The following is a 144179-nucleotide window of genomic DNA, read 5'->3' on the forward strand; positions in this document are numbered from 1 at the left end:
TCCACAATTTGGCTATAAGGAAATATTCTTCCAAGCAGTGCTCAACTTGCATCTCAGTCTTATGTGTGCTGGTGTTTGCCAGCTGGTATTAAATGACTGCCTTTATCAGGAAACTGTCCCTTCTCCTAAGTTCCCAGTTCAAGCCAAGTCCTGGAACCAGAAACCTGGCAGGAGGTGCCTGTTCTGCCAGCAGGACCCGGTGCTCCGAGTACATGAAGATTTATACTTGTCAAGCTCAGCAGCCAGGACAGGCAGCTACCAGCTCCCACAGCTGCAGGTAGCAGCACAGCCCCTGCTCTGGGGCAGCCCAGGGCAAGACACTCACCACCAGCAGCACTTCCCTTCACCTATTTTTAGATCCCCCCCAAGTGGATGTTACTATTTAACTACCAACTGGCCATGAAATGTCTTTTCATTAAAACATCCAGCCACAGACACTTGCCCCAGGACATATAACAAGGAAGCACAGACACCAGTTTGCCACCTAAATTATTAAAAATCCTACTGTCCATCCACAGTTTGCATTGAGTCCCCTCCAGAAAAGCTCTCTCAAGATGTTCGTGAGAATATGGGGCATATGCCACTTTGGGAAAGTTTGGATTAAAGCAGAAAATAATACATAAGTACAAAAAAGCTATCTTTAAACATCTCAATTCAGTACCATTGTTCCTATTTTTTTAAAACTCTAATCCTGGAGGAGCTGAAATATTTCCCGTGCCTGAGTTAATGCTGCCAATATGATGTTGCTGAAACTACTTCCACGAATTTTTATACTGTATCAATATACCAAGGTTTTCCACTGGCTGTGGTAAAACAGAACCATGTTTTTGGACCAAAAATTAATTTCACTTTGCGCTTTTCTTTGAGGGGTGGGGCGTGGGGGTGGGCAGAGGAAAGAAAGAAAAAAACCCCAAAAACCACAATGAAAATAAACTGCATTTTTCATCTGAAGGAATGGCATATTCTCCTTCCCATCATTCTGCTTTCTGGAATGTTTTCTATTAACATTTTCTTTCTGCCCAGCTGTTTCCTCCCACTGTAATTTCCCACATAAGCTCTTTGCAGGTGTGGAATCTTTATACCGGCCCCAAATTGCTTTTTTCCTGGCTGACAAAAACCACTTTCAGAGTGCAAAGCTTTCACCCTTTCAAAGACACCTATAGCACTAAAGGACATAGACTCCAAAGTGTTGACAGTCAGACCCCCACAGCCCCTGCCACCTCTCAGCAGCAGAATGCATTGTGCTATGAAAATGATGAACGATCTCCAGTGGGGTGATCGTGTGTTATTTTGACAGCCAGGAGATGGGAGCTGTACTGGGTGTATATATTCCTCCAGAGAGGCAACAAAACAAGGTGGTTCAGTCCTGCTCCCCAGGTCACATCCTACATCAGCAAGCTGTTGAAAGCAATTGCTGTGGGCAGCTGCTTTACTGTCCATCCCTCATCACTGCTCCTAGCTGTAAATCTCTCCAGAGGAGAATGCATTACCTGCTCTCTTCCTGGTCGCTCCCCCAGCCTGTTGGGCTGCCTGCTCTGTAAGTGGGGGCTCCTGAGGGCCTGTGCTGCTGCCCCACCTCTTTTTTTGCAGAGAGAGATCAAAACAGAAAGGCCCATGGGAGGAATGAACAGTCTCACCTTGGCTTCCGATAGAAAAAAAGGAAACAAAATCTTAGAAGGGGGATGAATTCAACGGGATACCAGGGACTGATACCAGCACCAGGAGAAAGCAGTCATTTTACTTTACATTCAGAAACCAAATTTTCTGTGGCATATAAATCAAAGGAATAAAATCTGCTGCAGGCAATAACTGTCATTTATTCCTGTAGTTGTACCTTGAAAAATCCCCCAAGTTTGTTCTGGGAGCAGGAAGTCCCAGTGTGCTGTACAAGAGGACATTCAAGACCTCCCTTCAGACAAGTGGCACACAAATCCCTGAGCCAGTAAGGCAGATGTCACAGCACAGCCTGCCCCATGTATGTCTGACTATAGCTAAACTTCCCATTTGCTCCTAATACTGATTTTCAGACAGGTTTATGGAGCATGGCACAAAAGCCAGTCCTGGCTGCATGGAGAGCTGGATGAGTTTCAATTTTGCAAGCGTGGGTTGTGCCTGCACCCCTCCCATAAACTGAGCCCACAATGGCAGACTGAAGGGTCAGCTGTGTCCCCACATCTCATCTAGCTTGCAACCCAAACCCCAGGAAACACAACTTTTTTCTTCACCCTTTCCAACTTGTAATGTTTAGTACAATTTCACGTCAAAAATTGCAACTTCACTTTCAGAAACATTTAAAGAAATAAACCACCTAGAAATGGTTAACAGTAATGCTGCTACAAAGGGAGAAAAACACTATTACCTACTAAAGAAGGTACACACACATAAGAAAGAACAGTGGGAAAGTTCAATTAGCCATCATCTGCTACATTAGGAAGACCCAGGTAGAGCCATTTCAACCTCCTTCTACAGTTATTTAGGAGAATGCAAGGCAGGAGCATATATTATATCTGGCTGAAATCAGCACACAGGCTGCAGTCAGCTCATCATCCACTGAGAGCTGGAGCAAGCAGTACAACTACCCAGCTGACATAATTCATCATTGGGAAGAATAAAACGCTCCAGTGCCCATTGCTGGGGAGCTCCATGTCCTGTGGAAGCACAAAGCATTTGCAGAAAACCAGCCTAGTGTGCTAAGCCTACTCTTCTCCCTCTCACAGCTCAAGAAACTGAGGCACAGTGAGTGCTTTGTCCCATGTTACAGAACAAATCAATGCCAGCACAAGGAATAAAAGCTGATTAATAATTACAGTAACACCATTGTTCAGTGTGTCCTAAATGTCAGCACAAAGAATAAAAAAAAATCAACATACCTAAATCAAAATATTAATTTTATTAATAACTCACAAGAACAAATTTGCTACATTTTACTGAGAAAACCACAGTTTTATGTACCAGGGCAGAACTTGGAAAGCTGCATACTAAAATGCCGATTATGTAAATTTATCTTATGAACATTTTTAGACAAGAATGAAGGAGGGTTTCTTTTCTTTAATTAAAACCAGAATCCTACATAGTTCATTAGCATGGATTCTGAGCAAAATGAATATTAATGTAGCCCACCTCTCACAATTCTACCTGCCAGAAATACCAAGGAAAAAAAAGGTTAGAAAATGCATTCCTGAGCAACTGTAAATGCAACTAGCTAATGTTGCAAGGCTGCTGGCATCTTTGAAAGGTCACAGAGATCAGGAAAACCTTTTTGAGCAGAAAAAGGCAAATAATGCTGCCACCTTCAAAAAGGCACAGAAGAGCAACTGGGGAATTGCAGGCTGCTCAGCCCCGCTTCAGTCCCCAGGAATGTTACAGAATAACCCATTGTGGCAGCTGTTCCAGGCATCAGAAATACCAGGTGATGGGAAGCAACCAGTCGATGCCAATTCACCAAGGGCACATTCTGCTTGAAGCCGACTGCCAGGAGCAATGGCTCTGTAGCAGAGGGGACACCATAGGTGCCATTCACCTTGACTCCAGCAAGGCTTTCACTAGTGTGTCCCACGGCAGCCTTGGAGCCTGACTGAGGATACAAAATACTGGGTGGATAAGGAACTCGGGTCCACTGGGCTCAAAACAGTTTGTGGGTTCAACCTTAACTACTAGGTGGTTACAAGTGACATCCCTCAGTCACTAGAACTGAGGCAAAACATGTTGAGCATCTTACTTAACAGAAGGGAGCCAAGGGCACTGGTCTGTGCAGCCTGGAGAGGAGAAGGCTCAGAAGAGACCCAACAGTTTTCTACTAGAGCGGGGACTGTGAAGAAGACAGAGCCAGACTGTCTTCAGATATGCAGTGACTGGGCAATAGACAACAACTGCAAATTGCAACCAGGGAGTTGGCCATGAAGAACAAATGCTTGGCCATGGGAGCAGCTAGGTGCTGGAGCCAGCACCCAGACAGGCTGTGGGAACTCCATCACCAGAGGTTTCCAAACTGCAGGGTCTTGAACAACTTGGTCTAGCTTTAAAACTGGCATAGTAATGCACAGGGTTGGACTTAAATGACTTCCAAATGACCTTTCAATCTAATTTTTTCTGTGATTCTGTGATTCCAATTTCCTATGTAAACACAAGTTTAATCAGTGAAAAGCAACAAGGCACATTTATTCTGACAGGGCTTTGGGACGTTCCAGCTGTCAGGTCTCAGACACCATTACGTGCTTCTTCAGCCAAAAACTTCATGTACTGCTTCCGAGCAGGAAAATCGTCAGCCGGCCTGTTGTACGCAGTCCAGACGGGCTCTCCAACAAACAGCCTCATTGCCTTCACGTAATTCTGCCAAAGAACAGGAAGTGACAAATCATTTAAGAGCTTCTTTTCAAAGGATCTTCATTCTAAAGTTAAGGTTTCATTTGCAATTCCGCAGAAATTTTTGAAACTATTTCATGATGGACTGAAAGCTTTACACATTGCACAAAATTATAGCACTATACTGCTGTTCCTGCTCCCAGTGCCCGCAGTGGAAGACTCTAGACCCTGTGCAGTGATACATTATGTCATGATCAGTGCCTTCAGTTCAGGCAGAAGCAGTACTTCACCCCCTGTCAAAGAAACCAAAACCATCCTGTCTTATGCAAACCTTTTGCACTGGATCCACAGTACTCATCAGTGTAGTATTTACATCCTATTTGCTTTAACAGCAGCAACTCAAGTACCCAAGATGTTTACACAATGCTTTTGGGGAATACCAGAAGTGTCACAGTCACAGCCATAAAAACTGAATGGGAAGTGCATAAACTACCCAAAAATAAAGCTTACAAGAAGTGAAAAGTCTCCAGATTCCAAAAGGAAAAGCAACAGCCTCTTAACAACATCTAACCAAAAGTATGCGTGGCGCAAGGTACAACTGTGGCCGCAGAAAATTGGATTTTACATCCTGCAGAAGTGCTCCAACCATGGGGTTATGGGGAACTCTCCTCTTCTGTCCACTATGCTATAGCTTTAGACCCTATCTATTCTGGAAAACATGGACAGATAATTATCTTACACCCAGGTTCAGCAATGGTAAGAATAAAGTTAGGTACCAAAAGAACTTAGCTGCAAAACGCCAGGGTTTAGAAGCACCTAAGCTTTTACTTTGAAGACAGCACTTCTGGACTAAAGCTCCTGAAGAGAACAAACACTTAAGACTTCTTGGGGACTCAACCATAACCCCTGACATTTTGTCTATGTAAAGAAAAAGCCTGAGAACAGTAAATGCAGCTTATTCACTGTGGATCTCAAGATGCAGATGGGAAAATTCGGATTTTCACCAAAGCAACATCTCCCTTTTCACATGTATGAACACTGCTGTCTGGACAGTTGATTCAAAACAAAACCATTCTCAAAACCATTGCCTTCACCAGAGATGCAACTTCACCACACAAGAGACAGCATATGTTTCTCCATTTTGCAGGGGTAATGGTGAGGTTACAAACACCTCTGTAAGAGCCCACAAGAAGAGAAATACAGACCATGACTGTAAGTGCCAATCTCAAACTCCCACTGACAAAAATATCTTTCCAAAGGAGGTCACCACCTGTGAAGCCAGCATCTAGCTTAGCATACAGTAGTTGCAAGTAGTGGCTCTGGACCTTTAAATCCTTCTTTCCCCAAAGGTGAATTTCACACTTGTGAAAAATGTCACTGCTGGACAGAGACATGCTCTTCTATCCCCACAAAAACACACAACAAGGCAACACAGAATGATCCATCTACACCTCGCCCACCTCGACTGACAGCTGGGACAACTGTGGCAGGGACAGCCCAAGGCTTAATACGCCACAGATAGCACGTGGCAATGACTTACAGCTGAGAAGGAGAAGCTGAATTTGTGACCTGGAGATGAAAGGTTCAGATGCTGTGAATTATTTATTATTTTTCATCCTCTTCCTTCATATATAATATGTTTTGCTAATGAACTGCAAGTCTCAGGGCATGTAGTTACTAATATGATATATATTCACATGGATTTGTCATCAAAATTTACGGTAATCTACAACAACATACGTTCTCATCCAGTGTAAACCGGTGATATATGCCAGCAGGAAGGGTTATCATGTCTCCTTTTTCCATGGAAATCCGAATCCATTTGTCATCCTTGTCTCGAACATCAAAATAGCCAGATCCCTCCAAGATGTAGCGAATTTCATCATCGAGGTGCAAATGTTCTTCATAAAATGTTTTTATCTAGGAATAGCAAATATTTTGGAAAACTACTGAACATAGGAAAGCTGCAAAGAAAACTGGCAGAAACACAGCGAAGCTGAGAAAGGCTTTCAAAGGGTAACTGTGTTTTAACTAACGGAGGAGACCAACATGGGTAAGATGGCCAAGCCAGCCAGCCAGCCCCTGTCTCCCGACACATCTAAGCAGGCTTCAACATTTCCTTTGGAAAGCAGGAACTCCTCTGACAAGAAACAGCAGCTCTAGCTGTACATAACCATTCTCTGAATAACAGTGATGCTCACACTCATTTGAAAGAGAGATGGGTAAAACTTCCCACTACAGGATTTGGTCCTTGTGCTTGCTCAGTTAGATCCCATTCTGTGCTTTTCTCCTCCCAACACACAGCACCAAAACAAAGCCACAGATTATCCCCTCTCTTACACATATGCAGAGCTGAATTAGCTGCACAGGGTACTACTACTGTCAGTGAAAATGCAGTTTCTGCCAAACACGGCCCATCTACAGCAATCTGATGTTAACAGTGTGTCATGCCTGCCCACACACAGTGAGACCTAGCTCCAGGCTCTCTTGTCCAAGACAGTGGCAGCAACATTCTCTTTTTTATGGAATGCTGAATTCTTTGTACATGCACAGAATACATAACACATTTTAAAAGTTGAATTAACGGAGACCTGAGAGGTTTAGTGCACAGTGAGCAGTGCAATGCCAGGTACCATCACCACCTGCTCAGGCCTGGATGATATTTAGCTACACTCCTGCAGATGTCCTTGAGCCAGAAGTGATCCAGCACAGCAGGATGAGCAGAAGTCTTGTAAAGTACGGCCCATCTTTCTGTCAGATAGAGCCTACCCAGGCCATCTACCTAATGAGTTACTACCTAATTCACCTTCTTACCAAAACAAAACCACTAGAATACAGTGGGCTTAAAACAAACCGGTAAATGGAAATTTAATAAAAATATGAACGTGTCATTGGTTTGCTGTCCTCAAGTCAGAGCAGCAAGCCAGCAGCACCTGGAGGCTGGGATGAGAAAGCTCCTTCTAGGAGGCTCATCTGAACAATGCTGAGCTGCAATGAAATCGTCAAGGTACGAGTGCCCCAAGGTAAAAAAATCTTGTACAAAGAACATATCCCTCCAATTCCATGGGGTTAACACTCACTTAAAAAAGACACATTATGCAAGCAGCCATTAGGATGTAAAAGCCTTCAAAGCCCAGGCCCAGCTGGCAGCCACTTGCCTTCATCCCAGACAGGCTCTCTGAGGACAGGTCAGCATTGGAGGAACTCTCCTGGTAGGAATCTTAGTTTTGAAATGACAGTGATGGAAATGATCCTCAAAACCTTTGAAGGCAATCTACAGAAGCAAAAGATCTCTACTATCTTTAAAATGATATCAAAGGTTCTTTTTAAAGGTTCAGGACTTGGGTACAGGATGTATTTTAGACGTGGAAGCCTCATCCCCGTGTCCCGCTGGGCTGTGCAGGTGTCACACGCTGGCCGGCGCGGAAACCCGCACTGAAAGCGAAGTTTCGCGTACCTTTTCCTCATAATTTGGAAGCTTGTCTTTGTGTATAGTCACTATATCCATCCACGAATAATTTTCTGCTCTCCGAATCTCTTTCAAGCATGGATCAGTCTCATAGTTATCAGCATCCAACTAAAAAAATAGAGAAGGGGAAAAAAAAAAAACAAAACACAATCGGACGCCATTGCTAAAGGCGGAACTCAGGGCACTCACGGGAATCCCGAGGTGCCGACACTGCCGGGGCGGGTCGGCTGCGGCAGGGGGAGCTGCCACAAGGACACGGGGCGCCTGCACCCGGCCCCCGCCCCAGCTGCCTTCGCTCTGCGCCCGGCCCGGCCCCGCCGTACCCTGCGGTACAGAACGCCGTACCAGCCCCGCCGTACCCTGCGGTACACCACGCCGAGGCGGCGCAGCTCCTCCAGGCTGACGGCGCGGTTGGGCCGCTGCCGGTGCGGCGCCCGCTGGTCCTCCTGGGACTCGTCCATGTACCAGGCCTCCACCATCCCGCCGCCAGTGTCCGCGGGGCCGGGCTGCCAGCGCGTCCCGCCCCGCCGGGGCTCCAGGGCCCGGCGGCGAGCGGGACGGGCCCGCCCCGCGGCCTGGGGCACTGCGTTACCGGGGCGCCATGGGCCGCCCCAAACACGCTGAACAGGCTGCGGTGCGGAGCTTTCCTTTGAGGGAACAGCTCCAGGCTGAGAGCCGAAAGTCCCCCAGAGACAGGCCGGGGCTCGGGGCTTCTCACCCGCACCAGCCCCCCGGGGTAAGCCGGGTGAACGGCCACGGCATTTGCATTGTGTCGGTCCTCGCTGTAATGCTCTGACAGAACTTACTGGTATGGCTCAGGCTTAAAGGCCGGCATTGCAACCGCACAATGTGGAAAAATAAAAAATAAATTAGGAGAAAAATAAAGTAGTAAGATATGCTTGCACAGATAACATCCTCAGCGTCCTCCCTGAGCAGGAATGAAAAGACACACGGGGGTGTCCCCTTCAGCCTCCACACTTCTGCATCTACCTGATCCTATATGACAAATAAATCAAGAGCCAGCTAAGTACAATATATTATGTCCAGACAACTGAAACAATCTCTCCTTAGAATTTTTCTTCATAGTTTACTTACCAAGGTCTCTCAACCACTACTACTGCAATTCTCATAAAAAGGTACCAGATCCTTTTAATGTATAGTATTTATGTTTAAGCACTACTGGTTATGAAACATACTCTACAGAAGCTGTGCTAAGGCACATGGAGGACAAGTAGATGTTTTGGGACAGCCAGCACTGAATATAGTGGCTGCTAAATGCCAGTATTCTCCTAAAGTTGCAGTTCTGTGAGAGGATTACTCCAACATCCACCATCCTCTGCAGGCCCTCGAGCCCCTGTTAAGTCCTTTTGAGAAGTACTATTTGTTTTCCATCCATTAATCAGCCTTAATCTTGTAACCTCCCTCTCGGCTTTCTTCTGTCCTGAATTTCCAGAATAAGAATAAACAGTCATATGAAATTGATGTAAAACTCTGTCCTGTTAGATTTTCTACTATAATCTACCTATTAGAGTCAGGTAATCAAGTATTAAATTCAGTATTACAGAGTTATGATTTACCCACCACAATCTTACAGGTTTTTCAAAGCTCCTGCTGCCAAAAAAAAATTGATTTCCATACAGTAAAGAGGACTTACTTGTTTAGCATAATATGTAAGATAGGCAAGTTACTAGAAATCTGATCAGGGTGATGGTTGTTTTCTTTGCAGCCAAACTTCTAAAGTAAACAGATGATTGTGTGCATATATACAAAGAAGCAGAGGGGGCCCAACCAGTGCCCTTTTCTAGCCCTAGATGAGCTTTAATGTGCAGTTTTGGATGAGAGAAAAAAATAAAAATCCTCACTGACCTGTTAACTACTAGATATCCCGTTTCCTCCTCCTCCTACAACCATGTGACTAAATTTGTAAAACCTCACACTTTGCCTCAGGAAAGATATTATAATGCATGAGAACTATTAAGTAACAAACTTCTGCAGCTCTAACCATCTATCTAGAAATTAACAAATCCAAAACCATTTCAGTGACTCGTAGCTTAAACCCTGCTATTCAGTGGTATAAAGGTACCATATTTAACCCAACAAACCTGTTTGCTTTTCCTGTATGCTTGCATAGAACATAAACCTGTGTTGATTACTGATAATTACTCTCCAATTCAAGTGCACATTAGCCATTCCATTAATCTCATAATTGACTGGAAAAAAAATGAAGTCAAACACTTGAGATCTGGAAGGTATGGAGAAGCTTATCTTCTAGTCCCATTTCAGATGAAATGTTAATTACTACCTTTGGGACAATACTCAAGAGGAACTAACAATGCTAACAAGAACCAGTATGCATAAAAAAAACCTACTTAATGGAAATAGAAAGCCAGAGATTAAGAGCTTGGACATGAATCACATAGAGAGAACAGTAAAAATTCATTATTTTCTTGTGACCGGACTTTTAGTCTGTTCATGCTACCCTGCAAAATAACACGATAAAAGAAAGCTGCTGGTGCTGTAGCTGACACTGTGAGGCACACACAGGTCAGTGTTACAAGCCCATCAGTGGAGCAGTTATTGACAGTACCAGAATGTCAGAGCGGAGCGATGGACAGCTGTGTTAGGTGACCTCCTACCAAATCAACCAACCCCAAAGTCTGCCCCAGCTGTTTTGGGCTGCAATAAATACCTCTGCACCAAAAAAAAAAAAAAAAAAAAAAAGACATTTATTTCATTAAGAGGAAAATACAGAACACTTTGATTTAAAATTACTTCTTCAGAAGCCTGTCTTTAAGGTGAGTTCGTAAGTACACAACACAGCTAAAAGCACTGACCACAGCCCTTCCAATAGATGGAGAAAAAACAAATATCAGTATCATCAACTAAATATTGTCTTAACTGTAAAACAAATGCAACAGAAGAAAATTTGGGGTTTTCCTTCCCAGAAGTTCGTTTATATTTAGGGCTTCAGGCCAGAAAGAAGTACAGCTCAAAGTTCAACTCCGAAACAATTACAGCAGTTCAAATTGTTGCTGTCATGTTAGGCCCTTTCTTCCCAATGCAACAGTCTCTAGTCCCAAGCCATCAGCACTTTGGTTTACAAGCTCCTTCTCTTGCTAGTCTGTCAGCTTCTTCATTTCCTTGGAAGCCAGCATGACCAGGAATGTGCATCTGTCAGGACAAAATATAGCAGTGTTAGATATGGAAGAAACCAGGAAAAAAGTAGATGAAATTTGATAAAGCAATGCTCTGTCACTGATGCTACAGGAGCACCTCCTCAGAGGTCCTCACTTAATATTTAACCCTTAGGATTTTTTTCCCCAGAGATTTTCATTGTCTCTCTTCCTCTTGCCAAACTGTGACTATCATCTTTATGGGAATTAGTGAAAAGCATAAGGACTAGCTAAACCTATCCTTTAAGAAATGCAGACAACAGCTCCAATTCAAAATTCCCACCTTCCTGCATTCAGAGGTTAAACTGAGTTTTCCAAATCCCTAAAAGCCAAAGTCCTCTATACCACTAAAAGCCTTGGTAGTTACAGCACTCACTTAAGATACATACATAAGTTATTAAAAGATCCTCTCAATTTTCAGATGTCTTAATTGCCCATCCATCAATTAGTAACTGAAAAAAACTTTACACCCTAAGTTCATCCTTGTCAGAACTAAGGGCAGAGTAGGAAGGTGAGGAAGAAAATCAAGCTTGCTATTTGACAACATCTCAGAGGGGATAAGCATGAAGTGGGTGTGAAGTGACGTTAGATTTACATGGCAAGGTTTTGGTACCACGTGGGGGACTGTAGGTGTGGATTCTGTGAAAAGACATGAGCAGTGCCCCTACATGAGAGTGAGCCACATCCAGACAGCTCCAAAAGGGACCCACAGCCCCATCAGCAAAGCTTTTCTGTGGTAACATGTTTAAGAAATGGTAAAGGTACTGAACAGTCACAGAAAAGAATGAGAATATATGAAAGAAACAGCTCTGCAGACACTAAGGTCAGTGGAAGGAGGAGGTGCTCCAAGCACCCGAGCAGATTCCCCTGCAGCCTGTGGTGCAGACCATGGTCAGCCAGCCTGAGCCCAGAAGGGCCACAGTGGAGCAGAGATGTGCCTGCAGCCCACAGAGGACTCTGTATGCACACACTCCTCCTGAAACAAAATTCATCCCAGAGATTCAGAAGTGTGTATAAAGGAATCTTTTAATTATGTAAAATATTCCCAAGAACAGCTGAACTTAGTTGGTCTTTAAACTTTTATGCTTTCTCCTCAATAGCATATAGGAGAAAAATGTGCATCTATATAAAATCTAACCAGCCAGTAAATTGCAGCCACCAACTCTGTAACACAGAGCAACATGAATTATATGAAAGAAACAGCTCTGCAGACACTAAGGTCAGTGGAAGGAGGAGGTGCTCCAAGCACCCGAGCAGATTCCCCTGCAGCCTGTGGTGCAGACCATGGTCAGCCAGCCTGTCCCCCTTACAGCCCAGGAGGGCCACAGTGGAGCAGAGATGTGCCTGCAGCCCAGAGAGGACTCTGTATGCACACACTCCTCCTGTAACAAAATTCATCCCAGAGATTCAGATTTAAGAAGTGTGTATAAAGGAATCTTTTAATTATGTAAAATATTCCCAAGAACAGCTGAACTTAGTTGGTCTTTAAACTTTTATGCTTTCTCCTCAATAGCATATAGGAGAAAAATGTGCATCTATATAAAATCTAACCAGCCAGTAAATTGCAGCCACCAACTCTGTAACACAGAGCAACATGAAGGCCTGCAAAAAATTCCCATTAAAAAATTGCACATTAAATTTCTATACATCCTGTTTTCTACAGAGTACAGACAGAAGCCAAATAAACATGCCATTAGCAACAAAAATCAACTGTACACACATTTTCTCAAATCAGTGGTCTTATGGTATAATTAGGCTAAAATTTAAGAGGCAAAGGAATATATTTCCCTGAAGTGTTAAGCACTGATATTAGAGGTTACAGAAAAATACATTTTACCAGAAATACCTGTACAGAAGTTAGTTTACTTCTTTACTGGAGAGCAAAACAATTTAAAAATTGTTATTTTAAAGACCTTCTCTTACCAATTTTCCTTAGAAGAAATACAGCTAAAGCACAGAAAACTAAAGTTAGTATATTTGGGGTTACACACACTCAGTTTTCCCAGTTTAAAGATAGCCATGCAATTGAGTTACTCCAACCAATCAGCATCCTAAATAGTTCTGAAAAGCAAATACAGAAATTCAGCTATGACACAAAAACCAGTTATATTCTAAGGTTAGATTTCCAGGAACAGAAATTGCATCTACTAACAGCACGATCAAACTAAAAACAATTTTTGCAGGCATTTCTAAGCAGTCGTAAGAGACAGGAAACAAATACAAATATTCATTTAAGTAAATGAAATACTGATTTCAAGAATCTAGGTTATGTTGCTAATTTGCTTTAAATACAACAAGCAGCTTTTCTGTATTTGAAGTTTTACTTAAGGATGTACAATACTGTGCTCTACAAAAGTCTTAGTTATGATCACACTTTTAAGTTTCCACCAGAAACAAGTTTAAAATGTCATTAAGAACAAGAAACAAGGAACTTACCCACTGAATTTCTATGTCTTTTACTAGATTATCAAGTCTTTCAAAATCTTCTTTATTTATTACACTTCCTCCTGAACTTGTTCTCCAGCCATTTGTTTTCCAGTTGTCAACCCAGCTGGTAATACCTGTGCAAAGGGGGTATCACCATAAGAGTGCTGTTAAAGAAGCCAGTAAGGATCAAGAAGGAGCCAACAGCCTTTTAACCTCTGTACAAAGTCTCAGGCAAAAACACTGGAGATAAAAGATAAATCTACTTTGCTGCTCTGATGCTGTCTTTCAGGACTGTATTTTTTCATTATTACCTGAATTGCCCAACCTTTAAATTAAATATCTGTGTTTCCAAACAGATGTTTAATTTAAAGACTACAATCTTATATATGCACTGTACACAAAGTATCTCATGAACTTCAGTAAACTAAAGCTAGGGATTTGCTTGATGATACAGTAAGCAAAGCCTACTGCTCACCAGGGAATTTTCTATATTACTCCTCAAGTAAGGATTTTAATTTTTTTTTAGTATCAAATACAGCTAAAGCACAGAAAACTAAAGTTAGTATATTTGGGGTTACACACACTCAGTTTTCCCAGTTTAAAGATAGCCATGCAATTGAGTTACTCCAACCAATCAGCATCCTAAATAGTTCTGAAAAGCAAATACAGAAATTCAGCTATGACACAAAAACCAGTTATATTCTAAGGTTAGATTTCCAGGAACAGAAATTGCATCTACTAACAGCACGATCAAACTAAAAACAATTTTTGCAGGCATTTCTAAGCAGTCGTAAGAGACAGGAAACAAATACAAATATTCATTTAAGTAAATGAAATACTGATTTCAAGAATCTAGGTTATGTTGCTAATTTGCTTTAAATACAACAAGCAGCTTTTCTGTATTTGAAGTTTTACTTAAGGATGTACAATACTGTGCTCTACAAAAGTCTTAGTTATGATCACACTTTTAAGTTTCCACCAGAAACAAGTTTAAAATGTCATTAAGAACAAGAAACAAGGAACTTACCCACTGAATTTCTATGTCTTTTACTAGATTATCAAGTCTTTCAAAATCTTCTTTATTTATTACACTTCCTCCTGAACTTGTTCTCCAGCCATTTGTTTTCCAGTTGTCAACCCAGCTGGTAATACCTGTGCAAAGGGGGTATCACCATAAGAGTGCTGTTAAAGAAGCCAGTAAGGATCAAGAAGGAGCCAACAGCCTTTTAACCTCTGTACAAAGTCTCAGGCAAAAACACTGGAGATAAAAGATAAATCTACTTTGCTGCTCTGATGCTGTCTTTCAGGACTGTATTTTTGCATTATTACCTGAATTACCCAACCATTACATTAAATATCTGTGTTTCCAAACAAATACTTAAAGACTACAATCTTATACATGCACTGTACACAAAGTATCTCATGAACTTCAGTAAACTAAAGCTAGGGATTTGCTTGATGATACAGTAAGCAAAGCCTACTGCTCACCAGGGAATTTTCTATATTACTCCTCAAGTAAGGATTTTAATTTTTTTTTAGTATCTTTGCTGGCGTGGGCAATGTAAGACATCCTTACTGATTTCATGACCTGAACCAAATAGGAAATCTCTACTCTTGCACACAAAACCTCCTAGAAATTTGTACTTAACTACAAGCCTCCTTCTTTGGTATTTTTAAATAATAACTCCTAGACACAGCATTATTACCTGAATTACCCAACCATTACATTAAATATCTGTGTTTCCAAACAAATACTTAAAGACTACAATCTTATACATGCACTGTACACAAAGTATCTCATGAACTTCAGTAAACTAAAGCTAGGGATTTGCTTGATGATACAGTAAGCAAAGCCTACTGCTCACCAGGGAATTTTCTATATTACTCCTCAAGTAAGGATTTTAATTTTTTTTTAGTATCTTTGCTGGCGTGGGCAATGTAAGACATCCTTACTGATTTCATGACCTGAACCAAATAGGAAATCTCTACTCTTGCACACAAAACCTCCTAGAAATTTGTACTTAACTACAAGCCTCCTTCTTTGGTATTTTTAAATAATAACTCCTAGACACATCTACAAAATACCTTTGGTTAAACAAAAATGGCACCTGCATCTCAGTGACCCAAAATGCAAAATGAAACTGCAAAACCAAAGAGACTAAGCAAACCAAAGAGACTAACCAAAAAGCAAAACCAAAGAGACTAAGAGAAAAAGAGCAACATTTAATTTTCAACCATTATCTGCACTAAGTTTTTGTTTAATGTTATTTCAAAAAAACCTCACAAAATCAATCTCCAAAGTGATCGGGAAAGAAACAAACATGCACTGCCTTTGTAAAATTTAGTAAAAAACCCAAAAAAACCCTAAACAAACAAACAACAAAAAAAACCTTATGTAGCTCCAGATTATCACAGGAACAAAATCTGAAGAATGTTATTTCAAAAAAACTTCACAAAATCAAATCTCCAAAGTGATCTGGAAAGAAACAAACATGCATTGCCTTTGTAAAACTGAGTAAAAAAACCCAAAAAAACAAAAAACAAAACATTTTTAAATAATAACTCCTAGACACACCTACAAAATACCTTTGGTTAAACAAGAATGGCACCTGCACCTCAGTGACCCAAAATGCAAAATGAAACTGCAAAAAAACCAAAGAGACTAAGAAAAAAAGAGCAACATTTAATTTTCAACCATTATCTGCACTAAGTTTTTGTTTAATGTTATTTCAAAAAAACCTCACAAAATCAATCTCCAAAAAAAAGAGCAACATTTAATTTTCAACCATTATCTGCACTAAGTTTTTAATGTTATTTCAAAAAAACTTCACAAAATCAAATCTCCAAAGTGATCTGGAAAGAAACAAACATGCATTGCCTTTGTAAAACTGAGTAAAAAAACCCAAAAAAACAAAAAACAAAAAAAAACCCTAAACAAACAAACAAACAAAAACTTATGTAGTTCCAGATTATCACAGGAACAAAATCTGAAGATCTCGAGGAAAGAGAATGAAGATTTTTTCCAAAATTAAGTCTTATCAGCTGCTTCATATGGTATTTATAGAGAATAAAATTATGTTGTCCAGGTCTTTTAATACATACTCTGAGCACATATCTCTGACTAGTCTTCCAATGTAGCCTAAAAGCTTGGAAGCAAGAGAACTTGGATGTACTTCACAAGTGTGTGTGCTAAAGACAGCCTCTCCAACACATGCAAAACAACAAATACCCTACAGGTTACCACACCAACTTCCAAGTAATTTCCTGAGTACAGCCTTAACAGCCTATACATGAACGACATTGTTTCTAGATTTTTGTGTCACACTGAACACCTCATGACACAAATCCTGGTGTTACTTCTGTCAGCATTTACTGTAACAGACACTTTGACTCTATTTCATGCACTTAGCAGGCAATGTCTCATACTCTGAAGTTTTCCCCCAAGCAGTCATAAGTGGTAAGTTATGAACTGTCTTCCTTACATTCCTCTCTCCAGGATTCAGAATGTTCTGTGGGTCTTATGTAATGAAAAAGCATGCAGTGCCTTTAGGGATCAGGAAAATGAAACTCGTTAACTTACCATTAATAGTAAACTTGCTGTCAGTGTAGATTATTAACTTCTTGATGTTTTGACTCTTGGCTTGCTCTATTGCTTTGCAGGCTGCCTTAAGAACATTTCAAAACAACCAAAGGTCACAAAGGATCTTGACCACATGGAATTAAACAAAGTACCTGATACTAACATGGAACTATTACTGTAACCTTTCCACCAATGGTTATCAACATGTTTTAGTGCAGAGGATCCCAAAATTATGTATTGTAGATTCTTATGATTCAGGCAAAGAGGCAGGCACTTAAGTTTCAATAACAAACAAAACCTCATAACATCTTGATGTTCAACTCTGTGCTGAAGGAGTAGCTCTCTAACCTGTTTTCTAACTATAAAAACTTCCATCAACACCAAGGCATTTTCTCCAAAACTCTGGGGAGAAGAATTCATATCAGTTCCAACAGTCTAGACGCCTTAACAGGTTGGGGGGTTTTTTGGTGCTCTGAAACATTACAGGGAGAAGTGGCTGGGTGTGGATGTAGAACTGAAAACCTCTTCAGTGACAAATCTGACAACTGGCACACCAACACCATCTCTGAAATGAACTTGGTAGTTTTTAAGCAGATCAGCTGCCCATTTCAGTTCATCTCCAATCATGGAGTGTGAGATAGCAGCAATACCATAATTAAGAGGAGATGAAGAGAAGACTAAATCTGCTGTTGTCAACAGAAGACAGTCAGGAGCCTCAAATTATTTTTTATATTTATCTAAGGATTATGATACTCTGATCCTGCCATCATAAGAAGCTGACTCTCAACCAATACTCAGCAGTCCTCACTCTAAGGTCTGGAACACACACATTAAAAATGTAAGAGAATCTACACAGAGTTGAGAGTGAGACTCTTCTAACATAAGGCTGTTTAAATAGTTGTGCTTAGTGATATTTGGAAATTCTCAAGGTGAATTACTGAGTTCAAAGCCAATAAAGACCAATAAAACTTGAAGATAACTATTTGAAGTCATAACTCTGAATATTTTGCATATTTTTCTTAGAGCTCCATACTGGTTTCTGAAAACCAGAGTTGAAATAGGCCTGAAAGTGCAGCTGCAGTCTAACATGGAGAAGGATTTCAGGACATTTGCTACTTACATGGATTTCTGCTCTTTGATTAGTCTGCCGTCCAGGAAGTCTCTCACTGGTATTTCTGTGTCCAAAGAACAAACAGATTAGTTATTCCAAGTATCCAGAATGGTGTATATTGGCTACAATTAAAAAATAAAGACAGGAATATTATTTCCAGTTGATTTTTCCCAGAGAGGCTGCTTTCTCTGTTCCCCTCAATATCTCCTGACTCAGTTTCGTAACACTGTCATTATGAATCTCAACAACAGAGTTTCATATTTAAAAGGAGGCTGGTATTGTAAATCATATAAAAAACAAACAGAATACATTAATTAAAAAAAAATAATCCACTGAGTTACTTACAAAGGGTGGCCTGGTCCCCAGTAGACACCTATTCCAGCACGTGCCCTGTTACGTCCATTACCAGAGCAACAACCATCTGTATAAACAACTGCAAAGTCACCTGCAAAAAAATTACCAAAATCAGCACTTCTTCAAAAACACTACTTAAGATAGAAGAAATGTTTGCCAGTATATTAAGCCCCAAAACCCCTTCCACAAGAAACTGCAGAAGCCATGTGAATTAGCAGTGCAGAACACCTCAAGTCCCACTGCAGCTTGACAGCCTCACTGCTGTCAAACCAGTCAGCCTCAAAAACTTCTGCCCCAAGTCTCATACTTTTCACGACAGTTCATGTCTTCTTCAAAATGTCACAGCTACATCCAATCTGTAGCCCAGACACACATAAAACCACACCTATAACATTATGATTAAGCTATATATTCATACCAGTTAAAACCAATCAAAATTACACTGAAAGGCAATGTGGGCAAATAGATCATGGTTCATGTTTTCATTTCAAAAAGAAATAATGGGCCTAATGCTGCCATATACAAACCTCCCTAAAAGTTTTCTAATAGTTACACTTGTTTGTCACAAAGAATAAAGAAATTAAAATAAATAAAGGAATTATCAAAGACCTCACCCATATATGAAAACTTATCTTCACTGACTGTTGGTACTGAGCACACTGAGTGTAATTCATCATGTTTTACACGCTTTGCAATCTGCTCTTCGTTTGTAGACTGTTCATATGGCCTTTTACATGTACTGCAACACATGGTATTTAAGTCTGGTTCCTCCCTCTGGCTACCATTTTCTTGTGTTACAGCTGGAGAACTAAATGCCTCTAAAAAAAAAAAAGGAAGGATAAAAAACAACAGTTGTTAGCAACTATTAGCAATGTTAGCCCGTTATCTGACACACCCCACCCCCAACTATTATCGAAAAGAAATACACAGAACAAGAAACGTTCTCCAAACACCCACAGAAACACTTTCACTGCATAGGCACATGCATCGCCGTGTCCGGAGGCCATCGCCACGGCGCTGAGCCAGTGCGGAGGAATGAAGGGGCTGCTGCCCGTGCCGGGGAACGAACGGGGGCTGGTGCCCTTGTTCCGGAGCGGCCGCAGCGCGGGCTCAGCCGCCGCGCCGCCCCGAGCCCCGCCCGCCCTCCTTCCCTGCTCGCGGCCGGGACGCGCTACCTGCCGGCTCGGGCTGCGGCGGCCCCGGGAGGCCGGCGCGCACGAAGGCCCACGCGTCCTTCTCGGTGGCGAACTTCTTGAAGCTCGCGGAGGGGAACTTGTTCACCTGCTCCTGGCACTCCGCCCTGCAACAGAGCGGGCAGCGGTCAGGCCGGGCCGGGCGGGCTCCCCGCTCCGCCCCGGCCCTTGCTCACCAGGTGCGGTAGACGCCGGTCCGCCGGCCCTTGCGCACCGCGTAGAACATGGAGCCGCCCCTGGGGCCGAAGCAGGAGTGGCTGAGCACGGCCACGAGCCAGCGCAGCATCGCGCGGCCCCGCCGCCATCCGCGCCCCCGCCCCGCCCCGCCTGCGCGGCCGCCGCGCTCACGGAGCGCCGGGGCCTCCTACGGGCCGCCAGAGAGGCCAAGACACCAGAAAATTCCACAGCGCAGGGTTTTGTGTGGCTTGGCTTTTTTGTTTGGTTGGTTTTGTTCCTTTCCCCCGCCAATAATGGTATTTTTTAAACCTAAATCAGCTGTTGTTTGGGGGTGGGGCACGAGGCGTATGAGGTCACAGCGGCTTTGCACAAGCCCCCTCGTTCTGGAGGCCCCTCAGGTGCGCTGACATGTTTAGTACGTCCGGGAGGCTGGAGCTGAACAAGGTCCTTAAGCTGGTTCTCATCCCGCTGTCCAGGCTCCAGGTGCGTGTGTTCCAGCTGAGCCCTGCTCGAGGTGGCCTCTGGAGTGAGGAGAAACACCTTCACGGAATCGCAGGGTCCTTCGGGTTGGAGGGACCTCTGGACATCAATGCCATGGCAGGGTCAGCTGCTGCAGGTGACACAGGAGCATGACTGCTGGGTTTTGAATGTCTCTAGAGGGAAACTCCACGACCTCCCCAGGCAGTTGCCACTCTCAACGTAAAAAAGTTCTTCATCATGTTGAGGTGAAACTTCTCATGTTTTAGTTTATGGCCACTACTCCTCATCCTGTCACTGAACAGCCCCAAAAGAGTCTGGCACCATCCTCTTAGCACCTGGACAGTCAGGTACTGGGAGACCAGTGCTGGGGGCTGGGTGTGTGCCAAATTCAGTACCTCAGCTTCTGACAAGATCAGAGTAGCAAGGATGGGGGCACTGGTGTGGCCACCTCCAGAAACAGCCCAAGGTATCCAAGCTGTTGTACTTCCCTCACAGCCCTAGTACAGATCCCTGGGACAAAGCTGACCATATGGCGCCAGAGCTGCAGAGTTCTGTCCAGACCTACAAGGGTGGCCCAGCAAAATGCCAAGAATGTGAAACACTGGTGTTAATTTTGCCTTCTGTTGCAAAACCAATAAATGGGCTCAACATTACACATAATTACTATGTGTATTAAAGGGATAATATTTCTCTTAAAACAACCCAAATCTGAAGAGCTTGTGTATTTGGCAGCCCTTGGTGGAACTGAGAAACAACTTGGTCAAGGTTGTATGAAAATATAATTACTGCATTTTCCTTACACATTCATGAGACTTCATATAGCATCCTGTCACTGTTGGGACACTTGTTACACATCTGACTAATTTATTCTCTCCACTTCTTCACTGTGCCCATTCTGAGACAGAATGGCATAAGAACCTTCTTAATCACATTACTTTGTAGTGGCATGACTTCTTTTAAAGATCACAGGTCCACAGTGGTTCTTAAAAACCTGTCAGTTATTTGAGTACCAGGCATTACTGGGTACCAGGCACACTGACCATTCTACATCCTTCTCCTAACATAAATTCAATGTCCAAGAGGAAACATGTTTCTACACCTTTTTTCCTCATTGCTGTTATGCAGCATCCTGGTCTGTTCAGCACTCACAACATGGAGATGGGAAGCTGAGGATAGTCCCATCTTTATTCATTAATGGTCTGAACAGTCATGTTTTGATCCACCCACGTATCACCTGTTCCTTCTCCCTCTCATGAGTGGCTTCTCAATATAAACTACTGGACTGATGAGACGATTCCTTGTTATCTTTCTTTTTGGTACTCTTCAGTCAGGTCCTGATCACTGTTGTTTAGCCAAACCAAATCTCTATAAATACTAATCCTGGCCATTAGTATGAGCTGAGCAGTTTTTCCCATTCATTGAATGGAAAAAGGAAAGAAGAGTGACTTGGGAGAAAAACGGGCACTGAACAATCTGTTTTTCTGGGTATCATAAATTTAGTGAAAAGTCCACAAATGTTAGAAAACATGATGAGCTGCATTTTGCAGATGCTAAGGTTGTTTAGTCTGGGATGTTGGTGTCTTTGTCAGTTTTTTGTTTACAAGGGTTTATTACTCCACTATTGCATTTTGTAAAGTAACAGACTACACACAGCATTACATGGTAATAGCAAATGTGTTTGTACAAGGTTAAGCTGGCTGCTCTTGGGGTAATCTAGGGAATCTGAGCACAGAACCAGCTCTCTGAACCCCATTCCTGGGCCTACCATCCCTGGACAGTATGTGCCAAGAGTTGCACAGCTGCCTCCAAGTGGGACTTACCCCTTGAACAAGAAACCTAAATCTGTCAACAAGGAAGTGTCAAGATGGGGATTTTTTGTCGAGGCAAGGTTTTAACTCCAGACAGATACGGTCAGGCACTTTTATGTGAATCAACATGCAAGTCACTTTTTTTGAAATTAAAAAGTACAGCTTGCTCTATCAGTGTGCAAGTGTTATTTGTTAGATAATAATACAGTATATATAAAGAGTGCTTCCACTGATGACAGAGTACGTTGAGCCCAGAAAGCTCACCTTGAGTTTGTAGTACCTGAACACAGCTGAAGGCTCATGCATTATTTCTAGTCCAGTAAGAGTCTGGGAACTGTGATCACTGTGACACTGTCTTAGCGGAAGCGACTGAGAGGTCACGTTTACAGAGGCAAACAAAATCCAGAGCCAGGCTGCTCTGTGCTGGCGGGCGGTTGCCCACACTGCCGGGTTGCCCGCACGCTCCCTGGCATGGCTTTGCCCGTGGCTCCACACAACGCCCCGCCGCTGCTCCGCACAAGGGTGAACTCCGCACCGCTGAACTAACGTGGAATGGTGTAACGGAGAGGCACACAAAGCCCCGCCGCAGGCCGGGGGTGACCGCGCCGGCGCTGCTCCGCACAAGGGTGAACTCCGCACGGCTGAACTAATGTGGAATGGTGTAACGGAGAGGGCAGGCAAAAACACCATGCAGCGGTGGCTGCTGCCGTCCTGCACAGCCCTGGCGGCAGGCAGGGACAGGGGTAGAGGGAGAGGGAGCTCCGCGGCGCAGGCAAAGCCGCGCTTCCTCCGCGGGCTGCGCAACCCAGCGCGCCGCGCTGCCACGGCCGACATTGTGGCGCCTCTCCACAGGAGCGCCATTTCGGCACCAGAGGCCAGAGTTCTGCCTGGGAGAGGTGCGGCGGGGGCGTCCCACACAGAAGGCTCGGCCTAACCGCGAGGGACAGAGCCGAGCAGAGCAGCCTTTCCCTGTCTCTCCTCCGCTCCCTGCCGCAGGAAGCGCAAAGGGCTGAGGCGGGACGGGAGGGCACCTCCCATTTCCCACCGCCCGCCGCGCTCCACGGCACTGCGCATGAGCCAGCCCGCCCTCCCCGCGCCAGGACCCTCAATGTCCGCTCGGGCTTCGCTGCCCCGGATTGGCGGTGTGCTCGCAGCGCCCGCCCTGCCCTTCTTCCGGCTCTGGCTTCACTCGGGGTGGGCGGGGCCAGCGCCTTCCCGGGCCGCGATCTGTGCTGCTCTCGCGAGAGCTCCCCCTTTTCCCGGCCGGCGCGGAGCGAGGTGGGTGCCCGGGCCGGGGCCGCCGTTTTCCCGCTGGGGCCGCCGCGATACGGGACCGGGCGTGGAGCGGGGCCCCCCGCGGCTCCGCGGAGTGGGGATGCGCCCGATTACCGCCAGCCCGGGGCCCGATGGCCGCCGGGGCGCCCGGGGCCGGGGGTGGCCAGCCGGCGGGGTTTCCCTCCTCCCTCGGCCGGCGGCGCCCTGCGGGAGGAGGGGCCGGGGCCGGGAGCGGGGCCCGGGAGCGCCGCTCGCCCCTCGAGCCGCCCGTGGGGCTCTGCGTGGCGGAGCCGCTTCCCTGGGCTCCCGGGGCCTCGCAGCGGGCCCCGAGGGGGGCAGGCCCGCGCTCCCTGGGACGCTTTTCCTGTGGCCGGGTACTCACCCCTGGTGCGACGTGCTGGGGCTGGCCCGGCCCGTGGGGCGTCCTCTGGCTTGGTTTTGGAGCGTGTGGCTGCGCAGCCGGATTGGAGAGTCCTGGCTGTGTTTGGAAGAGGTGACACGTGCTTGGTGACAGCCGAAGTGTTCTTTTGCGTTGCAGATAGGCCATGTTCAGCTCTAGCGCCAAGATCGTGAAGCCTAATGGCGAAAAGCCAGATGAGTTCGAGTCTGGTATATCCCAGGTACGTGGCTTTTCCATGTTCTCTTCGGTCACTCCAAGTTATAGATACAGTTGTCCGGACCCTAAACTTTGAGGATGATCCTGTCAACGTCTTTTCTTTCCTGGTTTTACTTGGGAACTGAGTCAGCCTCTGTTTCCATTAGTTAAACTTGTTGGATGTTGGTGTGTCTTACAGGAAGTTAAATCTTTGATGTTGACTGTGGTTAAAAGTCTGTACCTGCTCTTTGCACTGTGGACACACTTTGGTCTCAAGTGTTCTCATGAACTGAAGTGTATGTAAAGGATTGTTCCACAACTTCACTTTTCTAGGCTCTGCTGGAGTTGGAAATGAACTCCGACTTAAAGGCTCAGCTGCGGGAGTTGAACATCACAGCAGCTAAGGTAGGCTGGACCTTCTCCACTAAGGGTTGGGTGGTGACTTGTTCTGTGTGTGTTTAGTTTTTGTGGATATTAATGTACTAGGTGAATGGTGTCTTCAGTCCTCATGGCCTGTGGTAGTTTTGTTATTTGCTGTTGTAGCTTAGCTTCTGGTATTTGCTGCTAGCATGTAGGATTCCGTAATAGTGTTTTTCTTAGGAACTAGTCTGAAAAGCCACTGTAAAAGCCTAAATGGCAATTTAATATGTTAAATAAGAGTGTTTGAAAACAACGATTCTACTTTATGTCTCTGCAGACTGGGTTTGGGGTGTGAAGCTGGCTTTTTGCATGTTGATACTGGCTGGAAATGTAGGTGTTACAGAAACTTAGAAACATAAACTGCGATACTCTTCATAAAAATCAAAATCGCTGTGATTCTCTTGTGTGCTCTTAGTAGGTGGTAGGTGAATTGAGGCAATAGACTGACTTGATAGTGTAGCTTAGTCTCCTTGTACATTTCCAGTTCTAGATCATACAGGCAGCTGAAGCATCAAGAAAGAAAAAGAAGACAATTAGTGGAAAAGGAGAAACGAAGTTAGTGTTAGAATTTGTCAGCCTGGGAGATGGCAGCAATGAAGCAGGTCACTGCAATCAGAAACTTTGATGGGCTTTGGCTTTTGCTCAGGTTTACCTGTACAGACACAGGGCCTGACTGCTTAGAGTTGAGTTAAAAAGAATCTGGGAATGCAGAAAGCAGCATGTGTGGTGTATGAGCTGAACAGCCTTCAGAAGAAACCATGTCTCTGAAAGTACAGCAATGCCAGTTGTCCTTAGTGAAATGCTTTTAGAAGAGTCTTTGTTGTTTACTTAGCTGCTTGATTTTATTTATGAGAAATCTCCCATGGGCATCTGAGTTGGCTCATATGAGAAGGCAGCTGGTGAAGAACCATCCATCCTTCCATTCTGTTGGAGAACGAGGATGTCTCTGCAGCCAGTTTCATGGGAGAAGTGCCTTGTAAGCCTATGCAGGTTAGGTTTCAACGGAGAGTCCAGGGGAGAAGTAACCTGTCCTAGAGTATTGTAATCCTGTTGGTGTGTGGAGGGGTGATGAATGTTTTGATTGAGTAGTGATGTAGTCCTAGGGTTAGGGTTAGGGTTAGGTTAGGTAAGTGGCAGACAGAAGGTGATTTCCATGAAGCAGTAGATTAAAAGTGATTTGTTCCCCTAAACTTTGTCTGGAGTCTGCCTTGGAGGCGAGTAACTTTTGAAACTTTGTATCAGCACATCTACAGCAGGGATAGTAAACATTCAGTGTAGTTGTAGTTCTAGCACCTGAGTCTCATCTTGCAGAAGGAATGGGCTTATTCAGAGGATGTGATTCTGAAAGGGGTGGTGGGATTTATTGCCCAATCACTCCTCCACAGCAAAACAAGTACTCTGATGGAAGTGTTTCTGTCAGTGCTTGGTCTGTAGGGCATTAAGGCAGGTACTGCTCTCTGATGCACTCCCTGCCCTACAGAGTCAGAAGCAAGACTATCAATACCTGTGCTTAGGATTCATGGTCAGACCAAACATTACTTCTCAACCCCCAGCTAATGCTTCCTTTGTCCTTTTGTTTCAGGAAATTGAAGTAGGTGGTGGCAGAAAAGCCATCATTATCTTTGTACCAGTTCCTCAGCTGAAGTCCTTCCAGAAGATTCAGGTGCGGCTAGTTCGGGAGCTGGAGAAGAAATTTAGTGGAAAGCATGTGGTGTTCATTGCTCAGGTAAAAAAACCCTTAGAATCACAAAAATGTTGATTTGAAGGGATATCTGCAGGTGATCTAGTCCAGGCTCACGCATGTTCCAGTGTTGCATTACCCATTCAAGGTAACAGTGATAGTAATTCATTGTACCAGCAGGAAATGTTGTGGGTGTTCAGTGGGTGCTATCTAAAATGTTTTCAGCAGGCAGCAGTGGAAACATGGTGAGATGTAAAGTTGTTTCATGGAGGATATAACTTTCTTGCTCTGGCCACTCTTACTCTGTCGGAAGTTTTGCACACAAAGCTTAAAATAAAAGGGAGCAAATATTATTAGGAAATTTGCTACACTTGAATGATCTAGGCACTTAAAATTTAAGTTACTAGGAAAGGAGGAAAAAAACCTCATGCAAGTTCTAAATATATGGCAGGAGCTACGGTGAAAAGGTGTTGCAGGGATCTCTGGCCAGTACTTAAGGGTTGGACAAACTAGGGATCTGTCTGCAGAGTGGATAATTAAACTGAAGCTAGGTGAAAATTTTCAATGAAGTTTCTAGAGCCAGAGCACCTTACCCTGAATCTTTATATGGCCAAGGAGATTCATTTTAATGAAGTGCCTCTGGCTCACTTCACCTAAAGGTTCTTGACCCAGAGGGTGGTTGAGCACTGGAGCACGCCTGCGTGGGAAGTGGTCACAGCACCAGTGTGATGCAGTGCTGTGAGGTGTTTCTGCAATACTTTCTGGCACAGTGTGACTTGTAGGAATGTTCTGTGCTGGGCCAAGAGCTGGTCTTGATGGACCTTGTTGGTCTCTTCCAACTCAGCATATTCAGTGATAATTTTTTTTAGATTCTGTGATTCTGTAATCCTTTGAGTATTCCTTATCAATTCAGTAATTTATTTTAGAAGGGAACATGTGATTTCTCTGTGGGAAGTGGTCACACCACCAGCCTGACACAGTGCTGTGAGGTGTTTCTGCAATACTTTCTGGCACAGTGTGACTTGTAGGAATGTTCTGTGCTGGGCCAAGAGCTGGTCTTGATGGACCTTGTTGGTCTCTTCCAACTCAGCATATTCAGTGATAATTTTTTTTAGATTCTGTGGTTCTGTAATCCCTTGAGAATTCCTTATCAATTCAGTAATCTAGTTTAGAAGGGAACATGTGATTTTGACTGACATGACCCAGTTTGGATAATGGTAACCCCATCATGAATACAATCATGGAGAAGCTGTGATGTGATGGTAGAAAATACTGCTAAATAGGTATAATAGGTGGCTAAAACTTTTAATGCAGAAAGAAACTGCATCCTAGAATGTTTTAAAACATCTACACTTGCAGTAGGAAAGTAGAAAATAGGTTTTACTGACCTAACATTTAGATCCTAGTTTGGAACAGGTTATATTTAAGCCAGGATTTGATCTGGATTGTGCAATACATCTTTCTGTTAAAACTAGCATTTCAATCTCAGATGTCCCCTAGCTCTCTGTGGAACTGAGCTCACTACTCTGGTTTGCACCAGAGGCTTAGTCTAATGAAAGTTTGAGATTCCCTGGGATTTCTGTTCCCAAAGAAGTGTGTTTACAGTGCTGATGAGACACAGTAAACTCTTCTTGGAGAGAAGGGATGAAGTACAAATCTTCTATTTCAATGTACTGAATGCAGGAGTAGTAATTGAGAAATGCAGCAGTACAGCACTTCACATTCTGCAAGCAACTCTAGTTCTCTAGTTTCTAACGCTGATGTAACTTTAAGCATACTTAAGTCTTCCTTTTTGGTTTTTTATGCGTTGGTTTGCATGAAAAGGTGCAAGTTTCTGAGTTCATTGTAACAACCAGATAACTGAGAACTGCCTTTTTGTTCTTCTCTTGCCTTAACAGAGAAGGATTCTGCCCAAGCCAACAAGAAAAAGCCGCACAAAAAACAAGCAAAAGCGTCCGAGGAGGTTGGTAAATGTTACTGATTCAGTATGACAGCCTTCTTTTGTAGCTGGTAGTTTAGTCAAGTAATGGTTAGTTGAGTTTTTGAGATGTCATTCAAGTGATTGGCTGGTCTTGTCCTTTCTCTTACTGCTTGAAATACTGCTTTGTATCTGTCATTTGACTGCTAAAGTGTTCAGTAGAAAGGTCACTTTTGGGCACTGTGTTGCATTAGCACTCTCTTTATTTCCAGCTACAGCTGTAGCAAATTTTTAGCTAGCAGTGCTGGCTTAAGGAACCCCAACCTGCTGTCTCTGTTACCTCAGTGTGCTGACAAGAACTATTTTTTTTTAAAGTTGTAGGAAGAAACTCTTCCACATCACATGTTAGACTGTGTGCAGAAGTCAAGGCTGGCACACTGAAGGGGATGCAGTGAGGGAGAGTGGCTGAGAAGGGCTGTAGGTACGAGTACTAGTCCCTCTGGATATGAATTTGATAGCAATACTATAGTCATCTGTGTTAAATGGCCTCCCTGCTCTCATCTAGTCACTGGATTGCTAGACATGCAACACTGCTACGTCTCTGTGGATGTCAGTGTCTCATCTATATGTTGCTATATCATTATCTAAATCCATGTCTTAAAAGTTTGTCCTCTTTATGACATGTGGCATGTCTTGTAGCTTCTCCCTGCCCCCCCCCCAGTATTATACCTGTCATGTGTTACTGTATTTTGCAGTCTTCAGGCATGGATTTTAAAAGTACAGTTTCACAATACTCATCTAGCTGCAGTCCTGCCTTTGGAAGACTCTGCCTGTGTTCTTTTAAGTAGCACTGCAGAGTGGTTGGAGAAGTTGGCATTTGTGTCTGTGGCACACTGTCCACCACTTTTCTGCACGAGGAAAGGCAGGTGTGCAGGACTGCCCCTGTCTCAGCCTGAGATGAGAGCAGGCTGCTGTGTTGTTTTGGATGTCTGTCTCCCTTAGCTATGCCAGTCTGGGCAGGTGTGAAGTGGTGATGTAGACACAGGTGTTAGTTACTGGTGATACTGCCCTGAAACTGTGGATCAGGATGCTGTGGATCAGAAGACTTACTAATCCTCTAGAGTTGGGCCACCTTTTCTCATGTTGGCTCATTTCTGAACAGTTCAGGAACACACATGCAGGTTTCAAGCAGTCTTCTAAGCAGGAACTTGAATTGGCCAGCTAGTCTTTTTCTGTATTACATTGGTCTTCTAAGCTGCTTGGGCGTAGGCAGATGAAGAAACCAGTGTTTCCAAAACTGGGTCTCTATGAATGTACTCTGTGCAGCTGAGGTTACTTACACACCTAAACTTTTCCAGTCAGTGTCTCTGGCAGAGTTGCAGAAGGAGCAATTTGGTTTTGATTTAAATATTTATTAAATGTGTAGAAATAGAACAATGTTTCAAGGCTCTTGCCTCAAATCAGTATTATGATCTAAAAGGTCAGAAACCTGGCTGCTTTTTCTTGTGCAGTCATTAAGTTTCTACACTCTGTAGAATTTTTCTTTTCTGTTTGCATGCCCTGTGATAGTGCTGTATTGTTACACTGTGGCATTAAAGAGAGTAAACGCTGCTGAATTTTCAGCCAAAGCATGCTATGGAAGATTTAAACCTTGTAAAACTGGAAATTTTTTAAGAGGATGTGTTTTAATGGTATCAATGTGGCATTTCAGCCGTACACTTACTGCAGTGCACGATGCTATTCTCGAGGACCTGGTCTTCCCAAGTGAAATCGTGGGCAAGAGAATCCGCGTAAAATTGGACGGCAGCAGGCTTATAAAAGTCCATCTGGACAAAGCACAACAGAACAATGTTGAACACAAGGTAAATAAAAAAAAACTTACTTTCTCATGCAGGTGGGGGTGGCATTCTGACATCCCCAAGGTGCTGGAAATAGAGGCAAGACAGTTTTGAATTAAAGCTCTAGTTCAACTTGCCAAAGCCCCTGGATTATAAAGTAGTTCCCTCATGGGACCAGTCAGTGTTTTATTGGGTTTTTTGTATGAATAGGGGTTGGTTGGGTTGGTTGGTTTGTTTGTGTTTTTGTTTTTCAAGTGAAGCACTTAGTTTTGACCTTAAACAGATGTGTTCAGTAGAGCCTGCATTTTGCTTGGTTTTTTTCTGGCTGGGTGAAATGAAGCTTGTGTTTGGGCCTGCTGAGCTCTCAGGGTCTCACTGTTGTTCAACTCATTGTTGAAAATCAGAGAGAGCCCAAATACTCTACAGGAAATGTATCTTTTGTGTAAATCCTCAGCTACCTTAATCTAGAAAAAAAAAATTGCCTCAGAGTGAAGATACACTGGCAAATAGTATAGTACCTTAAGTATGTTAACTTAGAGTTGTTCATGCAGCATGTATAAGCAAGATTTATTTGTCTTCACAGGTGGAAACATTTTCTGGTGTGTACAAGAAGCTCACAGGCAAAGATGTGGTGTTTGAGTTTCCAGAATTCCAGCTGTAAAATGCAAAGAATGGCTGAATAAACAACTATTCATATAACAGAGTAATTTCATTTAAATTTTTAATTCCATAAACACAGATGGGAATTAACTGGTTCATGGGACTTCTCCGCTGTCTGGAGAGTGACACATGTGAATCAAAGTATTAACTCCCCAGCATTTTAATGGTAGCCCTCTTAGATTTTTCTTGGCACTGTTGCAACACAACTGGACAAAAGAGTCCAGAGTCTGCAAAAGGAATTCATGCTGAAGAACCTGAGTATTCCAAATGTCCCCAACTGGGGAAAATACGGAGAATTACTGTAGAGCAGTGGAACTCTCTGAGTTTTGCACACAAGATGTCAGTTGGAAACCTACATGCTCCTGACACTGAAGAACTCAACTAGCAGGTGGTGCATGACTTAGGAAATGTGTAGAAATGACATCTGGATAAAGTGTTTGAATTCTTAGGAAGTAGTTTGGGTTGGGGGAGGTACAGGTTGATTTTGATGTAACTTAACTTCCTCTAAGTGGCAACATTCCTTACCAGTTCTTACCTAAAAGCAGACTCTAGCTTCTCACCTTCCGGACTGAAATGGGAAGGAATTTTTACTTCTGAGTGCTTGACTATTATCACTGGACAAAAACTATGGGTTTTTTAGGTATTGATCTTGCTTTCAGAAATATTTTTTTAGATGATGTTTTAACATGGTTCTGTACATGCTCAGTGATACAGAGAGAGGTGGGGAAGAACTAGATGCACCAGTATCTGAAGGATGATAGACTTTTAGCTACTTTAGTATCTGTGTTAAACTCTTTACACAAGCTCAGGGTGGTGTTGGTCATGTAAAGTTCTGAGCTAATTACATGCATTTAGTACCTGATTGTACTAAACATAGTAATAGAAATAAGTGTTTAACACAGTAAAAGACAACTAATTTTGGAGTCAGTCTGATAAGTGAAGAGCTAAGTTGGGAACAAGTTGTGTGACAGGAGCACTTAACTTGCATTTTCTTACCTGAGAGTAGATGGGGGACAAATACCCCTCACTTAGGGTCTTTGTACCTTTACTTCCCTTTTCCATTTACAGTAGTTTTGGTTGCTTCCCATTTGACACTTCTTCTTTAGCTAAGGAGAGCTAAAAGATTAAAACAAGTTCTGCATTGTTTTTGAATTGAAAAAAATGAAGACTTTAAAATTTATGCATGACTTAGTAGGGCAGGACAGATAGCCCTGTGCTGTTACTGTTGGTGGTGAGAATGCAAAGAGAAGGAAAAGGTGCCCTGTTGCAATTAGTAGTTAATTTCCTGTTACTTGCTGACAAGGCTTGAGTATTTGCACAAAAAGCAGGCTGTATCTTTGAAGAAGTTTGAAAAGGAGATAGGAAGAAGCCTTAAGGTAAACAAACTTCTGTCTCTGGAGAATAACTTAATTCCTTATTTATTCTTTGAGTACTTATTGTTCGTCTTGAATGATTCAGCAGAAGTGAACGCATCAGCTTCCTTCAGAATTACATGAGAGAAGTTGGCAGGTATATAATAACCCCAAATCCTGTCTGCTTGTGTGGAGAATAATTATAAAAGATCTTAGAGTAGAGGACCCATAACTTTTGAATTCAAGTTTTCATTGCAAAAATGGGTATTATTCAGATTGGAAATGCCACCTTGTCTAGGCCCTCAGAAATATAGTCTTGAGTCAGACACATCACTAAGCTTTCCTCTAAAACAGTTGCAGTGACAGTCTGTGCAAGTAGACCTTGGCTGGTGTGGGCTGAAGAAGCAGCTTGGGGAATATTTGGAGACTTACCAGATGTTAACTACCTTTAGTTAGAGGCGGGTGAGTCTGCTGGGGCTGTGTAACCTCTGCAAGGAGAGGTGATCTGCAGAGGCTTTGCTAGGCAGCATTTCCTGCTTTATAGGGAAATGTAACTCAGGTTTCATCTCTTCATAGTAATAAAAATGTCAGTTGAGTTTCTTTTGAAGCACTGGGAGGGGGTGAGCGGGGGAGGAGAAATCCAGTAAACTGAACAGAAAGATTGCAAACGTTCCTAGGCACTGCCAGCTGGCTATAGATTTTTCTTGGCTCTTGTTGCAAGCCCTCTTGAACTATATGATATGCAAAGGCTCATGATGGCCCCAAAAGCAAATTCTTTGAGGGAAAGGATAACGCTGTCAAAGCTCTATGGCTTTTACATCAATTAAGCTACAAGGAGAGGTGAATTTTTGTGGCATAAAAATACAAGGCTGTGTGTTTGCAAAAGACTTTCTTCTTAGTTTACCTCTATTTACAGACTCCCTCTTGTGTTTGTGTCAGTTATACAGTTAGACAACTCCCTCTGTCCCTTGACAAGCATCCTAAGTGCATGCCTGCAATCTGGAAAGTCAGTTTGATGCCATCTGGTCAAGTGTTAATGAGGATGCTGGAATGCTGGTGTCAAATGTTACCATAACCTAAGCAAACTCCATGTGAGATGATGCTAGACTTTTCCTAACTTTTTGTATGCTGGCACAGTTGAACTCTGAACATGTGATTGATCACAAGTTTTATCAGCTGCTCTGGGTCGTGGGGCATTCTGTACCACGACTGCAGCAGTAATATGTGGGTAGTACCAACATGCAAAGACAGCAATATACTGAAGTTCTTTCTTCTAGTAGCTCCAAATGAAAAGCAAGGGCTTTACATCTGTTAATTGCTCATGAGACTTTCACCTGATCTTAAAGCTTCAATTATTTATTTAATATAAATCATTTCACAATGTCTTCAAATATTTTTGCTTCTGAGGAGGACTGATCCCTGGTGATTTTTCTTCGAAAAGGTGTATAGATGTGTTACAATTGTAGTGTAACAGAACTTGCTGGAAGTTTTGGGTGGTAAGTGCCTGACCTATCTTGTATTAATAGGGCAACTTGATATATGATTACATCATACATGATATATGATACATGTCTGAGTAGCCCCTCTTGAGTGTAAGTGGGAACAACTGGTGAGTTTCAGTGTATGATTTCGTGTCAAACAGTGTTCAAAGGAAATCCTATGACTCCTACATTGTGGACTGAAATAATCAATTTCCTATTCCTTTGTTTTTCCTGAATTTTCCAAGTGATAGGGTTGAGTTTGATTCTCAGTTATGTCAGAAGGTCAGAGCAATGCTGAAAAGCTACACCTGTTCCAGTTTGTGGGATGTCCTATCTAGGCCACTGGATGTTTATCAGAATGACAGAAAAAAATATAGCAATTACGGAACGTTATGAAGCCTCATAAAATGAAGGCTGGTGCTGAGGCTGAGGGAGTGTGAGTTTGCCTGTCTCCAGTAGGGGCTGACTGCAGCACTGATCAGTGTGAGTATTTCACTGCTGTTTAACCAAGTGCCTTTGTCCTGTCTGCCCCTTGCTGCCTGCCTTGCAGTGCTCCTGTGAACATCTATGTACTAGTGCTCTGTTCCCTACAGAGATTGATACAAATAAATAGAGGATCTTATTTATGTATTGTCATCAAGAGGAGAAAGTTTGTTGGATTTGTTAAGTCTATGAGTTCATGTATTCCCTCTTTTACCTTCCAGTTACTCTTGTTTTCAGGAAAATCATTCTTAAGCTTAGTGTCATGCAGTTGCTATTTGGTGTTGTTAAATGATTTATAGCTAATGTTTCTAATTATTGTATTAGATTGAGTTAACATGTGTGGCTCCATTTTGATCTGCCCCTGGAGCAGCAAAATTAGAATTAAATCCAAGCACTGAGGAGAGTATTCCAGTTTTAGAGACGACTAATAGAAAAAGCACAATTGCTGCAGTGAATGCTGCATAAAAATTCTTATACAAAAAAAAAAATAGTTCAACATCACTAATAAAGTAGAAGGCCAGGTTTTACACAGTTGCAAATAAAGGTAATAATGTACTGGTGTGGCCACACTGATCTTTCCCATACATCTCATGCACTACACAGAAGAGGTGGGAAGAGAGCTTCTTTACTGTAAGACTGGTGAGAACAGTACTGAAACAGGCTTTCAGAGACGAGGGCAGACATGCTGGGGCAGTGCTAAGAAGATGTTCAGATGGCAGATGGATATCTTCACAGGGACAGATCTGCAGGCTGTGTTTTACCAGGACTGTCTTAACGCTTAATAAAGTTGTTTCCTATTTTCTTGGCTAAACAGATACTGTTCTGTGAAGCAAAGGGAATAGGAGACATCATTGTTCTGTCCTGAGAGCAGAGGAGGGGTTGCACTTGGCGTGTTTGTGTGCATGTCTGTCTGTGGAGGAGTCCTGTATCTGCTGTATCTTCTTGCCACTTTTTGGAGTTTCTTGGGGGTGCTCTGGGAGGCCTGGTAACAGTTGCTTAGTGAGGCAGCTCTTAGTTTCAATAACTAGAACAGCATTTGTGATAGCCTGCAATAAACTGAGTTGCTGCAACTGATCTCAGATACGGATTTTTTAAAGAGTTTGGGTATTGGAAATTTTCATCCTTTGGAAAAATCTGATTGGGAAATGCTGTTTGGATGCTTTGCTAAACCAAAGGGAAAATCAGAGCCTTGTCATCTTCTCTTAAGGTTTTTAAATAACCATTGTGTTCTAAATAGGTATTGTGGTTAATCCTCTTACAGATACAAAGATAATGCCAACTGACTATGCAAAGTATAGAAAAATTTTCCTGGATGCTCCTAGAATGTATTAGTGGGGTTTTTTTCCGGTTTTCTAAAAACTTTCTATTGTCCTTTTACAACCAATTGGATTTTATCTGCATGGTTTTGGTTTGGTTTGAATTCAAGAATTCTGCTTGTAGTTGTGTCAGTGTGGTATTTAACCTGAATTTAAAGGCTGAAGAAAAGCTGTGTAGTGGGTGAAGCTGAAGTAGCTGGCCTAACTGGTGTCTTGCTGTATGAAACAGAATGGTTTGGGTTTCAACGGACCTTAAGGATAATCTACTGTAGCCCTCCCTGCTGTGGGCAGGGACACCTTCCTCTAGATAAGGTTGTTTAAAGCCCCATCCTACCTGGCCTTGAGCATCTCCAGGGATGGGGCATCCAAAACTTCTCTGAAAAGCCTGTTCCAGTACTGGTCTCACCAGTCTTACAGTAAAGAATTCATAGTGTCTGATATAAACCTACCCTCTATCAGTTGGAAACCTTTCTGCCTTGTCCCTGTTAAAAAGTTCCTCTCTCAAGGACTACATATCCTTGTAAAAATTCCCTCTCCAGCTTTCTTTTAGCTCTACACCCCTTTGGGTAATGGAGAGTGCTCTAAGGTCTCTCAAGAACCTTCTCCAGACTGAAGCCTAACCCTTTCAGCCTGTGTTCATTAGAAAGGTTCTCCAGCCCAGCTCTGGTCATGTTCATTAGCGCTCCTCTGGACTCATTCCAACAGGTCTGCATTTTTCTTATGCTGGGTGTCTCAGAGCTGGATGCAGCACAGCAGGTAGGCTCTCATGAGAGAGTAGAGGGACAGTCACTTCCCTCAACCTGCTGGCAATGCTTCTTTTGATGCAGGCCAGGATGTGGGTGGATTTCTGGGCTGCAAGGGCATGTGGCTGGCTCACATTGAGCTTCTCATCAGCCAGCAGGTTCTTAGGGCTGGCTCACATTGAGCTTCTCATCAGCCAGCAGGTTCTTAGGGCTGTTCTTGGTCCATTCTCTGCCCAGTCTGTGTTTATGCTTGGGATTTCCTGCCCCAACCCAGGTGCACTTGGTGTTGTTGAACTTCATGAGATTGGCACAGGCCCATCTCTTGAGCCTGTCAAAAGAGTCTCCTGTTTCCTTGCAGAGAGGACTCACGTTTTCCTTAGTATTCCTTTTATCACTGATGTACCTAAACAAGTTTTTCTTGTTGCCTTTGGTGTCCCTGGCCAGATGTAATTCTCTCAGGGCAGGTTAGCTTTCCTAACATGGTCCCTCATAGCTCAGACAGTCTCTATCCCTCCCAGGCTACCCATTCTTGCTTCCACCCTCTTCAGGCTTCCTTTCAGTGCTTCAGTTTGTCCAGGAGCTCCTTGTTCCTCTGTACTGGTATACTGTGGCCTGTGAAGGCTGTCCCTCTCTATCCAGCAAGGGTGGCTAAAAGACTTGGGAATCAGCTCTTGAAGTGCTACAGTGTCCTGGACAGGCATGTTAACATAATAAAGAACTTAATAACCAGCAGCTATTGTGACCTGGTGATGACCTAAGCTGCTCCCACATGGTCCATGCATCAGTACCCCAGTTTGCACATAGTAGCCTGATTTAGATGATGCAGCAGTATGGCTACACAGTTTCCAGTTGTTTTTTAGGGTGGGAAAAGGTTACTTATGCCATTCTGTATGGGGGCTATGCCTTTCTCTCTCATGTGAAAGAAATACATGTGCTTGTTTATTCTCCCTTTTCTAGAGAAAGCTCTCACTGCATTTATAGTATTTGCCCTTTCCTTTTGAACGCTGGTCATTTATGTTTGTTTTCTTTTCTGCTTCCCCAGTGTTGAATCCTACCTTTTCTACCAGCTTTCCCTGACTGACTCTTATTTCTCCATTGAATTCTCTTTCTAGCCCCAAAGTTATTTTCTTGTGTTTACAGGGAGAGTAGATATGTATGTAAATGGAGTTGTCTTTGCCATGGTAATATGATCTTCAAAGGCTTGGACTGCAGTCACTTTGCTGCATTCTTTACATAAAATGTTTGTCTTGGCAAGTTTCTGCCAACAGAGTGCTGCAAGGGCCCAGTCCTGTTAATTGCCTTCTGTTCCCACTGAACTGGTGGGGTCTGTGTGCATAAAAAATGGACTTTAAAATTAGGGTTGCATGGTCCTTAGACAGTTATGTTCATGTTTTACCCTTTTGCTCTTTCTTTACTGAGGTAATCTATTGAGGAAGAGACCATTGGCTCTTAACTTTTTGTGACCATTTGGTGTGTGTAAGAATACAGGAGTTCATGGCCATGGAGGAGGGTAGCTAGGTTCCAGTCCAATGTGGAATCCTGTTTGTAGGTAGTCCACAGGGAGTCCTGAGTTTGAGGCATCACTACCTCTTTTTGTACCTGTTTTTGTCTTTGCCATTAAAGCTGGTCAGTGTGTGCTGTGGGCTAACAAAGCAGGAGCTGTTGTGGGCAAGGAGGCTGCACAGGCTTAGGGAGAGGTTTGCTGGGAGAGATGATACGTAACGTCAAGAGCAGAAGAGGAGGGGAGTACATCAGTGCCCTGTCATCAGCTTGCACTGCAAGCCCCACCACAGCACGAAATTCTCAGTGAAGTGGACCTACACCTCAAAAGGGATCTGAAAAGTGATAAAGAAGTGAACACACGGATTATTCTATTGCAGCTTTCTCTATCCCCTCAGTCTAAAACCTTTTCTGTGTTCTGATGCTTTCCATGTGGAAAATTGAAAGGAACCTCCTGCTACTGCCCTTAGCTCCTGTCATGGTTTTCCAGTAAGAGGTCACATATTGGGGGTTACCCAGGCTCCCAGCCCACTGAGTGCTTGCTTAGAGCATGACCCCTCAAACATTACCTGGAAAAACTGGGAGGAGGGAACAGTAGCATGAGATAGATGGAGACAGATGATTCACAGGATTTTTTTGTAGCTGTCAGAGCTACAGTCTTACAAATTCAGCAGCTTTTCATCAGAGGGTATTGATTGATATAGTCCCAAGTGGTACTCTCTATTTGCCCTGGAAATTGAGAGTGAAGCCATTTATATCTGTTGAAGTATAAACTGCTGTAACTGAGGGGGGTGTTCTCAAAATCCCACTTCCCAGAATCAGCTGGCTGCATTTTTTTGCTCTTTGAATGTATATGGAGTACTGTGATTTATCCAGGCCTCAAACTAGTTTAGCTGTTTAAGGTAAAAACCAGAGCTGTACAACTATTTAGAAGCTATAGTGAAATAGCACTAAAGTTGTATCAAAAGGTGTTTTAAAAAACCCTACAAAATATTGTGAAGATGCCTGCCATGTGAATAACTTAGCATTTACATTGTTGTGGAGTGTTCAGACATAGCTCTGAAACAGTTGCCTGTTTTACTCAAGTCAAGAATGCTGCAGCCAATTGCAAGAATAGAGGGAATTTCAGCAAGGGGAGTGTGTTAATTATCCACACAAGATGATCACATTCAGTGCTGTGTTTCATGTGTTTTCATATCTGCTGAAGCAAAGCAAGAGAAGTGTTGTGCTGGGGCAATGTGCATGCATGGCTTAGAGCTGAATAGATGTAAATGGTTAAAAAGGGGTTCTCTGCTAGAGAGGAGGAGGGGAAAGTAAGTGTGCATTCCCAAAAAAGTACATTCCCAAAATAAAAAGCTTACATCATGGACCTCTTCAGTTTTCCCACACTTCTTCCCTAATTATTGTCCTGCAGGACAGCTGATCTATTTCAAACAGGAAGCTGTTTACAGATAACACTTGCAACTGTTTTGTCTGATTTGTTGAACTGTCGAAAAGAAAAAGACAACCTCTTTTCAAATTAAAAACTGTCAGACTTCTGTAAACAGCAGCAATGAGGTTCATCTGTGCAGTGTCCCTGCAGGCACAGAGCGTTGTGCAGTTCCCATTCTCTCAGCAGCCATAAGGTAAGAGACTTTTATGCTTTCACTCTGTAAAAATATGTAGAAGAAAAAGTCTGGTTATTTGTTAGGGGGCTCCTTTGTATATGGCAAAATATAATTGACAATCCCCAAACAGAAGGGGAAGGTAAAGGAAAAAAGAGCTTGCTTGAGTCCATTGAATAACATTGGACTTTTCTACAGAGAAGCACCCATGTGGGTTAGATCACTGAATTCCAGTTTAATTTAGGTGGGGGTGTATTTAAAATGTACAAATGCCATTGGAAGAGCTCGCCTTCCTTTTAGCAGGGAAGGACAAAACAGTTACTGAATTTTAACTTTTCCTACACTTGAAACTTATTTTACTTCATTCTTGAGTTGTAATTCCTAGTAACAGACACAGGCAGTTGTCTGTTTTCCACTTTAAAAAATGATCTGTTAATACAAAAAGCAAAGCAGAGAATGAAGACTGGCATTGCAGAAGTGAAGGTCCAGTAAGGGCTGGAATTACATTGCTGGATAATTAAGAGCAATCCTGGTGAAAACCAAATCATTAGGTAGTAGTACCATGCAGAAATTCTTAGTGAGATATAAGGTTGTATAATGATACACAATCTTGATCCAAGTGAGCAGGAATGAGTGAGAGTAGGTCATACTTTAGTAAGCAGCAGGGCACGTGCCTGCTTTTCTGTCGTGAGCTGTGAAAACTGGGATTCATAATGGACTTGCAAGTTTCCATTCTGACCTCTGCATACATATGTGTAAATTTTGGTGGAGAATTGTTTTCTAGCAAAATCAAATCACTGTGAGAATACCTAACTTTAGTTGTCATACAGTGAAATGGAGCAACTGGACTGGAAATACTATGACTTTGTGGATTGGTGTAAAACCAATACATTTGATTTTTGGGTATTGAAATATTTTTAAAATGTTGCAAACGTAAAAGCTGCTGCCCTATGTTTTCCTCTCTGTAGCTGAGATCTTTGTATTTCATATCTATGTAATTATTTACATGGTCACGAACATTTAAAGCATTATAGTAATCAGAAAATATGAAACAAACACTGATTTAAAGTTGACAGAATGATACTATCTCTAAACATTTAGTATGTTACTGATGTAGTGTAAATAAGGTGTCCCAGTGTTGTAGACAAGAAGTAAGACTTCCAAGTTGAGTATTCCTTTTAAAAATGTTTGGACTCTATTTTATAAAATTCTTAGATGTATCTGTTAAAATGAAATTATTTTTTTAGTTAATATATGAAATATAATGTGCAAGTTAAATTCATAGTCAAAATAGCATTTTAAACATGGCATACAGTCAACAGAGAAGTGCTCTATGGAAGCAGCAGAAATCTGTGCAATGTCTAATTGTATGTTATGTTCAAGGCTATTTTTTTTATTATTTTGAGTGATTTTACACTGTTTCTAAAGCTCTTTTTAGTCATCTCTAGGGCTGTCCAAAAATTCTTGAACCAGAATCCTTTTGAAGTAGGAAGACTTGTGGCAGAGTAGCTTTTTAAAGAAAAGTGTCAGTTTTCTGGGATAGTTCAGTTCTTTTGTCAAATTATTTTGGCTGAAAACCAGGAGAGTTTAGCCAAAAATATTCTCATGGTGTCTCTTGGGAAGTGTAGTTTGTGCTTTGCACTGCATTTCACTACTGGCTGAACTTCACAGCTGAACCACACTTCCCATAAGGCTGTGTGATCAGGGTCTCACTATTTTAATTTCCCTTGATGAAAGGAGTGTTAGAGTGTATTTTGGAAAAGTTAGTCTCGTGAAAAAGGCACAGACTGGGCTCATAAAGCATCAGCTGGTTGATAACTAGTTGGCAGCTTCTTAAAATTCTATTGTTTCCTTCTGGTTTGCATGAGCCACGGGCCATCATGGGTTTCAGCCATGAGAGTAGGACCCTTCAAGAGAGTGTCAGCAGAAGGTTTAAAACCTTTTGTTGTTTTTGGCCATGCAAACACCTGTATGAGGGAGAGAATATTTAATAACATTTCTAAGGCTTTGTTAAGGCTTCTGCCAACTTTTGTACTGAAAGTGTTCCATTTTATATATTTGGAATTGAAAAATGCAAGGGAGTATGGCTGGATGTTCAGATTTTTTAAGAACTCTTAAGAGGAAAGCAACCTACTAGAAGCCTGAAGCTTTAGAAAGAGGTGGTTTTGAAAATCCAGCAAGGTGTTATCTCACCCATCTAAGTGGCTCTTCAGAAAAATCTAGTCCTGGGTCATTTGCCTATAGTTGTATAAGATGTTTGTAGTCAAGAAAAGAATTGAAGTTGGTCTGCTTGAGCACCTCATTAGTGCACCAGTTTCTTAATTTTTCCATAGGATCCAAGGATTCTTAGCTTCTGGGACTATTTGGATGCTGTCTCCTCAAAACTTCATCAGAAGATTGGTTAGGAGGTCCATAGGGTATTCTGGAGGCCAGGACAGAGCAATATGACAAATGGTGAGGGGTTATAGGGTTTACATTGGTTTTCTTCTGCACTGAATCATAGAATAGTTTGGGTTGGAAGGGATTTTTGAAGATCTAGTCCAACAGCATGTGAATGAAACACAGACATGAATAAATAGTTTCACAGTGCTGCAAGCTGGATACCAGACTCCAAACCAAGAACTGGCTGTGCAAACCAAGAACTGGAGGAGAGCTAAGGGCTGAAGAAAGTGACTCACCGCAGTCAGACAAGTGAGTGATGGCCATAGCAGCCATCTGAAAATTGCATCTTAGAGGTGTTCCATAATTCTCTCTGCTGGATGTGGATCAATTAACCATCTTTAGTGCCAAATGCTTCAGGAACTAGGGTTCTGGAAGGTGGGAGATTACACTGCATTTGTGTACAGAGTTTTCTTCAAGCATGGAGATTTTAAAAAATGGTTCTGAGAAAAGTGTTTTCTACAGTTCTCTTTGAGAACTAGACTGCTGCTATCCAGCTGTCACATGTCACCTGCTGCCTGGGACTGCTTACCCAGGAAGTAGGAGGTTTAAATGCAGCTCATTGAACTGCTCCAAACCTCCACCTCCCATCTGCTGGAAGGGTGTCCTTGTAACTAACCAACATAGTAATTATGTGTGCTTGGAGGAGACAGAATGATTTTGGATGTGTTTCCTTGATGGAAATGTGCTAGGTGGGAGGAGAGTGTCTTGTTATTCTCCTCGGGCAAGATGTTGACCATCTCTGGTCTGTGCTGTTAGAAAAGCTTAGACACCCACGTTTTCCAGTAAAACCACAGCAACCTCCTACCTCTTAAGGTGGCTGGATTGTTAGGAGATGATTTTGGATGCTTTGTTTGAACCTGGGATGAGGCCACAGAGAGATTCAGAGGTAGTTGCCAGTGTTGAACTTAAGCAGCTCTCACTGGGAGGCTTAGGGGTGAAAAATGGGGGAAAAGGATGGAGAATGGAGAGAGAAACTGCTTCAGCTTTGGCTGTTTTTTGAGTAGGGACTTGTAAGAACGAAGCTTTATCCATAGATGTGCTTAAGTTCCTGGTGCCTGTCTTCGGTCTTAGGTATGGTTCTCTCTGTGATTATTTTCTTTTTGTCCTATTTTCTAGTTGCAAAATAAGCATAAATAATAACAACAACAACATCCTTCAGACAGTACCCTAAGATTTTCTGTTTAATTTAAGTGATTTTCAGGCTTGGTTGTGACCACCCCAAAATCTTCTGTGACAGTGCTGATGATTTCAGCAAATACTGAAACTGGCTGACAGTAGGTATGCATTTGTTCATCTTTAGTGGGCTCTTTAGAAGTGGTGTGTGGGCCTCCAGGAGACCGTGGATGAGATGTTAAATGTCAGGGTCAGTCTGCTTTTTGGAAGGACAAAATTATAAAAGTGACTGTATAATTTTAATTTTACTTTATATATAGAAGTTTTTATTATCATCAGAGAAAGTTTGGTAAGATATCTAATTTTTGGGAAATAAAACAAAGAGCTTTAAAAGATTTGATATAAAAGAACCAGCATTGTTAGATGGCACAGTAATAACAGCCAAAGAATTAAAAACACCAGACAAGAATCTAATGAAGGCCTAGCATAGGAAACAGAAAAAAAAAAAAAACCAACAAAAAACAAACAAACAAAAAAACAAACCAAAAAACCCCCAAAAAACCCCCCAGAAAAACAAAACCTTATTAAATAGGAAAAGAAAAATGTGTATCAATGAGCTTTGTCAGAATGGTGTGAATAAGCAAACAGGTCTCTGATGGCTCACAGAGTGGATATATTCAAGAAATGTTAAGGAAACAGAAACTGAGACCATGTGGAAGAGTAAGAGAAGGACTGATGGTGCATGCTGAGGAGACTCCAGGGTGCTGGATCTGCCAGCAGCACCTACAGATGCACTTGTAGTGTTTCTCTCTAGCTGTGCAATGAACTTGCAGTTTAAAGCTAATTTAGAGATGAAGTGAGATGATGTAGTGATAGCCATTCTATGCTAAAAAACTCTTTAATGGAGGTTGTCTTCCTTTGCTTAGTATGTTCGTGTATTGGGTTTGTTCAGCCAGAAGAGGAGGTTTTGGGGACACCTAATTGTAGCCTTCCAGTACCTGATGGGAACTTACAGGAAAGATGGAAAGGGACTTTTTACAAAGGCCTCTAGTGACAGGACAGGGGGAAAGGGCTTCAAACTTAAATTAGTAGAAAAATATGCTTTACTGTGAGGCACTGGAACTGGCTGCCCAGAGAAGCTGTGAATACCCATCCCTGGAGGAGTTCAAGGCCAGGTTGGAGTTCTGACTAACCTGGTCTAATAGAGGGTCCCTTCCCTTGGCAAAGAGGTTGGAACCAGATGGTCTTTAAGCTCCCTTCCAACCCAGGCCATGATATGCTATATGATATATGATAATGTCAGAATTGTGTTTTATGTAATTGTGGAGTGTCAAAAACTATTGTCGTTCTCTACTTTTATGACTTGTACAAAACCTGTAGAGAGGTTTGGTGGGCAACTGGCCACCAGCCATGGCAAACCCCCCATGTCTGATAGACTGTCTCCTAAGCAACTCTGTATGTAAATATGCATTTGCCTAATTACACTTAATGTGCAAGTGATTGCATTCACACTGTTCCTTGATTTTAGGGAAGATGACATTAAACATTGCAGCTACAGTGCTGAGTGCATGGACTTTCTGTTATGTATAGAACTGATGCCTCTGTATCTTTTTGGCAGCACTGAGTAACTGTGTGCAAGTATTGGTTTTGTTTTCACTGTTCCTTTTTCTTAAGTCAGATGGTGGATGTTGGGATTTCAGGTCAGTTTACTCTTTAACACCACTGAAGCCTTTTATTTTACTGGTAACTGCACAGTCAGAACAGTAGCATTAGTTTTTGCTCCTGTAAGTGCCCCATAAATTCTGAGCAGACAAACATGGAGTTTCAAGTGAACACTGCTTAGCTGTTTTGCAGCTTCTTAATTGGTGCACAGCTGCCCTCTGGTCATGTTCTAGCTGTGTGAAGGGTACATCTGCTGCTATTGTTAGAGAATTTGCTGAGTACCAAAGCAGTGGAAATGCCAGTAGTTATGACTTACTTAACACAGCTTGTTATATTATTCCCTAGAAATGTACATTATTAAAATACAGAAATCTCTCAGGGCAGTTGGTTAGATGGAAGGACTTAAATGAAAAGCTTTCTAAGGGGGTTGTCATCCTCAAGAATCTTTTGGTAGCAGAAGCATCACAGTATGCTTTTAAGGGGAGTAACACCTTCTTTATATGAATTCAGATAAACACCCTTGCTTGCAAGTTGTGTTCTTCACATTCTGTCGCTCTACTCCTGAATTAATATTTCAGATGTACAAAATGAGACGAGATTGTCAAAAGCATCTCAAACTGCATGCAATCCCTTGTACTCCTTCTCAAATTTTAAAAATATTTGTCAACCAGTGCATTGTATGTGGTAAAGTATTTTGAATGCATGTGTTGTGGCATGTGTAAGAGCTGACTTGGAAGTTTTGCCACTGAAAGATATTTCAGCTGTGTTCCTTTAGTTAATAGCTTTTACATTGGATCATGACTATGGCCAATGATATGGACTGATTAGTGAAAGTCTGCTGTAGCCTACTAGTGTAAGAATACTTTGACTTCTGAGAACTTTGTTAATGTCTAGAATTGAGTGCCTGTGTGTGTGCTTCAGCTAAGTCACATCAGACACATAGAAACCTGTTTATTTTTCCACTGCATTTTCCTTATATGAACGTTTCTGTGTCAACCATATATTTTCTATATCTGTTTTGATAAGTTCCCCTTTCTTTTGCCTTCTTTGATTTATCTGTATTTGGAAAGGTGTGTCAGAGCTCTAAGACTAAAAGGACATTGGGTAGTACTTTTGCTATCAAGATCATCTGTCACTTGTCCAGTGAAGATATTAGAGAGTCATAGAATGGCCTGAATTTGAAGAGACCTTTACAATCATGTGGTTCCAATCCCCCTGCCATGGACAGGGACATCTTCCACTAGACCGGATTGCTCAAAAAGCCTCATCCAATCTGGCCTTCAACATTTCCAGGGATGGGGCATCCACAGCTTCCCTGGGAAGCTTTGTTCCAGTTCCTCACCACTCTCACAGTAAAGAATATCTTCCCAGTATCTAATCTAAAGCTACTTTCAATTTGAACCCATTCAGTGTAGTTCTGTCACTATATGCTCTTGTAAAAAGTCTTTCCACATCTTTCTTTTAGACTCCCTTTAGGTAATGGAAGGCTGCAATTAGGTGACTCCAGGAATCCCAAGTATCTCAGCCTTTCCTTGTAGGAGAGGTGCTTCATCCCTCTGATCACCTTGGTGGCCTCCTCTGGACTCACTCCAACAGCTCCATGTCCTTCCTGTGCTGGGGACCCCAGGGCTGGATGCAGCCCTGCAGGTGGGGTCTCAGCAGAGCAGAGGGGCAGAATCCCCTCCCCACGCTGCCTCTGCTGCAGCCCAGGGCACGTTTGGCTCTTCAGGCTGTGAGGGCTCATGGCTGGGCCATGTCCAGCCTTAACCCACCTTGCACCCCCAAATCCTTCTCAGCAGGGCTGTTCTGGATCTGCTCACCCCAGCCTGTGTTGATACCGGGGGTTGCCCTGACCCAGGTGCAGCACCATGCACTTGGTCTTGTTAAACCTCATGAGAGTCCCATGGGCCATTTTGCCAGCTTGTCCAGTTCCCTCTGGATGGCATCCTGTCCTTCAGGAGTGTCACTGCACCACAGCTTGGTGTCATCTGCAAATTTGCTGAGGGTGCACTCAATCCCTTCATCCATGTTACTAATGTTGATATTAATTATGTTGGTTCCAATACAGACCCCTGAGGGACACCACTTATCACTCTTGTCCATCAGGACACTGAGCTGTTGGCTACCACCTGTAGCTATGATATTTTATAAAAAATCCTTTACTAGGATTTTTCCCTGCTGAGAGCTGAGGGCTTCAGGAAAGAAATGTAAACAATAACTATCTGCTGCAGTGGAAATCAACAGGTGGATCTTCCATTGGTCCATGTGGATTGTTTTCAATTGATGACCAATCACAGCCACCTGTGTCAAGGCTGTGAGCAGTCACAGGATTTTGTTATGCATTCTATTCTATTCTTGTTCTTGGTAGCCTTCTGATCATTCTTTTCTCTCTGTTCCTTTAGTATACTTTTTATGTAGTACTTTAGTATAATATATAAGATAATAAATCAACCTTCTGAGAAAATAGAGTCAAGCCTCATATCTCCACACATGGAGCATTCACCACAACAACCACCCTCAAGATATGATTTTCCAACCACTTTCTTTTCCATCTAACACTCCACCCATCAAATCCATCTCTCTCCAATTTAGAGAGAAGATGTTGTGGGGCACCATGCCAAAGGCTTTACAGAAGAGCGGATAAATGACATCTGTAGCCTTTCCCTTGTCCACTGATGTAGTCGCATGTAGAATTACATGGGATCATGTGCAAAGTGTTAGTTGGTCTCTCAGCCTGAATTCCAACCTTTTGTTGGAATAGCATTGACACTGCCCCAGTTCAAATGCAAGATTTTGATCATGAATGCTTATGTACCACAGTGTTTTGTTATATTGAGGCAATCACTATAAGAAATATGTCCTTGTCATTTGAGGATAACACTCTTGGATCCTTTCCATAACTCTTAGTGGCTTGCATGTTATTACAAAGTGCCTGATGTTGTTGTGTTTCCTATGTTCTGTATCTTTTGCTGGTTATTATTTCCCATTGCAGCCTAGTATTTTGCCATATCTTTCTTTTAAAAATGTTCCCACTCTCATTATGTGCTGGATTGTTTTTTAGTTTTTGGTGGGGAGTTTTCTGCGGGTTTTGTAGGTTTTTTGTTTGTTTTGATTTGTTGTTTTGTTGTTTGTTTATTTGTTTGTTTTTCCTGGTAATTTAGTTCCTGGAATTCTTTCACTTATGTATCTTCCTGTTTTCTGTATGCTGCTGGCATGCAATGGCACAGTTTTATAACACACTGAAGGCCATCTCAGCTGCTGCCAAGGGCATTCCTTTCCTTGGCTGGCATAATTTTTCACAGGAATGATGGCCACGTTATCCTTGCCAGGAACCAAAGAATTAAATCAACTGAAAAACAACATTACAAGCAGAGGAATATCTTGCTGCTGGAATAGCAGCCTGTGCTAGCTGGGATCAGCTGGCTGTTGGTGACAGTACAGACAAGGGCAGGCTAATGTGTGACTGCAGCAGGATGCCAGGCTGCTGTTAACCCTCCTGTAGACTGACTTAGCTAATTAGCAGTGGTGTGACACCTCTCATCTAACTTTACATACCTGCAAGGCTGAACTAGTGATACTCAGCAATGAATAGGGACCTCCAGAGTCAATTACCAGTTCTGTTCTGTATTGGGATGAAATGAACCCCTGTACCAAGGTGCCTTTCTCTGACTTGGCTACAAGTTCAGGATGATTTTCTCAGACTGACCACCTATGCCAGAACACTTATATCTCCCCCAAGGGTCTGTTTAAAACTAACCTCTGCTAGCTTGAGGTCTGGACCTAAGCAGAGTTGTCCTGATAAATACGCATCTGCTAATGGCAGCTGTGCTTTGTCTTGTGCTTCACTCTTTGAAGTGCAATACTTGAAGCATTGGGAAGTACTGGGAAGCAGTTCAAGTGGCTTCCCTTTATTCTTAGAAACTCCTTTAATTGTAGTTGTCACTTATCTAATATGTGAGAAAAGGGTGTCAAAAGCTGTTTCTGCTCTTCCTTGTTTTTTCTTCTCACTGAGGAGTAGGATATTGTGACAACCAAAAGCAAACATTTCTCAAGGTCCCCTTGACCTCTGGGATGCTGCCATTGCTCCTCTGTACTTTTTCTGCTATTCTCCTCTGTTCAGACCTCTAATTTTTCCCTTTTGCTCTATATCTGCTAGTAGTCTATAGATATAGACTTGTCGCTTGTTTTTATTCTTCCTTTAATCTCATAAACTGCTTTTCTTAGATTTTGTCTTCTCTCTGGATATTCCTGACCTGTCCCCGTGTTTATACATGATTCAATTGTGGGACATAAACACAGAAATCAGAAAACTCATTTTACCTAGTTTTAGTCGTGTCCTACCGCTAGGCTTGAACTGGCTTCATCATCAGGCTTCTTCTCTGCTTCCTTTCATCCTTTAATGTAGCATGCCTGAGTGTAGTCTAATTTCACTTGTGTCCATCCAATGTGAGCAATTACTCTCTTGGGGAACTGGAGCTGTGTGCTTCAATCCTTTTAAGTTAAGGATCTTCCATAGTTGTTACTTCACACCCTTTAGATCAATACTTGAATGGCATTTCTGTTGTGCAAAAGGCAGGTGGCACTGCTGGCATGGCTGGGAGGATTGGATGGGCCCTTGATAGACTTTTCTGCCTCTTCTCTACACCTCCCAGAATGGAACTGCAGGACTGGAACAACCCCCTCCTAGGGTGAGTTTCCTTTTGAGCCTGTCCGGTGCCCTCAAGAAGGCAATGGTCAGGCCCACCCAGGAAAACTTTCAAACACCTCAGGAGTGAGAACATGTTGCAAAGTGTAAGTTGAGTGAGCATAACATTGCACAGATATCCCAACTTCTGCAGCTAGTCCTAAGCCTCTGTGGATGGAAGGGCTGAAAAGGAATGCCATAAAGCTTCATAAATAAAATTACAAATGCATATGTTCATACTATGTATTTATTCATGTACAGAAATGTTACCTGCAGCATTCTCCTCATCACTCACCGATTCTTGGTGAATCATTGGTTTTTTATTTCCTACAGATAGCTGTATGGGGATAGTATGAAGTTCTCATGTAAATGCTTTATAGGAGTAGGAATGAATGGAGACATTTTAGACCCCTGTTTTAGAAGAACTGATAGTTAAATTAGAATCCTGTACACTCGTTTGTTTGTGTTTGAGAATACAAAAAGCTTGATCTGACATATAACAGTGATGGCATCCAAAATCACAAACTATTTTTGTAAAATATAGCCGAAGGCAGAAGAGACTTTGATTGAACCATTGCATGAGAAATTCTGTTTAGTATTTCTAGTTGTCTCTGACCACCAATTTACATTAAAATGTACTTGAGTGTTATTTTCTACAAAAAATCCATAGATTGTCTAAAAATCCATAGAGAACTATTGTGAAAAATTTGGCACTCAGGTCCCATCTCCCTCTAGTTAGAAGCTTTGAAAACTTGCCCCTTTCTGGCACTACTTCATCTCATTCTTGCTGAAGCCTTGTTTTTACACTCAGTTCAGATGACAGTAAGTCAGTTCTAACATGAGCTCATTGACTTCAGCAGAACAACGTCAGGATGAAATTTGTTCCAATTTTTAAAAAACATTCTTCTTGATGAAAAATTAGGCTACTATACCTACATCTGGGCAGGTATGTTGACAAACCAATCATACCTTACATCTCACAAACATTGTCTGAGGAAATGGCTCTATTGTGCCAGTATTAAGTGTACTTTGGGGAGTAACCGAGGACTTAGTATCAGTTTGCTTTTTAGGTAATGCTAGCTTCCCATCAGCTTAGACTCACTCTTTTGTCCTCTGCAGCAAACCTCGCTGTTCTTGAGCATCATCAGGAGCTGAAATGTGTTATGTCTGCTTTATGCTACTCCATGCGCCATAGATTTCACAGAGGCTTGGTAACCACAGCACTTATAGTCCTCATTTTTGCAATTCTACAGTATTAATATTTAGGGATTTTTTCAGTCTTTCAAGTCCATTGCTTTAACCTTTAAATCAACACAGAGGATTTAACTTGAGAGCAATGCAATGTTATGATAATGATCATCCAATGTTTAAGCAGCTTTGTAATTGATTCTGATTTTTATAGTCTAGCTAAATGGCAAATGTTTGATTACCCAAGGTAATGTGCAAGGGAACTGAGAGGACAAATGAGAAAATGCTTAGATAAAGTAAAAGCATAGCTACACAAAACATCTGTGCGTTAGGAAGATTAATAAGGCTGTAATGGAGAAAGATGAGGTCAGTGACACAGGTTTCATCTCCAATGTGAAAGGCTTCTTCCCCAGGGAATGATCCAGATCCCTTGGGCCAAGGGGTGAAATGTAGCTTGTGTCAACAGTGCTGGAGGCTTGTCCCTTTTGCTTCCCCCTGGTCTGAGGTGGGCACTGGTGTTAGCCCTGGGATTTAATTTTTTTTGGTCTCTTATCTATTCAAGATGTTTGCAATAGCATGAGGACTGTGTCACACCCTGCTATTTTGTGGGCATGTGTTACATCTCCTAGAATTCAGCTTAGGGCCTGCAGGAGGCTTGAAGATACATGAGTTGCCAGAGAGTTCTGCAGGGAAGTGTTGAGATGTGGATGATGAGGACTTGAAAAGTCAGGGAGTGAAAACTGTTGGAAGTTATTGCTCTGTCTGTAGTGCTGACTCAAACCAGCTTGGGAAAGTCACTCACCAAATGTGGCTGCGGCTCTGCAGATTTGTGTGTCTGTATCAGAAATATACTCAATTCAGAACATAATTCAGCTCAGATACCTGAGAATGAAGTATAATTTTAAGAATAACAGCAAAAAAAACCCCCAAAAACAACATAGTGTGAAAACTACTCAGTGAAATAAAACCAGTTCAAATATGAGTCCTATAGGATTATACAGAGGATTACAGTTACTCTGTAGCTATTGGCTGGCTGAGCATTAATGACAGCAAGCATCACTAGTCTTCTGAATTTTTCATCCAGTTGGTTTCAGATTGCCAGATCATCTGTGTTGTTTCTTCTAAGTCCAAAATAATGGCATAGAATTAGCCACTGGCACTTTTGGAGCCACTGGTAGATACAAGGACTTCATGCATGAAGCATTAGCTGGCTCAAGTGATCTCCAAGCTTTCTATCCCCCCAGATTTGGGAGGAAGTGTGGGAACTCAGTGAGTGCCAGCTGGCCTGGCTGGTCCTGCAGTGGTTTTGAGCGAGCCTGTGGGGCCTTTGGGATTCTCCAATGACCTCTCAAGGACTTGTCATTTGAAGCTTGGCTTGAGAAACCTCTTTTCTTTTGGTGACTGAGGCAGATTTCCTAAAGCTGAGAGGTCTCAAAAGTTGTTTTGAAATTATTGTCCTGGTTACATTGATATGTTTTCATTTCTGATGGAAATCGAGGCGCTTTATTAAATTTTATTTTTTAAGTGCTGACGTTTCTTCTCCTAATGTTTTCCAATGCATTCAGCTTTTGCTAATTTATGGGCCACTGTTAATGGCCATAAATTTGACTTGACCCCTGCACAGGCAGTGAGAAAATATATTCATAGTTTTGCAAGTGCTGAACATGGCTAGGTTTCTCTCTGACATTGATTTTACCAATGCTGAAGATACTCCAAATACTAGGGCCAAACCAGTGTTTGAAAAAAAACAAACCTGGTCCTCCTTTATCTGAGGACTAGTTTCAGTACAATTTAGTTTTCTTAAATGACTTTAGGCATCTAAGTCTGAAAGGGCATGAAAATAGGTCAGAAAGGTAAGAAATTTTCTAGGATTTTAAAGTGAAAGTGTCTGTGTAGCACATACCTGGAGATCAAACTGTTATTTCCATCACAGAAAGAAATTTTAGCTGCAGAGGGTTTCTTTTGAAAGAAGGCAGAGATGGAGAAAGTGATACGCGAAGTGCTTTTGGCTTGATTTCCACTATTAATGTGTCTCTTTACTGCAACCACAGATTCTAGAGAGTTTTTAATATGCAACCTCCTCTGAGATTCCTTCTGTTAGTGGCTCTTCTCAGACCAAGGTAATTTCTGCGAATATTCTTATGGATCTGGGTGTTGTTACCTGAATGACACTAAAGAAACTTCTTTTTCTAGAACAAGTCCGTTTCCTCTGTGAGTTGAGTTAATATGTGGTAGGGTGGGGCTGTATCCCCTCTGTCTCTGAGACATGTAAGCCCAGCAGCAGACAGCAGGGAATGTGCTGAAGCTTTGTTGCAGATTTTGTTTTCCCCAGAAAATCCATCATATGTGGCTGCTGAGCAGAGCCAAGAAGCAGCCTTGACAGTTCTCTGCTGTTTGATGTCTGTCTCATCTCTGAGCTGTGTAGGAGTTTGCAAAGGCAGATTAATATTTAACATACCTGGAGCCTTTGATCTTTCAGTTGGAGTCTGGATACATCTACAGCCTCATAAAATGCAGACAGAGGAGATGATGCTGCCTTTTATTCACTAATGCAGAGGCAGGATCACTACAATTTCAATTTCTTCTTCCCACTCAGGCCATTTCATTTCACTCTCCAATTTGTCCGTCAAGAATCCTTATCACCAGTCTGCCAGGTGCTCATGCTGAAACTGCCTAATGTTCAGGCTTTCATCTGGGTATCTGAGCCACTTGGCTTTGTCTGATCTTCTGAATCCTGAAGTGCTCCCTTTACATAAAAAGGTGGGATATCCTGCCTAGGATGTCCTGCAGGCTGGTGACCAGGTGTTCTCCTGGAAAAGGATTGTTTTGTCTAACTATCTTGTGAAGTGACCTTACTAACATTTCATATGAAGTTCAGAGTCGCACCCCAAGGCAGCACAGAATCTGAAAAACATGAAAGCTAAAACCTAAGGCATCATCCAGGCTGAACAGCTGCAATTCTCTCAGCCCATTTTTGTAGGAGAGGTGGTCCAGCCCTCTGATCATCTTTGTGTCCCTCCTGTGGACACATTCTAACAAATCCAGGCATGGCTTTATGGTGAACCTTCTCCCCTAGCTCCTGTTCCTCATCCTTGAGTGGCAAAAGTCAATTTTGCCCTGTACTCTTGAGAATCCTCAAGTGAAAATTGCTGCAATTGTGACAAAACTTACCATGGTTTGAATATTTGAGCAGCAGTTCCACACTCTCTTAGGTATTCTTTCTGGTTGGCAAAGCTTGTCTATGAACTGGCTTATGCCTGACCCACTATAGGACTGCATGACAGGTTGTGGAAATCCTCAGATGGTCCCTGTTCCTCCCTTTCCCCACGGGAAAATTACCCAGGATTACCTTTTCCCCAGGGTTTCCTGCCCTACTGTAGCCCATTAGACTATGACTGTATCGAGATCTCTTGACCCAAGAGCTCTTCCCAGCTCTAAGCATAGATATAATCTTTTAAGGTGTGGTCCTCCAGCTGCAGGTCTCTCTCCTTTGGAAAGAAACCTGGGGAAAAGATTTGGGTCAGAAGGGACTCATAGCATATACAAGTCTTTGCACCAGAGCTGGATGTTCAGTAAGAACTGGGGGGTGTATTGTGGCATCCCCCTGTCCCTCAATGTGGATGTAGCAAGATGTGGATGTAGCAAGGGGGTTGTGAGGCACAGAAACCTGGCCTGTAACTCATGCAGTGCCCTGCACACAGGAAGAAGGAGACAAAGTCTGCTTCCATCAGATTCCCTTGCTATGGTCTCCTAGGGGAAGCACAAACTGGACAGTAATTCAGAGGGACAATTTATTCACCCAACTCCAAAATCATCTACTTGGCCTTGCTGCTAAGACATCTGTTATGCCAGTTAATACCTTCAGGCCATCCCAAAGATAACAGTTCCACTCTCCTAGATCCCAAACATGTTGAGGCATACAGACCCACATACTGGTCCCACACCTGTGCCTAATCCTGCTTGGCTTATTTTTGAAGGGATTCAGGGAGTGGAAATAAATATAGCCCAGTCTTCTTGCCCTAGATGTAAAATGTATATGCCCTTATGGTGGCTATAAAAGATGATAAAAAACCTGTTATGACTTTCAGCTTATTTGTGTGCTACTGAGTTCTGGTTAAGGATAGACTAGAAAAATGTATCAGAAATACATAAATAACACTTTTGTCAAAGTATTTTTACAGGCCTCCTAAATACTGGCTTTTTACACTCCTTTCATACAAACTCAATTTCTGTTTGGTTGTTTTCTGGGACATCTCTTCACAGCATAATTTCAGGCTAGCTATTTCACTTGTCAGCTTAGACTAGGATATGTTTCAAAGGTGATTCTCTTCAGGAGTTATTGAAGACTCTGATTCAACTTTATTGAATGATACAGTGAAATCTTACCCGCCTTCCCCCCTCAATGACTTATATGAGGGCTATTGTATCAGACAATTTGCCTGGGCACAATTCCAGTGCTCAGGTAGGTGGGAAGTGAATTTTCAGGCCTTTGAGTTGGTCTCATCTGTTACTGAATTGCCTCTTTAGAGCAGTATCCACTCTAAGTGGGAACTTAGTACTGACTACCTTCAGGGCAAGGCCAGGTGGCCAAGAAGGCCAAAGACATCCTTCCCTTTATCAGCAATGGTGTGGACAGCAGGACCAGGGCAGAGATTTTCCCCTGTACTTGACACTGGTGAGTTTACACTTCAAATTCTGTGTTCAGTTCTGGGCCCCTCACTGCAAGAAGGACATGGAGGTGCTGGAGTGTGTCCAGAGATGGGCAACAGAGCTGGTGAAGGGTCTAGAGCACAAGTCCTGTGAGGAGTGGGGTTTAGCCTGGAGAAAAGGAGGTGCAGCGGAGACCTTATTGCTCTTTACAATTACTTGGGAGGAGGTTGTAGCCAGGGTGGAGATGGTCTTTTTTTCCCAGGTTACAAGAAATAGGACAAGAGGAAATGGCCTCAAGAAGTGCAAGAGGGAGTTTAGATTGTATATTAGGAAAAAATTACTTCATGGAAAGGGTTGTCAAGCACTGGAATAGGCTGCCCAGGGAAGTGGTTGAGTCACCATCCCTGGATATATTTCAAAGACATGTAGATGTGGCACTTGGGGACATGGCTTAGTGGCAGACTTGGAACCCTGGGTTAATGGCTGGCTGATGATCTCAGAGGTCTCTTCCATCCTAAGCAATTCTGTGATTCTAAGCCTACATGCTGCATTATCTCCTTTCACCTTTCCAGATAGCTGCCTCCAATGAGAAATCATGCACACAGAATTGCCTATTATTAGCATTGTTTAATCTCCTTGTTTAATTAAATTTATCCTGAGCTTTATCCCATCCAATCTAACAGTAAAAAAAACCTGCTAAATGTGCTGCTGCCTGTTTCATGTGTGTCTGAGGAACATATAACCTGCTGGGAGGAGCTGCACATGTGCTTCTCATGCTGTGTGGGTTATGGCACACAAATAAATATTGTGTTTGTAGTGGGATGCTGCATGTGTTTAGAAACTGTTGAAAGCCTTTGGAATTCTTATAACTGTTTTTTCATTCTTTTGTTTAGGAGTCAGTGACCTGTAAGTGCTCATTATGAAGAGAGATCTGGTTTTCTTGGTGACTCTAATTAGCCTTGCCTTCCTGTCACTGCTGAGATCTGGATATCCTCAACACATTGCAGAGGAGTCCTGCTCTGTTCAGATTCTTGTTCCAGGCCTCAAAGGTAATGTGAAAGCCTACTCCATTATTCAAATATTAATCTTTTTGTTCTAACAGGCTCATTTGCATAACTGACAGTTTTAACTGAGACAAAGAAGTTGTCCTCTCAGTTGTCCTCTTATTTGTCCCTGTGTGTAGCCTCCTTAAAAATGGAGTTTTAAGGTCCATAAGGTGAAATGAAATATTTCAGAGAATGCATGCCAGTTTCCCAGATTTGCTTGTGATCACTAGTGCTTGTTACTCTTATACATTGCCTAGTTGCTGTGTGTTTATACTGAGCAGTGGTACACATACCCAAAAACTGTAAAATCAGGACCTACTTTATACCTGGAGAGGTTTTCATTTCCATTTTGCAATGTAATAGGAATTATTTTGTGTTTTCTTGTCTTTTGTTTGTCTTCTTTTGATTTTTTAAAAGCTCAAATACCTCTTAGAAGAAAGCAAATATTAGTTAGGTTTTTGGCATTTCTATAAGGGTTTTTTTGAAAAAGGCAACATTTTTAAAGAATATGCCCTCATACTCTTGCCCAAAGAAGGTGGCATAATAAATTATTGATCTTTTAATAGGAAAAAATATATCTTGCATAAGAAATCAACCACTGTGAAGAATTAACATTTTAAAGCAACAGCATCCATTATGGTTGTTGAAATCCCAGCCCTGTTTAGTCAATAACAATAATTCTCCTTGTGGAGGCTTTGACATTTCTGTTGAAATACATCACTTTTGAACACGGGAAAATACTTTTTAACTAAGGACAAAAAAAACCCATGAAAACCACCAGTTTATCATCAACACTGAAAAAAACCAAACAACTCCAGCATTGTGTAAGACACACACAACAAACCTTTCAGTTTTTCTTGTAATTATGCCTTGTAGTGTCACAAAACCCACCTAACCACAACTGCTGCCATTGATCTTATCTGTACAAATCTGGGCTTTCCCGAGTTGCCTGAGAGCCACAGTGTGGACTGCAGGCATTGCCTGTTCTGGTTAATGGATTGGGAAGGGTGAAGCTCAGCTCTGTTCTGCAGTTGTTCACACAGCTAAACTGAGAGCCCAGCTTGGCTAAGGGGTTTGGCTGGGGTGTAAACTGCCCTCTCCAGGCACTGCCCAATTTGTGTGTGGCTGCCCTCTGCTTGAGGCAAGAGAGCTGGGCTACAGGGATGCCGGCTGTGCTTAGCCAATTGGCTTTAAGAATATGTTTATTTCTTAATATTTGTTATTGCTTTGTCTATTATTGTTATTATAGATGCAGCTTTGGATGCCTGAACTCAACCAAAATCTAGTCTTTACTTTTACTTTACCATTTACTTCAATGAATGGCTTTTGATCTTAATAATGTGTAGAGTTTCTGCAGATTTTCTAGTTAGAGAGAACAACACTATATGCAGGCCTTCTGAGGCTTAACTAAGGCTTGGGTAAAGTTGTTTAATTTGTTTGGTATATTTACTGTGTAAAAGGCATAGGATAGTGCTCTTAATGTGACTTACAGAGGAGAACACAACCAAGTTAAATAGATGTTGTCCAAATTTGCATGAAAGATCAGTCAAAGGGTCAGATTTCACAGCCCTAAGCTTTGAAAATATTTCTCATATCAAAAAACTTGACAGGATGAGTTTTGTGACTTCTTTACATTGACTTCCTATTTTTGTAATCAGTCAAAATCAGCATCTATGATTACCATTGTAATGCAAGAATTATTATTATTATTACTACTGCTACTATTATTATTATTATTATTATTATTATTATGTGCAGCAGAGGTTTTTAAAGTGTGTAAACTGTGCAGAACCCTTTGGCAGATGACAATTCTGAGCATTGAAACAAGAGAGGAGCCTGAAAACCACTGTGTATTAATGATTTCACTCTATTTCATAAGATATAACCTTGCAAAATTGAGAGAGATTGATGTACAAATTCAGCGAAGGACAAAATGGCCTGATACAGACCTAGTTAATGTGAAATCCCTAAGAAGCTTTCAATGCTCCAACCATGCTGTCAGGGGCACTGGCTCAGAGAGGTGGTGATGAGACATTGCTGACCCTCACTGGCACAACTCCAACCCATTTCACTGGCCAAGGCTTCCTTTAAACTGAGCACACGTGTGGCCACATGCCCAAATTTCAGCTGCCATGCAGCAGGATTTGCTCACTTTTGGATCTGCACCATCTCCTCCTTCTTCCCTGGGCTGCCAGCAGCATCTCCAGTGGTGGAGAAATAGAGTGCCACACTGCTGCTGGGCATGGCTCTGTCAGAATCTGGGAAAAAACAGGTACAGGGAAAAATGTGAGAAATAAGGGAGACCATGGGATTTGTGAATGGCAGAGGATAGACACTTAGGAGGTGGTGCAAAAAGTGGAGCCCAAATGGGATGATGAAGGAGAAAATCATCAGGGAAGAGTACACAGAAGCAGGGGAGTGTAAAGGAGGGATTTTAGAAGAACAGAAAGAGATAATAGAGGAAAAACAAAGGAAGAAGAGCTCAAGTATCAGAGTGAGTGGAGAGTCTGGAAACTAAATAAATGTAAAATGACACAAAATCAATTAAGATCCCACAGAGCAAAAGAGAAAATCAGAAGGGGCATGAGATGAGAATGGAGGTGGAAATGGATGAGGAAGAAAACTAGTAAAGACACCAAGAATAGTAAAAGCACAAATGAGATTAAAATCATCAGTTTAGGTCTTAAGGACAGGTTTTGGTGGTTTGGTGGGTTTTTTGGTTGGTTGGTTGGTTTGGGTTTGGGTTTTTTGTATGTTTGGGGTATATTTTTGTTTTGGTTTGATTTTTTTGTGGATTTTGTTTGTTTTTTGTAGTAATTTTGGTGGGGTTTTTTAGGGGGGCAGGTTTTGGTGGGTTAGTTATTTTTTAAACTCAAGAGTATAAAGGAGTAAGATGAAAAGTGTTAGGGGAAAAACCATGGCTGTGAGAATGCAGACTGAACCATGTTTTAGAAAGCCAGCAATATTAAGAAAAGTGTGCTGTGTGTGAAAAAGCAATGGATGATGAAGCCTCACTACACAGATCACTCATATTCTTCCTAAGTCCAGTTTCTTTTGATAGGCACATGAAATTGAGGTTACTACTAATGTGGAGAAAAAAAAAACATGGAACAGTCCTTCAAAGCTTAAATTCTCAGCTTGCCATCTTGTTTTGTCTCCCTTCTAGAGTCTAAAGCAGGAGTTGTCTTAATAGTCTCAATGATGTTCAATACATAAAAAAGTTAATGCTACATTAAAAATCCCAATTTTTTTACACCCACACTTGATGCATCTACTCACATGGGGAATATGAGTAATGGAAAGAAGTTATCACCAGGCAGGAATGCTTAACAGCTCACATAGTTTGGCAGAGCTAAATTTCTTTTAGGAGTATGGGGCATCTCAGCACTGTGGAGCACTACTAACTACATCTCGCCCTGTCTCAGCTGCAGAGACAATGCTGCATTGTGCTGACAGAGAAAGTGCTGCTTCCTGCAGTGGGGCTGGAGCAAATATCCAGGGAGGGATGGAGAGGAGACTGAGCAAGAGGTGCAAGTGCTAAGGGACTGTGGCTGGTGGAAGAGGCCACAACAGATCAGTCAGGTAGGGACCATAATGCACAGATCCCAACCTCCTGCTCTGAAGGGCCTTGGTTGTAAATCAAGGAACTGAAGACCAGAAAGGAGGCACAGGGATGTCTTTCTTTATTTCACAAATCAAGAAGTTAATCGTTATTGGTTTTTGGTGAAAAATTAAATTGATTGAAATGTCTTGACAGAAAATTGTTTTGTTGCCCATGACACCTACACAGCCTTTACTTCCTCAATTTTCACAATGCTCAGGGTACAAACAGCAAGAACAGGGACTTACACAAGGTGAAGCTGTGCTGTACCACTGATCAGTCCCTCTTGGCCAAGGTCTTGCACCTTAAAAGAGCTGATAAGAAAAAAATGTCGACTGGTCTGTAGCTGGGCCTGTAATGGAGTAATCTCCTCCTGGAGAAAGTTTTTAAAACACCCACACTAAGGAATGCGGTGTCATCGTATTATAAGAATAAATGCAGGCAAGTGTAATGGCCTGAAGCAAGAGTGATCTATTTTATTGATCCCTAATGCACAGCTTTCACTCTGAAGAACGTGTAAAGCAATAGGCTGTAATAGCCTGCTCTCAGCCTCCAGAGAGCAAGGAAAAGTCATTGTCAGGATTTATCTTTGGGAAGCAAAGAACTCATAACCAGCCCTGAGGGGTGAAAGGCAATCATACAAAGCCTATTGGTTACTTGATAATAAAAATGTGACGTTCCCAAATGTGCCAAATTATAGCCTGTTTCATACTAACAATATTATTCACTGGGGGTTATGTGAAATTTGTCCTCATTAAGGACAGAGAATGGCCTATTTTTGCATGTCTGAAGGCAGAGAAGATGGTCTGGAGCAGCCTGAAGAATGAAAAATAACAGATGGAGGGCTGAGCTCTGCTCACAGCCACCTAGGTCTACAATAAAGAGAGATGAAAAGTGAACTGGAGGCTGCATATTTGAAATGTGCCATGGTGTGTCAGATTTTTGTCATCTCTGTGACTCCTCTCTGAACCACAGTTGCCAGCTATGCCAGAGAGCTGGGCTTGTGGGGTGCATGACAACCACTGACTTTCCTGCTGTGGTGCTCCCATCAGCTTCCTGGAGAGCAGCTAAAGCTCACTCTCCTCCAAAGAAAAACAGTGTTTGGATATCATAAGTGCTGTGCTAACTCTGGATCTTACATACCAGCACTTTATTTTCTGTGGAAGCCATAGGCCTTTCTTCTCCTTCCTCATATAAATCTTGTTTTGTCAAGGTGGCTGTATAAATAATTCCTTAACCTTCTGTTTGTCAGAGATTTTAATTTTATGTCAATAGCAGACTACAGTCGTAGTGTAGCTGTAGTGGGCAAAACAAGCTAAGCATCTCCAAATTTTTAATGAAAGGCACTAGGGAGGCAAACACTTTTTACAGAAAGTGATGTTCAAATATGCTGAGTATAATGATGTACCACAAGCTATGTGCATGTAAATACACTACATAGTGGTTCACACCTCAGAGATTAAAAAGCATGGTATTTAACTGAGGATACAAAGTAGAGAGTTAATGCTTTCATGCTTAAAAGTGGTCCTCTAATGATGGATGTAGCTGTGCCTTCTTATAGGTCTATATAAGAAGAGGATGCTCATAAAAAAATGGCATTTTTTTCTTTTAATTTGAGGTCATAGTTAAGCCATTTTCACTTGAGACTTAAGCATGTCCTTAGCAGAGAATTGGAAAGAGTTTGGTGAACACAGAAGTTTATGTGCTAAGTTGGGAACTGACTCTGAAGCTTCTGCTTAAGTGAATTGTGCTGTTGGCTTTTTGAAGGTCAGTGATATAAGTAACATCCACAAAACTAGACCTGTTGTATGTTGTATGAGACTTCAGTAATGTATTGACAGGGTTTTCCAGTGTCTGCATCCATTGATGAAAAATCTATTTTCTGTCCATCAAGTAAATCTTTTAAATCAGATCACACCTCCTTCTATTTTTTTCACTGGAGAGAATGGCATTCTTGTCACGGCTGCTAACAGAAAATAGTCCTGGTTTAATATGATTCTTCTTTTTGTTTACTTTTGTATCAACAGGGGAGGCTGGAGAAAAGGGGGAGAAAGGTGCTCCAGGTCGTCCAGGCAGAGTTGGACCTCCAGGAGAAAAAGGTAACTTTGATAAATAAGATATTTTTGAAGTAATTCCTGAGAAAATGCTGCTTTTTCTTGTGAGATGGTGAGGATGGGGGTCCTTGCTCCCTTAACTAGGTGACTAGTTCATCCTTGGCCATTTCTGTTTGGGGTTGTGGTTTAACCCCAGCCAACAGCTCAGCCCCACATAACTACTCAGTCACATCCCCTGCTTTGGATGGGGGAGAGATTCAGATGGGTAAAAGTGAGAAAACCCATGGGTTCAGATAAACTTTAATAGGGAAAGCAAAGGCCGCATGCACACAAGCAAAACATAACAAGGAATTAATTCAGTGCTTCCCAAGGGCAGGCAGGTGTTCAGCCATCCCAGGAGAGCAGGGCTCAAGTGATGGTGACTTGGGAAGACAAACACCATCACTCCAAATGCCCCCCTGTTCCTTCTTCTTCCCCCAGCTTTACATGCTGAGCACAATGCCATACATTAGGGAATTTCCCTTGGGTCAGCTGGGGTCAGTTGTCCTGCCTGTGTCCCCTCCCAGCTTCTTGCGCACTCCCAGCCTCCTCACTGGTGGGGTGGGGTGATGAGCAGAAAATGCCTTAATCCTGTGCAAGCACTATTCAGCAATAATGAATGTTTCTGTATTATCAACCCTGCTTTGGTCACAAATCCCAAATATAGCACCCTCTGAGCTACAATGATAAAAATTAATTTAATTTAGCCAAAACCAGTACAGCTATATGCACTTGTTTGTAGCCTAAGTATTATCTTCTGGTTAAAAATATATATTTTGGAACTAAAAAAAACCCCACCTCCTATTAGATCACAGGGGAAAAATTCATAAGGCAATTTTTTTTTTTTTTTTTTTTGTGAATTTGAACACTCACAACATCTTAATTAAAACCATTGAGGGAAGGCAGTAAGCCATAATAGGCAAAGATGAACATGAGTATTCCCACATTTTTTGGATTTGGGGAAATGGTGATAAATTTGTTTGCATTGTAGTTCAAAAAATATTTTGAGATCTTGAGAGGAATGGTGCTCAGCAGTATTCAGTTATGCAGCTGAGAGAAACATAGCACTTCTATCTTGCAGAAAATTCTGTTTTTTCACGTTTGTTTTCCTTCTCAAGCAAGGAGGAAATTTGATCTTCATAAGTTTTCCAGAAGGTTTGTGTTCTGAAATGTTCAAATTAGTAGGAGTCAAATCCTTTGATTTCAGTACTGAAAATAAAGATTGACATTCCTGTCATTAGAAGGTTAGAGTTAGCTTTTACTGAACTGAGTTAAAATCTTTCTTTCAAAGCAGTTGTAGAGATAATTTATACTTCCTTGTGATGATGCATGATCTATTATGTTGTTCTTTTAGACCATTATGGAAGTCTGATGCTGATTGCCCTGGGACCAAAATTCATAGCTAGAGCTCTTCCTCCTTCAATACATTGAAAATTTTGTAACTTCCATGAGGGGTGTGTGTGTGTTCAGTCAGTGTATTTCCCTTATGCAGATGTACTTTCAAGGATGACTCTTAGAAAAAAAAATATTGGAAACTAAAATTTCAGCTCTTGTAAGGCAATGCAGCCTGAAGTGTAGTATGACAGAATATTTTAGTTTAAATGGTTGTAAAGAGCTCATCTAGTCCAATCTCCTGCCTATAAACAGGGCAGAATTCAATATCAGAGCAGGTTTCTTAGGGCCTTGTCTGTAGACTTTTTTTCAAAAGTAGGCTTTTGAAAATCTCCAAGGATGGAGATTCCCCATAAATTTTAGTCAAACTGTTTCACTGGTGTCATCATGAAAGACCTATTGTAGCTTGTAATCATTGCATCTTGCCCTTTCTCTGTGTGTCTCTGAGAAGAAAGGGCTGCATCTTCTCTGGAAACTGCTTGTAAATAGTGGAAGACTGCAATTAAGTTCCCCCCTTACCTTTCTGTATTCCAAGCTAAGAAAAACCATCTTCCTCAGCTGGACTTGACTTTGCTTCTTGTGTGTGAGGGTCCAAAAGTCTCTGGGCTCTCTAAGACAAAGGAGGTTTTTTACCCAGCCACGGGCCAGACTTCATTGAAGTGTTGCAGGTGAGGAACTCAGGGTCTGGCTGAACCCATGATATTCCTGCCGACGCATTTCTGCAGCTTGTCCAGCTCCTCCTGACTGGCAGGACCACCCTCCAACGCACCACCATCCCTGCCAGCATGGAGAATCTTCTACTTCTTCCTCCCTTTCAGCAGTGAAGGACTCCTTAGCAGCTGCTGGTTAGACTTTGGCAGCCTTGCAGCAGCACCAGCTAGCCCTCTCAGCACCCTTGGATGCCATGGGCTCATGTACATCCAGGTGAAGTAGTCCCTCACTCAATTGCCAGCTGCCATGAGTAGCTTGTCCTCCCCAGGTCTTTGCTACCAGACGTGCAGAACTGGGAGGCCAGAGAGCAGCCCTTGCCAGAAGAGACAAAGGCAAAGAAAGCACTCAGTGCTTCAGCTTTCTCTGTGTCCTTTGCCATGAGGTTGTCTTGACAACTTCTTCAGAACCTCTCTCATCATGCTGTCTTGCATTTTTCTATATCTTGGCATATTGTCATGTCACTTCAAAATGCTTTGGACCATCTGAGATGTGGAAGTACTCTTTTTCAGTCAGGGCAATCCATGATGTAGCCTTTCATTTATTTATTTTCTACTGTAAAATTGCTTTTGTTTGAAAAATAGTTCTCATAAGATATGCTTGATTAATGCTAATAATAGTGTTAATTTTCTAGTTTTTCATACCTGCAAAAGTCCAAAATTCTGATGAGAGTGAAAGAAGAAACACTGAAGTGGAAACACACTATGAGAAAACATAAATGAAACAGAAAAGAGATTAAACAAAATTGAATACTAATGCATGCTGTATTGGTGTTTTTCCAGGTAGTACTTTCAACTAAACATAGGCAAAATTTCTTACTACTTCTGTAGCAATATATTTTTCTGCTTTCTTTTTTGCATACAGAAATTTCTACAAACAAGCTCTTGTTTGAAGTTCTAATAAACCAGTCCTTTCATTAATGCTGTACATTTTGTAGACATTTGTCTTGATCACGTCCTTTCCACAAATATTTTGTCAAAGAAAATAACACAGATACCTTACAAACAATTTGGATTATATGGCACCACTTTTCATCATGGTACTACATCCAGTACACTTCGAATGTCACAGTGTTGACTGGATAAGCAAACAGACTTCACAGATGTAATTTCTGGTCTGTGGAAAGGACACAGAAGAATATCCAACTTTGACCTGGAAAAACCTTTCAGTCTCCTGACCCTTCAGTCTCTGGTTAGCCTCCACAGATTATGTGTAATGTGCAGACCTGTAGCTGAATTCATGCATAAATATTTTCTAGACTCTCAAGCTGCATGAGACTGGGTATATTCTATTCCAGCAGACCAAGGATTTTCCTATTTCTAACCCAGAAGATGGAACATTTAGACAAAAATAAAGTATAATAATGTTTGGCAAAAATCATTGTTCCTTCATTTTGCATTTGCCCCTAAAAACACCCATGGACAGCAGCCCTGCTTCTGTTCAGTATCTGTTCAGTTTCAGTCAGTGTGTTAGTATGTGTTCAACCTCTTGTATTTATCTTGAAGCATGATAATTTTTGTCTTGGTCTAATATTTGGCTCCTTCTGTTGATGCAAGCTGTTAAATTCCATTTTATTTTTCTCCTCTTTGAATAAGTGATGGTTTACATGAGGGAGAAACTGTAATCCTTCTGCCACATTTGTGGAATTTTATACTTTTGGTCCTAATTTACATTATCAAAATCACACTAATCTTTTTTCTTTTTTTTCCCTTTCTTTGTTTCATTTTTCTAACAAGATCATCTAAGAAAATGTGTTTAGTTTCTTTGAACTTCATAGGTGTATAATACCATAAAATAGCTTACAAAAGAAACTATCTTATGGAATATTTGACCTGAACAGCTCAAGATAACAAAGTGTTTCAGATATTTTTATCATATCTTTCCTCATTATATTTTCAGATTTTGGTAACTCAGAAAAATTAAAACTTTCTAGTGCTTACCTGAAATAAATCTTGTTCTGGCTGTCTTGATGCTTCAGGGTGACATCAGAGATACTGTTGTCTTTGGGTGCTGATTAAGGTTAAATTCCACTTACTTTGCTCATTGCTTTTAATTAAGTGTATAGGTCAATTATGATGCATAGCATGTCAGCAGAATATAAAACTGTGCTGGCCTTATGTAAAGCATGGAGCACTGGGTCGAGTACAATGGCTGTTTCAGATGAAAGCAGTGTGTACTGCAGCACAAGTTTTGGCCTGTGAAGTTCACAGAATTGCCTTTCCCCACTTTCACTGATGTCTGTACTGTGCCCTCCCATGCTGGGAGTGAACTCAGTTATTTAACTGAGTCCTAGTGCAGTGTGTAAGGCCATAACTTCCTTGTTTTCAAATTCCACACAGATAGTTCAGTATAGTAAAAGCAGTTTAACCCCAAAGAAAGGGAGAAATGATACATCTGACTCCATGATATTAGAAGGCTAATTAATTACTTTATTGTACTCTATTATTCTATATGATATTACTCTATATTACACTACATCTAAACTGAATCTGCACAAGCATTCAACTCCACTTGACTGTGCAGAATCTTGTGGCTGTCAGCTGACAGTCCCAACACACACACCTGGATTCAATTGGCCAATGAATCAAAATATTCACACCAGAATCTAGTTACCAATTCTCTTCAGGTAGACAATCTTCCACAATGCATTCCACTTGGAGTGGAATGCATTGTGGAATGCACTCCAACATAGGAGCAGTAAATGAGATAAGAATTGTTTTCTCTTTCTCTGAGTTTCAGAGAATTTGAATTCCAGAAAATCCAAGCTGTGCCTTGATTTTCTCTGTGAAAAGAAATGTGGCTACAGTTCAGTAACAGTACCATCCTGTGAATATTCCCAGAGTGTCTTACAGCAATCAAAATAAGGAGAGCAAACTGGGTTTACACTTGGAATATGACATCAAAGGAACATAACATTAAAATTATGTTCTTCAAGATATTTAAATTTTCTTAGAGCCCTAGCCATTTAAAATGTATATTATTGTAGTATTTTAATTTCAGCCTTTATACATTGTACTTAATTTATATACAACTATAATGGTATGTGATACAGTCTCACATACTGTTCTTGGGCTTGGAACTCAACGGTCTCTACCTCTGCAGTATTAACACAGTGATTTTGGCTTTTTCCATCTAACACTTTCCCAGGTGTATTTTGGGTGCTAACACAATGAGCAGCTTGCAAGATTATCTTGGCTTGAAGAGTAAGACATTTAGTATCATGTATGTTACTAGTCCCATTCTTGACTACCTGGTTTCCACTGCCAGGGAATAATCCCAAGCATTTAGTTTACTAATACAGGCACAGCCTCTTAAGTAGAAGACTCATTAATTTATCTGGATTGGAGCCAGAGTGCTCAGTCATTTGTATAATCAAATTCTAAAAAGAGGTAATAATATCTTAATTTATATTTTATTATTACTGATTGCTCATTAATATGTAATCAATCAATCCTTTGCATTTCTGAGTCAATTTCTACATGAATTTATTGCTCGCTAAGGAGTGCTGCAGGCAGTATTCCATATAAAAGTCCTGACATTGACAGCTGTGAATTCACAAAGTGGGTATCTGGTTCAAAACTGTCTTTTAGTTCCACCTGAACTCAATAGGATTTTGAGAAAATCCTGCTAAACTGAGTGGGCAAAAAGGTGGCAGATGGGCTTCAATGTAAATAAATATATTGCCTAGGGAAATTAGGGATGCATGATTTAATCCATACTTAAATGATGCCAAAACCCCAAACTGTCACTTAAAACTCAAGGATTGCTCTGAAGTCATTAGCAAGAGTCCCAAGGCCAACAGAACACTGCCCATCATCACAGAAGGATGACAAAGGGACAAAGGACAAAACAGGAAGCTTTGGGACCTCCAACATAAAATGCACATGGACCTGCTGGAGCAAACCCAGAGGATAGCCACAAAGATGATCAGAGGTGGATGGAACACCTTGAAGACAGGCTGAAAGAGTTTGGCTTCTTCAACATGCAGAAAAGAAGGCTCCAGGGAGACTTTTAGAGCATCTTCCAGTAAAGAGAACCGACAAGAAAACTGGAAAGGGACTGTTTACAAGGGCATGTAATAACAGGACAAGGAGGAATGGCTATATCCTTTAAAAATATAATTCTCATTCAAGTCAGGCAATCTATTTGCATTGGGAATGCTGACTGCTGCAAGACTATTGAGGTGCACTGGGGGAAAGACTTTTTAATCTTCATCTATATCTTATGTTCTTTTCCTAAGTGTCCTCTGCAGTTTGCTGTAAAAGATGGCACTAGATTCAAGAGACCTTTGGTGTGGTTTGGTACACTTCCACTTTCCTTGTTAGGTAGGTGTCTGTGTCATGTCTCTATGTCAAATCATGGATTTGATTTGATTTGTCTTAAAATCCTTAACAATGGGAAGAAAATTACTGGTCTCTTCTTTTTAACATGATTCGATTAAATTTGTCTGTGACATGGTGAATTTTCATTTCTGCTAGATTTGTCTGTTTGACGCTTTTTTCTTTTTGGAGGTTGTTTTATATCTTCTTGTCTGTTCCAAATAATCCTGAAGAGGTTGCCCATCCTCTGTGACCCCCATTTATGTTATGGCACAGAGTGAAACCCCTCATTTTTTTTCATTTGTTTTGCAGCCCACCATTCATTTCTGGAATTTTATTTCTTCACTTGTTTGTGGGCCTGAAAAAGCCACAAGAAGATCATTTAGAATTTCCTTCTCTTCAGTTCCTTCCCAAATCCTTTAAATCTTCTATAATTGGTTCCAATGTATGCCACCTTCATCTGAGAGATGACTGACTTTCTTCAGTTCTCTATTCACTCTTTGTGTTTGATTTCCTATTTTTGGTCTATGGAGACTTAATTTCTTTTATTGTCCCCATTTCTTTCCAGCTATCACTTCCTGATTTCATTAAGACTCCTCAGACTGCATTTTTGGCAGCCATAGGGCCACTAGAAAGGGCTTTACAAAAGGTATTAAAACTTCTGAAACCCTCCAGGCAGATGGGTCTCTCTTGAAACTTTGTGATTTATTCTGCAGAAGAACAAGCAAGCCCCTGGAGTGGAAGCAGGGGTTAGTCACTGTAAGAGAAACCCAAATGGGAACAATTCTTTTAATGAGGAAAGGAGATTTAATGTATGTCTTCATTGCTTGAGATAACACACATCCCTTTTACTTCTGCAGAGCACATAGGTTTTACTGGCTGTGACTGAGAAGCAGTTAATTTTCTAGGCAATTTCTACAAGAAAGAAAGTAAAATAATTGTATATATTTTATTTTATTTACACATTAGATCAGTGAGTTTATTTAATTTCAGGTATAGCAGCCTGAAAAGAGAAAGAATTCAAACATAATAGTCTTTAATGGGGTAATCCTAATAGAATAATATGCAAAGCAAGAGACATAATTTTCAGAGCAACTTGAAAAAGAGATTACAAGCTGGTACTTCCAGTAGGAATACATAAGAGAAATATATTTTTGTTTTCTGGTGAAATCCTGTGTCCAGTAGTGTCTGAATTTGATACTTATTAGAAACAAAGGAAAATTATTGATTGCAGGATTTGCCAATAATTAATCAGACCAACAAAACACACACATTTAGCTTCTCTCAGTTCAGAGGAAATGGAGTAATAGATATAGCTTCTCTTAGCCCAGCCATGATCACTCTGTATTCTGAAACTTTTTATTTATTTCACCTTTAACTCAATGGTAATGACAAAATGGGTAATAAAATTACCCAGCTTCCAAAAATACGTATGTCTGTCCAGATGCAGTAGCAACAGGGGGCAGCAGATCTTCAGTTGTCATAGATCCGCAACTGAGGCTCAGCTATGACAGTTTGCACAAGTCCAGTTGCTGGATCCCTCAGGTGGATTTTCCTCCTAGCTTGTCTCATTGATTCCTTGCACCTGTGTAGTAGACCAGAGCATAGCAGATGTTGCTTTCAGCAAAGAAGCAATCTTTTCAACAGTCATTGAAACAACTTAAAGCATAATAACATAAATATTTCCTAAAGCAGTTTTGGGCTTAGATTTCTGCAGGATGGGAGCCTCAGTACGCATTCATCCCTGCAGTCCCTCCACACCCACTCTCCTCTAATTGTGTGGTACAGAGGGAAATGTATCTCATATGACAGTATTTATATTGTATAAATAAGTCATTAAGTCCAAAGCCAGCCCTCAGTTATAGTGGAATCACTGTCTGAGATGAAATGTCAGTTGTGCTTAGATCCTTTAGTTCTCAACTCCGTGATAGTTTTAATCTGCTGATCCATGTTTGGATACAACAATCCTGTGTATTTTCAACATAATTCTGTCATGATCTGCTGAAAGAAGTTTAGAAAAGCTTTTCCAGTGGTTTTCAGACAAAAGCTGTTGACAATTACACCTAGATGCCTTGTTAATGTCAATTGTTTAGCAAAGATAAAATTACTGTCCAGGTTGCTGTATGCAAGTTCTTCATGAGGATTGAGCTAGACCTCTGGAGTTCAATGAATATTTGGGATATAGCATTTGTTCATTTCAAAAACTAATATTGGAAATGTAGTAGAATCTGAATGAATCAGACTACATTGCTACCTTGTGCCTTTCATCCTTCTGTTATGTATAGGGGAAATGGGGGACAAAGGACAGAAAGGCAGCATAGGACGTCATGGAAAAATTGGTCCTATTGGTTCAAAAGGTATGTTTAATTCAATTATTTCTCCATATGTGTTTTCTCCAAATGTGTGATCATTTATGTTTGAGAAAAGTCTTGGAAAATGTCTAACAAGTCTCACAGCTTACCTCAGAAGGAATTTTCTCACACTGTAGTCAGCCAGGTCACTGAGATTTCTCAACCAGTTACCTTTGCTGTGACAGTAGTACATTTAGTATTAAAGCACTGTGAGTATTCTGGTTTGAGGATGAATAAAGAACTTTGCACTGTCACACAAGTGTGTACAGTTGAAAAAGATAGGAAGATGTGCTGTACTTTGGCAGACTTTTAAGAGCCAGAAGATGTGTTTTCTTATGTTGACTGCTTCATAGGCTTCCCATGTGACTTTGGTTAAGTCATTTGGACCAGTGTTTACCTAATCATCTAGATCATGATTCAAAATTTAGGTATATCCAGCCCTTTTCCCTCTACAGCATCTGAATTTACTAGTTCTGTAAAGTTTATGAATGTCAAGAAGTGAATACTGATGCATATTATTTGGGTTCAAGTTTCACAGCTTTGGCTGGCCTTTATTGTGGAATGACTAGGACAGAAAAATCTTTATTTTTGCTTGGGCATATTTCTACTCTCCACGTTTGAATTTTACTAGAGAAAAAATAGATAAGTGCTAAATGAACTATTGACAGAAAAGGCAGCATTAACATTATGTTATTTTTCATGTCTTCAGGTGAAAAAGGAGATAATGGTGACATAGGACCACCAGGTCCTAATGGTGACCCAGGTAATCCATAACACACCTTGTTTATGTGAAAGACTTTTCATCACTAAAAATACATCTGCTTACATACTGGAGGAAATAATGAATTATTTTTGTTATCGGTACTGTAATATTTCACTGTGATATTTTCAAATGACTTAAAATCATTGAAGTTGCAGCAGTTGCTGGACTTGCAGGGTATATGCTAAAACAGTATCTCTTGCTTTCTCTGAGAAATCTCTCCAGAAGCCTAGTGGAAACTGAAGTCAGACTGTCTGTATCATTCATCACCGGGGAAAAGGGATGTCTCTGCATATCTCTCTTTGCCTTCCAGTCAACACAAATGAGCAGGTTGGATGCTCCTGCCCATCCATGGATTATAATTATGGGAGCAGGAGATTGTCAAGAACAGAAATCACAGAATAGGTCAGGTTGAAAGGGACCACATTGGGTCAGCTGGTCCAACCTCTGCTCAAGCAGGGTAATCCCAGAGCACATGGCTCAGGATTGTGTCCAGACAATTCTTGAATATCTCCAGTGAGGGAGACTCCACAACCTCTCTGGGCAATCTGTTCCTGTGCTCCGTTACCCAGACAGTAGAGAAGTTCTTCCTCATGTTCGGGAGGAACTTCCTGTGCATCAATTTCTGTCCATTGCCTCCTGTCTATTGCTTGGCACCACCAAGCAGAGCCTGGCTTGGGCTTCTAGTCACGCTCCCTTCAGATTCCTATATGGAGGTACATGGATCTTCCAGAGGTATAAGATGTTCTAGAGAAACAGCCTAGTGTATGAAGTGCAAGCCTTGCAAAAGTGGAGGTTTGAATTGGACTGAATTCATCCTTTCCTGGCAGAGTGCATTGGAGGTGCACAGATTAGATTTCCCATGAGAACATGAATTGTCACTCTAACTCTAGAGTCAGCGTGCTGTGCACCCGGCCAGCATGCACAGTTTTGCAAAGCAGGTTCCCTGTGCTCAGACTGACTTACACAATTGAGCAGAGTAGCTGGGTAGTCCAGTGCAGATTTTAATAATTGCATACAGAACTGCAAATTGTAATAAATGCAAATGGTAATTGATCCTCATTTTGAGATTTGTGGTCAGAGATGTAACAATTATTCTTTTACTGTTCACATTCAGATTATCTTTGTCAAACCTATATCAATTTGGGTTAATAGATTATTTTCTAGTGTCTAATTTTATTATCAGAAGTATTGTAAATTCTGCATTTTCAAAAACAGAGAATTGCATTTTGCAGGTAATTATGTACAATGTGTAGTTGGAATGTTGGATCTGCTGGGATATGTTCCTTGTGAAGTACTTGCAAACAATGTTTTTGTTGTGAAAGAAATCTTTGAGAAGTGGGAATTTTTAGAAAATGTTTTTAGTTAAAAAATATTGTGGGTGTTTTGCAGAGAATATCTATCTGTGTTTAGGTTAGTGCTAATTATTCAGGATGGAAGATTTGTAGGAAGTGAACTGATCTGTTCTACACAGGCCCAGACTCCCCTGAGAATCCTATAATGGTGCAGGATAGTGAAGGTTCTAATTTTCTGTCTGTTACTTGCAAGACAGCTTTCTCCAGGGCTGCCACACCGAGCCTTTTCATAAAATTGTTGAGATAATTGTTGAAATTAGGTAGCTTTTTGATTTGGGTGTGTCTATATCATTTCACAGGCATCCCTTGTGAGTGCAGTCAGCTAAGGAAGGCTATTGGTGAAATGGACATTCAAGTAGCCCAGCTGACGACAGAACTAAAATTCATAAAAAATGGTAGGTTAATTTTATATAACTGTTTTCCTTTCTTTTTTGCCTCATTTTATCGGTGTAATCGCTCGTAAAGAGTGCCACCGTTCCACATCTGACTTGTGAAGCTCTTTTGGGGTGTGCAGTGACTTGGTTTATAGAAATGCGAGTGCTCACTTTTCAGCACTGCCCTCCCCCGCAGCTGTCGCCGGCGTGCGTGAGACAGACAATAAGATATATCTGCTGGTGAAGGAGGAGAAGAGGTACAAGGAAGCCCAGCTGTACTGCCACGGACGAGGAGGGACGCTGAGCATGCCCAAGGACGAGACTGCCAACAACCTGATTGCCTCGTACATCAACCAAGCTGGGCTCACCCGAGTCTTCATTGGGATTAACGACCTGGAGAAGGAGGGGAATTTCGTCTACTCTGACCGCTCGCCCATGCAGACCTTCAACAAATGGCGCAGCGGGGAGCCCAACAACGCTTACGACGAGGAGGACTGTGTGGAGATGGTGGCGTCTGGCGGCTGGAATGACGTTGCCTGTCACATTACCATGTATTTCGTGTGCGAATTTGACAAAGAAAATGTCTAAGCTGCTCTGCTCTTTCTCTATTTTAAGAAAAATGTTTAAGGTGATACAACATGGCTACTCCGTGTTTATAGAGTTCAAGTGAAATTTTGCAAGTGTGCGGCGTCGGAGTTGTACAGCTGTAAATACAGTCTAGGTATTTCAAATATCAGAATTTACCCTTCAGAAGGGAAGAGCAGTAATAAGGCATAGCTTGGCTGGCTTTTTCTTTATTTAGGAAAATATATCTGTTTAGATAAAAATGTGCTTTGGGGCTAAATTTTGCCCTTACAACAGTTAACAAATGTTAATATGACTGTAAGGGAAGGCAGAATTTGGCCTCTAGTTGTTAGAATGGTTAGAATTAGATTCCTGATATTCTTTTATCTTAGCAATATTTGTAGTTATAAATGCTAATAACTTGTAGTGCTACAGGGATATTTTTTCAACAAGACATATTTTGTATACTCCAGTTAATAAGTACAAATATTACTGTAGGTTTTTTGAAGGTTAAAACTTTTTTTTTTTAACTGGCCAAAGCAAATCAAAAGTCAAGATTCCTACCAGTTTTGTAATGTTTTTTCATTAAACTGTTCACAGATGTATGACCAAAAAGCATTTATGTAAACTGAATTTTATTGCTGAGGGAGGAAAAAGTCTAGTGAAAGGTGTCCCTGCCCATGGCAGGGGGTTGGAACTAAATAACTTTTAAGGTCTCTTCCAACCCAAAATATTCTATGATTCCATGATTCTATGCTATGAAAATCCTTATAATTTAGTACTAAGAGAGCTTCCATCCAGGTGGTGTTTTGGGGTTGGCTAAATGTAAAAGTAACAGTTTGATGTACTGCATTCCTTAGTTGAAAAGGACTCAGTGCATGAAGTATTTTAGACCCTGAATAATTCCCTAAAGTAAATGCTTCATATTTATTTAAGATAATCTTGGTGGATCTTGTCATCAAACAAGCCAAAATACCAGCCCTCCACAATTTAAGTCATACTTCATATATATGCAATTAAGCTTGTGAAAACACATTAGTGATCAGTTCCTTTTAGTAAGAAAACAGCTTACATTTTTACACAGATTGTTAAAACAATCCCCTGAAAAGCAGAAGAGTTTCTGAAATTTTCCTGTGTATATAGCCGTAATAAATAACCTTGCACAAATAATTTATGTACCAAATTTACAATTGCATGTGATGGAAAAAGCGATGTATATTAAAAAAAACCAAAAAAACCCCAAAAAACTCCAGCATAATTTCACAAAAGAAATTATGAATTTCTTTAAATCTTCCCAGGAGCCAGTTGCATGGCACCTCATCTTACTGTTAGGCATAGAAAAATTGAAAAAAATTTGCAAAATATCTGTGTTTCTTTAGGAATACCTTGCACAGTGTTTTAAGATGATTTTTAAGGATAAATGATCCTTGCATGACATTCTGTTCATATGCATATCTGATCATTATGGCAGATTGGCATTTAAGATATCCACAGCAGATATGGCATGTGGTCCCAGAGATTTCCTCATAGCAAGGAAACCAAATCATATCAACTCTGCTGTGCTGCAGCATGTAAACCATCAATGGCCATACAATGCTGTTCATATCCACAGACACTGACATTATTTGATTTATATACCTAAGAGAACAAACTGTTTTGTTTGATATATTTACTCTGTAAATCTCATTCCTTTATATATATATGTTTGCTATTAATTTTGGAGATCACTAGCAGTACTACAGTATCCTATAGTATTTGATTATCAGCCCAGCTCCAGAAAAATAACTCAAAACGAATGGGTTCTTTGATTGCTTTATTTTCTTTTAATAAAGATAGATATGATACCTGTGTGTTAGTCATTCTTCCAACTGCATATTTAAATCTATTAAATAATGTGAATCTCTTTCTACACTAATATTCAAGGACTCTATAGAATTTGCAGGGAGCTAACAATTCCAGTAGAGCAATTTGTTTAGAGTAGTGCTTTGAATATCAGGATTGTCTCCTGCCTGCTATAGAAATCCTCATAAACCGTTTAAATCTCCAACATACTTTTGTAAAATCATTGTTGCTATATTAAAACAGTCCAAACCTGAAATACAGATATTTGAAGCTCCCTCATTATGTGTGCTGAAGTTGCTGTTTTTCACCTAGGTTTTGAAAGTTTCTGTTGTATTGTTCAATTTCCTCAGAAAGATGAAAAGAGGCCTTTTAGGGAGATACGAAACCTTTTGAGATGCCATAAAATGCTCCTATTTCAGCTGAAGTCACACCAGGTTTTAAAGAGTTCCTTGACATATGTAGCATTTAAACAGTCTCAGTTTCTACTAAAATTTAGCATAAAAAGTAAAAGCAATGGAAAAACATTTATTTTTCCTAGTTTTCATGTTCTTCAGGATATTTTCTTGCAGTATTTGATATGTGAGCTAGAAACTAAATTAGTTTCATTGTGGGATACCTGTACACTGGCTGCAGCACCCCTTATTTCAACATTTGGGCAAAGGGAGCAAGGCTGGTGTGTAAGGTCTGTAGCTGTCCTGCAAGGGGCAACAACAGCACATCTGATATTTACCCCTTTGAGGAACTGGGTGGGAAATGATGGAGGCATTGGAAATGAATGAGCCCTTCATAATTTCTTTCACCCTCTAGTTGCTGGTGCCTATGGGTAGACCCTTGCTGGAGGCAGAAATCAATGTTGCATGTAGTGCTCAGCCTGCATGAAACCTGCTGACATGCTTGGTAAAGTTTCCATTATTCTCCTTGGAATTTGGAACTATTGTTTTTTTTTAAAAAATTAAAGGAGTGATAAATTAATTTTGCTTGAGGTGTTTTCCATGTGCATGAAAACCTGCAATTGTAACATAATCACTCATTTTGTGTAGCTCTGCAGAAGCCTTTGGAACATGTATGTCTGGCAAGCTCAGGTGTTTCTCAGACTATTCTTATATGCTCTATTTTTGATGGATAATTTCTCCTCATAAATATATCCCCATAGCCCTAATTTGTTATATTCTTGAATAAAGAGAATTCTATAGCATTTTAAAAAGGCAACAATAGCAGTCTTTTTTTTTTTGCCCATTCAGGTTTTTGAATGACTTCTTCATGTAAAATTCAGCTGTACTCTGTACCTTTAGCTGCTAGGGCTGCGTGTTGCAGTATTGATGTCACGGCAGACATGCACTGCCCTTCTAGGAGGGGGCTTGGTGAAGATGAAGCATTTAACTGGCTGAGTCCAAGGGGACATCTTGGGAGAGCACTGGATCATGTCTCATCCATAAATATATCCCCATAGCCCTAATTTGTTATATTCTTGAATAAAGAGAATTCTGTAGCATTTTAAAAAGGCAACAATAGCAGTCTTTTTTTTTTTTTTTCTTTTTTTTTTTTTTTAATGTAGCAGCCCATTCAGGTTTTTGAATTACTTCTTCATATAAAATTCAACTGTACTCTGTACCTTTAGCTGCTAGGGCTGCGTGTTGCAGTATTGATGTCACGGCAGACATGCACTGCCCTTCTAGGAGGGGGCTTGGTGAAGATGAAGCATTTAACTGGCTGAGTCCAAGGGGACATCTTGGGAGAGCACTGGATCATGTCTCATCTGATCACCATCCAGATTTGTCACTCCACAACTTCAATGCTTGGTGGAAAGTGTTGCTCCCACTTGCCTTGTTATTCTGCTCAGCTCCTGGCTCATCATCCCTTGTGAACCAGCTGCTCCTCTCTGCTCTGACAGCTGACATGATTATCCCTGGAAATATGGGTTTGTTACAGGTTTGTTAGCAGCAGAACTTCTCCCTGACTGTGAGTTTTAAACATTCTTATATCACAGAGAAGAACTGTAAAAAAATTAATATTCATATGTGGGATATAGAGCATCCTTATTCATGTAAGTAAAACGGAATGCTTCATTTTTCATAAGCTCAGGAAATGCCAGTTCAAATATGCTTTGCAAAATAGCAGTTCACTGGACTTTTTTTCTTACAGTTCTTGATGAAAAGAGAAAGAAGACAATATTAAAATAATTTTAATTGTAAAATATGATGAAGGTTCACAGCGGAGGAAGACTTTTGAAGTAGACATTTTTAAAGATGTTTACTTTTAGAATTTTTCAGAATTTAATTTCCAAGTCCTAAAGCTTTTTTTTTGACCCATAAAGAGATTTGATTTTTATAATATTGTTAATATATTTTACACTATGCCGGTAGCAGTGATCTATATAATGTTTGATATATTTTACTTTATTCTTTAGGTCTTGATTTCCAATGGGAATAAGTTATTTTTTTGAGACTTTTGTTTGACATGCTGAAAGACTGACATTGGAGTTGTTTTTTCCTCCTGGGCCTGCTATGACACTATAAATGCCTTGAGTACAAAATAATAGATAGTTCAACCTACATTACATAGAAGGCATTCTTACTGATTATGAAAATTATTAATTTAAGTATTATGCCATATAATTAGCAGTTTATGCACTATTCCAGATGTCCAAACCAATCATTAGAAAAGATAAATACAAGCCTTTTGAAACCTGAACTCTTACAAATATACTTTCATCCTAAATTAAAACAAAAATTTGTCAAAGTAATCAAAGTAATGCAGAAATCCAGGGTTTCCCCTAGGTCTATATGCAGATCTAGTTTTTGTGGGAAACTGATTTGTGATGGTCATGACTGAATCAAACCCTTGAGCAGAGTATTAGCCAACAATGCAATGATGTGTGACTTTACCCTTTGCACTTTCTGAACTGCATTCCCTTAGCCTTTGTTGGTCCAAGAGCCAATGCCTTTCCACTGGAAATTTTGGCTTTCAATTTTTGGCTTGCCTGTGGTGCCAACAGGTTCATCACTCTACACGTCTGCCACAGATTATAGATGAAGAGATGGGATTTTTCCCACTGTGGGGACCTGGGAGTGCTTGTAAAACTGTGATGGGGAAGGTATTGTGCAAAACTGGAGCTGGCCACTCACCCCTACCTTGGGGTGCATATTCCTGGCCAGGGAGAGTCAGTCCAGCCCACCAAGGGGAAAAACTGAGCTTGTTATTGTGGGTAAAAAGAAACCAGAGTTTTAAGATTTACTTAGGGAAAAAAATGTGCAGTGAAGGGTTTTGACTATTTACAGAGTAGCTGTGAGAAAGAGCAGTTTGGTTTTAATTTTACTTTGATAAGAGAGTACAATCTGTGTGAGATGGGAGAGAAAGGGTTTGTGGAGAGGACGCAGTTGTGTGCTCAAGGTGTTTTTCCGGATGCGAGTCTCCTCCTAGCTCAGAGCTTTTCTATTGGATGAGGAGGGAATCCTCTCAAGAGGGAGAGCACAAAATGGAGAAGGTGGAAGAAGCAGTGAGTGGATGTGCATAACTGGCAGTGAGTGGGATGCCCATGAGGCAGAATGTAAATGTTACCTCCAGCCATTCTCCTGCTCCCTGCTAGGGAAATGTAATTATCCTGCCCTTTCCGTCAAAATGTCTCACTATAGCTCTGGATGGGTAACTCACAAAAATAGAGTGAGGCGACCAATTTAGCGTAATATCTGTGCCTAAGTAAAACCCACTTTGGGTCTATGGACAAATAATAGCATCCACCACACTCTGGGTATATTAATGCAGGAAATCACAAGGGATATAATTAAGCACTGCTATTCAAAGGCTAGCTATGTAGTATTGATGAGCTTCTGGATATTCTTTACATATAAAAGTGCGAATGCTGACAGGAATTCAGCAACAGAAGGTCTGGTGTGCAGCTGAATAATACAGGTGTTACCATACTATCATCTAGTGGCAGTAAGAGTAAAAATGAAGGAGCTGAGTGGTATGTTGCTTCTGCTTGCATCAGTTGCCGTGTAGTAATCACTGATGCTGTATTGAACAACTGACTTTCCAGCTCTGAAGTCTTTAAGTCTTTAGTCCACTTTCTTTCTTTTTCTTTTTTCTTTCCCCTTTGTGAAAGATTATTTTGAATTATTACAAAGAGACGTGCAATGATTTTAAGTCCAATTCTCAGGTGGCAGTTTTGACTAAGAAGTGAGAAGTGTGCTCGAATGAGCTCAATTATCATGCCTTGGAGTGAAGAAAAAGAAAACAAGTCAAGCTGTGCTCTGCAGGCCAGCATCTAAATTGCAGGTACAGATCTTCACCTGGCATCAATCAACTCCAGTGAAGTCAAATTGATTCATACCTGCTGAGGATTTGAGACAGTATTGTCATAAATTCTAGATCTATGCTTATTTTGGAAAGAAAGAGAAGTATTTTTATATTTATAATTTATTCTGAGCACTTTAAATGTTATTCAGAGTCTGAGCCACTGTAATGGGTGCATCTCCTATGAAGATTTCTGGGCAATAATCAGTTTTGAGACAAATACTGAATGTAAAATAATTGAAGTAGGTCTATGATGCAGAACTTTATCCTTGCAAGTACATAAGGGATACAATGTAGAACACAGAAGAAGCAGTAAAATCATTCAACACAAGTAATAAGTCCTCTATCATTTTATATTGTTCTGTGAATATGAAACCTTTGCTTTTTGCCATGTTTAACGTTTATCCATAGGAGAAGACAGGGTGCCATCTAGTGAAGAAAAGATTTGTTGCATATCTAAAGAACAACAAACCCAGCTTTGTTCCTGCTTTATTCTTTAGTATGAAATGAATTATATGGTCATTCTGCAAGAGGGAAAGTATGCAATATGTTAAGTCCACTGTGTTTGTAAAACACAGAAATAAAAGGAGGTATACAAATGCAAAGTACTAATTTCCTTATTATAAAATGCCATGTTAAAATGCCATACATGTTAATAACAAAATGCCATACATGTTAACTTGTTTTACTTAATCCGACTCCGTGCTTCTTCTCCAGCATTACTACCCTTCTCTTCTACATAAATAAATCAAATATGTTACATATTAAGTTCGCCACCTTTTTCAAATATCCCCAGCTGAGTTAGCAAAAAACTTAAGAGTTGGCCTTGATTCATGGAATTCCTTTTCTGTCCTGATTTTTGTCTACAGCTTCTGAAAATAGAAGATAAAATGCTCTATCCCTTAAACTTGCACTGCAAAAGTGTAAATGCATTACAGCTGATGTGTTGACCTCATGCTTAACACTCAGTTGTTATACCTCTCTTAAAAAAATATTCTGAGTCTACTGTCCTGGTTTACACAGTGCCCCCAGTTTCCTTCTTAAAGCTTATCTTCCTTTTGCATCTGGTCAGACCCAAAGTGAAGTTAATTATGTGTGTTGATTATATGTTCCATACTGTAGATTCTTGGGAATTGATTTGCCTGTGCAGTTGTTTTGAACCATAAGCAGCTTAAAAAGATTTCTTTGAAAATATGTTTTAAATTGTTAACAAAGACAAATTCCTTTCAATCTAGACATTTTTTGCTTCATACTAAATAGCATATCCACAAATCTAACCCATAAGACAAATCTGCTTTATTATTCTAAGTTAAACTGAAGTGGGCTGGTTTCCAACAGATGAGAAGTCACTGGCCATTGACCTTTAGGCTCAGGTAAAGCAGGGCCTGAGTTTGCTGACCCCAGGCTGTACTGTGGCATGTGCCCTATCAGCTGACACCTGAGACACCTGGTCTGAGGCTTTGTGGGCCAGTTTTGCGCAGGCCCAAATCTCTGGGTTTAGTGCCACTTGCAGCTCATTATCAAGAAGTGCCTGCCTCCTTTGCTCAGCTGTGTTAACCTGCTGTTTGAAGAACAGAGCTGATGTGATGGTATGGTATATTTCCTTAAAATAACTTTTGAACCTTTTAGCCATTGTCAAATAGGTGTGACATAAAGTCTCTGGGATTTGCAGGTTTTAAACACTTTATGTAAAAAATATGAATTGGTGATAAATAAAGATCTTCCTCCCCAGGAGATGGATGCAGCGGGAACTCCCCTGTTGTTAAACACCAGAGGGCCATCTTGGAAACAGACTATGCAAAATCCTAACCACAGGAAAAGACTCGATGAGAAATTGTCCTTTTTAGGCACTGAAGAGTTGAACTAATATTGATGGATACTATAGGAAACCAGCCTTTCTGCTGGATGCCCACCAAACAACTCATCTGCTCTGTGATGTCTAGTTGATGTTATGCTGGCTGCAGGGAAAAGGGACCATTAGATCACCTCTCACCTTAGAAGAGAGCTAGAAGAGAATACTTTCCATCCATATCATGAGTCAGCTTTGCTGTGATTTGTAAATAAAGATCTTCCTCCCCAGGAGATGTATGCAGTGGGAACTCACCTGTTAAACACCAGAGGGCCATCTTGGAAACAGACTATGCAAAATCCTAACCACAGGAAAAGACTTGATGAGAAATTGTCCTTTTTAGGCACTGAAGAGTTGAACTAATATTGATGGATACTATAGGAAACCAGCCTTTCTGCTGGATGCCCACCAAACAACTCATCTGCTCTGTGATGTCTAGTTGATGTTATGCTGGCTGCAGGGAAAAGGGACCATTAGATCACCTCTCACCTTAGAAGAGAGCTAGAAGAGAATACTTTCCATCCATATCATGAGTCAGCTTTGCTGTGATTTGAATGTAAATGGTATTTGATCATATTTTATTTAATCCCACTCTGATCCCATGCCTTTCCCTTCCATTGTCGAGATCACTAACCAGGGATAAAGAAAGAATTTTCAAAACCACTCAGCATTGTCCTGGCTCTCCTGTGAGCAAGAAAGGGAAAGACAGAGCTGGGCAATAGAGACCTGTGCATCCCACTTTTTCTGCTGGATGTGTTCTGCATGCTTTATTTTTGCCTGTGTGCAATGTATAATGCCTTTTTCCAATGGCTGTGTTTTACTTCCCTTACTCTTTACTTGTTCATGTGGAGATGGGATATAGGAAGTAAAAAAGGCCTTTTCTGCTGTTTAAACAAGTAATGTGTGACTGGAGACTACATATAAGTGCATTCACAGAAATCCATTTTTAATAGTGAGCAGGGAGGGAAAAATCATTTGTCATAAGATTACAGAGGGGAATATTTAAACCTGTGATGAAATTTTTAAAGGTCTTAAGGAGTATGATAATGATTATGCAGACTAGGTTTATTGCTAGGTATGTAGTTAAAATGTGAAGAAATCAAAAAATCCCACAGTGGAAATCAATATTAACTAAGGTATTATGTGTGAAATTAGTCTTGAAAATAAGAAAGTAGTATTACACGTTAAAAAGGATTAAAGGGAAACAATCATGGAGCATAATTAACTGGGTTGCTCCTTACTGTTAAGGGTTTTGGTGAGCCTGTTTTACCTCTAATTGCCCTGAAGTGTTCTCTTTTTTTTAAAAATGTCTTTAAACTAGATACTCTTTTTTGGCTTATTCTTACAGGTTGCTTTGCATGATCTCTACCCCTGCTTCATTCCCAGTCTTGTGATGGAGGATGCTCACCTGCTGTGACAGTGTGTAGGGTTTACTACACTGGGAGCAGCACTGCAGTGGGCAGCCTGACCTGAAAGTTTGCTTAAGTGAGGTCAAATTTTGTATCCCTTGGGGAGAGGCCAGTGGATAAATGTGCTGAATGTCTTGGATGTCCTAGGGTGCCCAGGGCACTGGGCACCTCTGTTTGAGGCAGCTGAACTGAGTCCATCATGATCAATTCAGCCTTCTGGGTTTGCCAGAACCCTTGGCTGAGGTCTGGTGGTTGGCAGTTGTCTCCTCTAGTTTTAAACATCAGCACTGTCGATATTCGTCTGAGCTAGTCACACTGTCTCTCTAGTCTGTGGGGAGAAATAAGTGCATTCAGGATATGATTCATCTATCTTATTTTAGATGTCTAAATCGGGATAGGAATGTTCCTTGTTCTGACTCATCATTTCTTTCATTTGCCCTGAGGTGAGGTCAAGGTGACAAGCTAAAATGCAGACTTTTCTGACTGACCAGATGAATCCTACCCATCAAATCTCAGCAGCTTCCATCACAAAATCCCTATTATGTGGAGCTGCCACTGAAATGTTTCTTTTGCGGACCAGTGGTGCTTGTTATGCAAGGTTATGAGGAGAGGTTTTAAAAGGTTTTGAAGGAAGTGTGACATCCACTAGAGGAGCATGACCTGCGACAGGTGACTTTTTGTCACATGGTGGATCCGGATGCCTTTTCTATCGTGCAACCCAGTGTGATACAGACTCATGACTCACACTCAGGAAAAAAAATCAATGCTCTGCCTGCAGAAAATAACTCTCCTTTCTTTCCTTCTCAAACTGGCAGTTATGATCACTGTGTGAGAGGCAAGCTGAATTTGTTCTTACGTCTCTTTCTTGCATGAGAGAGAGAGACAATAACAGTTGCCTGGCATTGTTTCTTTCTTCCCTCCAAACTGTGATGTTTGCCTTTCCTTGTCTGTGCTGCAAAGCAATAAATAGCTCCTCCAGGAGAGACAATGGACACGGACAGCAGAAAGAAGAAGACACAGACATGGCAGAGACCATTTCAGTGACTTCCATGCACAGATGTTCTCACTTGGCTCGTTTCAGTAGCAAAAACTCAACAGAGAATGATGCTGTGTGTGCTCCATAGCCCAGGTGGGAACTTGCCATACTGAATGTTTTAAAAAGATTACCGATTTCTGCTTGTAAATATAAAGTCAAACAATTGTTTCTGATCTGGGGAACAGTATTTGAATCTCCTACGTCATACACTGTGTGTTGTATCTCTGCCCTGTAAAGTGTGCTTTGGGGTAAAATATTGCGGAGGAGTGTGAGACATCCTGTGCTCCTGTCACAGCAGTCAGTGCTGATCAGCAGAGAGGGAGCCAGGCCTGCAAATCCAGCATCACTGGGGTGCACAACTGTACTGTAACTACTGAGAGAGCAAATATCTGGTGATGCATAATGAAAATGCTTTACTGAGGTGCTGGTATTATATGGACAATATATTTCTTTTTAATTTGACAGAATAAGCTTTTGTATGCTGTGATGACATAGGAAAGGCTGAAAGATTCACTCTCCTAAGGTTAATTGCAATCAGATCTTTGATGCAATTAATTTTAACAGGGGAAGAGAATCACAGGTCAGAAGAGAGAAAGGGCAGGTTAAAAAATATTTGGATGAATTAGAAATGTTCCAGTCAGCAGGGTCAGGTGAAATCTGGTTGAAGGTTGCCAAAGCAGTTACTGAATTTTTAGTGATTGTCTTCAGATGCTTGTGGAGGACCAAGAGGTCTCACAGTCCTAGAGAAGCCTCCTCCTTTATTTAAAGAAAAATAAATACAAAGTAACTCATCAGGCAAATAAACTGGATTACCAGAGCAAATGTCTAAAAAATAAGTGAAAGTACCAAGTGGATCATGAAGTGATGTAAATAATAATTGTGGATTTGTCAAGAACAAATCACGTTGACTTCTCCTTTATATATTTGGCTTCTTTGCTGATCTGGTAGATGTAGAAAAACAGTAAGATGTATTCTTGATGCTTGCATGTCAAATGGGGTATAGATTTGATTCATTGTTATAAAGCGAGTGCACTGCTTAAAAAATCCTTCATCCTTCTAAGAAACTTTATTTGGGGTAAAAATGAGAGGCTGTTTGAAGTTAGAGCTATCTCTGAGGTTTATCCCAAAAAGAATTCTACTCAGTATTCCTGTTGCTGTTTTCAATGACATAATAAAAGAGTAAGGAGGATTTCAAGAACTGTGGGAGACAGTATCATGTTTAAAATTGATTTTTACTGTATGGAAAATTGCCAGGTATCAACAAATGAAGTGCAATAACAAAAAGGAAAAAGTATTGTACATAAGAAAACGTGACAAGATGGCCCAGAATATGTGAAAGATGAAAAAGACTTGGAGGTTTAGGGTTAATGTAGGGGCTAAATTGCAAAAGATTAAAATTTTCTTTTGTTTATCAAGATATTTCAGTCTGGGATATACTCATGAAGGACATGGAAGGGAGTTAATTTCTTTTTCATTGTATAATTGGGGTCTCAGCTGGAAAAATGGACTCACTTCTGAGCAGTGAATACAGACAAAGTGTAGGGAATCCAAAGGTGAAACAATAAAACTGATGAGCAGCTGGCAAATATGACCTGTGAAATAAGCTCCATTTGATCTAGAGAAGACTTAAGGAAGTGTATGATGCAAGTGTATGATGATGAAGAGTAAAGATTCTTTATAGTGATGATAGCTGATTATTTACAATGTCTGCCCATGATGTGGCATGAAAAAATAAGTTAATTGTGAAGCCAACAGGATTTGATTAGGATACCAGAAAAAAAATCTAACAAAAGGGACACTTAAGCTCTAAAACAGATTTTATAGTGAATCAGTGCTATCTATCTATTACTGTTATTAGTAGTATCATACTTCTGTGTTCTTCATGGAAATATTGCCCCAAATTTGCAATCAATTCTTCTTGCCTTATTTTAAAGCCAAGATAAGCTGAATCTGATTCTTTCCAAGCCCATGTGTCCAGCGCCATGATGCATGGCTTCTTTTACTGGCAGAGTGTAAAATGGCAATATTTGATAATGAGTGCAAAGCAGAACTGTGCAAAAAAGGATTTTGTGCCTTCTCAGCCAGCTGTATGCTGACCTGGCTGCCTACCTGTGCCTGCCTAGCATCAAGGATGCACAATTCTGCTGACTTCCAGTAGCTGTGAGAAATTTGTTGATTTTCCTATCCCAACCCCTCGCAGTTCTCATTTGTAGCTCAGGCTCCTTTGGTCCAGCTTAGCATCAAGGGCAAATCAAAGAATAAGAGGCTGAGCTTCCATGGCTGATGTTGAGCTGTGCTGCTGGCATGGTGCAACACAGGCCAAAGGCAGCCAGGAGAAAGTGGCCCACATGAAATCTTGCTATAAGCATGTAAAGCTAACTCCTGCAATGCTGAGATATAAATAGCCATGTGTCTTTACACTGCAAAAAGAATTACACACACACACGCACATACAACATCACTCCAAAATAAGGAAATATAAACAGTTAATTTTTGGCATTTTGAAGTCAAGTATAAGTCTAGGAATTGTTTACTTCTCAGAGGTATAGCTTTGCTTTGGGGTCTCCATAATATTTTCTAGACTTTGATCTCCTGACAGTCTCTAGCAGACACTAGAGTGGCAACAGCAATAAAGTAATTATTATTTTAAGGTTTCTAAGTAATATTTTTGAGAGGCTAAATTCCATTTCATAGAAATATAAGGGTAGTTCTATTGGAACTAGTTGTTCAACTTAAATATTTGTTTTCTAAAGTAATGTCAAAGAATCCTTGTAAATGTTTCAAGTAGAGCTTCACAACATTTATTTTTGCTGAGGATGATTCCAACTAGCTTTATCCGGTAGCTTTTGGTACTTGTATGGGAAGAGCTCATGAAAAGTTGGTCCTTTCCATACTGTGGGTGCTTCCCACAAATCCACAGACCTCTACTGTAACTCATCCCTCTTCCTGCTCTATTCAGATGTTGCTTCCCTGTTCCAAGACTGTAGGACCCTATCACTTCTTCTTCCTCTGCCACTTCTCTGCTCCTTTTCCCACACTGCCATTTGTCCTCCTGCTCAGGAGGTAAGTGGTGGATGGCATCAACTGTTGGACTCAGTCAAAAGAAGAGTCAGAGTTAATACAGAGTATGTTTTTCTTAGAAGGTTTCCGTGGACTTGCCAATCTCCACATGGATTGCCCTGTGCTCATCAGTTTAGTTTATGTTCTCAAAAATGCTGTTCTTGGAACTGATGATAAAGACATTGAAAGTAAAATACTAAGTCTCTGATTGAAAAAATATCACATCATTTTCCTAAATCAATTGCTTGCATCTCTGATGCAGACAATGTCCTGCACCAGCACAAAAACCTTTCCTAGAATAAACCTGGGCCATCCTAAAGTCTAAGCTATACAGGCCATGGACCGAGATCCCCTTTTGCCCTTCGTTCTAAAACAGTCCTTCCTATCTGGTCAGGTGGGAATCTGGCAATCACCCTTACTAGCAAAAATTATTATTCTGGTAAGTATGTATTTTTATAATATAGCTCTGCAAAAAAACCATAATTATTTGTCAGCCTTACATACTTGAAGGAAATATGATTTTTAAAAACTTAAATTCTGCAATTCTTTGTCACCTCAATATATGCCTCATGTTTTCCAGTAGTGTGTATTGTAAAACATGTAGATAGTAAAGCAGTATCTTGAGAAGATGTGTAGGTGCTTTTTGAAACTAACAGCTAATTCCAGCCATATCAGTTTTCTTGGCTGCTGAAAGGGCAGAGGAAGAGTTGCAAATGCAAAACAAGTGACCTTTTATAGTCTGGTCTTCACAAAGCAGAAAAACTCAGTATTTATCTGACTTCCTATATGTAAAAGAAGACACAGACAAAAAGTAAACTTTTGTTTCTAGGTGAAGATCAGAAAGTGTTTTATAGACTGTAAAAATTAAGGTTCTCAACATCCCTGTGAATTAGGTAGTGATCTAATTTTCCATGTGGGAGAAACTAAGGCACAAAGAAATAATCAGATTTATCAACCATATAATTGCAATCCTGTGGTAAAAATCAGAATGAAGTCTGAAAATCTCCAGTCTTTTGCTTTAATTAAAGCTGTTTCCTAAAATAAGTGGTTCTCAGCAATTTTAGTAGATGTCTGGGTTGAAATTCTGCTAATATAACTCTGAATTTTATACTGAGTATTTTAAAGCTTGGAAATCAGGTTCTCTTCTGAGGATGGGTGCGAATAGCCTTCAGCAGAGCTCATAAAAAGAAAGTTAATTTTTGTTTGGCAGAACACTCTCCTCCCTGTACTTTATCATAAACTATAGGTCACTAGCATAATCTCCATCTTTTTATGTGCCTTTGTAGTAAATGGAATTATGTACTATAAGAAAGATACTGTTAATGAAAAGATGAAAAAATATCCTGCTGAATTGCTTTGTATATGAAATCCCTTGCTTATACCCATGAAAGAAGAGAGACTTTATTCTTTAAAATTATTTGTAGTTAAAACATTGTTTTTATGGTGCATTACTGAATCATTAAAAATCCAGAGGGGGAGAAATCAAACTAGCTGGCAGAGGAGTGGCAGGTGGCTGCTGTTATTGGCAGATGTGTATCTTGGAACTGAACTCTTTGCAAATGTCATGTGAAATAACTGAATTTATTAGAAGTAGGGATTGCACACACAGAAGCTGATGACCCTGAAAAATATGCAGGCAGCTGTGGGACAGCAGGCTAGAAATTACCCTTCCTGTCTGTATTCAAAACCTGTGAAAATGCTGTAATAGATTTAGCTACAGCAATTTCAAAAGCTGCTTCTCCTGCCTGCCCTGTTTTTACAACAGAGCTTGTCTCTACTGAGCAAAGAGGCAATATGGGACAGGTTGGGCCCACTCCTGGCCACACCTTGCATGTGGACACAGTTCCCTCTCCACAGTGGATGGGGTTAAAACACTGAAAGGGGGTGACTGAGGTGAAATACAAGTCCAGTTCTTACTGCTGGGATGATAACAGCAGTTTCTGTCAGAAAGCAGGAAGGAGCTTGGCTGGTAATGTCCTTACCAGCAGGAGATGAGCAGAGCCCTGCTCCTGCAGTGGCCCCATTTCCAGCTGCCTGCCAGGCTGTGTTTGCAATGATATCCTGTGCTGCACTGCCCCGGACTGCAGAGGAGGTCAGAGTGACTTCTGGAGGTCACCTGCTCCAAGCTCCTGCTCACAGCATGGCCAGCTTCACACATGGCATGACAGCTGCCAGATGTTAGTATTTAATCTGTAAACTAATTTAATGGAGCTTTCCTTTTTCATGTGATCTTCAGGACTAGTTCACTTTTAAAGACTAGGAACACAGGGCACAAAAATGTGATTTTTTTTTTTTTAAAGGGAGAATTCAGTGGTCATAAATGAAAGCTGATATGTAGGTGCTTTTTGTCTGTTTATTTTACATACAATTTTTCACAAAGTATTAAATTTTTTTTCTTTTTTTTTTCCTTGATAAACATTACTTCAGGTGAGATTTTAGCTCCATCAGAAGAGCTATTAAAGGTATAGTAGTATGATGCTCAGTTTGCCCAAGAGTAGAGAGTTTGCATGTTATTACCAAAAAAAAGTAGGGTGGATGAGACAAGAAGTAATCATGATATGCACAAACAAAGATGTAATTCTCATGTCTAGTTTCATGTTGGTATTACACAGAAATCGTCAACTCTACAATGCTAGGATTTTTTTACTATGTTCTTTTACCTCTCATATTTGTTATTCTTGGATCTCAGCTTTCCAGGTGAGGCGAGTTCAACTTTGCCTATTGTCTATAAGCAGAGGTAAGATAAGATGCCAACCTCTCCTGAAGATTATGGGTGGTCCTGGAGATCAACTGCAAGCTTGAAACCTCTGGTTGTCATCCAATATGATAAAAAATTCCCCAAAGAAAATCCAGCTATTAAGGATGAATGATTCCAGAGGGTGGATCAATAAGATACAAAAATGATGACCAATGTGACAATCAAGATTTTGAAATTGTAGGTGGAGTGAAAATTTATGAGCTTTAAATTTACATTCCTCAAAGTTCACTTTGACAGTGAAAATGAAGCAGAATGTGGTAATCAAACTTCAGTAGAGGATGTGCTAATTATTTGAACTATATTTGTGTTCTTGCTCCAACACCTCCTTTCATTTTTGATAATGACAATGTTTCAGCAGCATTCTTATTCTTTGGACAAGAAAAACAGGTAAGTATATTTTGGAATGTTGCCAAACTTTTGAGAATTGCAAGGTGGAAAATGAGAGAAACAATAAAATTTCACAATTATCAAGATCAAATCTAACCTCCAGTTGGCCAGAGGACTGGCATGCCCTTGCAAAACTATTTTTTTTTTTTCAATTTAAGACCAAATCAAACAGAAGGACAAAATTTTAGAAGCACAACAATTAGTATGAGGCATAGTTTATAGAAGACAAAAAAGGTAAAATTAAAATGAATTTGTCAATTTTTTTGTCCATCTTGTAAAAGAGCATCTGCGAAGCAATATTGCCAGTAAGATGAAGGGCTGAGAAAGGAACCTGCTGGGGATGTCTGGACAGCTGAGTTATCAAGGAACTTGCTACCCACATAGCTCAGAGAGTTTGGGAAGCTGCTGAGGTGGGATGCTTGGTGTTTGTGGCATGTGGAGCCAGTTGGCTGCAGAGTAGGGCAGTAGATCCAGAGAATTCTTCTTTTTGTTGTATCATCTTGATTTCCAGCTGTCCAGGGAATTGCTAAACCTTATGAGCTCCTTTGCGAGCTTGGATGGTGGCTGTGAACTCTGCCAACCAGACTGCATATAAAAACCCCACAGAGCTCAAGAGATAAAGCAGCCAGGAGCTGGCTGGGAAAAGGGCTTTAGCAGCCAAGCACCCAGGAGATGGACAGTGGGCAGAGAGACCACAAATGAGTAGATTTTCCACAAGGGTTATAACTGAATTGGCATATCCCTTCAGAATGCTTTGATTCTGTCAAATCCATTATTTTCTGGTGACTGTGGGGAAATTTCTGAAAAGTTCCAAATCTAAAAAAACTACCAAGTAAAAATCTTCACGTATATGTTATTTTTCACATAATGCAACATTGAAAAGTATAGGCAGGATTTTTTTTTTGGTCCACTGAAAATGCAGACATTCAGCTTTTATACACTCTCCTGTTTAAGCAGTAAGTAAATTTAATCTGTGTTGGGCCGTGAAGAGTGTTATGTATATCTGAGTCCTTGTTGTGGTGACACAAGTCTATTCTAAAATGGTCCTTACAGCCAGGAAATGCTAATTTTTTCCTACTTTGCCCAAAATATATTAACTCTGAAAATTTTCCAGAGCTTGACAGTGGCCATAGTGATTATCTAAAAATACAGGTGCATTCAGACTGAAGGTCTGCAACTCAATAATTTCATTGCCCAAATTTAGATTTTAGTGTGAATGTTAAAAACAATAATTTTAATAATATAAACTGGTCCAAAAGTCCAGATAAAACCAAACAAATCTTCAGCTTCTTTCCTTAATAAATCAGGATCCCCATGAAGACATTTCTCTTTTTTTTAATGCTTGCTATGAATACTTAATCTGTTTTAAACCATATATAGCTACATTTTTAGATCGTCACATGCTTTTTTTCTCAGGAGTTTTTCAATTAAACTTCTCCTTTCACATCTAAAGGTAAAGAAAGTTTGACCACTCCACTTTTCCCTAATCTAGTGGTTTTCTAGCAGCCAAATTAGTAAGTGAATTCTATCCCTAACAATAAATAAATAAATAAATATAATAGAAATATTTTAAGAAAGTTTTGATTGCATCCAAATTCTTTCAAAGAAAATTGGGATATATTATGGAGTTTTTAATTACTTTGCAGTCATAATTTGATTTTTATTTCACAACCTGTATTTTGAAGATAGTTCTCAAAATAGAGAACTATCTAAAAATAGATAGTTTAATGTGCTAAAAATATTACTTGAATTCAAGTTTAGAGACTGTGCATATCTCTTATCTTAGTTACAAAACAAAGAAAACACACATTCTCTATTTTTTTCCATTAACAGGTATGATTAATCCATTACCCAGCTGGGACCACCTGGCATTATCTGTCTTTGTGAGTTAAACCTTTCTCTGCTGGAAACTGTGTTCCTCTTATACTAATTCAACAGTATGTCGGAACCAACAAAATAGATGAGTTTTGAAACAAGGTAAAAGAGTAGTTTCTGAAAAGTTACTGGACTTCACAGAGAAAGAGCTATTGGATCATTACATTGTATAGTTAAGGCCACAGATGCTATTTTTGGAGAAGTGGATTTTTGAGTTCATAGTTGGTATAAGTAATTCCTTATAATCTGATGTTTGGGTAAAAATAGTGTTGCAATAGCTATGTCTTATCAAGGACAAAATGGCAGTGGGAATGAAGAGGGAAGGAAGAGCAGCTGATTTTGTTGCTTTTTGACACGTTTTATGCAGCATTTGCCATTAATAAGTGTTTTGAAGATCATATCTTCTGGCTATAAGAAGCAAAATCCTTCATAAAGGACTCAAGGCTAGCAATCAGCAGCTATACAGAATACCGTTTTCCCTAGAGGATACCTGAGCTACATCCATAAGAACAAGGACCACCCTCAGAAGAAAACTGTGGAATTAGTGCAGGGCAAATCTCCCTGTGTGCCTCTTTGTCTTCTGGTGTCTGAGATGTAACAGTTTGAGCACAGCCTGGCCCACGCAGGTGTTGGGTACCACTGTGGTTTTCCTTTAACACTTTTTTCCACAGCTCCCTGTGAGACCTTCATCTTGCCTGGCAGATCTACTCCAGCTTCACTGCCAAGGGATGTTTTGTGCCTGGCTATCAGTGACAGAAAGACAGGGATGACTGAGCTGGATCAGAAGCCAATTTTATTGAGAATACAAAGGGTTTATATAGGGTTTGTTTGTATGACACTTACATATAGGATTCTATTTTTGGTAACAATTTCCCATTGGTTATGCATTCTTTATGACATCAGTTACTTGGTAATCATTACAAAGTTTCACAATATGTCTCTTGGTCACTTCCACACCAGGGATCAGTTATCTATGTCTGTCTCTCCCATGGCTTCTGCTCAATCAGGCCTAACATATCAGGCTGCTTTATCAGTTCCATTGCTCTCCCTGTCTTATCTCCCATACCTGGCAAAAGGAACTTAATTGTTAAGAAAGTATAAAACCAAAGAAATCAGGTGCTTTGAAAGGATTAGCTAAGATTTTTTTCCATTGGAGGTAATACCTCAGACAGACCTTCACACACAATATTATTAAGTACTTTTCTGATTGACCATTCAGATGAGATGTAGTATCACTTTAGGTGTGTGATAACTATGGAATGCAAGTTGTTTATTGTGTTTACACTATTTTGAATCAGCATCCCCTTAAAAAATGGTGCTCACTTATTTTGCTGTAACAAAAATAACATCTGATATTGTGTTTTCAAAACTTGGATTTTAAATAGCACTACGCTATTTAAATACCACTTAAAGTATATTGTGAATTATTTATTATATGGAGATTTTAAAAAAATCACTGAAGAATTAGCCATTTTATACATTTAAAAGATTAATCCTGAATAATGCTGGTTTGTTATCTAGTTTGGTTTGTTTTATGCATGTATATAGCAGTATGAATTCTGACATGAAGTATGATTCCTGTAGTTTGCTTTTTTACACACATAAGAATATTTATATAAAAATACTAAATTCAGATTATGTAACCATGTGACAAAAACAGTATAATATTAACGTAGTAAAATGGCCCTCATGTATAACATATTTCTGCTCAGAACACTTTGTGTGACAGGTAAGTGCCAGAATATTTATTTTGTCCAGAGAAATAAGACAGAAACAAGGTGGTATAGGGACAGTACACAGGAAGTCTTTAGAAAATACAATATTTTATTCCACATCTTCAGAATCTAGCATTAGGACTTTTTTTCCTTCCCAATAATCACAGATATTTAGTATCTCATGCTAGAAAAGACCTGGTTTTCATAGCTGTTCTTCTGTTCCTTTCTGATTCATCCTACTGTTTGTGTCTGTGATGCAGTGAGCAACACTATAATTTAAAATATTTTTTTTTTATTTATTGCTTTTCTGTTTTCTGTGTTTCTATTTAATTAAATTCTTGTGCACTGATTTTAAAATAAAAATAACATTTTTTGTTTGTGAGAGGACAAACTTTGTAAGTCACTGTTTGTTTTACTAGTCCAAATAATAATTTTTAGATATTGTCTTTCATGTAAGGACTTTTGGTCCTTAGCACCCTTTTCTGTGCTGACTGTCCTATTGGAAAGCAGTAAAATTGTTAAGGAAATCTAGATAAAATAAGAAGCTCATCATGAGTGACATTCTAAACTTGTGATGAACGGGAAGGGAAAGGCATCTCCACACAATCCCCAGCTGAACTCGGATCTTCACTGTCTCTGCTGCTCCAGGAAGCTGGCTGCCCTCCTTGGTACTCCACAGGCACTTCAGCATCTGCTGGAGAAAAAGCTGTGAAACAGAAACACAGAATTGGAGAAAGGAATGACTCATGCGGAGAAACAAAAGCCTCATATTTCAGGGAGGTCTTATCAACTTTAAAAACTTATTTTCTGTTCACTGCAAAGTGCTCTGTAACATCCACCCCAGAACCTGATGCTATTTAGAACGTTTGACATGTTCAACAGTTAAACCCAGGAAGTTTCAGGATTCCCACCACCTTGGTGGGTCTGCCCCTGTGTGCAGAGCACACATGCAAGCCACCCAACACATCCAAGTCCCTGGGGCAGAGCAGGTGGGATGGGCAGCTGGGCAGCAGGAGGCAGGAAGGCGCTGTCTGGCTCCTGACTGCCTCAGCTGAACCTCCAGGGAGGGATGGGGCTGTCTGGTCCCCACCCTGGGCTTGCTGGGCTCATAAGGGGCCATCAGGGTTTGGGATGCGAGATGGGAGAAAATCTTCATGAAACATGCCAGGGACTGCTCTTTCCAGGCCTCTGTCCTTGACCAGTTAAGCTGTCTCTGTTGATGGGCTGCCCTGGCCTGTGAGTTTATGAACTACCTCGGTATTGCCAGGGTTTTGTCATTATGAATTACTGTGGACCAACTGAAATCTCCTTGAAAATGCAAAAAGGAAAGGGAAGAGGAGGAGGAGGAATGGAAATACTCTTCCCTACCATGTGTTACACTGGAAAGGCAAACTGCTTGCTTGAGAAGACACCTAAGTTTGATTCAGCCAAGTTGCTCCTCTGGAAAATAGTGACGATCAAAGGTTTTTTGTTTTTTTTTTCTCTTTAATACAGTACTTAATTTGTCATCCTGCAAAACTTTTCAGAGCTGATCTTAGAACTGTCTGCTCTCATGTGGGGTGCTGTAACAGAGTTCAGCTGTTCCTGCTCTGAGAAGGCAACAACAGGGCTGTCAGTAGCAGCAAGATAAAACTGTGATATTTTTACCAGGAGAGTAATGGTGCTCACAGCAGGCAGTGAATTCTACCAAGAGCTTTTAGGATTTTTATCCAAAAATTCTGTGAAAATAATGAATTATCTTCCCAAATGTACAGACGACTCTGTTAGGTCTCTGTTTTGTCAAGCAAGTCAAAACAGCAAGATTTATTTAGTTTTACTGTTGCTCTGAAGAACCTCAGAGTGCAGCAGAAATAGTCAAGAGCCTCACAGTCTTCAGGCATGCTTTGCTGCTACTCTGCTACTGCCTTAGGGAAACGAGCAGCAAAAACATCCAGTGGCTTTTTTTCCTTCTTTTTTTTTTTTTTTTGAGCAGTGATAGACCTAACAGACTGCTGCAAAACAGAATTCAGTAATTTGAATTTAAATTCCGAATAACCAGTAAGCCACATTTGTGTGTAATCAATCACTTCCATGTGAAATTAAGGAATGGTTGGTTTTTTTTTTTCATGAACAAGATTAGCTAGCTGGCAGACCTCAACTTGAGTAAAATTAGTTTAACTAGTTTAGATATCCAGCATGAGCTGTTGCTTAGCTCAATGTGAGATTGCACAAAAATTTTGGTCAGATTTCATTGAAAAAGAATACTGCAGAAATAAAGTCTGGCATATATAGTATGGTGCTTGTCTTCTGTTATACACAAAATATCACCCTCTTCAGACAACAAAACCTTTTTCAAAAACCATATCTTAATCGACCATTTGCAGAAATCTCTTCAGGAACTGAATAAATCTGGCCTGAAACTCCCATTCTACAAACTTGCATATACACATAAATGCAATGTATCAAGAAAATAACTGTAGACTAGAACTTAAAGCACAGTGATTCAGTACAAGTGTGTTAGTCATTGTGCTGCTGTGTTGGGGATGGGTGGTGCTGTCAGAGGCTGCAGCCATGAGGAGATGCACAGCAGTCTGCAGGGAGAGTTTAGGCTCGGGGCTGGGAGCTGCCAGAGAGCATTCTCCCTCCTGTCTCAGTAAATTAGTGTGTGCAGCCGTGTTTCATACTGTTACAGGTGGCTTGTATCTCTTGCTGGCCATCTGCAGGCAATTCCTGGCAGAGTGGGATTTCTGAGCAGCCCTTTGGAAGTGGCTAAAACCTCCAAATCTGTGGAGGCCTGTGCCTGATGGGATTTTAGATTCTATGGTGGTGACAATGTGTTACACTTAGTTTCCAGTTCTGGTAAGTTGAAGTGATGTTATCCATGTCCTTTTCTTCTTTTTTCCCCCTCAATCCTTAGAGAAGGATTTCAAAGTGAGGCCAAAGTATTTTTAGATTGTCGATTTAATTTGAATACAAATGAACATACTTTATCTACTGTGTCTTTTTTTCCTCTACAATTACATTGAAACAGGAATTAAAAAGCCTGAGGGGAAGAAGAAAGAAATGATAGTAAGTGTTTAATTATGAATACTGCCTGTTTAAATTATTATGAAAAAATACCCATTCATTATTTTATGCTTGTATAATTTATGTTTAACTGTTAATGTATGCTATTTCAGGGAAGAGTATGATATGATAGTAATATCAATTTACCTGAGATTTGTTATGTAAAATTTTGGATACAAAGATAATGTTACTCTGTCCTAACTTTCCTTTGTCCTTACTGTGCAACTATTTAAACATCAGTTGACTGGCAATAAATATTTTCAGGAATTAAGAGTAATGATTGCTCTCTTACATTCTTTGCTGTAGAGTGTAAAAGTAGAAGTTCAGGCAGTGTAAACTATAGATAACATTTAGTGATTAATCACAGCATCACGACATTGTTGAGATTGGAGGTGACCTCTGGGGGTCATCCAGTCCAAACCCCTTCTGACTGAGGGGACAACTAAAGCAGGTTGCTCAGTGCCCTGTCCATTTAGGTTCTAAATGTATCCAATGGATGGAGACTGCAATCTGTCTGGGCAACCAGCCAATGTTTGACCACCCACACTGAAAAAAGAGTTGTTCCTTCTTATCTGATCTTGTATGGTTTTCATCCCAGCTGAAACTGATGCCAGATAAGTAAGATTTGCTCATTTTTCGGCTTATGTGGAGTCAGAGACTGACCAAATCACATAGGTGTTAAGTTAGCTTATTTGGATTTAAACTGCTACAGAGGATAATAAATATTCAAAATGAGAATGTAAGTACTATAAGTCACAAACCTAAATCTATATGGCTTCATCACACAATAATAGCCCGTTTTTTAAACTGTTTATTTTTCAAACAGTTAAGTGTTAGTTATGTGTAATTCATCTAATATGGATTACAGGGAGTTTTTATGACAGTATTGATACAGATAATGCAATGTTAAACTATACATCCTTTCGTAGTCATTTTTGGCTGTGTGACCTAGCACATGTACACTTGCATTGTGACATCTCTGCTGTATCTATCATTATAATAGCTTGTTACAGACAGGGACATAACAGACAATATGGTACACTGGCACTACTGAAGTCCCATTTATATCCTTCAAATATAACCAAAGTGGTTCAAGTGGGAATTTATGCAAACCAAATGGTGGACTATTTTAAGACTGTGGGAAGCCCTGAGTACTGTGTGCACACGCAGAGTAAATCTGTTTCATACATCACGGAATTAACTAGGTTGGAAAAGATCTTTGAGATCATGAAGGCCACCCTATGTACAATGACTCAAATCTGTTCTTTGTTCTGTCTACTCCCTCTAAAGGGAAGGCATGGATATGGATATTCCCATCTCACTGAATATATGATTTTGAGTCCAGTGTTGCTGTATAGTGGAGCCTCACTCAATGTGACATAGATTACACCACATACAGAGTTCCTTTGGGCAGGCTTAGCTAGTTAGAGGTTGCCATTATCATTCTGAACAGGGTATTCTCATTCCCCCATATGGCACTGAAGACAAACAGGATTGAATTAATAACTGTTAAAAGGGAAAGGCCTTTGATACATTTCTACATTTTGAATTATAACTGGATTTTGATTCAAAATAGAGACTTAAAGTAGTTATTTTCTTCCTCTGTCATTGTTTTGATAAAAAAGATATAGTGAAAATGAACTGGGCTACACTTCTGACTGTACTGAAGCTGTGCCATTCTTACTGAAAAAACCAACCAACCAACCAAATAAATAAATAAAGTTAATCCTAAATTTAATAAATGAAATTAATCCCACCCAATTTCTTGTATAAATAAGAAATATAAATCTTGGAACTTATGCTATTGCTTTGATACTTACTTGGTATAAGTTACTAAACTACACATTTGTAAAATGCCATAATAACTCCTATTTAAACTAACATTTTTAATTACTGTGAATTAAAAACCAACAGTAAGTTTATATTCTCACACCTGAATTATAAAAGCTATTTTAATGAAATAAATATTTGGGTCTAGTTTGAAGAGTAGCTTTTCTATTTGTAAAACTGCTTGTGATGTATCTTAAAAGAGTGCTTTGTGAACAGGGAGGATTTACAAAATATCAGTTTGGTAGTATATCACAATATATTTTATTATTTTCTCTCTATTGAGTTGTATTTAGAGCCAAATTCTGTTTTTTCATGGAAACAGACTGAAAGGCAGGAAGACCAGATCTAATTGATTATGGAGTGAATGACTGAAGTACCTGAGAACACCTCAGTTCTTGGGCTGAGGTGGCCACTCCAGCTGTGTCTTGTCTAAATGTCATGATTCAGCCTTGGAGTTTGTGTCCCCTCCTTGTACTTTCTCTTCCCTTGAAATGATACAGGAACATAGCCACAAAAAGACCTCTAGGCAATAGTAATAATCCACAGTGCCACAGTCTGTTTGCCTCTGGCTGCATGTTTATCAGTGCATTAAACTCTCTCCTAGACTGTGTTGGGATACCAGAACTCAATTACCTGTACCGGGACATGCTTTTGGCTTGTACCAGCTCATACCCCAATTCCCAGCCTAGACATTAGGATGGAACAAACACCATTCTCAATAGGCATGAACTTCATTTTGAAGATGCACTGAGATAAATATTATGGATTAGATGATGCTATGTGATTTTGGGACTGGGGAATAGGTATTGTCGCTGTTTCATTCAGTAGTGTAAATGTAGGAAGTTGTGCATGCATATTTTGAGGGACCAGGATTTTGTCATAAATTTTCCACTTTAAGAACTTTGTTGTACTTCGCAAATATCCTTTACAACTAGAAAAAGGGTAGCTATAATGGAAATTAAAAGAGTAAAATGTAAACCTAAATTACACCATTGCCAACCAATTAACATGTACTCCACCTAGAACTGTAACAGCATCAGTGTGCACCTTCACACTGCATAGAATGGGGCAAAGGCATGGTCCTGAGGACTGTCAAGGGGTAGGATGAAATCTCCAATCTGTTAGTGCAGTCCCTGACACACTTCAGGTGAATGCCCTTTGGCACACTTTCAAACAAAGTCCTTGCTTTGAGATTCACAGTTCCAATGAGGACAATTGAACATCATCTGATGAGTGTTTAGGCATGGATATGAACACAGAATACTGTGCCTTGTGGCATCCTGCCCCTGGTTATTTGTACAGATACACCAGTGAGGTTGACTCCAGGCTAAAGACAATGTGCTTTTTGAAAGAGAGGACATAGATTTTTATGCCTAACAATTTCCTTACCTTGTACATTTGCTGATAGAATCCCACCAGTATAGGACTCTGTCTCACTGATTATTCACACTTTTTCTCATGTAACACTTGCAGGTTTAGCATCTAAGGACAGATTTTATGCTGGAGAGAAGATTTATGCTTTACTACCTTTGCCATTACAGGATCAGCCTATCTTTGTTTCTACTGGGTCCTCACCAATAAATACAAATTTATTTGAATGAACAGATTGAACTTGCATAGAGGTTTACAATCACCGCAGTATCATTAATGACACCAGGGCTTTATATAGCATAAATTAAAGCAAAATGGCACCTGCAATGTCTTTTCAGTAGGCGAGGAAAGCAGGTTTTAGAGTTACTTGACTATCACTATAAATATTTAACAGCTTTTTTTTCCTGGTTTGTACTCCTGTATGGGAAATCCTTTTTAATTCCAAGCCTCAATTTTTCACTTCTTGGCTTAACAGATAGTGGAAAAGCTGTGGTGGCAGCTTATTTTCTCAGGGGAGAGAGTGTATCAGGCCACTTGACAGTGAGTTCTCTGGTTGATTAAATTGTGTCAGCCACTTCCAAACAGAAAAGTCTATCGGACAAATGGTGAAAGAATATGACACAGGTTTTTGAGGATAGAAGACATGTAACAGTGAAAGCCTTGGAATTCCTCAAGTATGACAGATTTTCCAAAATACTGACAAGTGAAATATTGCATTGAACAAAGATAGTATTTGACAGTGGGACTAGTGTTTATATTTAAGGAATGCTTCTGAGAAGAAAATATTTTAAACATCTTGCATCAGCTAATGATGTATGATTTATTTTTCTGCAGATTAAATCAATAATTCACAGTACTTTCTGTGGGACTTCCAGATGGCAATTTGTCTGTAATAAGTCACAATATCAATGAAATATGTTATAAATCAGACTGTTTTCTTGGTTTTACATTTTCTACTCTAACATATACAAAATTCCAAATGTTTAGGTTCATTTACAGACTGAATGTTTGTAGTGATACTATGGTTAACCAGGTGGGATTTGGAATGGTCAATTTCTTGATTTAGATACCATGAATTAAGGTTAAATTAGAATGGTATGACAGTAGGTTTAATTTTTCTGAAGTATTCTTAAGTAAGGAAGTAAGTTCAGAGTGATGATATACTGCAATGCATAGTTACATTATGTTAGTGAAATTTAAAGAAAAAACATTATATAATATTTAGGAAACTTCTAGAATAAAATGTTTAAGCATCATAAATAACATGAAAGGACCCTTAATCCAAGGGTTATTTAGGAAAAAAAAATTATAATCACAAAGCATCACAGAGTTTTCTAAAACAACAGTGTTACAAATAGACAATTTGAGAAATTAATTCCGTGAACTCCTAATAATTTCCTATAAACTTCTGATATTGCATAATGTTTTTTATATTATAATATTATTCTAATAATAAAACAGAAAAATAATTCATGGTTATATTCCACATGTCTTTTGTCACCCTGCCTGGGTGTACAAAGGGGCTTATTATGACAATGGCCCTTAACAGCAGGCCCCATACTCAGGTAATGTGTGTAAAATTCAAGCAAAGCCACCTTCTTTGCAGTTGTGACGCTTCCCAAGCAGCAAGACAGTAAGAGTTCAATGTGCAAGAAGAGGGGAGTTTGCAAGAAGAAAAGATAATATATTGTTTTCCAATCCTTCATGTTAAGATTTATTTAAGGGAGAAACTATTATTTAAATTATTAAGAAACTATTATTATAAACCAGCCAGGGACAGGACTATCAGTAGAAGTTTATAAAAGTTTCTTACCTAATATCTAATTTGATTTCAACTTAGCTCCTAATAATTCAAGCCATGGTTGTGACAATTATATACCTTTATGTAACTTTAGGAAGTTACAAATACAGAGAGATGAAGAATCTCTGCAGATTTTGCAGTGTCATTCTATAACTAATGTGGTTTTTAGGACCTATTCTATTATCTCCACCTAAAAACTTGTCTATTATGTGAAGGAAAACCAAATATGTTCTCATTATTATCTGAAAAACAATGGACTTGGACTCTGAAAATTATAGCTTTTATTCTATCCTTGAAGACAAGCACTGATGATGGAGTGTATTCTCTTTGCATATGGGTACATTGATAACTTCCAAAATTTCTATGATCTTATCTGAAACTCTATTGATAAGATAGCTGAAATAATAATGATAAATTCTGTAGAAAGGTTTGTGCATTAAAGCAATAATGTTTAAATTGTACACAGAAATAAATACAAAACTGAGGTAATTCTCTGAGTGCAGATGTGATGCTGGAAATTTTGCTGTAAGGCTAACGTTGAAAGATTTAACACTTCTGTAATCAAGCAATCAGACATTATTCCAATGTTAAAATCAAGAGCCAGTTTAAGGAGTATAAGTTGAAGAATATGTCTGACATGTGATGTGAATTGCTTCTTCAAGAAAGGAAGTGTGTGATTATTAAATTGAATCATTCTTGACCACTGTATATCTACCAGTGGCAAATTAAACACCAGAATTTGAAGGTAAAGAAAATAATTTAGGTGTTATAGTTAATTTCTGTAGCTGTTGTGCCTTACACAATGCAGTACGCTTTCCTGGTTACTCTGGCTTTATATATTTCTCAAGATGATGTTTCTACATCAACCCTCTGACCATCCTGCAGGTTTGAACTTTTATTGTAAGTTCTTTTTAAAGGTATTTTTTTCTTTAACTCCAATAACAACAGTTGTGTCAAGTTTCATAATGTATTTGAGAAAAAAAAACTGCTACAAAGGAAGCATATCTCTCCCTTTTCTGCCCAAGTGACTGCATTTCATGTCCATGATCCCCAGGTTTTGCCTGACTTCAGTTCCACTAGATGGCTCCAAATGTCTTCTGAATGCAGCTTTATTGCTTCAAGATGTTTTAATGTGGCATGCAGACATAAATATTTGCTCTTGGCTGGAACTTGACACACTGTGGTAGGAGTGCTAGGACTTGCCCCAGGCAGCTTTATTTATTTATTGAAAAAAAAGAAAAAAAGAAAAAAAAAAAAGAACACATGTTCCTGGAAAGCGTTTTTCTTGACATATTATTTACCTACACAGAAAGTTATATTTTGCAATTTGCAAGATAAACAGATCATTAAAATATATCTTCTTGGTTTTAGAACAACAAAATACATTATAATATTCCATATTAAAAAAAAAGGATGGAAGAGACCTTCTCAATATAAAGCATTTAGATCCCAATAGTATAGAAAATTGGTAAATTATTAATTACTTTTTATGTTATCTAAATAGAGTTAGATTCCTTATGTTACAGAAGATCTTTCAGCTTTCTTTTTGATATACGTAGACAATTTATTAGAAGTTACTCTGTCATGGAAGATGACACAAGGTACTTTCTAAAGCAATTTAGAGCAAGTTTGCAGCACTGTCAGACTAAAATGGCTGACTTAAGCCTAGATTACAAAATCCCTTTTAAAAATAGGTATTTTTCAACTGTTAATTTATAAATGCTGCTTTCTGTTCAATCCCTTCTTCATATTACAAGACAAGCAAACCTGCTTTCAAAATGCTGGACTCATAGTAGAAGATCAGTTACTTTTTACATATGTTCTTCTGAGTTGACCTTCAATATCAAAAAAGAGAAAAGATTTAATGAATGAAAATTAATGAAAAATGTTGAAAATTGGGTATTAAGATTTGTGTCATTAGTGATGTAGGAGAGGGAAGGAAGTATTTCAATGTTTGAATGGGTTGTGAGTTATGGATAATCTTCAGAAGGTCCAAAAGAAACTTACGCTTATGAGAAGAAGAGGAGTTTCAAGGAAGTAATATGAAGTAATAGGTAGAAGGAAGTAATGGGAAGAGGAGTTTCAAGGAAAATGACTTATGAGAAGAAGAGGAGTTTCAAGGAATTTCAAGGAATATGAAGTAATAGGTAGAAGGAAGTAATGGGAAGAGGAGTTTCAAGGAAAATGGATATATAATGCTAGGGGCTGAGGAAGGTGACTTATCATAACTATTTATTTTTTTAACTAGAAAACACGGCCTTTGGAAGGGAGATTGTAGTATCCGACACAGAGTATGAAAAAACTCCAAGTATTTTTCTATTGATTTAGTTTAATCTGTATTTGGGAGAACAGTGTGTGTTGAAAGGGAAGGAAAGAAGAGAAGAAATAAGTTCTGAGAATTTATCATTGGTACAAAATCACATAAAATCAGAACTGCGGAGGGCACTTATGAGGGTCATCCAAACTCCTATTCACAGACAGGTCACAAGAGCAGGTTGCCCAGTACCATACTCAGTCAGGTTCTGAATATCTCCAAGCATGGAGATGTTGCAATCTCTCTGAGCAATCAGTACCAGAGTTGGACCAACCTCATTGTAAAAATGGTTTTTTCTTATGCTTAAGTGAAATTTCCCATCTTTCAGTTTGTACCCATTTTCCTGTAGCCAGAAAGTGCTGTAAAAAGTCTGTTTATTCACTCACTTTTTCAGGAATTTATACACATCAATAAGATCCCCCTAAGCCTTCCCATCTCCACATGCAGCAGGTATCCTGGATTCTCCTCATAATCCAATGTGTGCTCCGAGGCCTTCCTTATCTTTGTGGCTTTGTTCCAGTAAGCCCACACCTCTGCTGGACTGAGGAGCCCAGAACTGGACACAACATCTAATATGGACTGCAGTGAACAAAACTACTGTCCTGCTAACTGTTTTGATGAACTTACCTTGCTTCTGTTTGTAATCATGATGACTTTGTTGAATAACACAAAGAGAATGCAGCTGAAGCCTGGAGGATGATGTATTTCACTGTTGACTCATCTGTTATGTCAGACAGGCATTAAGGATATGATCACATATTTTTTTAATGAGTTTTAAATTTGATGAAATACACTGGGATTTAAAATGAACTGTTGAAATTTAAAATTATGTTTGAATAGACAGATAATTTAAATTCAGCCACCTTTCTCCTTGAGTCAATTGTTATTTGTTGTTATTTTTTTAGTTTTGATCTTGTTCAGTTTGTAAATAAAAAGTAGAGTAAATAATTTGGTGAGCTTGTAGTGTATCACCAGAGAAATAAAGTAAAATGAAAGAGAAGGATTCTACCCATTTAGATAAACCTCTTAATTTCCAGGAAGTTAATGGAAATTAATTTCTTTTATGAAATCTTCAATTTAAGTCAGACATAATAAAATATTATTTCCTTTACATTTATCATCCATCCTCTAATTATTAAATTATCAGAATCTTTACACTTTAGAGAGTCTTTGGGAAAGTCTTTATAATGCAAAAATCTTGAAGGGAGGACAAGAGATGTTTTTCTCACCTATTCTAACTTCAGCATGACTTAATGATTCAGTCTTTCTAAGCAACTGTTTTGCTCAGATCTATCAGTATGTTGAAAATGTTTGTCTGGAAGCAGCAAAGTTCCTAAAAGCTACAAATAAAAAAATAATATTACACGGGAATTTGTTATGTTATTTTGCCATACATCTCTCAGGGCCTAGGTTTCTTGAGAAGTTATTAGGGTTTTTTTTGCTTTCATATTGATAACAGTATTTCAAGAGTACAGATTTGCAGACTATAAACCACTACACTATCACAGAAAATTTTGCTTTCCCATTTGCAGAGACTCTTTTACAAATTCAGCATGTTTTATTCTTTAAATACGGTGCCCCCTCTCTTGCTTTCCACAGAACCTGCCATTGAAGGCCTTATAGGCTGAGTAGGCTTGCCTGTTAAATTAATTGTTTAGTTAGGAACTTGATTTTTACTACCCTCTTAACACATTCCTTTCAGTTTTTTGAACCACAGTTTTGTGAAACATTGAAAAAACCACCAATGCTTGTGCTACACTAACTTCTGTATGTCACAGTTTATTTCTTTTTTGATAGAAAGTATGTAAGTGAAATTTTTGGAGATTTTAGCTGTAGAGACATTTCTTCATCTCTTCCATATGTTACGCATGTAGTGTAGAAAAGAAGCATCTCAGCTCCCATCATTTATTTTTACCATCACAGCTGGGTCACAGTGATATTTTCTGTGTCTCATGTTGAGTTTGTGGTCAATCTAAGACATTTCCTCAAGGTGCCTTTTGTCAGCCATGCACCATTCCCTCTTAGATGGAAACAGTTTTAGTACCTTCACTTTTCTTGTCATAATTGCATTGAAGAATGGTGTTGGAACATTCACAAAGCATTTTTCTGGTTCTTGAGGTTAATGCTACGGTAAAAGAGGCAGAGCATATACTTTGCTTTCAGTTTCCCTCAGTCAGCCAGCTGAATCAAGCTGTTTTCCTGTGTTTTCTATTGTGTAAAACTTTTGTATTTATTTCTTTGCTACTGAGACATCCTTCCACCTCTTGAATATTTTATCAGAACAGTTTGTTATTGCTGACATCTGGGATGAAATTTGTATAGACATCCCCTGCTGGTTGAAATCCTCTGGTTTATGCGATCTAACTTCCAGCTGCTGCTCCAGAGTGGCACGAGGCTCCAGAAGTCATGCAGCCTGTGGTAGTCTGTTATTTTACAGTTTGTTCTTCTGTAGCAGGTTTTAAATATTCCCTGTTATAAGTTTGTAATGGTTTATTCCGTGTACCCCATTTGGCTTTCCTGATGGTTCAGTGCTGAGTTGTTTACCCCGAGATTTTCCTGCCAAGTGTATATCAATCCCCTGTCTATCAAAGCTAGCACAGCCTTTTTGTTCTGGAATGTTCCCTTCATCCCTTCCTCGAAGCAAGGTTGGATTGCAAGGCTTGCTCCTTCCCCTTGTTGGCTTCTATTGGACAGCCCTTAGCCCCTACTCCTTCCCTAACGCCTTCCTATTGGTAAAAGGTTTTGTCCTCCCCTTATTCCCTCCCCTCCTTAAAAGCAGTCTTTTGCCCTCAGTTATTGTCGCTTGTCCCTAACTCCTCTGGGGAAATAAACCTTCCTTGGAACTCAAACAAGTGATCCCTCTCAATTCCTTCCCCTCGGTGCCTCGTACCACAGCCGCCTGCGGCAGGAGCTGCGAGCCCCTGCTCGCACCAGCACCCAGGGAGGTCTCTGTGGAGATTGGGGGGTGGCCTCTCTTGTGACTGTCCATCGGTCCTGGGGAGTGAGCAGGCCAGAGAACATATTCCCTATGACCGCAGCCCACACTTACAGCAGCCCACCATTTCTGTGGCTCAGAAGTCCCTCGTACTGGGTTGCTGCCGTGTCACCCACGCCACAGCCGCCTGCGGCAGGAGCTGTGAGCTGTGATCTCACCAGCACCCGGGAAGGTCTCTGTGGACATCAGGGGGTGGCCTCTCTTGTGACTGTCCATCGGTCCTGGGGAGTGAGCAGGCCAGAGAACATATTCCCTATGACCGCAGCCCACACTTAGAGCAGCCCACCATTTCTGTGGCTCAGATTCCACAGGTACCTGAAAGTGCACTAGGCACAGTGATTAGGCAGCTGTAGCCTGTTTGTGATTGTAGGCAGCTTCTGGAATTTCTTCAGGGATCTTCTGAGCCAAAACAACCTGTTACAAACATTTTACAGTTTCAAAATCCTCTTTGCCTCTAATTGTGGTATTTTTGTCTCCCATAGATGGACTCCAGGCTACTGCAAGTCCACCAGATGAGTATATCAAAAGGCCTTGTTCTGGAGGAAGTTTCTAGAACTGATTTTACAGGAAGCATGTTGTACAACAGTTACTTGCTGGATATGGAGAGATCAAACTTGGGAGTCCCATTATGTATTTTAGAAATCTGCACGATTTTCAAAACAATGTCTTCTTAAGAGAAATTAATTGACATATGTGGGCTTTCAAGAGGCTTATTCTCATAATGTTTCTCTCAGATGTTTCCCTTTAACCCTCTACACTGAAAGAGAACTTGGGAGTTACAGCAAGCACTGGGAATCCTTACAATCTTTAATCCCACATTGCAGCCATTAGAATCAACAGAAACTTGCCCTACCTTTGAAGACAGTGATTTTTTTAGAAGTTTTATTATATGAACTGGTTTCAACACAGAAATCTCAGCTCTATTCATATCATAGCTGGGATGTTTGATGGCTCTGAGAGCTGAAAGAAGATGGATCTTCTGTGATTAGATGCATCCTTACAAATGACAGCATTCAATCTAAATAGTCAAAGTTCACAGCATTTCTTACAACACAGTAATTAACTTGTCTGCCTGTCATGCTACCTTATTTATTCAATCTGGACTTTTTTATTAGTCAGAATTAATCTGATGGTTATTTTACTCAGCTTTCTCATTTTGTAAGTTTTCTTGTGGTCTCTCTCTTTGCTGTCATATTGCATACCCATTTTGGATATCTACACATACACTTGTGGTGGGAGCTAAAACAGATTTGGAGACAGACTGAAGGATCCACTTTCACAAACTGTGCATTAGACTGCCAACGGTGATAGACCCAGTTTGGGAGTCCAAATGAAGAAAAATATGTGATACCAGTTAAACAGGAATGAATCTAATAAAGACATCAGATTTCTTCGATCAGACAGGGTTGCACTTAGATGTGGTTTTGGTAGGTCATTACAGAGGAGGTTTCGAGCAGGGCTATCAATTTTTTCAAAAGCATTTAGTTTGGATATAATATTTACTGTTGATATAGTCTATTATAATAGTTTCTGAAAAGATTAAGACTGACAATTATGATGTATTGATGAACTCATATTCTGACTTACCAATACCTTTCTGTTTGAAAGCTTTTTCCAAGCAGTATTTTTATTTTATGAGCAGCAACATGCTTTTACCTTTTGCAATGTTATTTTTATTACCTGCATGAGGTGTCACTGATTCTACAGTGTGATTTGGCACAATATTATAACTGCTGTCACATTTTCTGAGAGCAGATATCTTTGTGGGTTGGCATATGTTTTACCTTTATAGTTTGATTGCATTTTTAATTTGATGTGTTTGGCATTTTTGCTCAGCCTACTAAACTTTCCATTTGTGAGTAATAATCCTTTTTAGCTCTCCTAATATTTTTTCTTTGGAAAGTCAAGTTTGTTTTTACAGTACTCTTTTATCTATATTGCTATTGGCCATTTTGCAAATAGTGAATAATCTAACAAATAAATTTCTACATTTATGAACTGTTTGAATTCATTGAAAAATGACAAAATAGGTGCTCATTTACCTATGACTCTTCCCAGTCCTTCTTAATGTACCACCATCAGCAATTCATGATATTAATAAAATATCATATGTTCTTCCTAGAACAGATTAAAAAATTTATTTTCACAGAAAATATGAGAACTAAAAAAATTAAACACAGATACTTATGGTATTAAAAACGGACTGCACAGATATAATTATATATTTGTTAGTGCTTACTTGAATAAATAAAAACATTATGATTTAAATTGCTTAGAGTTAGATTTAAAACAATTCATAAGATAAATTTTATTTCTCTAGGTTTAGAACAGATGCATAAATAATTTGATTTTTATTATAACAGTATTCTGTTTGACTGTGTTAAGTATGATTTGAGTGTATTTTAAAACTGATGTCTAGTTGATGACTTTATGAAATGAATTAATATAATTATTGAATATTGGTAATTCAAAGCAGTTTGCTCTGTAGCACTTCAGCCTCTTACTTGTACATAAGGAATGTGAATTTGGACAAGACTTATGGTAGGCAGAAATTACTACAACCTGGAAGTCGTTCAGGGTTCTAAATCAAGCAACTTGATGGTTTCACACCATTTGCCAGTGTCTAAATACTTTAGAAAAATGTTTCACAGCAGTGTCTATGTACTTCAGAAGACATCCTGCTGATTTAATTGAAATTTTTATGATTTCTTCAAAATCTGACTGTAAAAGGCAGTAGTTTCTTCATGATGACATGTATTATATTACCACTACTCGGGTAAAATTATGCTGGTTGTTTTGTGGGAGAACCTTTACTTAAAAAAATTATGGTGTATGGAAAAAAATTAGACAAAATGTGTGCAGCTGCCTATAGTAACTGCATCGACTTTACAATATTCAAGTATAATTCAGATTTAAATGAGAAGGATTTAGGGTTCTAACTGAAGGTCTATTTTTTAACTTTATAAACCAATCACTTAGAAGTTATTTGGTATATGCCATTTGCAGGGGGTAATAGCTCATATAGAAGGGAAACCATTAAAACACATGTAAAATTTAAGTTCCATGTTAATTTAACACCTTATAATGTTATAAATGCTTTCACCTGGTTGAATCTCTTCACTAGGTGGAACTGATGCCTTAAGTTATAGCTTTCATATTCTCCAGATTCTGTACTGCATTAGTGTGTAACTCTGAACTTCATAAAAAATGTTAGCAAGTTCCCTTCACATTTAGTTAGACAAAACAATCCAAGAGCCAAGGACACCATTGCAGCTTCAGGCCCAAAAAGTGTAAACAACAGCAAACAGAGGAGAGCAAACTGGGAGAATGGGACTTCAGAAACCAAAGCTGCAATTGGACAATTAACCAAATATGTAAATGGACCAAAACTTATAAAAGTGTGAAAACCGTGACCCGTAGTCCATCTTGGGTGTAGTCCTGGCCAGGCTCTTGTATGCACAAGGTGCATCCTTTGAAGGCCTTTTTAATAAATATCTACTTTGTTCCTTTAACACTGTCTAGCCTCTGTTCTAGGTAGCCTCTTTAAGCATTAGAAGGAAGAGTTTATTAGCATTGTTACTTTTATTTAAAATTAGTAAAAAAGAGAATGGACCTTCATTGTAACACTTGTCATTCAAAATTATCAAATTAGAATCACAGAATCATAGAACGGTTTTGGTTGGAAGGGACCCTAAAAATCATTTGGTTCCAAGGCTGTGATGTGGGCAGGGATATCTTCCACTAGACCAGGTTGCTCAGAGTCCTATCCAGTCTGACCTTGAGCACTTTCAAGAATGGAGAGCCCACAACCTCTCTTTTTCTGTGCCTCACTACCCTCACAGCAAAGAATTTCTTCCTCATCTACCCTCCCTTCCTAAATCTACCCTCCTTCAGTTAAAGGCCATTCCCCTTTGTTCTATCACTACAGGCCCTGTGAAAAGCCCCTCTCCAGCTCTCTTGTAGTCTCTTTAGGTGTTGGAAGGTGAGCTAAAGTTTCCCCAAGCCCTCTCCTCTCTAGGCTGAGCAGCCCCAATTCTCTCAGCTCATCTTCTTACGAGAGGTGCTCCAGCCTGTCTCTCCTCCAGACTCCCTCCAACAGCTCCATGTCCTTCCTTTGCTGGGGATCCCAGGGCTGGATGCAGCCCTGCAGGTGGGGTCTCAGCAGAGCAGAGGGGCAGAATCCCCTCCCTCACCTGCTGCCCACACTGCTCTGGATGCAGCCCAGGATACAACTGGCCTTCTGGGCTGCAAGCATGTGCTGCCAGCTCATGTTGAGTTTTTGTCCACAAACACTCCCAAGTCTTCCTTCACTGGGCTAGTCGATCCATTCTACAATTACTTGTAATTACTGAAAGAGGAGAGTGTTCAAGAAATTACGTATAATTTAATTTATAGTTTCCTCTTTAGGATTATTATATGCAATTTCCTGAGGACCTAAGTTAAAAAAAGGGGAGAGGTAGCTAAAAAATGAATTTTAAATATACATTTTAAAGATGTGGCTAGGGTATGTTTCAGATATTTTATAAAAAAATACATTGTAAGATCTATAAGAATATTGCAAAAATAGCTGGCGACATAATGAATCTGTTGTAATTTATGCTTGAATTCAGATTATGTGGATATAATTATTTGGATTTTAAGTAAATAAAATGTAGACAGTTATGAAAATATACCTATATGCTTTAAATCTGAGTGTATTTTTCATATTATATATGAAATACATATATTATATAAATATATATGTAATATATATTATAATATATATAATAACAGTGTATTTTTTCATATTACTTTTGCATTTGTCCTCATCACCAAATTCTCAGAGTGCTTCATTTTCTCATGTTGAATTTATTACTTCTCTGACCTGCATTAGAAAAGTAAGTGATTTAATATTCATGTTTAGAAGATGAAAAAAATTTATTTCATTCATTGGGGATATTTCAGGCTAAAGGAAAAGACTATTTCACTTTTAAATTTCTTTTAAGCTTGTGAGGATGTCATGGGTAAAATACACTGATTACAAAGTTTCTAGATTCCTTGTCTCCTCATTTCCTACAGATATTATGAGAATTGTGGAAAGACCTCTGGCATAAACGCAGACATTTAGACACTAGGAAGAAAATCAAGAAATCAAATATATTTGGGAGTTCACATTTTGCAATTAAATTAAAAGTTATTTATTGTACTTTCCTTACACCTTTTGAAGAGTTACACTTGGAATGCTGCATCTAAATAGTGGATACATTATGTGCATTGATCAGCTGGGCGTCCTATAAACTAAGCCTGTTCAGTCCCTTTTTGTAAGGCAACCAGGGCAAGGTGCACATGAATTTTTCAGATTACATGTGTCTGGGTCATATGGTGACATGGAGCTGGGACATGGCCAGTGAACTCGTCTGGACCTGGTTTAGAAGCTGTAACTCACACCTAGGCCAGAGCGTTGGTCATCCTCTGTAGCAATGCAATGAAGTGGCTGCTGCTTCCAGCCTGCTCCTCTTGCTGGTTTGTGCTCCTGAACTAGCTACATTCTTAACTCCATTGGCTGAGTCTTCTTTCCGTTCAGAATAGGCTCGATTAAATGGATTAGACAGTTTTCATCACAGTTTTACTAGAATTGCATTTTTTTGTAGCGCAGGACTATCTGCTGCAATCACTGCAACTATTTCTGGAGAAAGACATGCAAGGAAATTTCTGCGCTTTGCATAATGGGACTTAAAACAGCTGACACATAATGGAATGTTGCATAAACCAGCTAGATAATGTAGTAATAAAAGAAGTATATTGAAAATATTGCCACTTTCTTAGAGTAAGGTGCTGGCATGAAACCTTGAAATAGTCACCTTGGAGAAATGGAGATTCATGGTGTAATACTTTGTTCGAGTCTGCGTCCCATTACCATTTGTGTACAGGCAGCTGGACAACTCTCCTATTTTAGACACAAGGAAAAGGCTCAAAGAGAAGAGAGAAGTATTTTCAAAAACTATTTAGCTATCTAAGGTCTTAACTGGAAAATGGGAGTCCTGAATTCCTAATATTTTCTTAGCTTAATTGGTTTCAAACCCACAGCATGCACTTCAGTGAAGAGTGATGAGGCCACAGAGTACCTGAACCTGAAATCCACCTTTCTCTCACCTGGGGAGAGCTGGGTGATCATGGAGGGAGCTCAATACTACTTATAAAGGAATGTTTGCTTTAATGTTGTCAGTCAAAGTTTGATTTCTATGCTGGATTTACCCCATAAATTTTTTAGTTAATAAGTTAATGTAGCTGTGCATAAACATAATTGTTCTTTAAATGTTGCTGAAATATTAGTTTTTAAACAGTAATAACTACATGGAAAGTATCTGTCTTGTAATAAAAGTTACATTTATTTCCATCTATGCTGGAATTTTATTGGTTATTGTGCAGTTCCTGAATTAAGATGAATGCCATCTGTGGTTCACTTAATATTTTATAGGTTTTTATTACTATGCTTCTTTTATTTTTTGTATCATACTTAAATTTAGAACTACATTGTCTAAAATTTCTCTTCATGTCAAAGATCACATTATAAAAATAAAGACATACTTTCATGATGAAAATTAGTTTACATTTTGCCTTCAATGGGATTTTTATATCAATCAACTCTATTATTACAAATTTGGCTTTTTCTCATTTTTTCTCGCTCTTGTTTTCTGCCAGTATATATGACAGTGCCATATGTGTTAATCATAATGTTAGAAATATCACTGCACTTATATTACACAAGTTTGGCTACTTGTAATCCATTGGGACATTAAATCTAAATCTTGGCCTGATGCAATTCTTGCATTGCTAACAACTAACCAGTATAAATCTAGTCACAGTGAGCCTTGCAGTATCACAGAGTCACAGAATCAATCAGGCTGGAAAAGACTTTTGAGATCATTGAGTCCAACCTATGACCTAACACCACCTTGGCAACCAGACCATGGCACTGAGTGCCACATCCAGGCTTTTCTTAAAGTAAAAGGAGACTGTGCGGGCTGTTTACAATCCTGATATATACTGTTTAGCTTTGATGTTTACTGTTGTGTGACGACTGAAATAGTTTCAGAAGTGGGAACTGGAACCCAGAAAAGAAATGATCTCTTAGTGGGGTTAGTGATAAGTAGGGCCACAATGAGAATTTGGGAAAATACTGGCTTTGTTATCCTTCCAACGGAGTATCGTGTAAAAATACTATGTAGTCCATACATTACGTGCATTTTGAAAGGGGAGATAACTAGTTGTAAATGGCTTCTTCTTTGAAATTGAAAGAACAAATTGTAGTTTTGTATGAAATATTTTATTTTTTCTTAAATGTACCAACAATAGTTTAAAATTTCTTGGTGGGATCTATGCATGCTACCTGCAGTTAGTGATTTTACAGAGTGACTGAAATATGAGAATACAGGTATAAGAGCTGCAGTTACTTTCTCACTTTTGCAAAGCCAAAATAACTCTAGAAATCATAGTAAAAAAAGATTATGGATGGATGTAATAAATCAGAACATTAATACTGGTTACACTAAACACAATTGGAAACAAATTATTTGGGCATAATTATCAATATATCAAAACTGTTTAGTCTCTATTTTGACATTTTCTGTTTATGTTCCATGAGTCAGCAAAGCCAAGTACCAGGAACCTTCCAGTAGACCTCAAGGAATATCCATTAAAATACAACAATAGCGCTTGAAAAATGAAAGCCAGATTTTTATGGAAAAAGGTAAACCAAGATAACATGTAGGTAGTGAATTAAGGCAATATAAATAAATTCTTAGATTAAGTGCTGTGGAATTAATATTATTCAGTCTTGTGCTTGTCAGAACTACTCTCTATGTTATTCAAATATCCAACCACTTGGGATGATGAAATAAGGTTGAACTGTAAATTTTCTTTAGGATAATGTTAACTACAGTTTAATGAACCTGTACAAGAAATAGTGTTTAAATATATAGGTAATCTCTTCTAATGCTAAGCTTTTAATACAGAATTTTTTTCTGTCGATGCTGCACAGCTGGATCTCCACAGATCTAAGAAATAATATATGTAAGCTCTGTTCTGCAGATATACACTAATGAAAAGAATATACCTGGTACCACTGCCACTGTACAGTACAACTTGACTTCAAATACCAGAAGTATCTGATGCTATTAGAAGGTAAAGAACATAATCTTCATGTTTCATAAATACATTTTAAAATAGTTTAGTCATTCTTAATTTTCCTAAATTTCCATTTATCTTGAAGTACTTATTTTCCTCCTTCCAAGATTTAATGCGTTTTTAGAATGTAAAGAAAAAACATTATTTTCTATTATCTGTAAAAATTGAATGGTATGATAGACTGCAAAAGTCTGCTGAAACTGTTCCATTGCTGGGGAACATGGAAATGCTGGTATGAAAATTTGACAGGAGTCACTGGCTGATTAACACCAGAGGATCAGCTAACTACACAGGGGTGGAGATGATAAGGTTCCCATAATCTACATTGGAAAGTTGCTGGGAAAGTTTCTGTGATTTTGCTCCTCCCTGGGGAAAAGTCAGACCAATTTCTCAGATTTTCTTTGCTCAAGCAGCCTGGTGGGCTGACTGGATAATGTGGGGGAATATGCTGAGTCTCTACCAGAGGGATTTATGTTTCCACTACTTCTTTAAACTCTTAATAAAATAGTGGAATCAAACTAGGGCCACTCACCCATGAACTAATACAACATTTTTTTTTGATTGATTTGACTTTTGAATGTTAATGTCATAGTAGAGAAAAAGCAGAATTGTATGTACCAGACTGATACTCAAAAGTGAGCCTGAGAGAATACTCAGGTTTTCTTTTGCTTCCTTTCTGACAGACTTGGAGTGTGTTGTGTTGAATTTTTTGTGTCATGCTGAATGGATGTACATACATATTTAATAGAAATTGAGCCCTGTCAGTTAAAGAAAAAGCTGAGTTGATTCTATTTATCCTGGCAAATCAGAAATTATATTAGTGATCATTAAGAGCAAATAATTTTCCTCAAAAAACTTTAATAAACAGGAACATGTACAGTTTAAAAAGCCAATAGAGAAGACCACATATGAAAACTGATCACATCTACTGTTAGCTCATGATCATTATGTTGTCATTAAATCATTAATTCATTAAATTGATTTATTGTATTAATTTTTTTCTTATATTTAGTTTAATTAATAGGGATTTTATATGCATGGATATTCTATCCATGCATTTATATGCATGGATATTCTTAAGCATTTTTATAATGGTTACAATAAAGAAACAGCTATTTTATAATTTTATAGCACTATATCTCTGTTGTTTAAACGTCAAAAAAATAGCTATTTTATTTTATATAAAATATATATAAAAGGACTAAGATGTCCTTTATGAAACTATATTCAATAAGCTGCCCAAACATGTAAGTCAGAGTAGTAGATACTTTAAAAATGGGGGGGGGAAATGGAAAATGTACAAATCAGGATACAATAGTATTTTGCTTTATCTTCATTTATGTTTGGAAGAGACTGAGACAAAAGATGACTTTTATGTTTGGTTTTGTTTTTTTTTTACAAAAGCATCTAATTAAATATGCTACTGTCTTTCAGTTTCAGCCCAGATGAGAGAGATTGCTGAAGGGCAATGAACTGTCTTCATCTCTGAAATCTCTCACTCAATTCATCTGTCAACTCAAACCTGTTTTGACAGTGAAATCTTTATTTTTGTTTTTTAAAGGGGACTCAAAGTTTGTGAAAGGTGCCAGACTGACAGTACAGAAAGGTGAAGTCCTCTGTTTGTTCACAGAAGAGATGTTGCTCATCAAGTAACATCAGCAGTTAAGATTTTACTAGAAAGTTCACACAAGCTTTGGCATTAAAGTACAGTTGCTTCACAATTGATTTTGCAGGTCATAATTTTAAAAAATGACAACAAAGTCTATCATATTTTATAACGTAGTTTCCTACTTTATTCTTTTGTGTGTATGAAGCTGTTTTCAACCAGTTTACATTTGACTACACATTGTGTAAGGTCAATTGAGAAGATGTGCTGCCATTATGTATCCTTACTGGTTCTTTTTGAGTGATCTTTACCAGAGTAACCTATTGCCAGATCATTGCAAACTGGACAGCATTATATTACACTTGATGGTAAAGTAGGAAAAGATGGAACATGAAAGGAGAAGGATAATAAGAAAGAAGGAAAGTACAGCAAACTTAAAATTCAGTAAAGCATGAGATAGGCAGACGCCGAATATAGAAAATGGAAATAGAGCTGGAGAATTCAGAAATGGAAACAAAGACACTAGAAAAAAACCCAGGAATAAGTAAAATAATGAAGAATGTTAAGTATGCATATGAGGGCACAATAAATAAATATTTATGTAAAAATGTGCTCATTTTTTGAGTATGCTTGTTATACACAATTACGATGATAATTTTTCTTTATTACAGCCATGGGACTACATCAATATTTTTCTTTGCTTGGAGAACCAATACACATTAGATCAATCTTTCAGAAAACTATTTCGCATTGTTAGAATGTTATATCTTTACTTTTAATGATTTTTTTCTTGGAATGTATAAATGTATTGAGTAATTTCCAAATATATATTTTATTAATTTAATTAATAAGATTCCTGTACTTTTCTCTAAATATTGCAGCATTCTTCTCAAACAAAGCTTTTTAGTAAATTTTTATTTCTTTGCCTGTTATCCTTTTTTACACAATGTGTTTGGTGAACATTTGTGTGTAAACCCTTTTTATCAAATCCAACACATTTGCATTTGACTTTGAAAAGTAAAACTTCTGTATTTTCATAGATAAGGGTTTATTACTCTATTTGAAGCACTTGGACAGTGGATCAAAAACTACTACTTACTGTCGTCTGTTAGTCAAAATGCAGTTGCAATATCTGCCTTTGAAGGACATGAACTGAATGTGGCCCAGAATATTTAGCCTATGTGTCAGGAGCAGAGCAGGAAAGATCTACTGATTTTGTTAAAAACCTAATAAAATGCAGAGAACATGTTGTCTAAGTTTTCATTGGTGAAGATGCTTTTTGAAATTCATTTAAATTTTAAAAAACATTGAAAATGACATTATAATACTTTGTTTCTTTAATATAAACATTTTCTCAATAATCTAAGATAAACGTTAATGTTTAGTGAGATAAGGTTATAATGGTTTTAGTATTGTAATTGTGATACTTTTGTTCCCTATGCTTGTTCTAATTCACTTTCATACACCAACAGTAATTTTGATTTGGCTAAATTATTTATAAGAGCTGAATGTCTTTGTGAATATGAAATTAGCATAATTCATTATTTTACTACTTTCAGCCAGACCCTCCAGCTCTTATTTAAGTAAAAACCTTGCTGAAGTGTATACTGATGCCTGAAGCAGAGTTTTGACTTGAATAAGGCCTTCAGATCAGACCTTTTGTTTAATAATACATATGTAAATAATATTTTATAGGTATTTTGATTCATAAGTTAAAGAATTGGTGCTTAGTTCTTTGTGTGTTACCACTGAATATAATTTAAAATTAAGGAAAAAAACTAAGATTAATTTAATAGTAAAAGTTAGAATGAAACGAGAGTGAGGAAAGTGTTAATGACTAGTATACAAAGTCTGCAAGGAAGAACTAAATTGGTTTTTATGTATGTAGGTTCCACCTGAGAATGTGCAAGTAGAAATTGAGGAACATACCAGCAGTTCTGGAACATACTGTGTCTGATTTTAGATTTCCTTGTTTTATAAATGTGTTTGCCTATTTTAAATGCAAGCTGGATTTTTCATGTAGAATGTGAAACATTTTTCATTTGATTCTGAACGTGAAACCATTTAATGTAATTTTTGATTAAGCGGTGCAATGGTGAGGGTTTTTTGCTTAGTTCTGATGTGGCTGAAATTTCAATGAACCATTTGCTTAGGATATTGGTATGATTAAATGATGATGGGAGTCCTGTAAGATTCAGTAATCAAATTTTTTTCATCATTACAGGAGTAACTCATGAAATGCCAACATCATTAAATCAGTTTCAACTGAAAATTTAAATCCATTTGACTTAACTAGTGTATACAACCAACACTCCTTTTTTCCTTTTTCAACCAAGAAACAAAATGCAATACAACCACACTGATTTTCTTGTGAACACTTATAGAAGCAATTGAAATAAGTCTGTTTATGTATGTCTTTTTATCAGAATATATTTATTTTCATTCTACCTTAAATAGTAATTTGTCTTTTACAAACTTGACTTAGAATTGACTCATTCTTTAACAGTGCTGGAAGAGAAAAATCACCTCTTAGGGGTCATGTGATGAATTCCCTGGTACAAAATTTGGCCTCACCAAAAATAGTGTGTGCTTTATAACTGACCTTAGTAAGTTTAATAAAATTGTACCACATATGTTTTATGAGATAAAGATGAATTTGAAAAGCATAGCTGCTATGTCAGAATTTCTCTGTCATTAATCATTTGTCTCTGTGTTATTCATGCTTAAAAGAATGTCTACACTGATTCTATGTAACTTCAGTCAATGAATTGAGAAAGAAGCAGGTCTAATTTTAAAGACAGCACCATCACTGTTTTGACTATGTGAACATGAATATACCCACAGCAAATGAATGTTGAGACTGAAACCTGGAAAGGCCTGTGCTGCTTCATGCTGAGGCAATTTAGTAGTTTACTCAATGATTCGAAAAAATCAGTCAGGATTCACAAAGAAGATTTATGATCATAATTATAGCATGTCCTTTTTAGCATGGTGTTTTCAGTCACATTTTTAATCTTGGCATGGTCACTTAAGCCTTCTGTAGAATGCATGTGGAAAATAGGGAATCTCAGACTGTATCCACAAAAACCTGAATTCCAGGTGTGCATCATCGGAACTGATAAGAGCAAGATGGGTGTTACAAATCCTAGCCCTTAGTGTGAATGGATTTAAACTCAGGCTTTATTACATTATCCTAAGACACTGAGTTGTGGGAGATGGTTATGAGTCTTTTCCATTTGCTTTTAACTGAAATTATGTTCTCATTGTATGATTAAGTAAATACCCACTGTAACAGCAAATACAACATAATGGTCCCTCAGGCTGGCAACTGACTACTGGACACTTCTATTTGATGTCTCTTTTTCTGTAGTCCACCTTGCCTACCACTATTTCTACAATCTGAACTCACTGGGATTGCATTTTCTGTCATGAGGAAAGGCAAAGCCACTTATGCTATCTCCCTGTACTTAGGAGATAGATTCCAGCAAAACTCAAGTCTTGATATCAAACTTGAATCCAAAGATAGAATTTGGCACTCTGTGTGGTATAAGTGTGCATATTCATGCACAAATGCAGATATAACCATACATATTTATAGCAAAAATTTCAGATATGATTCAGCATATCCAGACACACACTACTGGCACTTTGGTTGGTGTATTTCTGTAACTCTTAGAAAAAGTGGTAGGAATGGCATAGAAATAATTAAAACCTTTTAAAAATGTATGAGTTACTTGAAAGAATTTGTGATTGCAGCAGTTGCATATGTGAAAGTAAATATTATTTATTCATGCATTTTCAATGGGTAAAATTCCAAGTGAAACCAATGTTGAAAATGCTGATAATGGGATTTCAATTAAATATTCAGTGGATTAACTGCTATACGCTTTTTGGCATAGGTTGAAGGGGATACTCTGTCTCTGAGGATATTCAGGAAAAGTTTTAATTAAACCCACAGTTACTGCTTTCTGAACAGAAGAATTCTGGGTAGCAGGCTAAAAGAAGTACTGCAAATCTGGGGTAAGTAAATGCATATCTAAATGTAAGCATAAGTTCATCTAGAAAAAAGTAGTACAGAAAGTGCTATTATATATCCACCATAAATAAACCTGGACTATTGTTATGAGCATATACTTCATATGTAACACCTTTAGGATGAAGTTCTTTCTTACTTTGTAGGCTGTTTATGGAGGTACTGACATATTTGGAATTTTAAATCTCCAAACCTGTGCATCTGTAGGAAAGCCTGCAAGAAATGCCTCTATAAAGGTTTTGAAAATGGCATATGGTGATAAATACAATGTCATACTCATGAACAGTCATATGCAGAGCAATAAGTAGTTTTAGTGGTAATATTTTATGAGAAAAATGGAGAAAATGTATGAGAAAATTTAACATGACTAAAAATCACACTTTTCTAATGGAAACTGTGAGTTTCAATTGACCATTTTTCAATCAGGAATTGGGCCATTTTGGATTCAAACCTTTTTATACCCCTATGAATTTTTCCAATAGTTTGATTTTCCTTTCTCAATCAGAACATAAATTAAATTAAAAATACTGAAATTAGTATTGAGACAAAAATTCTTTTCCTAGTTATATCTAGAAATTGAAAGCTAAAATAATGGTATGTTAAGGGAACTGTTGTATTCTTAGAATGTCTTTGAAAAGATGGTGTCCTTTAATTCTATTTTTACCATCACTGTCTGAATCCATCACTCAGGGATGGATTTTCTTGTTTTACCTTGTAGGAAGTAGATAATGTGTGTGGGAGGAGGCCCTTAGTGAGAGCTTCTGTTGTTGATTTATGAGCAATAATCAAATGTGGGCCATTTTTATAGTTGTACTATCTTTGCATTACCAATTAAGATGATGACATAATTTATTCTCACTTCTAGCAGGTAATAAGCAAATATAACCTGGTAAAATAGGGAACTCTATTGATGAAGACTGTGGTAGGTCAGCTTTGCTAGTATATGTCAGACCCATTTCCAACAAGGCTTTCTCTGTTTTTTAGTGTAAGGTTGAGGAGCACGCCATTCCTTATGGGAACCTCCACTATCCATGTCAGGGAGTTGCCATCAATGCTTTCCAGGTTCCTCCCATCCTGTTTGTGCTTCATGGTGCTGCTTCTCCAGCCATGCCAGGGTGGTTGAAGTCCCCCACAAGAACCAGAGCCTGTGGCTGTGGGGCTGCTCTGAGCTGCCTGTACAAGGCCTCATCCACTCCCTCCTTCTGACCAGGAGCCTGTAGCAACCACAGTGCCACTCTTGCTACTCTGCCCTGATACCCTAACTCATAAGCTCTAAATTTGCTCATTCATCCACCCCAAGACAGAGTGAGGTACATTCCAAGTGTTTTCTCACATAGAGGACAACTCCACCACTGTGCTTCCCTGGTCTGTCTTTCCCAAACAGCTTGCAGCTGTTCACGACAACGTTCCAGTCACATGAGCTGTCCCACAATGTCTCTGTAACTGCAATCAGATCAAAGGCCTGTGACTGCACACAGATCTCTAGCTCCTCCTGTTTGCTCCCCATATTGTGTGCATTTGTGTACACAGGCTTTATAGAAGTATTTGATTGTGTCAATATCACAGTGAAGGTACAAAGGGATGGCCCGCAGTCCTTTCTTGTTGTTTTGCCTCTGGGTACTTGTGCTTGCTGGAGGTGTCTCTTTAAGCTTCATTTTGCTACTTTGGTTGTTGCAATAGTTCTCCCCTTCCCATACCTCATGTCTGTCAAGCCTGGCTATGTCCCTCTCCCACTTCAAATCTAGTTAAAACTCTCTCAATGAGCCCTGCTACATCCAGACTAAGATCTTATTTCCCTTTGAGACACATGGACCTGGTGTGTTGCCATCAGGCTCAGTGTCATATATACCAACCCATAAACAAACCCCCCAGATTCTGCTAATAACACCAAAGCCAGGTATTGTTCTGCTTGATTTTCCTATTTCTTGCCCCATCATTCCCTGTAACTGGCAGGACAGAAGAGAACATAGCTTGTGCTCCAGATCCCAAAGTCCTGAAGTCCCTCCTGATCCTCTGCAGCCTGCTTAGGACTTCATCAGTACCCAGTGGGAAAACCAGTAGTAGGTGATAATGACAGGCTGAGACATTTTTTCTATATTCAGGTGCCACACAAAAGAAGCTCATTGCAGTCCGTGATCTTTTAGGAACAGGGTGAATGTTACCAAAGGACCACACACTGTCCACCAGATGCCAGGTTTGATTTTGCAGAACATTGAAACCCAAATTGTTTTTATTGTGATCTTTAACTTCAAAGTGAATGGTCAGCATCTGCTTATCATCCAGGGGCCAAAAGTTACCTAAGCAGTTGGCATATAGCACTTGCTCCATTTGCTCAAGTGATTTTAACTCTTTGTCTTCCAGGTCATACACTCAGGTTCTCAGCATCCTGCTGCATTAATATTGAGCATTGTCCTCACTTATCTATTAAAATGTTATTAATTGTTAATGAGAACAGAGATCTGAATATATGGGCCATTATAATGTATGCATTGATAGGGTTTGACTTGCTGGACTTCAGTCTTGCCTGGTTTGTGGCCATAATGCTCTTGCACATCAGCCACTTGAATCAGATCAAATGGGGTCATTTTTTGTTTATGATTCCCTGCTCCACCTCAGGGTTTTATAGTGGATCTGGCATCATGTGCTGGGGAATTTGAAAGAAATAAGGAATAGCTTTCCCCTACTTAATTATCACAGAGGTCACTTCCTGTATTTCTATCCTATTCTTTAAGGAATATGGTTAGTTTTCTAATCTGTACAATGGTCTGTAATAATTGAAGCTCTCTTAAGTGTCCTTTCTACCTTTTTTCCCATTACAAGAATAGTGAAAGATACAGCTTAGTATAGAGTGAACATGTGAAAACCTGTGCAAAATAAAACACTTATGGTTAGTAAGAAAAGCCACATAAATGTTCTGAAGAAACACTTTAAGCTTTATCAAGTAAAAAAATCTAAAATATTTTGGATAAAACACTTCAGACAGGTACCATCAAGAAGTTGGACTGTGTTTTTCTGTTACCTTCAGTGAGGTAATTTGGTTCCTGTTAATAACTTGCACCCATGCAAGCAGATTTTAATCTTCATTCATTGGATGTACAATAACACTTGGGCAGAAGCTGTCCCACGACCATGTTGCTCAACTATCAGAATACATTTTCAGACAAACCAAGCAAATGAAGTGCACCTGCTTGGTGTTCTGACACTAATGAGCAGACTGTAAACTGTATCTGAGAAAGTCATGTTAACAATCCACCACCTGCTGAAGCATCACTGCAAGATAAACTACCTTGGATAATTCAGTTCAATTATAAATCTGATTAATTTAATCCACACAGGTGCACTCAGTTTAATCAGTACACAAAGTACACAGTTTACACTTTGGTGAACACTGGCCCTTTCGATAACTAAATGGTTCTACTTTCCGATATGATATCTAAAGTTTGGCCAACTTTAAGTAAGCTGAACAATTGAGAAACATATTTCATGTATACTTCTTGAGCCACAGATTTTTAAAATAAAATATGTTCATAATTAAAAGATTTATTTAATATAGCAAAAGAGTCAAAGTGTATATGTATATATGAATTAATTTCTAGTTAACTTTAATACAAAGATAAAAGTTTAGTAAAAGCATGAATAAATTATTATTTCTTTTCTATTAATATTATGGGTTATGGGACTTTAAAGGAGGTCAAAATCGTTCTAGCATAAACAGTACATGTCTTTCATGTCCGTTGAAATACCTTCTTGGGGGTTTGCTAATTACCCATCCCAGGGGCTTGGGGTGAACAGCCTGTAGTTCCTTGAGTCCTCCTCCATGTCCTTTTGGAACTATAGATGTAGCTCAAGACGCTGGTTCAGGCTGTTGCATATTAATGCAATTAGTCAAAGTTGTAGCACTGTAATTTTAATTATTTTCATGTAAGGAAGTAACACAATGGGTGGTAAAACTTGGAGACTGATTAAATGATAAAGAGAAGTGTTTTAGGTTCTTCTTCTTCAGTTTATAGCTCCTTTCATAGAGAAATGTGTAGCACCATATGTTCAATTTAAGTTCTGGTATAGAAGTAGTAGATTTTATTCAAATCCATTCAAAACATAAAACAAAGAATACATTGGGTATTTTGTTCATGAGTGCTCCTACCAGTGTTTTGGGTTTTTTTGTACAATAAGTGCAGACAGGTCAACAGGGCCCTTTATTCCTCTTTCATTTGTAGATGAGTATTTTTGAAAATGTACCCAATATTCAGTTCTAAGATAACAGGTAGCAGGTTGTATTGAGGGTATTCAAATTATTGAGTGTTTTAAAATTACCAGCTTGAAACAAGTTTGTGTTGTCTGTTCTAGGAAGAGCTGGATACTATATTTCTGGGTCACAATGTTTGTATTAGATGCACCCCTAACCGTTGCAAGGCTTATACAAGTAAAAGTCTGTGATGATTTTTTTTCAGATGCAGTTCATACTGTTTTCACAAATTAAGTAAGTTAATAGCAATGTAGGGTATTTTGCTGATTTAAATTAGTTACACTAAATGTTTTCAGTATTAAAAAATAACTAAAAGTCACACTTTCATATGATTTTTCAGACTGACAAAATTATCTTATTTAGACCCCATCAAAAGAGTGATTTTTTGAATGCCCTTTCAGGTTTAATATAGGTTATCTTCCTAATTATTGATAATTATTTAAGTAAGTCAGACAGGTATTTGGATGAAACAGATACTGAAAAAAACAGCTAAGTGATCAGTGAAGCTCATGAAAGGTCTGATTACACTGACATTTCCATTGACTTTTTTATATTTTGAAAATTTGAGTTAGCTCTGATGTTATTTAAATACTGTCTAATTTTACAGCCACTTCTGTGGTGCAGAAAAAACCCTATTGAAGCCAAATATTCAATATTTGATTATTTCAGTATTATTCATTTTTTCTTCTTTCTGCTTATTACATGTAGAAATGTACTGCACTTCTAATTTCGTTGCCACTTCTTTCTGGATAGTGTAAGTCAGTTTAATTACAGCAATGTACATTTGCTATGGTGCAATGTAGCTATGAAATGTGCTGCGTGCAAAAGAAATGGTTCTAGTCCTTTCTAAGAGGTTTTATTATCCAGAGAAATCAACAGAAGCCTGGGATACCAAGACTGATTAATAATTCATAATCTATATTAAGGAATTGGGCAACTTTTTGTAAGACACAATTAATAAAGAATTAATCTTACTACAGATGTGGATTTTATCTAAAAGAGTTGTTAATGAGATCAGAATCAGGCACAATGTTGCTTTTCCCAATGTCAATGTCCTTTATATGCATTCTATTTTCTTTTTCAAACACAAAAAATCACTAGAGAAAGGTTTAATGTCATCCAGAAAATTTAATTTTTGGATGGTGCATCTATTATTTTCATAGCAGAAGCTGCATTTCTGTTGTGAACACCTTAGTAAAAGACATAAGGAGATAAATCTCTCTTGGGATTGGTTGAATCTGGCAAACTTCCACGTGTCTTCTTCGTGTATAGAAGGAGCTGGGCCAAGTAGCTTAGTCTAACATTCATAAGGCCCAGTTTAGACAGCAGTGTTACTTCACTTCTGAATGGTGAAATTGCAAAGAACTTGAGTATGGAGCATTAGTTCTTTCATAACTGTGAATTACACACATTTTCTCTATAATATAGAACAGTTCTGTGTTTCCATTTTAAGATATGGGTTGGGGTAGCTACATACAGAATCACTTTTTATATTGGATAGCTGCAGCAGATGATATGAATTATCTTTCATAGTACTAATTGTGACAGAACTTCATGTTTTTATTTAATAATTTGTGAGATCGGCCTGCCTTTTAATTGTTGAAAGATTTTGGATTAATTTTTTTAGAGTGTTTAAAAAAAATTGAATCTATAGATTATGAAGCTACTGTGTTTTTATACACAGGATGTGGCTTAATCTTCTCAACATTTCCATTGGGTCTGATCCAGTTCTATCGCTCTAACCAGTACTAGTGATACTTCAGACCCTTTTTTAACAGTGCAAAACTTGTGCTTGACACTCTGGTGCTGGATTTGAAATAAATATATTTGAAGTAAATTTCTGAATCAGAGTCTGATTTATATAGGTTTCCAAGTACCTACAGCCACACCACATTACATTTATATCAGTCTTTTAATATTTTGCACATATTTGTAATTCATACTGTAGCAGTGGATGCTGCTAGTTATTTTCTTATATGTGCAAATTTATAATATATTATGATTTTTTCTTGGTAAAAATGCTAATGAAGCAGTGAAATGAAATAGAAAAATAAGGATTGATATAGAAAATATTAGTAATTGTACTGCATTTTTTAAATATAAGGCAAATTTCTAGTGAAAATATCTCTTGTTATTTGAAGTTTTGAACCCTTAATTCAATCTCAAATTTATTTACACCTTGTGTAAGTACACAGATTCTGTACACAGGTGTTTTGTGCAGAAAGCAAAACTCTCTTTTTCTGTAAAAAGAAACCTTTTGTTGTGTTTTGTTTTAAAACTGTTCTGTAACTTTTAATGATAGACAAATCTAGACTGTCATATATTTTTCCACAGGAAACTATAACTTGTAACATCTACTGATTTTTATAACATTAATCTATTTATTTATAAAGTCAAAAGCTTAAAATTTCCTTTTAAATAAAATATATTTTATTTCTTTTGAGAGATAATTTGCTGATTTTTTAAATTTAGCTAATCCCTTCTGTGTGATTTTTCCAATATTGGATTTAACTTTATTATCTAATTGGTGTGATGACCTTTTACTGCTTTTTTCCTTTACTCATTCTTAGGAATTACTATTTTACTATTTTTGTTACTTTCAGGGCTTTTAAGAACTTTGTCAAGGAAGACTCTAGCTAATATCTATTTATGAGGAAATAGAGACGTATGTTAACATGTATTTACTACACAGGGGTTAATGGGTAGATCTCATGAAAATAGGTCACAGATGAGTAAAATATATATAAGATACATGTTTGCTGCTGTTGATAAAAGTCTTACCTCTTCTCCAGCATGTGCTTTCAGGCTCATTCCACACTATTCCTCATGAAGTTCTGCTTTATTTAGTGTCTAGAGTTCAATGAAATATTGTGTATCTTTGCAAAAAAGCCATTACTACTTCTGAGCTGGTACTTGACATAGCTGCTTTTACACCTCATTCATTTTTGAGTGTTGGCAGCCTGTGATGGGGAGTTCTGTTACTGCACTGTCCCTTTGCCATCATCTCCTCCAAAGTCTGAACAGAGCCTCAGTTCAACAGCACATGTACATTTTTGATTTCCATCATTGCTAGTGACCACTTGCAAGATTTTAATGCAACCTTGTGTCATGAATTGTTTCTCATTATTGCCCTGACTTCTGTGCTGTATCTGCCAGTTATGTGACTTCATCTGGAACAACTGAATCAGGGCTGTGATAAACCTCAAGATGCCTGAAGATATCTCAGTTTACATATGTTGAAATTAAAATTGTTTTGAAAGACAAACTTCTAGGAATCTGACATTTTAGTTTATAATCTAAATGAACTCTTTAGTGTCTTGTAGATGGGTTTTTTGTTTGCTCTCTCTTACAGGGACATTGAATATACTGATGGACTTTGCTAGTTTATTAACTGTTTGCAGTGAGTGAAACAATTTCTGCCTCTAAGTCACATAATGACTGGAAAGACTGAACTTGAGGCCTGACTCCTGCAAAGGTTTTTGAGCGGCCTTACAGAAACTTATAGATGTGTATGTATTGAAAGGTATGTGTATGTATTGAAAGGTATGTGTATGAAACTGATATGTGCGTGTATTTACAGGATCAGGCTACAATTGTCAAAAGAATTGTTTGGGACTTAGTTTTCTATGAGACTGTCACATGGGATGTAAGAATAGTAATTAATATTTTATTATTGTCTTTTAATTTTTCCATTTTAGTATTTTAGTATTGCAGATTGAGGCACAATTTGCAATAAAATACATATTTATACTACAAGGGGCTGTCTTCTACATAATCTATTAAAATAGTGCTTTGTAAAGAAACAAGCAATAAATTATCCATCTGTATTGCACAATTCAAAATGGAAACCCCTAATGGGTGGTTATATGATCTTGATTCTTTACTGGCACATGTATACATGCCTACTATTAAGCTTTGGTGGATTTGGAAAGAAGGGGTTTAATTATTTATTGGCTGCTGAATGTCGTATTTTTACTTTACATGTTGGTGATGATTAATTCTTTTTGTAATTTTCTGATGAATTATTTCTGTTTCTGCCTAATCAGCAGGCATACTGTGAAATATAATTGCACTTGAAAGAAAATTACAGTCTCATGAGATGAATAAGTTTGATGATTAAATTACATAGAATAAAGCAATAACATTCACATACCCAACCAAGATAACATACTCATCCTTTGTTGTGCATTGATGACCTACATAAAAGCAGAGAGTATTTTTAGAAAAAGAATTTCAAGTCAGACTATATGAAATGAAATTTGAAAAATCCTAAATAATATATAGTCTTATACTAAATAAAAAAATTTCACCTTTTAAAATAAAAAATATTGGTCCTGGTCTAGATTCAACATAATACAAATTGCTGAGTTTGGAAAAAGCTCTTAAAATTGATCAAACTCCATATTTACTACTGAAATTAATTACTGCACTTGATGACAAAGAGGTTTACAGGCTGCTGTTCATATCAGCAGGAGGCAGACTTGGTTGGAAGGGACCTTAAAGAGTTCCAACTGTCCCCTCACACAGGCAGGCATGCTGTAATATTTACAAAATCCCCACCTTTTTAAGACAAGTAAGACTTTGCTTTATACCTAATAGGTTTTTTTGAGTAAAAGTAGAGCAAACAGCTATCTAAGTACATATTATGAAATGCCATTATTAAAAGATGTAAAATTAAGTTTTCCTGGACTTTGTGGAGATCATTTTAAAAGGTAAACTTCAGCTTTCACAAGAATGAGACCTTAAATTGATTTTGCAGGTTTTCCCATGAATCTGAGCTCGTCAGAGTGCTAATTCTGAGTTACAGCTTCTATTTGACAAGTTGCACTATAGACTGAGGGCAAAATATTGCAAATTGAGCCACAAAAAAAAAAAAAAAAAAAGGAAGAAGAAAATTAGCCTTTTTCATGCATGTCTGATATTTCACGAGAAATTTCTCAGAGACTGCTTGTAGTATAGATTGTCACCGAGATTGAAGTACATGGTACCAAATCCCTCTGGTCCACATAGTCATTTTTACCTCAGTGCAGTGATTGCTAGAATCTTGGAAGAAGAATTTCAGATAAAAATTTGTCCTTCTAAAACAAATAATCTATTAGAACAACCCCCTGTAATTTTCAAAATGGAATTTGGTGTTGGAACTTTCTATGACTGGTGATCTTTGATGCTGAGTCTCAGAAGAGGATTTGTATGATATTTCTGAGGAATGCTGGGGGATGCGAAGGAAAAAAAGTCCTCAATAAATGGATAGAATTAATATGGTGAGTGCAGTTCAGCTTTGCTTAAAAGAATGATTCAGTAGTGATATTTTAGTATGGAATCAAATGAGGATAGCTAGAGGTTAACCAAATGTAAAAGGCACTGAAGGCAGTAGGATGTTGTCAGGAGATGCTACATGGTACATGGAATATAGATGCCTTGTTCTGAATAAACACACTGCTTGGGTTACTTGTCCTGAAAGAAATAATTGGAACTTCTGATACAAAGTTTCAAAGAACTGTAAATTGATTTTTCTAAAAGATTGGAATGTTTCAGAAATTATTTAATTCCAAACACTTTATTCTGATTTTTCTCTTTTGGTTTGGTTTGTTTTATGTTTGCTTGTTTTTCTTCCTGGGCCTTCTCTTTCTAATACAAGAGGATTGTCCTGCTAACTATTTCATGTTTATTAGAATGAAAGAAGATTCTGGGAAAAAAACACAGCTGGACAGTGGTGCTGAGGGAAATGGCATGACTGAAACAAGAAGATGTTTTTACCAAGCAGAAAGATAGCACAGGCAAACAAGTCAGCAAATGTTGCAAGTAGAAAAAAGGTCTCAGAATTTTCCACTGCAAGAAAACTGAAAAACAACTTCTAGCTTAAACTGTAATGTACTAACATTTAGTGATTGGAGAATACTAACATGAATATGGTAATTGTATTAGTTATGATAGGCTATAGATAAAAGTTAAGGTATAGATTGGTTCTACTGTATTAAGATGCTCAGCAAAGAAAAGTATATAATGCATTTGTAACCTAAACTAAGGGTCTCCAGGCCTGCCTGCAGCTGGAGCTGACAGCTGTAGGCACAGGCTCTGTCGCCCACGACCCTGGACTGCTCTAACATCTTGCATGTAATAAACTGCATTTTGGAAGAGCCGCCTGGAGTCCCGCATCTCTCATTTAGGCTCTTACAGAAGATTCTGGGAAAAAACCACAGCTGGACAGTGGTGCTGAGGGAAATGGCATGTAGGATTTGAAAAACATATTTTATACTATAATGAATATGCAAAAAGACCTTTGAAAGGACATTGACTATAGCAAAAAAACATGAACTGTTGAAAGCAGAATAAGTCTTAAAAGGAAAGGCAGCAGATAGGCATAAGGAACTTTCTGTGTGTGTGCAGAATGTGAACACAGCTGAAGTCATATCTCTTCAAGGAACTTTCTTAATAGAAGAAGAGCCATAATTTTGCAATTGTTGTATCTGTTTCTATACTTATGAATATCCAGATAAATGAAATTGAATCTAGTGTCTGCTTGAGGTTATCAGTGTTTGAAAGCTCTCTTTTGGTGTCCACAGGGATGAAATGGAATCTCTCTGAAGCAGAAATTCTAGTGGTAAGTGGGCTTGTTTTGTTAGTGAGAAGGCAGAAATATTTGCATCAGGGATTCTGGTTTTGGTAGGCTACTGGAGAGTGAACACTTTGGTGACAGCTGGGCTGGAATTCCTCTCATCTAGTACTAAACCTCTCCATCTAAGGCAGTAGAAATAAAGTAATGGTCAATAAAGTAATTGTCAGTAAAGCTAAACCACTTGATCTGTGAGCATCTATCTCTTCATATAACTAAATATAAAGACTGCATGGAGCCAGAAGAGCAAAGAGTGATAATATTATTTGTTGATTAATTAACAACCATCTTATTGGTACTTGATTAAATCATCTAGCAAGATGATTGTGATTAAGACATGGTTGGGAAGACAGTAAGATAGACCCATGCCATTAAGATCAACAACTGCTGAAGATATTGTAAAGCAACATATTAAGTTATTTTTGAAGCATATACTTCCATGATTTAAAAAAAAAAAAAGAATTAGTGCTCTTTTAATAAGTAAAATTTTTCTTATTTTCATAAATTCTAGCAGTTTCTATGGACAGGATTATTCATCATCTTGGGGGTGGCATTTATTTTCCTCAGTTTTTTAAGTTTGCTGATTTTTTTCTATAGATTTTTAATTAAGAATGGCTCTGGTCTGGCCCTTGTTGCTGTGATTGATCGGCTGGCAGGAAGATGAAAGAAGAGTATTTCTAAGAATAGAGTTAGACTGGGTTGTCCATGTGATGTCCTGAATCTTGTTAATCTTGTTAATTATAAGGCATTTTATATTTTTTCTTATTAGACTTCACAAATTTATATTTTTTAACTTTAGCATTAACTTTGAAGTGAATAGGTGTCAAACTCATTACTTTCTCTGGATTCTTCTTGTAAGATAAATTTAGTTCAAGACCAGAAATCTCAGCCCTACCATCACAACTTAATTCAAAATCAAATCAATAGGTAATTACTTTGCATTTTGCATTCAGTATCAGAGGAAATTATTCTTTGAGCATGTATTCAATTAGAGAAAGATAGTGACCTTAACTGTAGTGGGCATTCTTAATTCCCAGAACTACCAGTTTTCTGTACTTCAGTGTTGCAACTGCAAGGCCTTTCTTGAGAGGTAAATTTTAGCAAAAATCCTGGTTTTGTATTTCAAGAATATGAGTGCTTCTGAGGGTCCTTACTGCTATGATTTATTAATGTTTCCAGTTTTGATTCTGAATCTTTGGATTGTAATTAATGCAGTGGTTTTTAATGTAGCCTCATTTTCCCTCTTTATATTAATTGTATTTGAAATGTTTTCATGTGTTTATTGTTGAAGCTAAGAATGGGTTAAAACTGAACCAAAAGTCTCACTTTGAGGGTGCAGTGCATTGTAGAGACTAGGAATGAAGGAGATGTGTCTGGTTGATTGAAAGCATTAATAGCAAATTATCAGCCCTCAGGGGCTGGAGGTATTTTGAAGCAGAAACTTGACAGAAAAGATTTGAGGTAATTGTTTTCCTTATTCTCACAAAATTCAGTGAGAAAGTTTCTTATTTAATAGCTTCCCAATGACACAAAACATATTGGACAACAATTTCATATGAACTTGGGGACCTATCAACAAAAGGTAGGGATAGAAAGCTGGAACATTTTTCACATTACAAGTGATAAATGGAGGTATTCCTCAGAGCCTCAAGAAGGTCACATTTTAATAAGATTAAATTAGTGAAGGGAGACAATAAGCATATAAGTAACCAATTGCCTAGTTAAAGGGAAGCTATTGGTATACAGAAAAAATAGGGAAACCAGAGATATTTTCATTTATTACACTGAATTCAATAAATGGTAAAATAATCTCAAAAATGGTAAAACCAGTAACGTGTAACATAAAAGAAGTCTTGCTCAGTGATGTGTATTTTGTTTTAACTCAGTTCAAATATGGCCTACTTTGTGACTGATAACCCTGTCAGTGTGAGATTAGGGACAGATATATCATTGCACAGTTATAACAAGATGTCTTGCTCAGTCATAGGCAAAACAAACAGTATAGATTAGGGCTGACCAAAATGATGCTGAATTGAAAAAAGACAAAACCACAACAACTGCCAAACCTGTCAGAGTCTTGAACAATTTTTTTGTTATTCTGGAAAATCATAAAGTGAGAGAGTAACCAATTAACTTCCAATTTTTACTTGAACCTCTGAGAAAAGGCTTTTTGCCTGACCTGTACTCACTGAATGTATACAGTAGTATCAATCCTTCTTTCTCGCTCATATCTATAAGGGTAAATTCAGACTTCAGAGTCAGCAATCCCAAGTATTTTTCAAAGAACATGAGATGTTAGCACTGAAATTTGATAGAGAAAATCAGTGCTGAAATATCACAAATATATAGCTTTCTGTCATGGAACAGGCAGTAATAAGAAAGCACTATTGACTATAAGAATGTTTGGCTAAATTACTTTAACACCTGGTCTACCATTTCTCACTACCTTGCAAAAACAAAAAAAACCCTTAGTTTAAAGCTCTTTTGCATCATTCTCTTAGCAAGAGTGCAGAAGAGATTTTCTGTCTTTGATTCTATTGCTTGCTGCTGTGGCTAGATGTAGATATACCTTCATTGAACTTTTAGGGCACCAATGTTACTATGAGTAGTTACATGTTCAAATTTAAGTTTCACCATTTGAAGTTGAAAGATGTGTATGATTTCAGGAAAAGAGAACTCTTTATCCTTTACTTTAATAGTGTTGATATTTATAATTTATGTTAATCTACTCTCAAAAGTAATGACCTTTTAGGTAATCTACATGACTGTTTGCTTTCCCTTTAATTATGGGAACTTTTGGAAATCAAGCAGTTCTTCCAGCTTGAAAGAAGCATAAGCTTTTTTATTAGACTGCTCTTCTCGTTTTTAGTTTTATTTTGTGTTGTGAAACGAAGGGAGACTTTTAACCAGGCTGCCAACACAGATGCCATTTGGGGAACTGAAAAGTAATCTCATTTTAAACCTGTCTTGTAATTTTTTGGTGTTCTTGCCCTGTAAGGTTTACTGTTCTATTAGATCTGTGGGTTAGTCTTTAATAGGAGGTTTTTGTAAGAATTCCTAAATTGATGGCTGGTGAAAAAATTCATCATATAAAACAATGCAACTCAGAAATTCATGGTTATAATTTAGTTTACAAGGGCAGGGGATCATGAGACATATTTCTTATTTCTAAATTCAAATTAATAGACATGCCTTCCTAAATTATGTTTTTCAATTTCAAAAGCAAAATCAATATGCTTAAAATTATATGAAATCTATTTTATCCCTTGCATAGTGGCTCAGGCTTTTACTCTTCCCTTTTAAACATCCTGTCAGTAAATCATGCTGGGCATATTAAAAGTGATTTACATTAAACAATAATGATGGAAATATATACACCAGGAAAATGCAATTATCTACACAAAACAACCCAACCCCATTTCATAACAATTATGATTGTTAGTCTCATTTTCTATGGAAACAAAGTGTATGGGATTGTATTGTCTCCACATCTGTCCCTTTGCCTCTGCTTCCTTACTCAATGGCTAATTTCTAGCAAATGGGATGTATGGTTCAGAGACAATAAATTCCTACAAATTTTGGTGGTCAAAGAGAAAACCTCTCTGTGAGACCCTAATACTGACTGAAAGAATGCAGCAGGGTCATAGATTTATTTGACATAACAGAGAAATATTGCAAATCCCATGCAGGGAGACCTTCATTTGGTCTTTATTCTTTCATTATGTGTCAACATATTAATGCCCCTATTAAATTTTGTCTTTGACATAGATTCTTTATTATATAATAAGCTCATGCCTTGGATTTTTTGTACTTCCACTGAATAGCCAGTTGGTTATGAGGCAGAGCTCATTGCAGACCAGGGCTTGGGAGGTTTAGTGCTTGCAGGAAATTTTTTTCTGCCATGCAAAGCTATGGTATAAAATAGTACAGCCTCACTGTGGTAATTACTTTGTGGGTAGACCTCCAACCTACAGTGAAGGTCCAGCCTTTGTAGGTTTTTGTTGACAATCATAGTGATTATCCTCTTTTTGTACTCCCATGAGGGTGATACAGAGCTGGAACACCCTTTGCATGAGGAAAAGCTGAAAGTAGGGATTATTCAGCCTGGACAAGAGGAAGCTCTGGGGAGACTTTAATCACCCTTTAGTACCTAAAGGAGATCTATAAGCAGTAAAGGGGACAGAGTTTTTTGCAGGGTCTGTTGTGACAGGACAAGGTGTAATACTTTAAATTGGAGGATGGTCGATTAGATTAGATGTAAGAAAGAGGATTTTTGCAGGAAGGCAGTGAGACACTGGCACAGGGTGCCCAGAGAGGTGGTAGATGGCCCATCTCTGGAAACATTCCAGATGAGGTTGGACAGGACTCTTAGCTAACAGATTTGGTTCAAGGTGTTCCTGCCAGTTGCAGCCACCTTGGACTAGATATCCTTTAAAGAATCCTTCCAACCCAAGCTATTCTATGGTCTGTGATTCTATGGTTCTATTCTATTCTATGATTCCATGGTTTGTGCTTTTCCCCTCGCTAGTGTATTTCATGCCAAGATATAAGGGCTTCTAGCTCTAATCCTGGGCTTGCTATGCACTGCAGTAGTCTGGCAGGAGCATTAATTGAACCAGAGCTTTTAAACTGTGCTCAACAAGTCTTGGTGGTTTCAGTAAAATTAGCCACCACAGCTGATAGCAGAGTCACAAGGCTTCCAGTTGAATCCTAGGTCTCTGAAGAATACTTGGGCATTAACTATCTCCTATATGCCCTAATTTGTTTACTAATTCAATGGGCCATCCTAGCCTCTTTCCTCTTGTGATATATGCTTATGCTGCACTTATGCATTTGATATTGTTTAAACAATAAATAAGCAATAAATAAACTGTATTTCTACCACCCGAAACACCAGGGGCACTGATAGTAAAAATAAAGGGGCACTGATCATACAAAATGTTGCATCAAACAAACTATTGTTATTCTTTTTAGGTAACGAATAAAGCTCATTTCTGCTATATACTTAAAAAACCAAAATATATTGCCATAATAATTTAATTGAGATGTTATTTACATTTTGGGACTGCCTGGAAGCCTCCATCAGTGTCAGTGTGCCATTATGCTGTGGGAAAAACAAAGCAAAGGCACAGTCCTTATTCCAGAGAGCTAATAATTTACAAAACTGCAGAATACCAGGACATTTTTATGTGTGCTTGTGTCTGAATTAATATTATCTAACCCCTAATGTTTCTTTTTCCACTTTAGGGGTCGTATCATCCATTGCTATTTTAGCAGGGTGTAGAACATTGATATGATACGTTTGCCATTATTGAGATAAAGAATGAAATTATTGGAAACACTTTTGCAATCAATAATTTTATATTGTCAAAACTTGGCAGACAACACTCCTTTTCTTATTTTTGGCTCTGGTAACTGGATGTTATGACTAAAGCTATTATAATCCACAGGTAAACAGAGGGGAGGAAATTATAAAAATATGCATTTGTGACTGGAGACCTTAAAACCAGTAGCCATAAACAAATTCATTAATTCACTTTACAAGAAAAATATGCATGTATCATTCTGTTAGGAAAGATACTTTCATTGTTCTCACCAAAGTAATAAATCATGGTAAAAAACTGTTATGAAAATACAGCCCTGCACAGGGGAAAAAGAAAATAATTGCTATGTCTGATGACTAAAGAGAGAAAAATATATTGGCATCATCCAGAATTCTTCTTGGGTGCTGAGGAAGAACTGGAAGAAGTGGGAGCTCAGCACACTCGTGAGATATGTTCCTGGAGCTCCTTCCTGGCTCACCTTGCTCAGGCTGTATTCTATTCTCATCTCTAGCTCAGCTGGCAGTTCACTCCTGAGCAGCTCCTGTTGAAGATGTTTTTGTTCTGGCAGTGTCTCATCTTCTGCCTCTTGTTGGTTCGTTGTCTATTCACAGGAGGTGGAGAGGGAAAGAAGGGATGTAGGCAGGATATAAAAACCAGAGAACTTTGGAAATTTTCATTGTATGTGAGATCTGAGATATCTCAGTGATCTGCCTTGCACATTACAGAAGTGGGCAGGGAATAAGTCAATACTACCAGGACAGAAAGCCGAAAAAAAAATTTATTTCATCTAGGTCCAGTGGAAAATTGAATCACTGCAACCACTGATCCAGTGATGCCTGTGCCCCCTCTGGCTGTATCAGTACCAGTAGCTTCAACAGTGTAAGGGAATGTACTTGAGCAGTGGAGTTAGATCAGCTGGCAAGGAATTGCTGACCATGGTTTCAGATTATGCCAGCCGGTTTCCTGCATGTAGTGTAGGAATTGCACAGATGCAGAACTGTTCCCATTTGGCAGTTTGCACTGAAGAAGAAACTCAAATTTTGACTGCTCAGCAATGGTAATTTGTGACCAAGGAATTATCTGGCTTTAGAAGTTGTAAATTCAGTGATAACTGGGTCAGGCCATGATTGCCCCAGGCCAAGGCATGATCCCAGATGTGCATAATTTTCAAGTGTAAATATAATTTGTGTGTCCAGCTTTGTAACTCTAGTTCTTATCTGTTAACCTCAAAAAGGAGCAGTTTTATACTTACAGCTCTGGAGGCTCATGACTTCCAGAGACCTCTAAGTGTGATCTAAATTATTAATCAAACTAAAAGTCTTTGAAAATATCAAGTAAGAGATGCTTATATCTGTGATTCAGACTTATGGGCTGGTAAAGAATTTCTGCCCCATAAGCTCACATTTCTTCTACTGAACTTTTAACAAAAAAGGTGTTTCTGTTAATGCCTCCACTCTAAATTCCCAAGACATCCTGTGGCTGTCATCATGCTAATGACCAATCATGTCTCTCTTTTGTCTCTGTGCATAAACAAATGCATGCTAAGTTTCCTATGTTTCCTAGTTTCCTATGTTCTTTTCTCTGGTATTGACATACAAATATTTTTAAAGCCAGTATATTTTCCTTAAGCAAATCTTTAATTCCATAGAGCTAAGCAAAGTAAGACTAGCAAAAAGAGAAGAAATATGTGTAAAGAGTTAACAAAAGAATTGCTATTATCTAGTAAATCTATGTTGCATAGTCTTTTTCAATGAACAGATCTATCTTCAGCTCTAGTTTCTGCTCCCTTTCTGTTGTGCCACTCCAATTCCCTCAGTAATACCTACCAAGTGGCTTGGGTAGCTACACCTCAGATAAAACAATGTCCATCTGACACTGAGAATGCCAAAGTCACAGCTGCTTAGGAGAATCCTACCCTAAGGCTCTCTACCTCCTTGTAAGACATAATAATGGTGAAGTGGTCAATTATACATGTGTCTTTCAGGTGTGAAAGGTTCCAGGTTGGTCATTTCTGACTGATCCATCAAGAGCTTGCTTGAACCTGCTGAGGTTGTCTCTCTGACAATAGTGTAAAAAAACCCACCCTTTTTCCTGCTGGCAAATGGACCATGAAGAGGGAGTTTTTATATTTCTGTTCCCTTCCTATGTGACCAGTGTGGTTACCTGGAGGCATGATGAAATAAATTCTCAAATAAGGAGGAAGATGAGAGTGTATTCGTTGTACAGGTGATTATACTCTGTACTTGGATGGTTCCTGGTGATTCTGCTCACCCTTGACAGTTAACAGATAACTCTCTCAAATGGTTTCCCCCACTTTTTAATAGAAGTTGCTGTTATTGTGGGGTTGAGGAATAAGCAACATGTGCCCCTCCCAGCACTGCAGTCCCCAGATGCCATCCTTTCATTCGTGCTCTGAACAGGCAGTTACAGGTTTTGGTTACAATCTGTTTCATTTAGTTGTAGAGCTGGATAATAAAAGAAAGAGTGACTTTTGACTTCCAACTGAAGTTAAACCTGCCAGTCACCATAGTTTGGCATCCTCAATTTGTTCCCTGGCCTCTGATTGGAGTGAAGCTGTATTCTATTTCCTGTCCATCAGGAAATTTGGGGGGGTTGCATTTGGTTCCTACCATCAGAAAGACATAGGAAATCTGCATCAGAAAATGTTGACTTAATGAGAAGGACATAAAGTAAAAACTTTACAAAATTTTTACTTTAAACTGACATTTAAAAATGAAATGTCAATTTGCATCCCATCTAGATAAAACTTAAAACTTTTTCAGATCTTTCGTTCAGTGAACTTGGGTGATATTAATTGTAAAACTATTGATTTTTTGTGTTAATTTAAATAAAACCCTACTTTTGGAACCCAGGGCACAGGGAATATTTCTCTGCCTGTCCTGAGAAGTCCTGATCCCCAAGAAAACACTGCTTTTAACCTTCATCCATGGAGAGATCTTCCCAGACTTTGGGATGAGTTGGAATCTATGAGTGTGTGAAATAGATACTAGTGTAGCTTATCACAGGGTGAAAAGCTTAAGAGTTTTGGCTTTTTAGTATGGAGGTAGATAGGAGACAAGATGGAGGATTTTGGGCGTTGTCAGATCCTCTTCTTGTTCTTCATCTTCTCCATTTTCTCTAGTGTTGGGAGCACAGGATGATTGGTTAGAAAGAACCGCGATGCAGATGTTGCGTGGCAGAAAAATTAATTATTGGTAGAAAGGTGGAAATAAAGTACATTCTAAGAGTTAATTGGACAAAATAGTTTTTAAAGACCTTGAATCTGCATGTCTTGTGACTTTTTGGTGCCTTCTTTTGTACACTAAGACTGAGATGTAGACAGTGTGCAGAACTGCTGATAAGAGAAAAATAAACAATAACCTGACGATCGAAAACCCAAAAGTACCAAAAGTCCCTCATTCCTGGCACAGAACTTTTTAGGGGTCTCACCATCAAGGGGACCCACAAAGGAGGTTTTAACACCCTACAAATTCTTTAGTTTTTGAAAAAATTGCTTCTAAATACTTAAAAGAATGCTCATCAAATTCTGGAGTAGAATTTTTCTCATGGCAGAAAGCTCTATTTCTTCACAAACTGTAATTGTACCCAAATCATTTTGTGGTGATCTGAATGACCACTGATGAATTTACCTGGTGTAAATGGAGCATTTTTCACATCAGTATCATGTACTATCATGGTTTCATTCAAGGTATTATTTTTAGACATTTTTAGCAGTAGCACACAGTCAAATTATGAAGTTAATTAGGTACCCCTTGTGATTAGTCACAATCATTTTGTACAAACATCATATCTCAAACTCCCATAACCATGTCTTTTTACATTTTTTTCAATTAGTAGTTTTCCTTTTTTGTCTCAAATCTCCAAAGTTGTGCACTGAGAGGCATTGATGTTATGTGAAAAGAAACAATCTATTTTTTGCACATCAATATATACAATATTTACGTTATACAGTGATAATCTCCCTCCCACTGTGTGTGAAATAACATTTCTCAGGCATGGTGCTAAGGGTATAAATCAAAACAGAGTCAGTCTAAAAAGTGTGCATTTCATCCTCAAGTACATAAAATATGCATATTAAATTAAAAAGCTTTGGAATTCATGAATTACTGTAGCCTGGGGTTAGTAATAATTTATATCTTATGAAATTACTTTGGTAGTTATTCATGGAAGTAACTCAACAGGAAAGCATACATACCACTGTACCATTGCAATACATCCCAGATTGCATAAAAAGGAAAAACCTTTTCTCACCTGATGTAAATCAGGCTTGATGTCTCGATTGCCCCCCCAGTAAAGATCAAACCAAGGTTTTTCAGTCAGTGTCTAGGATGCATTTGGAATACCATATCTAGTAACAAAAGGCAAATATATAGGGGAACCTTGGTATACATGATGGGCTCTTTGATTCCTTACAAATATAAGGATTCAAATCAGTCACTTATTTTCATTATTTCCTCCTTTGATCTTCTGAAGATATACTGCCTTTTTATCCAGGAAGGAAAATTCAGGCAGGAGAGTGAAAGTGAGGGTGTTATGGAAGATTTTATTTTCCCCCAATAATTTAGCTACATAAATCATTAAGAAAATTGCACTGTTGACTGCAGTTGAAACAGGTTTACAAGGGAAGCTTGGCTGGGGCTATAGATGAGAGAGTAAATGTGATTCTGCAGTCACAGTCTGGGATGGTCTGCAGTTGAAGCAATGACAATCACACTCATAGGGTTACTGTCATGGCACAGGGATAATCTTGGAGGCTGCTGTAGAAGTACTGCACTGAGTGTTGTTCACTAATAGAAAGATATATTAAATCCTGGTGAACATGAAATGTCTGGAAAATGAGAAAATATTTGTGGAACTGTGAAGGAAGTATGTACTTTTCTATTTTAAATTAATAATAATTTTCTTATGCCTTTTGGGGAAATCTTTATGCCTGTGAAATTGTCAGCATTAAGATTTTACTTGTCTTGTAAAAGTAACGACTTAGAGTAGCCTTCCACTAGCTAAAAGGAGTCTATAAGAGTCTGTAGAGGGACTTTTCACAAGGGTATATAGGGATAGGACAAGGTGGAATGGCTTTCAAAGGAGAGTAGATTTTGATTAGATATTAGGTAGAAATTCTTTACTATGCCAGTGGTGAGGCACTGGGACAGGAAGTCCAGAGAAGCTGTGAATGCCCCATACCTGAAGTTATTCAAGACCAGGTGGATGGAGCTCTAAGCAACCTGGTCCAGTGGAAAGTGTCCTGGACAATGGCAGGGGAGGGTGGAACTTGATGGTTCCATCCAACTCAAGCCATTCTATGATTTTATGAATTTGGAGTCAAAAGACGGTTCAGGGAAAGACACACAGTCCTTATCAGGTGATATCACATAATGCTACATTCTTAGGTAACTCAGTAAAATAAGGGGCAGGAATACCATGATTGTGGAGAGACAAAGAACAAGGTAGACCTTAGGTAATTTAAACAATTCTCTAAAAGTCTAAAATTTAATTTTCAAGACTGTGAATAGACCTTCAATAGCTGGCTTACCTTGTTATGCCTCTCATTTGTCTGCCTGATATTAGGAGAGGGCATCCACAGAGACTGATTCTTTCTTCATTCTTCAGAAACTACAGTGAAGATGTTTTACATCATAACCTGTCATCTTATATTTTTTGTATATATTTTGTATATATACACTATATTTTTTTTTAATTATTGTATTAGCTTCTGGGTTTTAGATGTATGTCAGGACTGTAGTAAGAGTATAGAAAGTAAGGTATAGAAGAATTATAGTACAAGAGTAAGGATAGTATTGTAGTATTTAAACATAATTTTCAAAGTAATTTTGTAAGATTTTTTATAAAATTTATTTTTCATTTGACTGTAGGAAGGAAGGAAGTATATTGAATATGAAATTTTGAGGTTAGTTTGTAGAAACCTGTCTTTCAGCCTGCCTACTTTGCCAGCTGAAGGGCCAATTCTTCTGGATGAGTTTCAAGGTGCAGAAAGTCCCATTTAAGGGAGTGTGTCCCTTTGGCTAGACTGGCTTGATTCCACCACTCCTGTTCTGTCAATACACTCTCAAGATGTAGAATTGTAGAATTGTAGAATTATAGAATTTTTAAGGTTCCTTCCCTATCTTCACTAGCTGGAATAAAATACAGTGGGTTGATTAATTTTACCAAGCTTTGCCTTTTTGAGAGACAGGAGTCAAATTATTTCTTAGAGCAGGGGTTGGAACAGAGGGCCTTATGAACTTCCTTATAATCCAAATACATGCATAACTTTCTGCTCTGTGAAATTGATTTCAAGAAATAGTGTGTTTTTAATCTGTGAGTAGGCCATTTCTCAAGGTCATGTCAGCTTGCTAACTTAATCTGTGCTGTCAATCAATGCACACGGCTGATACAGTCCCCTCATAGACTGGGCAACACTGTAGGCTGGAATCATTTACACCAGCACTGAAAGACGGAATTGCTAATGTTAATAAGTAGTTATGAACTGCCACAGTCAGAGCATATTCACGAGAAGACATGACAGGTTCGTTACTGCACTCCAAATATTCAGCAAGCATTTTAAATTTTGATATAGAATGATTCAGTGGTCTAGAAAATAAACTAAAGTAGAAATAATCTCACAAGTTAGAGTATTTTTAAGTGGCTTGAAAACTAGTTTGTGAAGTTGTTTATATGACTTATGGATCATATGTTATATGGTCTTTATGCAATTTTTATAAATTTACACAATTTTGGAGGACCTTATCTAAGAGAAGATGTCTTGATCTGAATATGGCAATGGGAATTGTGCCTAGCTGACAATCTTTGGTTTTTTAAAAGAGTGCCACAAAAAAAAAAAAAAAAGGTTTGGTTTTTGGTTTTTGGTACATTCTAAGAATTTTTACATAAAATGATAAAATTTCTTCAAAGCAGTTCTTAAAAATTGAATACAGTATTAATTTTGAATTGGTATTTTAGGATTAACCAAAATAAAATAAAATCTTTCTTACTTTTAAAATTCTTTTCTTTGATTTCTTAAAACTCAGGTTGTTTATGAAAGAAAATGATTGTTACAGAATTTGTAATGACAATTATTTTTCAAGGATTGATATTATTCCAACTTTTTTTCTGTGAAAATATATTGCTTTGAAAACTTACAAACAAAAGAATTATGTAGGTTAATGAAGTTTAAGGGAGTTTAATTTTTATTTCATTATTACTGATATCAGTTGTTACAGTTGTCTTTCATCTATCTGAATCTATTACTCTGATTTAGTAAAATGCCCCCAAATTTTCTAAACATGTATTTGAGCCTAACCTGAGAAAAAATAACCATGGCGCAGGACTGATGTATGAAAAACACCCAAAT

At 39.0% G+C, this 144179-nt stretch overlaps 4 protein-coding genes across 9 annotated transcripts; 2 read left to right on the forward strand and 2 right to left on the reverse strand.

Moving 5' to 3' along the window:
- Nucleotides 1-2869: 2869 nt before the first annotated feature.
- ADI1 (acireductone dioxygenase 1) lies at nt 2870-8367 on the reverse strand. 3 transcript variants are annotated; one of them, XR_005628201.1, is made up of 5 exons: nt 8095-8367; nt 7760-7879; nt 6043-6222; nt 5763-5871; nt 4195-4329 (listed from the first exon to the last, which is right to left on the reverse strand). XR_005628201.1 is itself a non-coding variant. In XM_039715650.1 (4 exons), exons 1-4 carry the CDS (start codon nt 8248-8250, stop codon nt 4198-4200), a joined length of 588 nt encoding a protein of 195 aa, XP_039571584.1. In that variant the 5' UTR covers nt 8251-8333; the 3' UTR covers nt 2870-4197. The 3 variants fall into 3 exon arrangements, 2 of the variants coding, with proteins under 2 accessions (XP_039571584.1, XP_039571585.1); XM_039715650.1 differs by lacking the exon at nt 5763-5871 and having other exon boundaries at nt 2870-4329; nt 8095-8333; XM_039715651.1 differs by lacking the exon at nt 5763-5871 and having other exon boundaries at nt 2870-4329; nt 8131-8318.
- A 2105-nt stretch (nt 8368-10472) lies between these two features.
- On the reverse strand, nt 10473-19948 carry RNASEH1 (ribonuclease H1). Its single transcript, XM_039715654.1, has 8 exons — nt 19786-19948; nt 19592-19716; nt 19031-19234; nt 18408-18507; nt 18072-18126; nt 16952-17036; nt 14399-14523; nt 10473-10942 (listed from the first exon to the last, which is right to left on the reverse strand). The coding sequence occupies exons 1-8, from the start codon at nt 19893-19895 to the stop codon at nt 10856-10858; spliced, it is 891 nt and encodes a 296-aa protein (XP_039571588.1). The 5' UTR covers nt 19896-19948; the 3' UTR covers nt 10473-10855.
- A 3293-nt stretch (nt 19949-23241) lies between these two features.
- On the forward strand, nt 23242-30504 carry RPS7 (ribosomal protein S7). The gene is made up of 7 exons (XM_039715583.1): nt 23242-23352; nt 23888-23969; nt 24278-24349; nt 25947-26090; nt 27944-28008; nt 29675-29825; nt 30385-30504. The coding sequence occupies exons 2-7, from the start codon at nt 23895-23897 to the stop codon at nt 30460-30462; spliced, it is 585 nt and encodes a 194-aa protein (XP_039571517.1). The 5' UTR covers nt 23242-23352; nt 23888-23894; the 3' UTR covers nt 30463-30504.
- Nucleotides 30505-30640: 136 nt separating this feature from the next.
- COLEC11 (collectin subfamily member 11) lies at nt 30641-75086 on the forward strand. 4 transcript variants are annotated; one of them, XM_039715581.1, is made up of 7 exons: nt 30641-33309; nt 55573-55728; nt 61354-61425; nt 70124-70195; nt 70899-70952; nt 72604-72699; nt 72857-75086. In XM_039715581.1, exons 2-7 carry the CDS (start codon nt 55599-55601, stop codon nt 73264-73266), a joined length of 834 nt encoding a protein of 277 aa, XP_039571515.1. In that variant the 5' UTR covers nt 30641-33309; nt 55573-55598; the 3' UTR covers nt 73267-75086. The 4 variants fall into 4 exon arrangements, with proteins under 4 accessions (XP_039571515.1, XP_039571513.1, XP_039571516.1 ...); XM_039715579.1 differs by lacking the exon at nt 30641-33309 and adding an exon at nt 38709-38961; XM_039715582.1 differs by lacking the exon at nt 30641-33309 and adding an exon at nt 38709-38961 and having other exon boundaries at nt 72875-75086.
- Nucleotides 75087-144179: the final 69093 nt, after the last annotated feature.

This window comes from Passer montanus, unplaced genomic scaffold (assembly GCF_014805655.1).
Source record: "Passer montanus isolate IOZ18808 unplaced genomic scaffold, ASM1480565v1 scaffold34, whole genome shotgun sequence".
Lineage (NCBI taxonomy): Eukaryota > Metazoa > Chordata > Aves > Passeriformes > Passeridae > Passer > Passer montanus.

Excerpts from the sequence above, each read along its gene's own strand:
- ADI1 (XM_039715650.1), bottom strand. The coding sequence starts at position 8,250 with ATGGTGGAGGCCTGGTACATGGACGAGTCCCAGGAGGACCAGCGGGCG. Across the intron at positions 7,880-8,094 it reads ACGGCGTTCTGTACCGCAGG|TTGGATGCTGATAACTATGA; the intron begins GTACGGCGGGGC and ends CTATTTTTTTAG. Across the intron at positions 4,330-6,042 it reads GGTTTACACTGGATGAGAAC|AATTACGTGAAGGCAATGAG; the intron begins GTATGTTGTTGT and ends GTTCTTTGGCAG.
- RNASEH1 (XM_039715654.1), bottom strand. The coding sequence starts at position 19,895 with ATGCTGCGCTGGCTCGTGGCCGTGCTCAGCCACTCCTGCTTCGGCCCC. Across the intron at positions 19,717-19,785 it reads ACCGGCGTCTACCGCACCTG|GGCGGAGTGCCAGGAGCAGG; the intron begins GTGAGCAAGGGC and ends GCTCTGTTGCAG. Across the intron at positions 19,235-19,591 it reads GCCGCAGCCCGAGCCGGCAG|AGGCATTTAGTTCTCCAGCT; the intron begins GTAGCGCGTCCC and ends TTTTTTTTTTAG.
- RPS7 (XM_039715583.1), top strand. The coding sequence starts at position 23,895 with ATGTTCAGCTCTAGCGCCAAGATCGTGAAGCCTAATGGCGAAAAGCCA. Across the intron at positions 23,970-24,277 it reads TCGAGTCTGGTATATCCCAG|GCTCTGCTGGAGTTGGAAAT; the intron begins GTACGTGGCTTT and ends TCACTTTTCTAG. Across the intron at positions 29,826-30,384 it reads AGAACAATGTTGAACACAAG|GTGGAAACATTTTCTGGTGT; the intron begins GTAAATAAAAAA and ends TTGTCTTCACAG.
- COLEC11 (XM_039715581.1), top strand. The coding sequence starts at position 55,599 with ATGAAGAGAGATCTGGTTTTCTTGGTGACTCTAATTAGCCTTGCCTTC. Across the intron at positions 61,426-70,123 it reads TGGACCTCCAGGAGAAAAAG|GGGAAATGGGGGACAAAGGA; the intron begins GTAACTTTGATA and ends TGTTATGTATAG. Across the intron at positions 70,196-70,898 it reads TGGTCCTATTGGTTCAAAAG|GTGAAAAAGGAGATAATGGT; the intron begins GTATGTTTAATT and ends TCATGTCTTCAG.